This window comes from Xenopus tropicalis, chromosome 7, assembly GCF_000004195.4.
Source record: "Xenopus tropicalis strain Nigerian chromosome 7, UCB_Xtro_10.0, whole genome shotgun sequence".
Lineage (NCBI taxonomy): Eukaryota > Metazoa > Chordata > Amphibia > Anura > Pipidae > Xenopus > Xenopus tropicalis.
Genome location: NC_030683.2, coordinates 122,894,981 through 123,039,159, shown reverse-complemented (window position 1 = coordinate 123,039,159; position 144,179 = coordinate 122,894,981). Strand labels below are relative to the sequence as shown.

Genomic DNA, 144,179 nt, shown 5'->3' with positions numbered 1-144,179 from the left:
GGATAAGGGGTCCAATACCTGTATTTAATAAAATCATTAAGGCTGTATAGAAAGGATATAGTGGAGCACAAGACTTTGGAACTACTTAACAAGATGTTTAACAGCTACCACATGTGCCTTTTTTTCATGGCACCATAGGCAGTGGCAGGCCCTTAGTAGGAAGGCGTAAGAGTCCCACCACCTGTCTAAGTGAAGTGCACTGAAATCAATGGGGGAATAAAAAGCCACAAGTGGTGTATTTAGTACAAATGCACAGCTTATGTCGGTATTCTCACACCACTTTTACTTGAGGCTAAGCAGTCCCACACCACTAGTGTTTTTGACAGTAATGCTTACTACACTTCCATTTGTCAATATGACCATACACCTATAAACACTTTAATCTAAAGTCAAATGCTAGATATGCATCTTCAGGACCCTATGGTATGACAGGAGCACCCATCTTTCCCTGGCTATATAGGCACATGATGTGTGTCTATATAACCAAGGGTGTTTTGATTGTGTTTACTATATGTACATACAGTATATAGGCTTTAATCACAAGCAGTGGACTCCATACAGAATCATATCAACCCACGTGCTATGTGTTATAGTAGGGATCCCCAACCTTTCTTGTGAGCCACAGTCAAATGTAAAAAGACTTGGGGAGCAACGCAAGCACCATAAAAGTTCATGGAAGAGCCAAATAAGGGCTGTGATTGGCTATTAGGCATCCTCTATGCACACTATCAGCTTACAGGGGCTTTATTTGGTAGGAAATCTTGTTTTTATTCAACCAAAACTTGCCCCCAAGTCAGGAATTCAAAATAACTCCCTGGTTTGGGAGCAACATCCAAGGGGTTGGGGAGCAACATGTTGCCCCTGAGCCACTGGTTGGGGATCACTGTGTTATAGTGTGAGCATTTTTGCCAGGTTCCTATACCTTCCAATGCATTCATTTTGAGTTTACTTACTTTACAGCAGAATTTTAATGACTGTAGTGTGACGTCCAAACCTCCGGTAGTGCCAGTTCCTATTCCTACGGTACACTGAGAAAGAAAAGGCATTTTAGTGACCGCAGAGCAACATTTCATTTACAATTAGTTATTTGTAGGTCATTATTATTGTATGGGGTGGAAAGTGAACCAATATATGTCCTTTCATTAATGTGTTCAAGGACTGGTGCTGGGAGTTGAACATGAGAATGAAGTGCTGGGAGTTGAACATGAGAATGAAGTGCTGGGAGTTGAACATGAGAATGAAGTGCTGGGAGTTGAACATGAGAATGAAGTGCTGGGAGTTGAACATGAGAATGAAGTGCTGGGAGTTGAACATGGGAATGAAGTGCTGGGAGTTGAACATGAGAATGGAGTGCTGGGAGTTGAACATGGGAATGAAGTGCTGGGAGTTGAACATGAGGATGAAGTGCTGGGAGTTGAACATGAGGATGAAGTGCTGGGAGTTGAACATGAGGATGAAGTGCTGGGAGTTGAACATGAGGATGAAGTGCTGGGAGTTGAACATGAGGATGAAGTGCTGGGAGTTGAACATGGGAATGAAGTGCTGGGAGTTGAACATGAGAATGAAGTGCTGGGAGTTGAACATGGGAATGAAGTGCTGGGAGTTGAACATGAGAATGAAGTGCTGGGAGTTGAACATGAGGATGAAGTGCTGGGAGTTGAACATGGGAATGAAGTGCTGGGAGTTGAACATGAGAATGAAGTGCTGTGAGTTGAACATGAGAATGAAGTGCTGGGAGTTGAACATGAGAATGAAGTGCTGGGAGTTGAACATGAGGATGAAGTGCTGGGAGTTGAACATGAGAATGAAGTGCTGGGAGTTGAACATGGGAATGAAGTGCTGGGAGTTGAACATGAGAATGAAGTGCTGGGAGTTGAACATGGGAATGAAGTGCTGGGAGTTGAACATGAGAATGAAGTGCTGGGAGTTGAACATGAGAATGAAGTGCTGGGAGTTGAACATGAGAATGAAGTGCTGGGAGTTGAACATGGGAATGAAGTGCTGGGAGTTGAACATGAGAATGAAGTGCTGGGAGTTGAACATGAGAATGAAGTGCTGGGAGTTGAACATGAGAATGAAGTGCTGGGAGTTGAACATGAGAATGAAGTGCTGGGAGTTGAACATGAGAATGAAGTGCTGGGAGGTGTGCATGGAAGGGACTCTTTTTCTGATTCCAAAAACATGCAGAAGAATTGTACATTTTTGTACTGCATTGTAACAAACAAACACCATACATAGTATAGGCAGTATAATACACCCCGTAGTTTCTGCACATGAGAAAAAATATCTGCAGTACTGTTTTTAATCAAATTTGCAATGAAGGAAAAGTAATCTTAATAAGTTTGTCCCTGAAGTTACTTTACCTCTCCTCATTCTCTGTGCTCTGAACTTCCTGTTAGACCGTTGGAGCTTTCTTCTCCATGTCTGCCCTCTATTCCAGCACTGATAAGAATGGCCTGAAAAGAAATATATTTCACCACTAAGGATGTCATGTAATATACAACATGTAATATGCAACTTGTAATGTGCATGGAACCAGCAGGTCCTGCAGTAGAAGGTTACCTACTGATTGGTTCTTATAGGTTACTAAACCTAAGCAAATTGTATTCTCAGTAACAGGTATGGGATCCCTTATCCAGAAACCCGATATCCAGAAAGCTCCAAATTATGGAAGGCCTGTCTTCCATAGACCCCATTTTAATCAAATAATTCAGATTTTTACAACTGATTTCCTTTTTCTCTATAAAAATACAACAATGCTTTGTATTTGAACTAAGATATAATTACCCTTTTGGGGGCAGAACAGCCCTATTGGGTTTATTTCATGGTTAAATGATTCCCTTTTCTCTGTAATAATAAAACAGTACCTGTACTTGATCCCAACTAAGATATAATTACCCCTTATTGGGGCAGAACAGCCCTATTGGGTTTATTTAATGGTTAAATGATTCCCTTTTCTCTGTAATAATAAAACAGTACCTGTACTTGATCCCAACTAAGATATAATTACCCCTTATTGGGGCAGAACAGCCCTATTGGGTTTATTTAATGGTTAAATGATTCCCTTTTCTCTGTAATAATAAAACAGTACCTGTACTTGATCCCAACTAAGATATAATTACCCCTTATTGGGGCAGAACAGCCCTATTGGGTTTATTTAATGGTTAAATGATTCCCTTTTCTCTGTAATAATAAAACAGTACCTGTACTTGATCCCAACTAAGATATAATTACCCCTTATTGGGGCAGAACAGCCCTATTGGGTTTATTTAATGGTTAAATGATTCCCTTTTCTCTGTAATAATAAAACAGTACCTGTACTTGATCCCAACTAAGATTTAATTACCCCTTATTTGGGGCAGAACAGCCCTATTGGGTTTATTTGGTAGATCTGTAAACTAATAATCATCTGACTGGTTAAACTACTCCACTAAATACATTAGAGTGCTCATTATGTTCCATACCCAGTTTATAGTAGCCATTGTAGTCAAAGGGCCTTTCTTGCTTTCTTCCCAGTCTGCTTGGTTTAATCAACATTCTGGAAAGCTCAAAGATAAATCTTCTCACTGTAAAAGATTACAAATTCCAAAACCAGAAATCAATGAGCTCAGTTAAGATTAAAATAAAAAGAAGATACCAGCTGTAGCCGTGTTCTCAAAGCTTTACTTAATATTTGTCTCGTGTGTGTGTATAAATTCAAGAGAGTAAATTCAGAATTTCTCTACTCTACATGAATTGCAGCAGGTCTCTCTGCCGTTTTGGAACATAAAATACCTGACCTCCTTCCTACTGTGTCTCATACCACATGGCACTTATTCCCTGTGTATTTATACTTATTTATTGTATTTATTATATCACTTGCCCTCCCTGTGTGTAATTGTGTATATTGTAAGATTGTACAGCGCTGCGTACCGTTGTGGCGCTTTATAAATAAAGTTATACATACATACATAGGCACCCCTCCTTCTGCCATCTAACTTACACTCATTCAGACACAGAACAGATTTTATCCACACCTCACATATACCATGACTTTAACAAAACCATATATACCCCCCCTTAAGAAATTTTTATAAGATCACTGCAGAAATGGCCAATAAGTACTCTGTTAAGCCCACCCATGCCAGTACAAGTGCTGCAGAAATGGCCAATGAGTACTCGGTTAAGCCCACCCATGCCAGTAAAAGTGCTGATGAAATGGCCAATGAGTACTCTGCTAAGCCCACCCATGCCAGTACAAGTGCTGCAGAAATGGCCAATGAGTACTCTGTTAAGCCCACCCATGCCAGTAAAAGTGCTGATGAAATGGCCAATGAGTACTCTGTTAAGCCCACCCATGCCAGTACAAGTGCTGCAGAAATGGCCAATGAGTACTCAGTTAAGCCCACCCATGCCAGTACAAGTGCTGCAGAAATGGCCAATGAGTACTCTGTTAAGCCCACCCATGCCAGTGCAAGTGCTGCAAAAATGGCCAATGAGTACTCTGTTAAGCCCACCCATGCCAGTAGAAGTGCTGCAGTAATGGCTAATGAGTACTCTGTTAAGCCCACCCATGCCAGTACAAGTGCTGCAGAAATGGCCAATGAGTACTCAGTTAAGCCCACCCATGCCAGTACAAGTGCTGCAGAAATGGCCAATGAGTACTCTGTTAAGCCCACCCATGCCAGTACAAGTGCTGCAGAAATGGCCAACAAGTACTCTGTTAAGCCCACCCATGCCAGTAAAAGTGCTGATGAAATGGCCAATGAGCACTCTGTTAAGCCCACCCATGCCAGTACAAGTGCTGCAGAAATGGCCAATGAGTACTCAGTTAAGCCCACCCATGCCAGTACAAGTGCTGCAGAAATGGCCAATGAGTACTCTGTTAAGCCCACCCATGCCAGTACAAGTGCTGCAGAAATGGCCAAAAAGTACTCTGTTAAGCCCACCCATGCCAGTAAAAGTGCTGATGAAATGGCCAATGAGCACTCTGTTAAGCCCACCCATGCCAGTACAAGTGCTGCAGAAATGGCCAATGAGTACTCTGCTAAGCCCACCCATGCCAGTACAAGTGCTGATGAAATGGCCAATGAGTACTCTGTTAAACCCACCCATGCCAGTACAAGTGCTGCAGAAATGGCCAATGAGTACTCTGTTAAGCCCACCCATGCCAGTACAAGTGCTGCAGAAATGGCCAATGAGTACTCTGCTAAGCCCACCCATGCCAGTACAAGTGCTGCAGAAATGGCCAATGAGTACTCTGTTAAGCCCACCCATGCCAGTACAAGTGCTGATGAAATGGCCAATGAGTACTCTGCTAAGCCCACCCATGCCAGTACAAGTGCTGCAGAAATGGCCAATGAGTACTCTGTTAAGCCCACCCATGCCAGTACAAGTGCTGATGAAATGGCCAATGAGTACTCTGTTAAACCCACCCATGCCAGTACAAGTGCTGATGAAATGGCCAATGAGCACTCTGTTAAGCCCACCCATGCCAGTAAAAGTGCTGATGAAATGGCCAATGAGCACTCTGTTAAGCCCACCCATGCCAGTAAAAGTGCTGCAGAAATGGCCAATGAGCACTCTGTCAAGCCCACCCATGCCAGTACAAGTGCTGCAGAAATGGCCAATGAGTACTCGGTTAAGCCCACCCATGCCAGTACAAGTGCTGCAGAAATGGCCAATGAGTACTCAGTTAAGCCCACCCATGCCAGTAGAAGTGCTGCAGAAATGGCCAATGAGTACTCTGTTAAGCCCACCCATGCCAGTACAAGTGCTGCAGAAATGGCCAATGAATACTCAGTTAAGCCCACCCATGCCAGTACAAGTGCTGCAGAAATGGCCAATGAGTACTCTGTTAAGCCCACCCATGCCAGTACAAGTGCTGCAGAAATGGCCAATGAGTACTCAGTTAAGCCCACCCATGCCAGTACAAGTGCTGCAGAAATGGCCAATGAGTACTCAGTTAAGCCCACCCATGCCAGTACAAGTGCTGCAGAAATGGCCAATGAGTACTCAGTTAAGCCCACCCATGCCAGTACAAGTGCTGCAGAAATGGCCAATGAGTACTCAGTTAAGCCCACCCATGCCAGTACAAGTGCTGCAGAAATGGCCAATGAGTACTCTGTTAAGCCCACCCATGCCAGTACAAGTGCTGCAGAAATGGCCAATGAGTACTCAGTTAAGCCCACCCATGCCAGTACAAGTGCTGCAGAAATGGCCAATGAGTACTCTGCTAAACCCACCCATGCCAGCACAAGTGCTGCAGAAATGGCCAATGAGTACTCTGTTAAGCCCACCCATGCCAGTACAAGTGCTGCAGAAATGGCCAATGAGTACTCTGTTAAGCCCACCCATGCCAGTACAAGTGCTGCAGAAATGGCCAATGAGTACTCAGTTAAGCCCACCCATGCCAGTACAAGTGCTGCAGAAATGGCCAATGAGTACTCAGTTAAGCCCACCCATGCCAGTACAAGTGCTGCAGAAATGGCCAATGAGTACTCAGTTAAGCCCACCCATGCCAGTACAAGTGCTGCAGAAATGGCCAATGAGTACTCAGTTAAGCCCACCCATGCCAGTACAAGTGCTGCAGAAATGGCCAATGAGTACTCTGTTAAGCCCACCCATGCCAGTACAAGTGCTGCAGAAATGGCCAATGAGTACTCAGTTAAGCCCACCCATGCCAGTACAAGTGCTGCAGAAATGGCCAATAAGTACTCTGTTTAGCCCACCCATTCCAGTAAGATTATTATTATTATTAACATTTATTTATAAAGCACCAACATATCCCGCAGCGCTGTACAATAAGTGGGTTACATACATTGGACATACAGAGTAACATATAAAGCAATCAATAACCGATACAAGAGGTGAAGAGAGCCCTGCCCAAAAGAGCTTACAATTAGATTGCTGTAGAAATGGACTGACTGAAAGCATTACCTACAAGCAGAATGCTCCCACCCTGCTTGTCTCTCTATACCTCCCTTTCCTTAGCTGAAACCAATGTGAAAAATTTAAATTCTATCGGTTGGAACTGTGTCTGTCCCAAAAAAACTAGGACAGTTGGAAGGTATGAAAATGTACTGATATTTCTAAGGATATTAGAAATCACTACTAAGTCACAAAAAGCACAAAGCCAGAGTCCTGCAGAGTTTACATATTTATATTAAGATGTATTTGAAGTTTTAAAATGATATACAGGTTAACACCTTCCATTACACAAGGCATACAAACAGTAATATATATGCTTATGAATGGGGCCTAGTAATCAGATTTAATGATATATCTGTGGCTCATCAGAACTTGTGTATTTTGAAATGTACTTCTTGCAAAAATATGATGATATCAATCATTACAAAGAAACCTCCATTATTAATGAATTATGATTAGGAAATTATTCACCTTCTTCTGGAAAATTCAGCGATTTCAGACCGAGAGGAAGAGCGAGTTTTGCAAACAGCAAGGTTTTATCCTGAATGCCACGACCGTATCCACAATGAGATGTCCTATGTCTGTCAACCAACACCAACCAACACCAACTAACTCCAACCAACAGACGTTTCCCTTCAATTCAGCGTGATGTCATCAACTGTCTCTCTCTCTCTCAGACCCTCTACCAACCAGGTGATCAATTTACTGCACGTCATTGGCTAATAGTCCAGTGAATGTTGTGAAATTCATATCTGAGTCCAGCCCAATGCACTTATATATACCACAAGAGTTAATTTCCCCTGACTTAGTCATGTTCCCTGATAATGGTAGGATGGGAAACTAGTTTATATTGCAAATCTTCAGATTGCAATGGGTTTATCCTGAATATGAGTTGTCAGCATAAGAGGTGGCTGAATAATGTTCTCTATTCCCTGTTAAATAGGATATAAAGAAATGGTAGAGGTAAGGAGGACTATGAAAATAGAGTGTCAGGTGTGAAGAAGAAGGTTATGACACAAAGTTGATTACAGAAGATAAAAGGAGAATAAAAATAGAAATCAAACTGAAAAACATTATGCAGTTATGGGATCCATTATCCAGAAAGCCCCAAATTACGAAAAGCCTGTCTCCCATTGATTCAATTTTAATCAAATAATTCTGATTTTTTATAATGATTTCCTTTTTCTCTGCAGTAATAAAACAGTACCTTGTACTTGATCCCAACTAAGATATAATTACCCCTTATTGGGGCAGAACAGCCCTATTGGGTTTATTTAATGGTTAAATGATTCCCTTTTCTCTGTAATAATAAAACAGTACCTGTACTTGATCCCAACTAAGATATAATTACCCCTTATTGGGGCAGAACAGCCCTATTGGGTTTATTTCATGGTTAAATGATTCCCTTTTCTCTGTAATAATAAAACAGTACCTGTACTTGATCCCAACTAAGATATAATTACCCCTTATTGGGGGCAGAACAGCCCTATTGGGTTTATTTCATGGATAAATGATTCCCTTTTCTCTGTAATAATAAAACAGTACCTGTACTTGATCCCAACTAAGATATAATTACCCCTTATTGGGGCAGAACAGCCCTATTGGGTTTATTTCATGGTTAAATGATTCCCTTTTCTCTGTAATAATAAAACAGTACCTGTACTTGATCCCAACTAAGATATAATTACCCCTTATTGGGGCAGAACAGCCCTATTGGGTTTATTTCATGGTTAAATGATTCCCTTTTCTCTGTAATAATAAAACAGTACCTGTACTTGATCCCAACTAAGATATAATTACCCCTTATTGGGGCAGAACAGCCCTATTGGGTTTATTTCATGGTTAAATGATTCCCTTTTCTCTGTAATAATAAAACAGTACCTGTACTTGATCCCAACTAAGATATAATTACAAAAGATAGGTCCCTAAACTGTCACAGTTTGTCTGCAACAATTGTCTGCAACATTAAAATAATTTCTAATGAGTAATGATTGATGTAGGTTTAGTAATAAATAATGTGGATTTACTCTGTGCACTCCCTTAAAAGGGTGAGACAATGTACCTATGTAGTATAGGCCTGGTAAGTGTACAATATGGGCTGATGAATTTTAGTATATATGGGTTACATGGCCTGGAGATGTTTGGTTCCAAATAATTGCTGATTGCGAAGAGCTGTACTAGAAACTGTGTGTTTATGAGAAGTATTATTAAAGGGCTAGAACTGCGATACTGCATCATAGTTACATAGGGTTGAAAAAAGACCATTAAGTCCATTAAGTTCAACCCTTCCAAGTAAACCCAGCACCCACAACCTATACTTACCAATCTATACACTCACATCCATAAACTATATATACAATCACTAATACTAACTGTAAGTATTAGTATCACAATAGCCTTTGGTATTCTGCTTGTTCATGAACTCATCCAGGCCCCTCTTATAGGCATTAACAGAATCTGCCATTACCCCATCACTAGGAAGGGCATTCCCCAACCTCACTGCCCTCACCGTGAGGAACCCCCTACCCAACATCCCCCGGCAGGGCATTCCCCAACCCCACTGCCCTCACCGTGAGGAACCCCCTACCCAACATCCCCCGGCAGGGCATTCCCCAACCTCACTGCCCTCCCCGTGAGGAACCCCCTACCCAACATCCCCCGGCAGGGCATTCCCCAACCCCCTCACTGCCCTCACCGTGAGGAACCCCCTACCCAACATCCCCCGGCAGGGCATTCCCCAACCCCCTCACTGCCCTCACCGTGAGGAACCCCCTACCCAACATCCCCCGGCAGGGCATTCCTCAACCCCCTCACTGTGAGGAACCCCCTACCCAACACCCCCAGCAGGGCATTCCCCAACCCCCTCACTGCCCTCACCGTGAGGAACCCCCTACCCAACACCCCCCGGCAGGGCATTCCCAAACCCTCTCACTGCCCTCACCGTGAGGAACCCCCTACCCAACATCCCCCGGCAGCCTCACTGCCCTCACCGTGAGGAACCCCCTACGCTGCTTCAAATGGAAGCTCCGTTCCTCTAATTGGGAGGCCTCTGGTGCGTTGATTGTTTTTATGGGAAAAAAGAACCCCCCCATCTGCCTATAATCCCCTCTAATGTACTTGTACAGAGTAATCATGTCCCCTTGCAAGCGCCTCTTTTCCAGAGAAAACAACCCCAACCCTGACAGTCTAACCTCATAGTTGATCCCCTTTACCAGTTTAGTTGCAGTCTCTGCACTCTCTCCAGCTCATTAATATCCTTCTTAGAGACTGGAGCCCAAAACTGCCCCCATACTCAAGGTGAGGCCTTACCAGGGACCTATAAAGGGGCAAAATTATGTTCTCATCCCTTGAGTCAATGCCCTTTTTATACAAGACAGCACTTTATTTGCTTTAGTAGCCACAGAATGACACTGCCTGGAATTAGACAACTTGTTATCTACAAAAACCCCTAGATCCTTCTCCATTAAGGATCCCCCCAACACACTCCCATTCAGTAGATAGTTTGCGTTTATATTATTTCTTCCAAAGTGCATAACTTTGCATGTTTATTTTCCTTCGTTGGGCAACTGTTGCCATTTTGTTAAAAGAAAACTATACCCCCAGAATGAATACTTAACCTACAGAGTTTATATTATGACGCTTAATTGGCCACTTAACATAATACAAACTAGCTGTTGGTTACGTTTCCATTCTGGGGGTATAGTTTTCCTTTAAGAATGTTGTGCTACCTAAGGCTGATGCCACACGCGGCGTAGGGCTGATTTTTTCAGCAAGTGGAAAAACGCTTGGCGAAAAAATCAGCCCTACGCCGCGTGTGGCATGAGCCTAAATCTTCTTGGTAATTTAATTACCGGTATATGTAACATGTGGCTAACTAAACAGATGTATAAGGCTCTGTCTTCCCCCAAAATAGTTTAAACTATGTCATTTTTGTTTTATTATATTTAAGTGACACTGGAGCAGGAGGGCCGGGCAGGCACAGTCGGGGATACAAAATGAGGGACACGTCTGCACTGAGGATGTTGGGACAGTAGAAGCTCAGGTAAAAGTATTCAATATAAGAACACATCACTGTACGTTTTAATATAAACTTTATGTCTGTAAGTTACCCTCCCATATAGATTGTAAGCTCTACGGGGCAGGGACCTCCTTCCTCTTGTGTCCTCGACTCTTAACTTGTTGCAGCTGTATTTATCTTGTATTTATTGTTATACTTTGTATTTATCTATTATTACTTTGTATTTATCTATTATTATTGTATTTATCTATTATTATCTTATTAACCCCGTTTGTATTAATGTATTCTACTGTACAGCGCTGGGTACATAAGTAGCGCTTTATAAATAAAGATATACACACATACATACTTTTGTATGCTGGATATAAATTAAGAAGGTGTTGATGAACTTGGTGGGTGTAAATGAACTTTAGGGGGGGGCAACAAGGGTAAATCCAGCCCTGTCCCCATTGGCTATCCTTATACAGTGCCTTTCCCTCACCTCACACTAATTCTATGGTATTTCCCTGACTGTAGGTCTAATGAGACTCATTGGCTACCTGAGAATGTATACTTCTGTATGGAGAGATTCTCTTTATTCACCTGCATAGTAACCTTTATACCATTATAAGCTCCTAACTACCCTCAAAGCCCTAATATTTCGTATCCATCTCTTAAATTCTGCTGCTTTCTAACTATGCACGTCGGCAGCGCGACATTCATTTACGGCAGATGTGACACAACATTCCTCTGCCCAGCACAACGCACTTAGTACACAAAGCATCAGGAGGCTGACAAACTACAAGCGCGGTTTGTCCCTGCTATGTTTAGCTCAGTGGTGGCCAAGACGGAGGTTGCGGTATGTAACAGTAAATCACTCTCTGACGGACCGCAACCGCCGCCTACACGCAACCTCAGGTTTAGGCGCCAAATCCCCTTACTAGTTGGTTGCTCCCACAAGGCTACTTACGTCGCTGTGCGGCCAATAGGAAGACGTTGCTAGGCGGCCATTCCCCTTACCCGCCTCTCCCCCCCTGTCATAGCTGCTCTGTCACTCCCACTAGGTGGCTACGTACTCGCTATGCTGGCCAACAGGAAGCCGTTGCTAGGCGCCATTCCCCCTACCTGCCTCTCCCCCCGTCATAGATGCTCTGTTCGCAGAGCGGGAAAGGAGGGGAAATGTTTAGCGCTGCCTGTAATGCGCAATGTGTGTGGAGTCAGTCTGCACGGCGGTTTCTCCTCAGGATCTCTGTGCTGCAAGCATTATGTGTAGAAACTTTACCGCAGATGCACTCCTATAGATAAAAGTCAGACACTTTCAGTGTGTGTGAGAAATATTTGCAAACATCCCAACTGAATTGCATGAATGAGAGCTGGGGGTAGTGACACAATATGGAGCAGTGTGATAGCTGTAGTGTAAACAGCACTTTTAGGCACTAAACAAAATAAATAAAAATTCTGTTTCTGTAGTGACAGGGCAGGGACCTCCTTCCTACTGTGTCTCATACCACATGGCACTTACCCCCTGTGTATTTATATAGGTATAGGACCTGTTATCCAGAATGCTGGGGACCAAGGGTTTTCCGGATAAGGGGTCTTTCTGTAATTTGGATCTCCATACCTTAAGTCTACTAAAAATAAAACATTACTTAAACCCAATAGGGCTGTTCTGCCCCAATAAGGGGTAATTATATCTTAGTTGGGATCAAGTACAGGTACTGTTTTATTATTACAGAGAAAAGGGAATCATTTAACCATTAAATAAACCCAATAGGATTGTTCTGCCCCCAATAAGGGGTAATTATATCTTAGTTGGGATCAAGTACAGGTACTGTTTTATTATTACAGAGAAAAGGGAATCATTTAACCATTAAATAAACCCAATAGGATTGTTCTGCCCCCAATAAGGGGTAATTATATCTTAGTTGGGATCAAGTACAGGTACTGTTTTATTATTACAGAGAAAAGGGAATCATTTAACCATTAAATAAACCCAATAGGATTGTTCTGCCCCCAATAAGGGGTAATTATATCTTAGTTGGGATCAAGTACAGGTACTGTTTTATTATTACAGAGAAAAGGGAATCATTTAACCATTAAATAAACCCAATAGGATTGTTCTGCCCCCAATAAGGGGTAATTATATCTTAGTTGGGATCAAGTACAGGTACTGTTTTATTATTACAGAGAAAAGGGAATCATTTACCATTAAATAAACCCAATAGGGCTGTTCTGCCCCAATAAAGGGTAATTATATCTTAGTTGGGATCAAGTACAGGTACTGCTTTATTATTACAGAGAAAAGGGAATCATTTAAACATTAAATAAACCCAATAGGGCTGTTCTGCCCCCAATGAGGGGTAATTATATCTTAGTTGGGATCAAGTACAGGTACTGTTTTATTATTACAGAGAAAAGGGAATCATTTAACCATGAAATAAACCCAATAGGGCTGTTCTGCCCCCAATAAGGGGTAATTATATCTTAGTTGGGATCAAGTACAGGTACTGTTTTATTATTACAGAGAAAAGGGAATCATTTAACCATTAAATAAACCCAATAGGGCTGTTCTGCCCCAATAAGGGGTAATTATATCTTAGTTGGGATCAAGTACAGGTACTGTTTTATTATTACAGAGAAAAGGGAATCATTTAACCATTAAATAAACCCAATAGGATTGTTCTGCCCCCAATAAGGGGTAATTATATCTTAGTTGGGATCAAGTACAGGTACTGTTTTATTATTACAGAGAAAAGGGAATCATTTACCATTAAATAAACCCAATAGCATTGTTCTGCCCCCAATAAGGGGTAATTATATCTTAGTTGGGATCAAGTACAGGTACTGTTTTATTATTACAGAGAAAAGGGAATCATTTACCATTAAATAAACCCAATAGGGCTGTTCTGCCCCCAATAAGGGGTAATTATATCTTAGCTGGGATCAAATACAAAGCACTGTTTTATTTTTACAGAGAAAAAGAAAATCAATTTAAAAAATTTGAAATATTTGATTAAAATGGAGTCTATGGGAGGCATGCTTTCCGTAATTCAGAATAAATGTTTCCATGGCAACCCTGATTGCTAGCTGGTGATGTCATAATGGTTTCTGAGAGACCACCACATAGTCAGCTCAACCTACCTAACCTTTTATGTTGGGCTAGTAGCAGATTAGTTTTGAAGTCAAGAGAGGTATGTAGGTGTCTCTGTTATGGGCTCTTCCATACCAATATTCTGAGACTCACACAGATACCCACTTATGGTAATAAATTGTAAATATGAAGTATGGTAAGAGACAATAGCTATTGTAGTGCCACATTTAATATTAAATTCAAAGTTAATGAGAGGTTTAGCGATACAGTGGCACTCCTTTATACAACTAGGTTGGTCATGTTGCTATCATTTGTATTTTAAACTGCCCTACTGGTCACCTTTTTACACTAATAACATGTAATAATCTAATAACATCTCCATCACAAAAAATAAAGATTTTACATTTTCAATATTGATTTTGTTCAGGAGACATGAGTGTCTGTGTGTGGGGGTCTCTTCCATATTATTCCCATAGAATGTAATGTATAGAATGTAAGCTCCTGCGAGCAGGGCCCTACCCCTAGTGTCTCCGATCCTTATCGAATGTAACTGCAAACCATTTTTGTGAATTGTTTATATGTACATGTTAACTGTTCTGTCTTTTGTACCTCTCTATTCTGTAAAGCGCTGCGTAAATTGATGGCGCTATATAAATAATAATAATAATAAAAGTGAGTCAATGGGCATTTTTTTTCACAAGTTTTTCAAATGTATCCAAGTCAATTCTCAGAACACAGTAGAGGAGAGCGACTGTGTTTATTTCACAGCAATGCCCATTACTCCCTGTAATAATGTAGATATAGATTTAGAAATAAAAGATTAATCAACACTAATTTCTATGTTTTTGTGTATTTCCGCATAGTTCAAAACATCTAGACAAAAACATCTAAACAACAATGGCTTGGAAACTAATCAGGCAATGTTTTCAATGCCTACGTCGTGTGTGTACCTCTCGAGGGCACAAAAAAGAGGTAAGATTTGCCTGTTATGCCCCAAACAGTGGGCTGCCTGTTACATTTCTATCATAAATGACAATTATTTCTTATTTACTACGTTAAAAGAATGAAAGGTGAAATCTGTCCCTAAACCTAATCTCACCTATTACTCAATGACATTTCTACAAGTGACAACTAGGCCACAGTATATGCAATCCAAAAAGAGTTTTAAATAAAACCTCCTCACCTCCCTAAAGCCAATGCTATTTGGACCATGTTTGTTTACTCATAATTAGCAAATTATGAGCGAATCTGTCCTGTTTAGCTTCACCATAAAATTTGCAAAACGGAAAGAAAATTCTTGAAACGCATTTGTTGCACAATTTTTTTTTTTGTCACCCACGTCTTTTTTGTCGGCTGCATCTATATTTGTCAGCCATGTCTATTTTTTTTTGTTGCCTGCATTTTTCGTAATGCGACCGCGCCCAATTTGACGAGACCACGCCTTTTTTACACGACCGCGCCCTTTATTGACGCGCAATAAAAAAACAAAATGCGTGACGAATTTTACCGCGGCAAATTTTTATGGAAGTTTCGTGAAACAATTCGGCAATGGCGAAATGCGGAAATTCGCTGCGAATCCATGCCTGGCGAAAAAATTCGCTCATCACTTCTCATAATACAGAAGATTTGTACCTACAGTAGTAGGTATGCTCCAATTTGACGTGACCGCGCCCTTTTTGATGTAACCGAGCTCGATTTGACGCAGCCGCACCCAATTTGACGCGCGACAAAAACAAATTCCGTGAACAAACTTCACGGAAGTTTCGCGAAACAATTCGCCAATGGCGAAATGCGGAAATTCTCTGCGAATCCATGCCTGGCGAAAAGATTCGCTCATCACTACTCATAATACAGAAGATTTGTACCTACAGTAGTAGGTACACTCCAATTAGATGTGACCGCGCCCTTTTTTGATGCAACCACGCTCGATTTGACGCGGCCGCACCCAATTTGACGCGCGACAAAAACAAATTCCGTGAACAAACTTCACGGAAGTTTCGCGAAACAATTCGCCAATGGCGAAATGTGGAAATTCTCTGCGAATCCATGCCTGGCGAAAAAATTCACTCATCACTACTCATAATACAGAAGATTTGTACCTACAGTAGTAGGTATGCTCCAATTTGACATGACCACGCCCTTTTTGATGCAACCGCGCTCGATTTGACGCGGCCGCACCCAATTTGACGCGGCCGCACCCAATTTGACGCGCGACAAAAACAAATTCCATGAACAAACTTCACGGAAGTTTCGCGAAACAATTCGCCAATGCCGAAATGCGGAAATTCTCTGTGAATCCATGCCTGGCGAAAAAATTCGCTCATCACTACTCATAATACAGAAGATTTGTACCTACAGTAGTGTAATTTTCTGCAGTTGATGTTCACGTGATGTTTGCACGTCATTCTTTGGGCACAAGTCTTCTGTTCCTGTTGGGAAACTTGGAATTACCTCCCCATTAGGGCTGATGGTAGTGCCAGGGTCCCCCTGTGTCAATAGGCACATTTGTGCGCAATTCCCCAGGGCGCAATGGCACTTGGCACAAACACACAGACGTACAAGGAGCGTGTTTGGACGCAATTTTCTTTAATGAATAGCATCAATGCATGCAATAATTGCAAACTTTTTAGTGCAACTGAATTTTTATGTAAAAAAGTAAAAGCTTGCTACATGTCTTATAACCAATAGCAACCAGTCTGCAGGTAGCGTTATACTGGCCCCCTGTTTAAAAGCAAATAACATATTGGTTTCTACCCCATTAATTACAGAAGGGGCTTGAGGATTATTTGGGCACCAAAATGGGGGAATATATTCATATCCACAACTCATAGCAGTGGTCTAACCTTTTCATCTCTGATTTCTTTAGGCTGAGGACGAAGTAGTAATTCTAGAAAAAGAAACAAGCAAAGATCAGCCTCTAAGTGAAGAGCCAAGTGTAAGTTATATATTGTATTTTGAAATATTACTTTAGGGTTATTTCTTGGGGTGAAAGCTTAAAAAGAAGGTCCTGGTGGAAAACCATTTTTTTATGTTTTGTTATGTTATAGAGCACGGGATTCTGGGATGTTACTCACCCACTGTGTCACCATGTAGTTCTGTTTATGCTGTTAGTGGCCAGTGTTTCTTAATATTTATTCCAAGTAACCCATATGGGATTCAGATTCATTATAGAAATGAAATGAATAATGCACCTCTTTTATAATTAAAACTGTCCATCGTAGAAGACGATATAGGAAATGCACCCAAACCAGAATTAGACTCGTAGGTATTAAAATATTGGTCAGCTGCAAAAAATACTGATTGTGTATATTTATATTTTTTGTCTTTTTAGAACCGAGAACCACCAGAGATTCCGGTAGTCAAATCCGTATGTATCAAACATATACTATAAGCAACATATATGATAAGCCTATTTAGATTTCAAATACTGATTTATTGTGTAATATTAGGAGCACACTAATTAAAAAATAAAATAAGGGGATGCACCCACTAGAATGTTTTAATAAATACTGTATCTCCCTATGCCCTATAGTTGGGAACTCTGGGGCTTAGTCAGTAATAAATAATACCCTCTGATTCCATGGGACAAGCTTGTGACAATAGGGTGGGTTAGGGCAAGTTAAACTTCCAAGGCTTGGGAAGAACGCAAATACATTTTTCAAAATGGTGCAGTCTGACCACATTATATTTTAGCCAGTTTGTTTCTGTTATGTTGCATTTACGTATTTATACATTTATTTAGGATTAAAAAAAATAAATTTATCAATTTATCATGACTTTTGACTTTGGTTTGTTATCATTTTTCATTCCAAGTGTTAAAATAAAACATAAATTAGACCCAATGTGTCCTTTTCGCCCCACTCGTGACACACATTACTATATTTATTATGACTATTTGGAAAAACTCTTAATTTTATTTGTTTTCTATTAGGATCCAGCGAAGAGATTTGACTGTCTAACATTCATTGCCAAAGGCGGATTTGGCAAGGTCTTTAAGGTAAATTGTTTTCTTTACTCTGCTCTCATTGTTATACTGAGTCTTCACCATGTAGAGCAACTATTCCTATAAAAACAATTAGCTTCCCAAGAACACAGTGCCCCAATTATAATAACTCAGCCTCCCTATGTATACCTTATAGTTCAACTTGTGATTCTTACAGTTTTGAATGAATTCATCTATCCTATACTCTATACTAATTCTTTTTTTGGATTCAAGGTAATCACAATAGATTGTTTTTGTTATTTGACAGGCTCGCTTAATTGAGAAAAACGCCACTGTGGCGGTAAAATTAATTGACATCATAAAGGTAACGTACCGTTTGTCTATATTTAAACACTATACATTTTTTTATTTGTTTTTAAATAATTTCCAGTTAACATATCTAATGACTTGTTTAAAATTATATAGGGTCAAACGATAATTTCTGAGGAGCTACAGGAGATACGTAACCTCAGAAAACTCAACGGGCACAAGAACATCGTGTCGTTTTATGATGCCATGATCCACGAAACCGACGAAAGTGACCCTACCCACAGGCTGTGGGTAAGTATATACCCCTGATTTGAAAGTCCAACATATTTATGTTCTAGGTTTGAATTTGTTTCGTTCTGACTCACACTAACATGCATATCTAATGTGGGGGGTGGCATTTATTGATGTTCAATTTTTTTTTCATATTTTTTTTGCACCTAAATACAATTAGTTGCAGATAAAAAAAATTATTATATTACAAAACAGCAAAGAACTGAAAAAAATGCACCATCTAAAACCTGTCCAGATCATCTAGAAGTCAGTGATAAATAGAAACGGTCACTGTTTTCGTGTTTTTTTCGGCCTCTTTTTTAATTCGTGCTTTTTCATTTTGGATCATTTAATAAGTGATTAGACATTCCTGGTTTTTGTGGAAATGAGTTTAAGCTGGCCATACACGGGCAGATCCACTCGCTTGTCAATGTCCCCAAGCGAGCGGATCTTCACCCGATATCCCCACCTACGGGTGGGCGATATCGGGTAGCAAGTAGGTTAAAAAAAAATAATCCAATCGTTTGGCCCTGTGGCCAAACGATCGGATTACATTTGCGGATATGGGGCAGTCGGTTCGGGGACCACATCAACGAGCTGATGCCGTCCCCGATCCGACTGGATTTTCTAACCTGGCCGATCGATATCTGGCCAGATATCAGGCCAGATATCGGTCGTCCAGGCCCCTCGTTTCTGCCCCTACATGGGCCTATAAGCTGCCGAGTCGGTCCAAGGGACCGATATCGGCAGCTTCTATCGGCCCGTGTATGGGGGCCTTTAGTCCTGGTTTCTAAAAACCACAAATATCTGAACGTTGGTTATTCTGCCCCGTATATAGACATATAGATAAACACACTTATATTAGATACCTGCATTGTTTGGGTACCCCCTGAATACTCACAAAGCGTTTGGGTTTTGGGTGGAAAGTTTCCAATTAACCAACTGGGCAGGTGGTCTGCAGATACCCTACCTGGTTATCTGGTTCAGCTGCGGGTCTTAGTCCTCCCCCCTAGTGCCGCCCTGAGGTGGCCTACTGTATGCCGCCCCCGTCTCCCCTCCGGGCTTATATTTTTTGCATCAACGGCCATGTCACTACTACAGAGAGGGCAAAAGTGCTCTCTGCACTACAAGAGCTAAAATTTCAATTTAAAAATCTAAACTTCATCTCTTAAAGTTAACAGGAGTGGCTTTTTGATGCCCCTAGTAATATGTATAAATGTCACTAAAGCATAAAGCTGTTTATTTCTGTATATTTATACAATTTTTTTTTTTAAAAAGAAAAAAAAAACAGACTGAGTTCAGCTCTCTGTCTTTCATTCCAATAAACTTCCATTCAATGCGAAATACATCATTTTATTTATTTAACTTATTTTACCAACTTTTGGAAATATAAACATTTGCACCAATCTGTTGTTTTTCTGTATTCTAGTGTACAATGGAATATTGTGGAGGAGGATCATTGGCAAATCTAGTCCAGTCTACAAGAAACCGGTCACTCCCTGAGCGTTGTATTCAATACATATCCAGGGAGGTTTTACAGGTAAATTGGGATTTAATCTCTATGCATTTTGCAGCTCAACATGATATTAATATCTTTTAATAATGACAAATGACATAATAATGTGTTGCCTTAGGATATAAATTACAAGCTATGAATCTTTTTTCCTTAGGGCCTGGATTATATCCACAAAAACCTTTTTATACATCGTGACATCAAAGGGTTGAACATTGTCTTGACACAAAAGGCAGAAGTCAAGATAAGTAAGTGATTTTTTACTATTTATTCAAGAATAGACAGATAGAATCTTAAATACATGTGGGGTGTTACTGAGCGACCAGTTTTGCACGTGGTCACTGTGATATTCATTATATTATTCCACTGTACAATGTAAATCATTATATACACAGAAAAAAATATTTAGATGGATACTTTTATAAATCAAAGTTTGTCTTTTACATACATTTGTTCGAATGGAAAGCGATTTCTTATATATAAATATATATAAATATATATATATTACATACAAATTATCAAGAGTAACTTTCAATATTTTGATCCAATAAAATAAATGTAAATATATTACCAAAACTGCTTTGTTTTTAAGACGCGTACATTGTTTCTTTTCAGTCGATTTTGGATTGGCTGCAGAGCTCCAACACCCAGACGAAAGAGTCATGGGTTGCACAGGAACCCCAAGTTATATGGCTCCTGAAGTGATTATGGAAGATGAAACTGGATACAACTTTAAGGTATATTTACTTTTAAAATATTTATTTTAATTAGGGATGCACCGAACCCACTTATTTGGGTTCGCCCCAACCCACCATGATGGATTCTGCCAAATCCCGAACTGAATCTGAATGCTAATTAGGATCGGGAAGGGTTAAAAGTCGAAAAAAAATTAATTTGGCTTCGGTTCGGCCAAAACCGAATCCATCAAAAAAAAAAATGGCTGGATTCGGTGCATCCCTAATTTTAATATACAAGGCTACATTGTAAAGTAAAGGGCTGTAGCCGTCTAAATAATATTAATAATAATAATTTTAAACTGGCAGTTGAATGTCCTAATTGTTAGAATAATATGGACCTCGTCACCCAACGATATAAGTTCAGGGTGGATGTTTTTCACTTCTAAAAACAAGTTTATATAGTTCTAATGAGCTAGCATTCTCTTGAATGGTAGTTTAGAAAAAAAAATAGTTAACAAAGAACTAGACTCATCGGTATCTGTGAGTGATTAATAAACCTATATTGCCTTTACATCAATTTATACCTTGTATTTATATTTCCAGTGCGACATCTGGTCCTTCGGCATCACTGTTATAGAAATGGCCCAAGGCTATTCACGTAAGTAGACTCCCTACTCACTGTTGTAATGTTTGAATGATAATTAAGACATATGTTATGGGAAAAACCCAAGTCCTATAACTTTATACCATCATAAAAAAAGTACAAGTGCATCACGTAAATAATATACAATCATTTTTTTTGAGCTGCTTTGATAATCGTTAATGTGTATACAGGTATGAAACCTATTATCCAGAATGCTCGGGGCCTGGAGTTTTCCGGATAAGGGATCTTTCTGTAATTTGGATCTCCATAACTTGTCTGCTAAAAAATCATTTAAATATTGAATAAAACCAATAGGCTTGTATTGCCTCCAATTAGGGGTAATTATATCTTAGTTGGGATCAAGTACAGGTACTGTTTTATTATTACAGAGAAAAGGGAATCATTTAACCATGAAATAAACCCAATAGGGCTGTTCTGCCCCAATAAGGGGTAATTATATCTTAGATGGGATCAAGTACAGGCACTGTTTTATTATTACAGAGAAAAGGGAATCATTTAACCATTAAATAAACCCAATAGGGCTGTTCTGCCCCCAATAAGGGGTAATTATATCTTAGTTGGGACCAAGTACATTCATTTTTAAAAATTAGAATTATTTGCTTATAATGGAGTCTATGGGGGATGGTTTTTCCGTAATTCGGAACTTTCTGGATAATGGGTTTCCGGATAAGGGATCCCATACCTGTATATATATATAAATATTAATGTATGCATACATGTAAAAGTTTAACTTCTATCCCTGTTATAGTCTTGCTTATTCCTTCCCAGAGCCATTACTTAACCCTCTAAAGGAACAAGTACCCCTAGCAAAGGTTTAGGCTAATGGTACACAAGGCACAGCCTCAGACTCTCTCCACCTGCATATTTCTACACAGGCGCAAAGAAGCCATTGTGCTCCCATTTGCTCTGCTGTTTCACTACACTGACAGGCTTGCCGTTGGCCTGTGTGCAGACAAACAGAGCAAATATATTGTGTTTCCTGCAGAGAAAATGCGCGCGGAGAGAAGCTGAGGCTGCGCCCTGTGTGCCGTTAGCCTTAAGGTCCCCATACACGGGCCGATTGTAGCTGCCGATATCGGTCCCTTGGACCAATTCGGCAGCTTATCGGCCCATGTAGGGGCAGAAATGAGGGGCCTGCCCGACCGATATCTGGCCTGAAATTGGCCAGATATCTATCGGCCAGGTTAAAAGATTCAGTCGGATTGGGACCGCATCGGCTCGTTAATGCGGTCCCCGAACCGACTGCCCCATTGCCGCCCATATAATTCGATCGTTTGGCCCCACCCGTAGGTGGGGATATCGGGTAAAGATCTCAGACCAGCTAGGTGGTTGTGTTTAACCAAAGTTCAGCAATGCCAGTAATGTTAGTAAAGGTCTTATGACAACAAATATGTTGCCTTCATCCTAGAACATCACCTCTGTTGCCCCACTACACTCAATACTGTATATATAACATAGGAAAAGGTTATATTCAGTAGTTGGCCAACTCTCACGTATTTGTTTTATCATACATTTAGCCTTTCGCAGGATGTCCGAGCAAACTATAAAGAACAACATCTTCAAAATGAAGCCACTAGAGCTGCAATCCAAGTGCTGGTAAGTCACTTTCCTAAATGGTCTCCATGAGCATTTGTACTAGAAATGTAATAAACCGCCAGATATTTCCGCAAGCAAGTTTTTGACAAAAATTACAATTATATCAATTTAAATACCACTTTAATTCTTTTAAAAGGTTCATTAGTGCAACATAGTACTTAAAAACAATCACAGAAAGTAATCAATTTTATCCAAAGTGGCATCTATAGTTCTTGTATGGAGTCTCTCTGTCCACACATTGCACTTTAATAGCCATTATTGGGAATAGGAATACATATTTATAATAAAATATATTTTTATTGGTGATAAAGCCAACCATTTAGACAGAGAATTAACTGTGTGTTATCTCATTGGGAATGCACAGCACCAATACTCTGTATAACTATATTTTTTACCTAATTATTTACATTTATTATCCCATATAATTTGCCTGCTGCCAAAATACTCGCCAGACAATGCAGTTTAATTTTATTTTTTTTCTCTTTCAAGGTCTAATACCATTCGCTATTTTATCAAGCTCTGCTTAATAAAAATAGATAGCAAAAGGCCCGGTGCCAATATTCTTCTTCGGCACCCATTTATTAAGAACCAGCCAAATGAAAATACGGCTAGACGGGCCTCTCTACATTTCATGGCGAAAGGTAAGGATTAATGATCATTTTAGATTATGTTGGAAATAACAATAATATAAAATTATACAGGTATGGGACCTGTTATCCAGAATGCTCAGGACCTGGAGTTTTCTGGGTATGGGGTCTTTCCGTAATTTGGATCTCCATAACTTAAATCTGCTAAACATCATTTAACCATTAGATAAACCCAATAGGGCAGTTCTGCCCCAATAAGGGGTAATTATATCTTAGTTGGGATCAAGTACAGGTACTGTTTTATTATTACAGAGAAAAGGGAATCATTTAACCATTAAATAAACCCAATAGGGCTGTTCTGCCCCAATAAGGGGTAATTATATCTTAGTTGGGATCAAGTACAGGTACTGTTTTATTATTACAGAGAAAAGGAAATCATTTTACCATTAAATAAACCCAATAGGACTGTTCTGCCCCCAATAAGGGGTAATTATATCTTAGTTGGGATCAAGTACAGGTACTGTTTTATTATTACAGAGAAAAGGAAATCATTTTACCATTAAATAAACCCAATAGGGCTGTTCTGCCCCCAATAAGGGGTAATTATATCTTAGTTGGGATCAAGTACAGGTACTGTTTTATTATTACAGAGAAAAGGAAATCATTTTACCATTAAATAAACCCAATAGGGCTGTTCTGCCCCCAATAAGGGGTAATTATATCTTAGTTGGGATCAAATACAGGTACTGTTTTATTATTACAGAGAAAAGGGAATCATTTAACCATGAAATAAACCCAATAGGGCTGTTCTGCCCCCAATAAGGGGTAATTATATCTTAGTTGGGATCAAGTACAGGTACTGTTTTATTATTACAGAGAAAAGGGAATCATTTAACCATGAAATAAACCCAATAGGGCTGTTCTGCCCCCAATAAGGGGTAATTATATCTTAGTTGGGATCAAGTACAGGTACTGTTTTATTATTACAGAGAAAAGGGAAATCGTTTATAAAAATTTGAATTATTCACTTATAATGTAGCCTATGGGCGATGGTCTTTCCGTAATTCTTAACTTTCTGGATAACTGTTTCCAGATAAGGGGTCCCATACCTGTATTAAGAATTTTAAATTCCACCTTAAAAACTGCTTTTTGGTTACAGTGTTAGTTTAAAGACAGAATATAGAGTAGCAGTCAATCATACCTTTGCTTTTAGTCTCTAACTTTTTAGAAGACTTACATAATTACTGATGGCTGCTTTTGGTAATTGCCGTGGTGTAATTTACTATATAAGGTAATAAATCTGATTTAGAGGTGGCATTTTTTGTTACTGGGCCTTCGATAAAATACAGAAAAGAAAAGGTGCCAGCACACAAAGTAATGCAAATGGGGACAAGCCCCTCGTGTTTATTTAGTCGCACAACCACCACCTTTTCGAGGGCGAGCCCCTTCGTCAAGTGTCCCCCATTTGCATCACTTTTGGTGCCGGCACCTATAATAATATAATATACCTTATAATAATAATAATATAATAATAAAGAGGCCTGGGTGTGTTTTACGAAATTCCTCCTCATAAACTCTGAGTATGCTAATGTTTCTTTTGTTTAATAATCCTTTTATAAAGTGCTTGGGATGAAAAAGGTTCCAGTCGTCTCAAAGAAGAAACCAGAAGAGAGATAGTCAAGCAACATCCATTGCAAATGTAGGAAAACCACGTAATCTCTATGCACGTATGTCAAATTCTAATGTCATTCTTAGCATTTCAAGATATGGTACAGAAGGTGAGCTAATATTTAACTCTTCTTTACATGACATTCTTTATACTCATTCTAGCCATATTCTAATACTGAGACTTTTTTCCCATAGCAACCAGTCAGAAATTAGCCAAATAATGACCGAAAAGTTTCAAGAAGTTCAGGATTGGATGGGGTGGAACATCAGACTGCTAAGAATATTTTGAAGATTGTGGGGACGTGGCGGAGGGTTATAAGAAGAAGAAGAAGATCCTGCTTAAGAGTTTCTGGAAAGAACATTGTGGGGGCGTGGCGGAGGGTTGAAAGAAGAAGAAAGAAGAAGATCCTGCTTAAGAGTTTCTGTAAAGAACCTTGTGGGGGCGTGGTGGAGGGTTGAAAGAAGAAGAAGATCCTGCTTAAGAAAGCCCTCAGGGTTTTCTGTGATGATTCCTATGAAGATTCAAACCTACTCAGGCACCTGGAGGTATAAGACAGTAGAGACCAAGGGACTTAGATTTTGCTAAAGCTTTTGATACAGCACCTCACAGAAAGTTAATGAGAAATTTGAGGAATATTGGCCTAGAACATAATGTTTGTTATTGGATAGAGAACTGGCTGAAGGATAGTAGTGGTAGGAGTGGTAAATGGAACATTTTCTAATTGGGCCAATGTTGTTAGTGGAGTACCGCAGGGGTCAGTCCTTGGTCCTTTGCTTGTTAACTTGTTTATTAATGACCTGGGGGTGGGCATAGACTGTACTGTTTCTATATTTGCTGATGGAGCTTAATTGTGCACAACTATAAGTTCCATGCAGGATGCTGCCGCTTTGCAGAGAGATTTGATAAAATTGGAAAACTGGGCAGCAAACTGGAAAATGAGGTTCAGTGTTGACAAGTGCAAAGTTATGCATTTTGGTGAAAATAATATAAAGTTGTACACTAAATGGTAGTTTGTTGGGGCATCCTTAATGGAGAAGCAGAGTCTGTTAATGCCTATAAGAGGGTCTTGGAGGATTTCTTGAACAAGCATAGTATCCAAGGCTATTGTGCTACTAAAACCTACAGTTAGTATTGATGTTGGTATATCCAACCATATGGTTTATGTATGTGATGTGATCACATACTGATCACTGATGAGGTCAGTATAGGTTTGCATGTTCTGGTTTTACTTGGAAGGGTTGAACTTAATGGACTTGATGGTCTTTTTTTCAACCCTATGTAACTATTATGTGAGCTTTTGTTAGCTTTAAAGGACATTGTAATTAGGTGGTAGGGGAGCCGGTAAAGAGGGTGCTGAACTGCTAGGAGGAGGAAGGGTTTGCTGAAGAATACTCAAGTAAGAACATTGTGATGGGATGGTAGGGGAGCCAGTAAAGGAGGTGCTGAACTCATAGTTGAAGGAGTTTACTGAAGAATGTCCAAGTGGGTCAGAGATGCTTAGATTAGAGGAAGGAGCTTTAATTTGAAGCAGCGTTGGTGGTTTTTCATGGTGAGGGCAGTGAGGTTGGGGAATGCCCACCCTAGTGATGTTGTGATGGCAGATTCCGTTAATGCATATAAGAGGCACAGTATCCAAGGCTATTGTGATACTAATATCTACAGTTAGTTTTGATGTTGGTATACAGTATATAGTTTATGTATGTGAGTGGATAGATAGGTAAGTATAGGTTTGTGTGTGTTGGGTTTACTTGGAAGGGTTGACCTTAATGGACTTGAAGGTCGTTTTTAACCCTATTTAACGATTATCTGAGCTTTTGTTAGCTTTATAAGACATTGTGATGAGGTCATAGGGGAGGTGCTGAATTAATAGTGGAGTTTACTGAAGAATGTGGGTGAGAGATGCTATAGAATCTGAAAGAGATGCATCTTCTAAGACTCCTTGTTCTCTACACACTTATCTATGTCTCACTGATGCTAATGGAAATGTACAAGAGAACGAAGACCAGAAAGGACAACTACATCAGGGAAGGGCTGAACATCAGACTGCTAAGAATATCTTGCTTGAGGGTTTCAGAGAAGGAAGTGAAGATGGAAGAGGAAACATCAGACTGCTAAGTTTCAGAGGTCAGAAGAAGAAGAAGAAAGTAAATGAAGACGATCAAGAAGAAGAATTTCTGTAAAGGACATTGTTATTGGGTGGTAAGGGAGCCAGTAAAGGAGGTTCAGTTTACTGTTTGTGTCTAAATCAAGCTAAATAAAATTTACTAATAAAACAAGGATTCAGAATAGAGACTTATATAGTTCATGATCTGCACTACAAGTAAAGATGGAATCTTGGGCTTTAAGTAGTGATACAAAGACACAAATCCCCTCAATGTACCAGAGACATAATAAGGATATTATCTTAGCATTTGTCAACTAGGAAAAGGCCTGAGCAGGCTGCTGTCAAACTATGTATCCAGGCCAAAAGCCAGAGTGGGCAGCAAGATTCAGAACCCTAAGCAATAAAGGTATCAAAACCAGGCGCACAGTAGCTACGATTATAGCTAAATATAATATCAAAATAAGCCTTCAGCAGCTGGCTAAAGCTGGCTTGTGTTGCGTTACTGGAGTGCTTATGGGCCATTTCTGCAGTGATTATACTGGCACAGCTGGGGTTAATATAATATTGTGTGTTCGTAAAATGAGTGTTGTGTTAAGGGGTCTGTGTTGTGCTCACAACCAAAGCCAACAGAGGCAACTCCTCTGTATATACCTTATCTGTACTTGGTACATAAAAAAATCCATAAACTAAATTAAGGGGCAGATTTATCAAAATGTGAGATTAGAGCTCTTCACAAAAAAATCACCCACTTTCTATTTATTCCTATGGGTTTTTTAGAAGGGTATTTATCAAGTGGTGAAAGTTAGAGTTTACCATTTGATTCATACGCTTCTAAACAAATCCCATAAGAATGAATAGAAATTTTTTGATTTTTGAGACCATTACATGAGTGATACTCAGAGTTCCCTGTATAACTCAGCCTGCAGCCTTGTGCCTTTATATGGGCACAGAACCCCTCAGTGACTGCTAATATCCTTATCATTTACAGTAGGGGGTACATTATCCCTTATAATACATGAGTGATACTCAGAGTTCCCTGTATAACTCAGCCTGCAGCCTTGTGCCTTTATATGGGCACAGAACCCCTCAGTGACTGCTAATATCCTTATCATTTACAGTAGGGGGTACATTATCCCTTATAATACATGAGTGATACTCAGAGTTCCCTGTATAACTCAGCCTGCAGCCTTGTGCCTTTATATGGTCACAGAACCCCTCAGTGACTGCTAATATCCTTATCATTTACAGTAGGGGGTACATTATCCCTTATAATACATGAGTGATACTCAGAGTTCCCTGTATAACTCAGCCTGCAGCCTTGTGCCTTTATATGGGCACAGAACCCCTCAGTGACTGCTAATATCCTTATCATTTACAGTAGGGGGTACATTATCCCTTATAATACATGAGTGATACTCAGAGTTCCCTGTATAACTCAGCCTGCAGCCTTGTGCATTTATATGGTCACAGAACCCCTCAGTGACTGCTAATATCCTTATCATTTACAGTAGGGGGTACATTATCCCTTATAATACATGAGTGATACTCAGAGTTCCCTGTATAACTCAGCCTGCAGCCTTGTGCCTTTATAGAGCTTAAAGGATATGTAAACCCTACATTTACCTACCATGTATATCAGTTGGGCACATCTCCCCCACCCAAGCTCTCTGTAATAATAAAATAATAAAAAAGATATAATTACCCCTTATTGGGGACAGAACAATCCTATTGAGTTTATTTCATATTTAAATGATTCCCTTTTCTCTGTAATAATAAAACAGTACCTGTACTTGATCCCAACTAAGATATAATTACCCCTTATTGGGGGCAGAACAGCCCTATTGGGTTTATTTAATGGTTAAATGATTCCCTTTTCTCTGTAATAATAAAACAGTACCTGTACTTGATCCCAACTAAGATATAATTACCCCTTATTGGGGCAGAACAGCCCTATTGGGTTTATTTAATGGTTAAATGATTCCCTTTTCTCTGTAATAATAAAACAGTACCTGTACTTGATCCCAACTAAGATATAATTACCCCTTATTGGGGCAGAACAGCCCTATTGGGTTTATTTAATGTTGGAATGACTTTTTAGTAGACATAAATTATGGAGATCCAAATAACAGAAAAATACCTTGTACAGAAAACCACAGGCCCAAAGCATTTTGGATAAGAGATCCCATACCTGTATTAAATAATACCCGAAATGCCTAGAAGTGTAACAAAATAGCAATAGCCCACCCATCATATAAGTGGCACTAGTTTTATTATATACAGGCATTGCAATGAAGTGGGCACCACATCAGAATAAAATATTTACAGTTGCACAGTTGTATTAAAAAAAACCCACAATGGAGCCCAACCAACCCATATTCCCTTAATCCTATTAGCTGTGAGATAAAATGTAAATAAATAATGAGCGCTGTTTGAGTAAACAAATATTGTTGTTTGCATTGATAGACATGTTTATACACAGATAATTATGCAGAAATCCACTGTATCTTCAATTGATGGCTTTACTTTCCAGGTACCATCTATATTTTAACCCCTCATCTCATATTTCTGTAAATGATTTTTTTCCTGTTCTTTTTGCACCATAACCATTGCCTTGGTATTTTCCCACTTTGTTACCAATCGCCTTCCTTTTGCCTGTGCCTTTCGCTCATCTCATGCTAATTATACAGTATGTTTCCCTTAGGGTGAAGACACATGCAGCTACTAGTAGCAGCTACTTGTAGTGGCTACTAAAATAGACAATGCTGATCATTTACTGATAATTGTCTCTACGTGTGTTTGCTCTGCTACTAGTAGCTCCGTGTGTCTTCACCCAGGGCCGCCATCAGGGGGGCACAGGGGGTACAGTCGTCCCGGGCCCGGACGATTTTAACTTTAAAAGGGGGCCCGGCGGTGCTACAGTTTTCTTAGCTCGGGCTCCCTTTAATCTATTCCGGGCCCCTGTCATTGGTGGTCAGCGGTAATCCTATTGGTCGCGCCCCGTGCGTACATGCACGTCAGTACGCACGGGGCGCAACCTTATAAAAGGGCCTGGCGTCTTTCGGCACTCAGAAGTGCAGTGCTGTAGGAAACGAAGAACCTCGCCGCCAGAGGAGCCGCCAGAGGAGGAGCCGCCAGAGGAGGAGCCGCACAAGACAAGGAGGGTTGTGCTGTGCTGGCTACCAATGTACTAGGGGGGGTTGCTGGCTACCAATGTACTGGGGGGGGCCCTGCTGGCTACCAATGTATTAGGGGGGGCCCTGCTGGCTACCAATGTACTAGGGGGGCCCTGCTGGCTACCAATGTACTAGGGGGGCCCTGCTGGCTACCAATGTACTAGGGGGGACCTGCTGGCTACTAATGTACTAGGGGGGGCCTGCTGGCTACTAATGTACTAGGGGGGGCCTGCTGGCTACTAATGTACTAGGGGGGGACACTGCTGGCTACCAATGTACTAGGGGGGGCCTGCTGGCTACTAATGTACTAGGGGGGGCCTGCTGGCTACTAATGTACTAGGGGGGACACTGCTGGCTACCAATGGACTAGGGGGGGCCTGCTGGCTACCAATGTACTAGGGGGGGCCTGCTGGCTACTAATGTACTAGGGGGGGACACTGCTGGCTACCAATGTACTAGGGGGGGCCTGCTGGCAACTAATGTACTAGGGGGGACACTGCTGGCTACCAATGGACTAGGGGGGGCCTGCTGGCTACCAATGTACTAGGGGGGGCCTGCTGGCTACTAATGTACTAGGGGGGGACACTGCTGGCTACCAATGTACTAGGGAGGACACTGCTGGCTACCAATGTACTGTGGGGGGCACTGCTGGCTACCAATGTTTCATGTCTGTGAGTCCTTTGTATTTGTGGGAGGGGGGCCCAGAATTTTTTTTTTGTGAGGGGCCCCGTGATTTCTGATGGCGGCCCTGTCTTCACCCTTACTGTAGGTCTAAAGAATATTATAGAATACCAGAAAGATCAAGTAGCTTAAATGTGTTACAGGGGTAGAACTGACAGCACAATTTATATAGTACTTAAAGGAACAGTAACATCAAAAAATGAAAACTTTATAAAGTAAATGAAATATAATGTACTGTTGCCCTGCACTGGTAAAACTGGTGTGTTTGCTACAGTAACACTACTATAGCTTATTTAAATACCCTGCTGTGTAGCCCCGGGGGCAGCTATTCCTGCACTGGTACAGCTGGGGTGTTTGCTACAGAAACCCTACTATAGTTTATATAAATACCCCGCTGTGTAGCCCCGGGGGCAGCCATTCCTGCACTGGTACAGCTGGGGTGTTTGCTACAGAAACCCTACTATAGTTTATATAAATACCCCGCTGTGTAGCCCCGGGGGCAGCCATTCCTGCACCGGTACAGCTGGGGTGTTTGCTACAGAAACCCTACTATAATTTATATAAATACCCTGCTGTGTAGCCCCGGGGGCAGCCATACAAGCTGGAAAAAAGGAGAAAAGGCACAGGTTACATAGCAGATAACAGATAAACTCTGTATAATACAATAGTGTTATCTGTTATCTGCTATGTAACCTGTGCCTTTTCTCCTTTGAATGGCTGCCCCCATGGCTACACAGCATTTTTCCTTATATAAACCATAGTAGTGTTTCTGAGGCAAACACACCAGTTGTACCAGTGCAGGGCAACAGTACATTATATTGGAATTTCTTTTATACACTTGAATTTTTTTTGTGTTACTGTTCCTTTAAGATAAAGCATCAGAAGGCAAACTGCAAGTGTGGTTTGGGCCTGTTTTGTTTAGCTCCATAAAGGGGTTGTTCACCTTTAATGTTCAAATCTTATTAAACTACCAACAATGCTCTCAGCATAAAAAAATAAAGTAAAAAGTAGGGTTCGGCCGGGACCATGGATTCGGCCAAAACCGAATCCTTCAAAAAAAGCCTAGAACCGAATCCTGGACTCGGTGTATCCCTAGTAAAAAGACCACTATAAAAGCTACTTTTTATCCAGATCAGTTTTCCGAAGGGATGGGAGTGGCCTATTTTGAACCCGCCACACTGAGAACTTCCTATATGCTGACATGCAGACTTTCTCCTTACTTGTTTCCTATTGGACCAATTCATTGGTTGCTTCTGCACTCTAACCAGTTGCATAAATTGAAACGTCATTGGTTAATTTCCCCCTTGCAATGGCATAGGCAAACAGACTCTATACTGTTATATTAGATTTGCAGTCACGGTCACAGGAAGCAGTGTCAGACTGACAGCAGGCACAGCCAATAGGAGTTAAGGCTGCTGCCAGTACTATGTGTGACTTCATATAAGGAAGTAACAAAGCAACTGTAGTGTCTATAGGGGTATATGGCAAAGATTGTTCTATTAATGTAAACTGTTGTGAATTTTGTACAAGTTGAACAACCCCTTTAATGGGCAGGTCATATCTCCCTTTCTTTATATCTGCCACTACGATTAGTGCAGAATTGGTTTATATCATTACCTGGTTTATGGTGCACGTCCCTTCAGTATTATAGTACATAAAACATCAGCAATACTTTAAGATAGTCATGGTTATCACTAATAACTACTGAGATCATACTGAATGACCATAGACAACAATTGCTCAAGTTGCCATATGTGAGGTTTTCTCCAGAAGAACACAAGTGAGGCCGCAGGCCTTATCCATAGTTTCACTTAACTTGTATTTAAACACAGCTATGTATTTGTATGTATAAATTGCTATAAAGATATGACAATTACATCCTGAGCGTTGCATTAAATGTAAAAGCTGAAGTGCCATATTTGCCCCATTAGAGATGGTCGGGTTTGGATGTTATAGTTCCAAGAGTCTCAGTAGCTAATTTTTTAGTATGGCGTATACTGTGTGTTCTGTGCGGCCATCCTCCCGTGATGCTTCATTAGATTGGTCGAATCTGATTGCAGCATAATTAATGTCCTCTGGCTCCTCCTGCGCTTTGTCCTGTGAAGAGACACGGACATGGGTTATATGACTATATGATTAAATACTTGAATAAAACAGATCAAATATATTTTGCCCCAACTTTTTTAACTGTAGCTACTGGTCCATACATTCATTTAAGATGGGCACACACCTTCAGATCCGCTCGCTTGGCGATGTTGCCAAGCGTGCGGATCTTCTCCCGATATCCCCACCTACGGGTGGGCGATATCGGGCGAATCCAGGCTAATTCTATCGTTTGGCCCTGGGGCCAAACGATCGAATTAGAACGACGGGTATAGGCAAAGTCGGATCGGGGACCGCATCCATGAGCCAATGCGGTCCCAGATCCGACTAAATTTTTTAACCTGCCCGATCGATATCTGCCCGATTTCAGGCCAGCTGTCAGTCGGGCAGGCCCATTGTTAGTGCCCATACACGGGGTGATAAGCTGCCGAGTCGGTCTAAGGGACCAATATCGGCAACTATAATCAGCCTGTATATAGCCACATTTACATTGACAAAGAAGCTGACAATACACTGTGCCCACTAGTCTGTCTCTCATATTATTCTCGAGCAACCAGTCCATAGATAAGGAACCTTCATGTTACCGAAATCCAAAGAAAAAGCAAAATGAAGTCAGTAAAATACCCAAATCTACTCAGTCTATTTAGGATAAAGCTTTTCTGTTACTGTACTGTACTTTCTTTATGTTCTAAATAGTGAGCGAAATAATTGCCCAGGCATGGATTCACAACAAATTTCCTCAGTTCGCTGCTAGCGGATTGTTTTGCAAAACAGGCAAAAAAAAAAATGCTTCACTAATTTTTTTGCCGTTTTGCCATTTCGAATTTTGCAGAGAAGAGAAACGGGACAGATTCGTCCCATCACTAGTTCTAAACACCAAATTATATGGTTATTGAAGTTGAAGGAATATTTGTCAAGTTATCCATTCATTTATATAGAATGTAGATGCCCCAGACAAAGTCCAAAAAGAAAAGGAAAACAACAAATGCATCTTCAGCGACCTGACACAATGGGGCTGATTTACTAATCCACGAATCTGAATCCCGAATGGGAAAAAAAACGGACTGGAAACGAACATTTTGCGTCTTTTTCTTATTTTTTGCATTTTTTTCGCCGCCGTCGTGACTTTTTCGTAGCCGTTACAACTTGCGCGAATTGTCACGACTTTTTCATATTGAGCACTAGTAAACGGCGGGCAAACCTTTCAGATAATTTCGTGACGGCTACGAAAAGTCGCGACAATTCGCACAAGTCGTAACGGCTATGAAAAAGTTGCGACAATTTACGAAAAAGTCACGACTGCGATGAAAAAATCGCAAAATACAGATCATTACGAAAAAAACACATTCGGACGCTTTCGATCCGTTCGTGGATTAGTAAATCGGCCCCTAGTAGTCTTATTTATCGATTTCAAGTTTATGAATTGGAAAGTTTTTTTTTCTACTTTGAATAAACTTGCATTATAAAACAACTCAAATGTTGGCTTATTTATTATAAAAAACAGATTATGAAAATCTTATTTAATAAAAAAAACTCAAACACTGTGAATTTGTGAGTTTAAAGAATAAAAAAATATATAGAAAATCGTAAATTGAAAATATGGCTTGATTTTGCCTAGGACAACTCCCATTGACTTCTACATAAACTCCCAAGCTTTTAGGTGCTGAAGTTTTACATTTGAGTTTTTGAGCCATAATTCAAAAATTTTAGCACAAAAAAATATGAATCATGGAAAAAATCAGATGATCGAATGTTGATAATTCACCCCCTTAAAGTGCACTCAGATTTGCCAGACCATGTCCTTCCTACCTAAAGGTGCCCATACACGTAATGATCCGCTCGCCTGACGATGTCGCCAAGCGAGCGGATTTTACCCCGAAATCCCCACCTACGGGTGGGCGATATCGGGGGAATTTAGGCTAATTCGGTCATTTGGCTCTGGGGCCAAACGATCGAATTATAACCACGGCAATGGGCGCAGTCAGCGACAATGGGCGCAGTCAGGGACCGCATCGGCTCGTTGATACAGTCCCTAATTCGACTAAATCTTTTAACCTGCCCAATCGATATCTGGGCAATTTCAGTCGGACAAGCCAGTGGTTGCTGTCCCTACACGGGCCAATAAGCTGTCGAATTGGTCTAAGGGACCAATATTGGCAGCTACAGTCGGCCCATGTATGGCCACTTTTAGACACGTAAACCCAGTCAAATTGCTTTCCCATCATCCTAGTGGTTACATTCTCAAGAACGACCTCCTAACTGCCAGCCTAGTAACATGAATATCGTCCGTCATCTTTCTATGATGTCAGACTTACATCAGCAGCGTAGTAATGGGAATCTTCATCTCCTTCTCTGGGCGCTTTGGACTTTCTTGAGGAAACATTCCTGTAATGGAGATGCAAGTTTTAGATAAAACCCAGTAGCTTTCATATCAAGGGTTTGCCATCTTTACGTAGAAAAGAAAGATACAAAGCCCAGCACTCTGTTGTATACTCAAACCACTCACAGATAAACAAATGTATCTGACAACTTACAATGGACTTGTAGAGCTTTGTGAGTCTGTTGTGGCATGATATTTGCCCTCAGTTAAGGTATCGTACACATGATCAGCCATTTTTGTGGGCGGTGCTTCAGCCATACTCTGTATAGAACAGAAAAAAACAAAAATAAAATACTCTAAAGAACATTTTCAAGGTTCTCTGAATATTAATAAAAACCTACTTCTGACGTAGTTCCAGTGCAGATATTCCCAAGTGCTGTTCCCTAACCATTTACAGATACTCTACTAGGGGGTGTGTTTACTAAGAATGGAGTTAAATATCACCGGTGATGTTGTCTGTAGCAACCAATTAGGTCTTTGCTTTGATTTCTAACTTGTAGGTGAATGTTCAAATCTTATTGCCGATTGGTTGCTATGGGCAGCATCACCGGAGATTGTTTATCTCCAATCTTAGTAAACATGCCCCAAAGTTTTTAGTTTAATGGTTGTTATTGGAGCTCTTTGGTTTGTTCCATACTAACAGTTGTTCACAAATATCCAAGTAAGGGCTAATCTGGAGTTTCTCCATGAACAACATACTACAGATTTAGCGGAGATTCATCAAAGAAAATGGTCTTAATTGTCTTACCCCCATATGTAATAAAAGGCACTAAGTTTGCCAAGGAGCAGTAACCCATAGCAACCAATAACCAGTCAATTCTACCTGCTGATTGGTTGCTATGGGTTACTGCTTCTGGCCACACTTGGTGCCTTTTTATTACATAACCCCATTAATGTTATTTCTTAACCATGGAATTTGTTGTGTACTTATGATGCACACAAGAAATTCCATGGTTCCTTTTGCACTACAGAAATAATTTGTAGCAGTGCAGTCACTGCTGCAGGTTTTTTCGAAATATAAATTCCAGTTTTTCGCTGTGATTCAAGAAAAACACAGAAAAAAAATTGCCAATTCAACGTGACTCAGGGTGGCAGTAGGGGCTGGGAATGGTTGCTAATTATATAATAAATACTCACAGGCACAGGAATGGTCCCAAAGATTGTGTCAGTATGAGACTTCTTCTTTCTTGTACTAAAAAGATGAAATAAACCCAGAAGTTTATTCAAATATAAAAAAGTATTTTCTCCATGTTGTATATTACACTGTCCTACAGGCATAAGGCTATTGGCACACAAGGACGTTTCTTCTCTTGCAAAAAAAATGTAATCCAAAAAGACCCATCCTATCCTGGGCCAGCTTGTTTGCGCACACATGGAGCTTTCAATGCACAAATGTGTGTGGATCTACTCAGAAGCCTGGGGTGCCATTAGCCTTATAGGTCCCCAGTTGAACCAGCAGTTACATCAACTACTCTAATGAGCCCAAAGAAGGGCAAAACCGGTCTGTAGTTGGGAATCTGATCAGCTATTACCCTGGCTTCTGCTTCAAACCCAGTGGGTGAGCCTATAGGATAAACCCATGTAAGCGGGATTTTCTTGGAGCTCTTTGGGATAAGTTCCCAGAATTCCTTGTGTTTATCAACGTAGATGAAAGGGTATGGTAATAAATAACACATGGCAACATTGTTGTGGGATCTCAACAATTAGGAGCGAGAGTGTAGTACAAGTTTACATTCCTAGGTTACAATTTGTTTTAGTTCCTCTCTCTCTCTCTGTTACCTGGTCAAATCTTTACTATTGTGGGGGACTGATAAGTTAGTTACCCTTTTCATGTTTACAGGCAGTTCCCTTAAGCTTCTAAACAGCTAATTTGGGTCCTAAATCGCAGTTACGAGGGGAAACTGTTTCCTGATCCTGTTTTAGAATGTGCTCTTTGTAACTGACCAGGAAGGGGAAGTTAGTTGTTTAGAGATTCTCTTTTATAGTTATAGATCTGGCAGTGAGAGTTAGGTTCAGGGTATTTAGTGAGCAGCCTGATGCTCCTACAAGCAAAGCAGAAGGATTAATGTCCTAGGTGCACTCCCATCAGGATACGGACTTATGTGTACAGACTTAGGGGTAGGGGTCCCACTTGGAGGGCCTGAAGCTTGGAGTTGAACATTTTACAAGTTGGCTATCCACAGACTGGTAGGGGGACTGATGAGTTAGTTACCCTTTTTATGTTTACAGGCAGTTCCCTAAAGCTTCTGAACAGCTAAGTTGGGTCCTAAATCACAGTTATAAGGGGAAAATGTTTCCTTATCCTGTTTTAGAATGTGCTCTTGGCAGTTTTGTAACTGACCAGGAAGGGTCATTGTTCTAAGTCAAGACAAGAAGCTTACAGGGCTGGCTCTCTTTCTTCTTGGATTCCACCTGGGCAGGAAGGTGGAAGAAGATTGGAGCTGGGGCGGAGGCAGGCCTAGTAGGGGAAGATAGTTGTACAGAGATTCTCTTTTATAGCTTGATCTGGCAGTGAGAGTTACAGTAGATTCAGTGTATTTAGTGAGCAGCCTGATGCTCCTACAAGCAAAGTAGACGGATTAGAGTCCTAGGTGCACTACCCTCAGGATAGAGACTCATGTGTACAGACTTAGGGGTAGGGGTCCCACTTGGAGGGCCTGAAGCTTGGAGTTGAACATTTACAAGTTGGCTATCCACAGACAGGTAGCTGGACCCGGATGGGTAAACACTTCTGACGGTAGCAATAGATATAAAATACTGTGGACCCCACAAATGTTACTTTGTTGGTGGTAAGAGACAAAAAGGACTGGTGTAATAATTGGGAGATGATACATTATAAGAATAAGGGCAGGTTGATGGTGCCCCAATACTGATTTTCATATTGTACCACGCGCCTTATTCACGTGCGATTTTTCATCCTTCCCCAAAGTGGTACACAGAGTAAATCCAAGCTATGTGCAACCTCCTATAAGTGTTAGCATGCAGATAGGAACAGTAGTAATAACGGAGAAAGACCCTTTTGCCGTACAAATTTTTTTTCCAGGCATGGATTTGCTGCGAAGCACTGGCACTACCTCTAATAATGTTTTAGCAAGCTGGCATAACCCTACTCTGACTTTACTAATGGGCACGATCGGGAATGTGTTATTTTGCATCATAAAGTACCAAAATTGCTTCAGTAGAGCTGAGTGAAGAAGAATAGTCAGACGAACAGATGGCCAAACATGACCAGGACCAACAAATGTGCAATAGGTAATTGTCAGGGTTACCTTATACAGCAGTATATAATAAGGATTATCAGTACGAGGCCAATAACTGCTGCAGTGCTTCCCAGCACCGCGGGCAAGTCAATAGACGTTGTTCCTGGTGTAAAGAAACAAGAAACAAAGAGTTGTAAGATCACTACACCCATCTGCCTATTTCATTGCAGAAATAGATATCTTGGAAATACAACTGAGCTTCTAAATAAGGGAGATTTCTATTAATATTCCAAGAAACATGATATAATGCAGATAATATAGGAATCCAGGCCTCCTTACATTATGTTTGTGGCTTTGGTTATATAGTACAGATATTGGATCATTTATTTGGGAACCCATTATCCACAAAGCTTCAGTTATAGGATGGCCGTCTCCCATAGAGAATAGACTGCTGCCCAATGCAGGCAGCACCTGATTCAAAGTGCAGTCCACAGATCTCCAAAATGGAGTGCAGAGGCCTGCGACTATTTGCACAATATCCCACAAAGTGGGCAAAGTCCAAAAAAATGGCTAATGGTGGCCTATTTTTGCATTTGCATACTACTTGGGGCATTGTGAATGAGGCCTTATATGTTTTCTTTAGGTTTGGGTGGGTTTCCTTTGGGTATTCTGGTTTCCTCCTTTACTCCAGGCACACTGTGATAGGTTAACTGGCCACTAATGAAACTGAAAAAAATCCTTTTTTGTGGTCGGAAACACAAAATATAATCTCAGCATCCGTGAATGTTGAGCCATTTCTGTGAAGGACACTGGTGCTACATAACTGTAATTATGTACCTAGGTGACTGGATAGACATACCGTATATACTCGAGTATAAGCCGATCCAAATATAAGCCGAGGTACCTAATTTTACCTAAGAAAACTGGAAAAACTTATTGACTCGTGTATAAGCCTAGGGTGGGAAATGCAGCAGCTACTGTGGCTATGAGTTCCTAGATGGCTATACATGGAATTGTGCTGGCATTTGGCACGCACGTGCAAATGAATTCTGCCATTATCTGCATATCAGCAAATAACAATATTAATGACATTGGCTACTGATTCCTTATTATGGAGCTGTTTGCCTCAAGGCAAGATAATTTGATTGTGTACAATTTGTACCAGCTATGATGGCTAAGGCTAGGTAGGCTCTTAGCTCACAAATTAGTGTCTCACAGATGGGCAACATGCTGATTCTTGTAAATTAGGGCAGAAATTCCTATACATTATCAGTATAAAACAGGCAGTGCAGGGAAACACTGACTGCTGTCTCTTTAAAGTTGATACTGCTACACTAATAGCTATACAACTCCATTTGCCACTAATTTGTGTGCGCCGAATGCCACAAAGCCTGTATTCACTCAAGTATAAGCCAAGCATGAGTTTTTAAGCACATTTTTCATGCTGAAAAAAAGTTTTTCTAGACTTTTTCCAGCCATTTGGCTAACATTGCTCATGATGTCCCAATATATCACATGAATGCTGTAACATGGTGGTGCCTTGTGTGCACTATGCCACCTATATAATGTTAATTCAGTGTTTGCTCCATCTGTGTAGCCTATAGGAAAATTTGTTCACCTAATAGCTTGTTTAGCGTGCAACCCCCAGTGGCGTAAATACATGACCATAGGCCTGGGTGCAAAATTCTTATATTTCCAACATCTAAACCTGAAGCCTATTCATCCAATCAATATTTTATCAATGCAAATGCTTACCTTTAAATTGAATGGCAACTTGTTCATCAGAAGAAGAATTTCCAACCTTGTTGTGAGCAATACATCGATATTCCCCTGCGTTTTCTTTAACATTTTCCAGCGTTATGTTTGCCGCCGTCTGATTTATAATAGGGACGTCATTTCTCAGCCATGTAAACTGGGTTACATTTGGACGGCTACTTGAGAAATTGCATTTTAAAACAACACCTCCATCTTCTCTTTCATACTTAACAATTAGAACTTCTTTAGGGGCATCTACAAAAAGAAACACAAATTAAAAAAGAAAAATAAATGTCAGCAAAGTTCTGTATAAGTTTCTTCTCAGTGAAATAAAAAACCATTGGCCTGTGCCTACATTGACTAGATGATTTATTAGAGCTACTCTATATGGCCAAAAATATATCCTCTCCCATAGGGCTCAATGGCACTCTGCAGCTCCAACCCGGCCCAAGGGAAGTCTCCCATAGGGCTCAATGGCACTCTGCAGCTCCAACCCGCCCAAGGAAAGTCTCCCATAGGGCTCAATGGCACTCTGCAGCTCCAACCCGGCCCAAGGAAAGTCTCCCATAGGGCTCAATGGCACTTTGCAGCTCCAACCCGGCCCAAGGGAAGTCTCCCATAGGGCTCAGTGGCACTCTGCAGCTCCAACCCGGCCCAAGGGAAGTCTCCCATAGGGCTCAGTGGCACTCTGCAGCTCCAACCCGGCCCAAGGAAAGCCTCCCATAGGGCTCAGTGGCACTCTGCAGCTCCAACCCGGCCCAAGGGAAGTCTCCCATAGGGCTCAGTGGCACTCTGCAGCTCCAACCCGGCCCAAGGAAAGTTTCCCATAGGGCTCAATGGCACTCTGCAGCTCCAACCCGACCCAAGGAAAGTCTCCCATAGGGCTCAATGGCACTCTGCAGCTCCAACCCGGCCCAAGGAAAGTCTCCCATAGGGCTCAATGGCACTCTGCAGCTCCAACCCGGCCCAAGGAAAGTCTCCCATAGGGCTCAATGGCACTCTGCAGCTCCAACCCGGCCCAAGGAAAGTCTCCCAAAGGGCTCAATGGCACTCTGCAGCTCCAACCCGGCCCAAGGAAAGTCTCCCATAGGGCTCAATGGCACTCTGCAGCTCCAACCCGGCCCAAGGAAAGTCTCCCATAGGGCTCAATGGCACTCTGCAGCTCCAACCCGGCCCAAGGAAAGTCTCCCATAGGGCTCAATGGCACCCTGCAGCTCCAACCCGGCCCAAGGAAAGTCTCCCATAGGGCTCAATGGCACTCTGCAGCTCCAACCTGGCCCAAGGAAAGCCTCCCATAGGGCTCAATGGCACTCTGCAGCTCCAACCTGGCCCAAGGAAAGTCTCCCATAGGGCTCAATGGCACTCTGCAGCTCCAACCCGGCCCAAGGAAAGTCTCCCATAGGGCTCAATGGCACTCTGCAGCTCCAACCCGGCCCAAGGAAAGTCTCCCATAGGGCTCAATGGCACTCTGCAGCTCCAACCCGGCCCAAGGAAAGTCTCCCATAGGGCTCAATGGCACTCTGCAGCTCCAACCCGGCCCAAGGAAAGTCTCCCATAGGGCTCAATGGCACTCTGCAGCTCCAACCTGGCCCAAAAAAAGTCACCATACCGAAGCTTGAATGAATTCCGAAACTTTTGTATAAAAAAAGTTGCACAAATTGCCGCAAAGCACGAAAAAGTCACGGAAATTAACAAAAAAAATTGCAGAAAATACGCACAGTACTAATAGTAAAAATACGATTTTTTTCCATTCGTACTCATTCGGACTTGAATGAATGGGCCCCATAGTATCTTATTTCCAAAACTATTTTTGTTTTTATGATAGTGCCACATTCATTAAACTCCCAATTCTGCAATTTTACAATTTTAAATATATTGTACACAAAATAATTAGTGAAATTTGGGTTACTCTTATTGATCTTCCATAAAGAAGTCATGTTAACAGGGCGATTTCCCACATATCTTGAAGACTAACGATTACTAAAGTAAAAAGAATGATTTTTCACACAGGAAAATGATGGATATCTAGGTGCTATGTTATCAGATGCCTAGGGTCAGATATACTAAAACTCCATAATTTTCCTGAATCAATTTTTTGAATTGTTGCTGCAAAAATCCCAATGTCAACGAATTGTTGCTGCAACACTTCAAAAAAGTTGTGGTTTTTGGACAAAACCTAGCGAAATCGCTAAAGTTTCGAGAAAGGAAAGAACTTCATGGGTTTAATCTGGAAAATTGTCGATTTTTCGCTGTTTAGACGCATAGTAAATCTCTGTGACTTTTTTAAACAGAAATTCGAATTGAGTTAAAAAAATTAAAAATGGATGGTTAGTAAATGGGCCCCTATATGTCTAGATCTATTGAAAAGAAAGAAAGAAAGATCATTATACATACACTGTACTGGTATAAGAGTGAGCGCAGACTCCCCCATTCCTTGGGAATTCAATGCAGAACAGGAATAGGGCTCGGTGAGCCAGCTCACATTCCTCACTGTAATCTCTTGGTCTATATCCGATAACCTGATCTTTTCCACTCCCTTGAACCATTGATAACCGTTTATCTCCAACTTGGATTTGCTAAAGCATGATAATGTCACATCATCTTCTTCTTGTATCTCTTTCTGTCTGATAAGAACTGTAATGTTCTTCGGGGGATCTGTTTAGAGTCAAGAAGAGAAAATACACACACATATTTGCCTTTTAATGCATGAATCATGAAGGCTATACATACTGAAAAGCATTCTATAATGACTGAATACCACCTCAGGTTATACATTAAATGGTATAGTGTTGGGGCTTCCTTAATTGAGAAGGATTTGGTTTTTTTTGTGGATAACAAACTGTGTAACACTAGATAGTGTCATTCAGTGGCTACTAAAGCAAATAAAGTGCTGTCTTGTATTAAAAAATGCATTAACATGAGGGATGAAAGCATTATTTTGCCTCTTAATAAGTCCCTGGTAAGGTCTCACCTTGAGTATGGGGGCAGTTTTGGGCTCCAGTCCTTAAGAAGGATATTAATGAGCTGGAGAGAGTGCAGAGACTGCAACTAAAAGTATAATATCCAAGTCTATAGTGATCTGAATATCTACAGTTAGTTTAGTATAGGGATCCGTTATCTGGAAACCCATTATCCAGAAAGCTCTGAATTACAGGAAGGCCATCTCACATAGGCTCCATTGTAGGCAAATAATTCTAAGTTTTCAAAAGGGATTTCCTTTTTCTCTGTAATAAAAAAACAGTACCTGTACTTGATCCCAACTAAGATATAATTACCCCTTATTGGGGGCAGAACAGCCCTATTGGGTTTATTTAATGGTTAAATGATTCCCTTTTCTCTGTAATAATAAAACAGTACCTGTACTTGATCCCAACTAAGATATAATTACCCCTTATTGGGGGCAGAACAGCCCTATTGGGTTTATTTAATGGTTAAATGATTCCCTTTTCTCTGTAATAATAAAACAGTACCTGTACTTGATCCCAACTAAGATTTAATTACCCCTTATTGGGGCAGAACAGCCCTATTGGGTTTATTTCATGGTTAAATGATTCCCTTTTCTCTGTAATAATAAAACAGTACCTGTACTTGATCCCAACTAAGATATAATTACCCCTTATTGGGGGCAGAACAGCCCTATTGGGTTTATTTCATGGTTAAATGATTCCCTTTTCTCTGTAATAATAAAACAGTACCTGTACTTGATCCCAACTAAGATATAATTACCCCTTATTGGGGCAGAACAGCCCTATTGGGTTTATTTCATGGTTAAATGATTCCCTTTTCTCTGTAATAATAAAAGAGTACCTGTACTTGATCCCAACTAAGATATAATTAATATTTATTGGAGGCAAAACAATCCTATTGGGTTTTTATTATTTTTTAGTCAACTTAAGTTGTGGAGATCCAAATTACAGAAAGACCCCTTATCCCAAGCATTTTAGATAGCAGATTCCATAACTGTAAATGCACTTGTGAGGTTTAATTTCATATGAATATGCAATCTTTCTACCCCAACCTAAAAACACCCTAAAACATTTAATGATAGGGGGAAATTCAATTAAATTTAGGCTAAATAGAACAAATGGGGGTTTGCCATAAAACATCTGTTACTCAGTAAGATTATATTATAATCCAGTTTAACATAATTTTTGTAATTCTGTTGATAATACATACATATAATGTTGAGTGGAGCTGCTTTGTGGTTGGTTTGCCCATTAGGGTAAGTGGCTGAACACTGTATTTCAGTTTCATCATCCTCATATGTAGGGAAATATGTTATTTCCGATAGAGCTTCCCATCTCCCTTCTGAGATATATTGTTTTCCTGTTCTAGGCAGATACTGCCTCTTGTTCCACCGGAGAGTTGGAGGATCAGAGCCACAGGTATGTTCTACTGAGCATCTGATAGCGACAGGGATTCCTTCCGTCATTACTGCTGGCCCTCGAAGATTTATAGTATAAGGGGTATCTTAAAAAAAAAGTAAGTAAGGGGTTGTGTTACTAATTTTGTTCATTGGACAGGTACATATTGAAAGGTAAATGACAAAAATGATTATGTAACAATCAATGATCAGAGATTGATTAGGTACATGAATAAGCAGAATTTAATCTGCAAACTCCTAGTAAAAATGTGCCTGTTCTAAAAAAGATATTAGGGCTTATCAAAAACATTAAGTGCAAGTGAGATCATGAGCAAAGTGCAATTTTGGACACGTTACCATGTATTTTAACCACAATCCTACATTTGTTTCCCCCAGAACAACAGTGTAATTGCAGTTCTCTCCCAAGTACTTGCTGTCAAAATGGCGCCAGTATGCGGAGCCTATAGACACCAATGGCTGTGGAAACCCTGTAGGTGCTTCCAGGTGGCGGTAGCACAGCATCAGTACGCGCACACAATACGGAACGAGAGGTGGGATGGAAGCACTGTATACAAATACAGTGAGTGGCTTTGAATGCAACTACCTTCAATGAATAACCGAATAATGAATTAGTGCCAGATCCGTTCCACCTCTTGCACCCACTTTGCACCCTAACTTTCTCTTTTTATTTTATGTGGTTAGATACAGTACATAGGGGCCATTGCACATCCTAATAAGGTGGAACACTAATAATTAGTCTTTGGCAGTCAATATCTGATATCTACTTCTTTATATAAATCATGGGGAATTATAGGGGACCTGTTACCCGCACATAAAAAGCTTTGTAATAAAAGTCCTTTTAAAATTAAAATGGAAACCCAAATTATTTTATTTATAAACATATCCATACCTGTTATAAATGGGTTTAAATGTCTGAGTTGTGAATCTTATATTGCCTGTCCTGCCTCTATGCCTCAGCCAGTCAATTACTTTCACTTTCCATTACTTTCACTTTCCATTCAGCACTTCCTAGATGTCACTGCACTCCTTACATTCCCCCTCCCTCCTCACCATCTATAAATGTGTAGCCAGTGCATGGGCATGTACATAGGCATCACCCCCTCATTCTGGAGCATACACTAGATTTTGGGGTGATCCAAAACTCACCTGAATAACTGTGCCAACAAAATGGCACCTGCCTGCTTGCTGTGATTGTGTAAATCCAAGGCTAAATTCCAAGATAAAATGTCAATATTTTATATTGTGAAAGTAGTGTTTATTTAGATCAACTAGCATGATAAAAAAGGATCTGGAATTATTTCTTAGGGTGACAGGTCCCCTTTAAAAAACTGAGTAATGTTGTTTTCAGATAGAAGCCAACTTTAATAAAAGTGGTTTTGCGCACAACTGACCTCAACTGCACTTACAGATGTACACGACCCTTTGATATTCGCTTTGGATATTTAGTTGAGAATAGGACACCTACACTTGAATGGTGAATGCCAATATATCCGGTAGCCAGTGTCTCCTACCAATGCTTACTGAGCCTAAGTTAGGGTGCTATGTTGCACAGGGGGGATATTTTAGAATATCTAATATAAGTGATATAATAAAAGTAACAAGTGCTCATTGCAACTGGACAGGATTGGTCATTGGCCAATTTAAACTTAACTCTCATGGTAACATCTGGCCACCCCTCTAGAGACTATAACTTTTTTTTACCTTTAAATCAGCCCCACTATACATAATATGATCCGTGTCTAATACAGTAAAGTACACACACATACAGTATATGTTGTGGCTGTAGTTGAAATCTTGTTTGTACGGGTATAAGACCCGTTATTCAGAAACCTGTTATCCAGAAAGTTCCGAATTACGGGAAGGCCATCTCCCATTGACTCCATTTTAAACAAATGATTCTAATTTTTAGAAAGGATTTTCTTTTTCTCTGTAATAATAAAACTGTTAAAAATGTTTTCCTTTCTCTGATATAATAACAGTACCTGTACTTGATCCCAACTAAGATATAATTACCCCTTATTGGGGGCAGAACAGCCCTATTGGGTTTATTTCATGGTTAAATGATTCCCTTTTCTCTGTAATAATAAAACAGTACCTGTACTTGATCCCAACTAAGATATAATTACCCCTTATTGGGGGCAGAACAGCCCTATTGGGTTTATTTCATGGTTAAATGATTCCCTTTTCTCTGTAATAATAAAACAGTACCTGTACTTGATCCCAACTAAGATATAATTACCCCTTATTGGGGGCAGAACAGCCCTATTGGGTTTATTTAATGGTTAAATGATTCCCTTTTCTCTGTAATAATAAAACAGTACCTGTACTTGATCCCAACTAAGATATAATTACCCCTTATTGGGGGCAGAACAGCCCTATTGGGTTTATTTCATGGTTAAATGATTCCCTTTTCTCTGTAATAATAAAACAGTACCTGTACTTGATCCCAACTAAGATATAATTACCCCTTATTGGGGGCAGAACAATCCTATTGGGTTTATTTCATGGTTAAATGATTCCCTTTTCTCTGTAATAATAAAACAGTACCTGTACTTGATCCCAACTAAGATATAATTACCCCTTATTGGGGGCAGAACAGCCCTATTGGGTTTATTTAATGGTTAAATGATTCCCTTTTCTCTGTAATAATAAAACAGTACCTGTACTTGATCCCAACTAAGATATAATTACCCCTTATTGGGGGCAGAACAGCCCAATTGGGTTTATTTAATGGTTAAATGATTCCCTTTTCTCTGTAATAATAAAACAGTACCTGTACTTGATCCCAACTAAGATATAATTACCCCTTATTGGGGGCAGAACAATCCTATTGGGTTTATTCAGTAATTAAATGATTCTTAGCAGACTTAAGTTACAGAGATCCAAATTACAGAAAGACCCCCTTATCCGGAAAACCCCAGGTCCCGAGCATTCTGGATAACAGGTCCCATACCTGTATGATTAATAAACTGCTGGCTTACCTATGACAGTAATGCGCATTGTTGCGCCATTGAGATTATATGCATTTGTATCATCTACTCCTGGGAAGTAGGAACCTTCATCGTCACTTCTCACATTGGATATATGCAGGGTGCAGCTGTTTATTGCATCTGGCACATGTTTTGTACGCAATACGTAAGTATCCAGAGCTGCTCTCCTGTCCTGACTATCAAACACCGTATAATAGAATCTTTGTCCTGCTTTATACCACATCACTTTAGGAGGCTTCTGTGTTCTTGGCCGAGTATAAGAACAGGGGATCTCTACACAGGAACCTTTCAGCGCTTGGATGCTCTGTGGAAAGGCGAATGACCATTGCTGCCCTAAAGCCTCTGTAAGTGGAAACAAAGTGTAGGTTAATTAAACGAGCAGATATTTGTAGATTAAATGACAACAAACGAATACAGTATCATAATATTTTATATTACCTGGTAACAAAGTGAGTAATAAAATCCCCACAATGGTGTTAAAACCGTTGCTCGTCATTGTTAGTGTCCTGCAAGCGTTATTTCCCTTCTGTTAAATGAAACAAATGCATAAGGTCATTAATTCCACATTGCAGATAGAACAGGCTATTAACTAACTAATGGCAGAAATTAGGGTTCGGTATTCGGCGAAGATTCTGCCTTTTTCAGCAGGATTCGGATTGGTCCAAATCCAAGGGTCACATTTATCAAAATGTGAGTTTAAAGCTTAATACATGAAAACTCACCCACATTCTATTCATTCCTATGGGAGTTCACCCTATTCCTATGGGAGTTCACCCATTGATAAATACACTTCTAAAAATCCCATAGGAATGAATAGAATGTGGGTGAGTTTTCATGTATTATGAAAATCTGCCCCTTTTCTTGCCTTGAAAGTCCTATAAATTCGACATGGCATAAATGCTTAAATCGTTCGTTTTCGAGTTGAAAGCATTGTTACAACTCGAAAAATTCAAGCTTAAATGGACATTCCTTTCCATGAATCCTCTTTATTTTTCCCAAACAGGAAGTGCTCCAGCAGCCATTTTAGGAGCATTGGCGCTCATTTTTGGAAAACAATAATGTGTTAAAGTTTCACTTGAAACTGGGTGAAACAGAAAACAATGATGGGATTAATATACTCTTGAAAGGTGTGAAACTGAAAACAATGAGGGGATTAAGTTCCCCTTTGAAGCTGAGTGAAACTGAAAACAATAAAGGGAATTAACTTGTCCTTGGATGGGTGAAACTGAAAACAATGAGAGGATTAACTTGATTAAATTGAACGTTCAAGGACAGGCTGTCACTGACTATTCTATTCCCCTAATATTCTAAGCCTCCATAGGGCTCAATGGTACTCGACAGATCAATCCTGTCAAATTTTTATTTTACAAAAAAAAGTTAGCCAAACATTAATACATCGGGAATTATCGGAGTTATTTTCAAAAAACTCGAATTTCTCTGGGAATAATGATAAAAAAATTGAGTTCTGGTGAAAACCCACTTGTAAATCTCGAAAATTATCTAGAAGTAAGAAAAAATCCGACTTTATCTCATAATTGCTTGGTAAATGTGCCCCTATGTGTCTGGTCAAACCAAATCCTGTGACTTTTGGCTACATGAACAGACGTAAAAAATATTTTTAAGCGTGAAATGCGCACTTCTATTTAACCACCCCATAGCCTAATTTACATTTGCAAATTAGGATTCAGTTCAGTATTCGCCCAAATCTTTCACAAAGGATTTTCAGAAAGCAGAAAAGGAAATTATGATATCACATTTATTACGTTTCTGAAAACTGCTTTAAGTCCTTATCTTATTTCCCGCATTTCCTTAGGTACTAAAGTAAAATATAATTAAAATATAATGTTCCCTTATTTTTTATTAAACAAAATGCCAGACGTTTTTTGAATATTTTGTTATGAAAACTTTGTCTTTTTCAGGAGAACCTGAGTTTTCTAAATCTGTGTATTTCCACTTCTGGAAAAGATCTAGAGCTCTAAGTACCACCCCCCCCCCCCCCCCGCCCCGCTTCATTTTCTTATGATATAGGGATTTATATTATACTAAAAATATTTTATTTTATGGACTAAAATTGAACTGATTTGGAAAGCCTCACATGCCAATACCTGATATGTATTGTTTATGAAGATTTCAGATATTTGTAGATCAAAAACTCCCAGTAGTAAATTAATGAATTTTCAAAGCATTACAGCAGAATACGGCATACTTTAGATTCCAAAGCCAAAAATCCTGGAACATTAGGTTTACCCCAGGAAACTATACATTCTTGAAAAGTACACATTCTGCCGAATCCAAAATGGGGAACCATGTCTTCCAACTTCTAAGTACCAAACAGCAATGCTTTCCTGAACTTAGCAGTTTCTATAAACATTTAAAAAGAATCCCCTCAAAGCTTCCACTTTCAAGCACCTTATCTCCCACATAGATTAGGTACCAAGAAAAAATTAAGTCCACTGAACAGTTGATGCCCATTGTGCATAGGATTCCCAAAGCATCTGGCATTTAAAGACCCCAAACTTAAAAGAGTTCATACATATGTTTATTGACAAAAACCAATAATTCAGAGCAATGCAGAATGCAATAAAGTAACAAAAATCCTAATCAAAGCCATAAAAAACTTGCAATAAATGTTTAATGTGTACAAATCAATCAATCAACAGCAATCGGCTGAAAATGCAATAACAGTTCTCAAATAACAATAACTGGTAAAAATTCAACAAATCACTAAAATGCAAAGTAATCATGAAGTGTTATTATTTCTGAAGCTTCTACCCTTGGCAACAAAATCCGGCTTTTTAGGGCTAAAATAACACTCTAAACAGTAAAAAATGTAAAATGTTTGCATGCGTACATCGGTGGCGTCATTTCCGAAAATGTAAATTTGGAGTTGGACAGTATGTATATACACTTGTCAAGTTGTGAGTTTGTGCTGTGAGTTGGCAAAAGCCCAGTGCCAAGCCCAGTGCCCCTTGCCCAAAGCAAGCTCCCCTGACCTCAGTCACCCTGGCACAGCGAAGTGATGAGCGGAGAGGGACTTGAAGCACATAGACGTCTGATGGGGTGCAAGAGTAGCGAAGGACAATGGTCAAGTGTGAATATCATACATTGTTCATTGCCAGTGAATTAATTTCATTTATCCAAACTAGAGGTTGGCAGAAGAGGTATGTGCTTGGTGCCCCTTCTGCCTACCCACAGTTCCGGCTATGTAAAAGCCCCCCACCTCCTACAAAATATGTCAGTTCTTCCATGTGTATGCCGTTGTCTGGGGCCTCTGGGGTGATGGCACTTTAGGGACCATTCCCCTCCAATACACACTGCCTAGAGGCAAGCTAACAAGCAAGGACTAAAGGAACTTTGGCTCTTTATCTAAACTTTGTAGATAATATAAACTGTTGCAGTGTGAGATAAAAGAATGATCTTCTGTTTCACCTGTTAACAATTTAAATACGATACAGACTAAATGCAATGGCAGTATGAGTATATACATATTTATTTGCCATATATTATTACAGGTATGGGATCCCTTATCCGGACATCCATTATCCAGAAAGTAATGAATTACGGAAAGGCCATCTCCCATGGACTCCATTATAGGCAAATAATTCTAATTTTTAAAAATGATATCCTTTTTCTCTGTAATAATAAAACAGTACCTGTACTTGATCCCAACTAAGATATAATTATCCCTTATTGGGGCAGAACAGCCCTATTGGGTTTATTTCATGGTTAAATGATTCCCTTTTCTCTGTAATAATAAAACAGTACCTGTACTTGATCCAAACTAAGATATAATTACCCCTTATTGGGGGCAGAACAGCCCTATTGGGTTTATTTAATGGTTAAATGATTCCCTTTTCTCTGTAATAATAAAACAGTACCTGTACTTGATCCCAACTAAGATATAATTACCCCTTATTGCGGGCAGAACAGCCCTATTGGGTTTATTTAATGGTTAAATGATTCCCTTTTCTCTGTAATAATAAAACAGTACCTGTACTTGATCCCAACTAAGATATAATTACCCCTTATTGGGGGCAGAACAGCCCTATTGGGTTTATTTCATGGTTAAATGATTCCCTTTTCTCTGTAATAATAAAACAGTACCTGTACTTGATCCCAACTTAGATATAATTACCCCTTATTGGGGGCAAAACAATCCTATTGGGTTTATTTAATGTTTCAATGATTTTTAGCAGACGTAAGTTATGGGGATCCAAATTACAGAAAGATCCCTTATCCGGAAAACCCCAGGTCCCAAGCATTCTGGATAACAGGTCCCATACCTGTATACTCATAATATACCTATAAATATATAATACATCCAGCAAGAGACTACCCAAACAGAATGAGATACTCACAGAGCGATCACGCAGATCCACTGATACAAACTCCTAAGTAAAATGCAGAACAAAACCAAAATTGTGTAATAGCCACATACGAATTTCCCTTAGAGAAATTTCCTTTAGTGAAGTCACCGCTGTCATCTTCCTTCTTTACACTGGGCATTGTGGTTTGTGCAAAAAAATACAGATTTTAACATTTATGCACCATTTGTACGTTTGGCTCATCTCATTCCCTTTTTCTATGTGGTCGACACAAGGGCTGGTTCACCTTTATATTAACTGTATGTCTAAGAATGTCTTATTCCTAACAAATTTTCATTTGGTCTTCACTGTTTTTATATTTTTTTTTTATTATTTATCTTCCTCTTTTGCCTCTTTCCAGCTTTCAAATAGGGGTCACTGACCCCAATTTGCCACATTTTTATTGTCATTGGTTGTTATGTTTTATTACTTATCTTCCTATTTAGATGCTCCCTGATTCATATTCCAGTCTCTCATTCAAACCACTGCCTGTACAGTATGGGTACAATATGACCCCAGCGCATAGTGCACAGAATGTCTGGAATTGCTACACATCCTGCTGGTTGGGGACAGATTGCTACACACACAGTATGATCTGCTTTTATGACTCTGATCTTCCAGCATGAGTTGAGAAACTATCTGACCCCACTGTTTCCCCAAATAAGCCCTGGAGACATGTGATTAGATTGCTAACGAGCACAGGGTGTTTTAATAAAGCATTAATAACAATAACCAGATAATAAGGAAGATCAGTTACACATATACCTATAACAAGGGAAAAATATACTTTCATTGCATACAAGGACTATCCAGGACAGACAATCACACTGAGGCAAGAAGCTTTTAAGGGCATTTACTATGTTTTATCATGGACTGGGAAGGGAGCAAGACAGCAGCTCCCAGTAGGTATCAGAATAGCACTCAGTAGTAAGAAATCCAAGTCTGGCTTGGGACTCCTCCAGTTACATGGGAGTAGGAGAAACAATAGGTTAGCTGAAAGCAGTTCTAATGTGTAGCGCTGGCTGAAAGCTCAGACTCAGGCACACTTTACTGCTGCGCTGCAAGTTGGAGTGATATCCCCCCCCATCCCCCCCAGAAGCCGATCAGCAGAACAATGGGAAGGGAGCAAGATAGCAGCTCCCAGTAGGTATCAGAATAGCACTCAATAGTAAGAAATCCAAGTCCGGCTTGGGACTCCTCCAGTTACATGGGAGTAGGAGAAACAATAGGTTAGCTGAAAGCAGTTCTAATGTGTAGCACTGGCTCCTTCTGAAAGCTCAGACTCAGGCACACTTTACTGCTGCGCTGCAAGTTGGAGTGATATCACCCCCCTCACCCCCAGCAGCCGATCAGCAGAACAATGGGAAGGGAGCAAGATAGCAGCTCCCAGTAGGTATCAGAATAGCACTCAATAGTAAGAAATCCAAGTCCGGCTTGGGACTCCTCTAGTTACATGGGAGTAGGAGAAACAATAGGTTAGCTGAAAGCAGTTCTAATGTGTAGCGCTGGCTCCTTCTGAAAGCTCAGACTCAGGCACTCTTTACTGCTGCGCTGCAAGTTGGAGTGATATCCCCCCCCTCACCCCCAGCAGCCGATCAGCAGAACAATGGGAAGGGAGAAAGATAGCAGCTCCCAATAGGTATCAGAATAGCACTCAATAGTAAGAAATCCAAGTCCGGCTTGGGACTCCTCCAGTTACATGGGAGTAGGAGAAACAATAGGTTAGCTGAAAGCACTTCTAATGTGTAGCGCTGGCTGAAAGCTCAGACTCAGGCACACTTTACTGCTGCGCTGCAAGTTGGAGTGATATCCCCCCTCACCCCCAGCAGCCGATCAGCAGAACAATGGGAAGGGAGCAAGATAGCAGCTCCCAGTAGGTATCAGAATAGCACTCAATAGTAAGAAATCCAAGTCCGGCTTGGGACTCCTCCAGTTACATGGGAGTAGGAGAAACAATAGGTTAGCTGAAAGCAGTTCTAATGTGTAGCGCTGGCTGAAAGCTCAGACTCAGGCACAAGGCACTGAGATGGCGCCTACACACCAATATTACAGCTACAAATACATTTGTTGGTTCAAGAATAAAATGTTAAATGGCAGAGGGAATTATTTGCTGTGTATCAGTGTCATTTAGAAATAAAAAGTACCCCATAAAAATCATGACAGAACCTCTTTAACATTGTTAACAAGTACATTTTCCACTGATTATGATCCTGTAAAATAACAAGAGTTTATTTACTAACACAAGTGCAAGTGGAAAGCACTAGTATGGACACAGAACTTGATCATGCTAGTAACAGTAATCGCAACCACAACTCATTTAATCTGCTCTTATTAAGTATGCACATTCCTGCCTCCCGACAATAAAAACCATTCACATAAGGAACAGCTTCCTAAATACAATTGGCAGCTGCACTGAGAATCCCACACCAATATCTGTTGCTCCGGGTGCAGTAATTTATGGTAAGGGGGTTGGTTTCCTCTGCAGTAGTCTCTGCACCTGAGAATAATAGAAAGAGAAGTGCCTAAGTCTGATCGAGTCTTGTACTCAAACACACATACATACCCGTGCCCTCTGCGGGGAATTGAATGCAACCAGATTTCCATATTCTGTGCAGCTGGCATCCACTGCCGCCACCAACCAAGACTGCTATACCAATGCCCTCAACTGATTTCTTGCTTATTGACTTTTCCATACCAGGTTTTCTGGTATGAATTGATACAAAATCAGCCCATTAAGGGCAGGGGCGGGCTGAGCCGACTGGCCACCTGCGACACGGCACAACAAAACTTATTGCAGACTAGGGGTAGGCAGGAGAGGCGCATGCCTGGCGCCCCCCAATCATTGTGCCCTAGGCAGCTGCCTCATCTGCCTACCCGAAGGGGCAGACTTATGAGAACACACAGGGGACACTTAACAAGCTGCCTCCACAAAAGCTGACAGCCCCATCATCCTTCCAAATAAACATAATTGGAACAAACTACAAGTTTTGGCTCTCCTTGATCACTCCCCTTCCTATTATTTCGTAAATTATCGCCTTTACTTCATGGTACAGAGTGGAGGTAATACTGTGATACTGTTCTTTAATTGATTGTGAGACCCTTTCCACAATGAGTGCATCCATGGTCCTTATTTTCCTGGGAATACATAATCCAATATTCATGCAGTACTGGCTCCGTGGCCCTTCTGTGCTCCTCATTTGCTGAAACAGTGTCTAATTCTCCACAGTTTCAACCATAATCTACAACCCCACCAACTTTCCTTACTCACCTGGAGGTACCACACCCTCTAGAGCAGTGATCCCCAACCAGTGGTTCGGGGGTAACATGTTGCTCCCAATGGCCTCAAAGTAGGTGCTTATTTTTACATTTCTGGCTTGGAGGCAATTTATGGAAGCACAGAGGCACAATTTAACTCCAAACAGAGCCTCCTGCAGTCCAGCAGTCCAGATGGAGCTACCAAATAGCCAATCACAGCTTATATTTTGCACCCCCAAAGAACTTTTTTCATGTTTGTGTGGCTCACCAACACTTTTTTACATCTGAGTGTGGCTCATGTAAAACAAGGTTGGGGATCCTAGCTCTAGGACAATCACAGCTTACGAACACCAGGGCCAATGGATTTAGCTAACATTACTAATTACTAGAAATTATTTATCACAGAAATACCCTCCCACTATGGTTACTCCGTCAAATTTTGGTTTGCTGCCAGTTCTAAGAGTCACATCTTAGAGCCACACTGGGCAAGACTGGCGGTTTTATCACTTTCACTTCCTGATTTGCAGAATGTCCAACCAAATATCCCCTCACCACTTCTTCATTGTTGGTGGCCTGCGAGTTTATCTGTCCAGGTCTTGAACTTTGAATTGGCAGGGTTTATATATATGTAAAATATAACATATATACATATGTTAAATATATCTTTATTTATATAGCACTTTTTGTATACTCCAAGCTTTATATTTTTACAGTACTAGTATACAGTAAATAGGCAGACAAAAAGAAAGTGCAATATACAATTATACATAGTTACCAGATAAACATTAAGTACCATGTCCTGACACAGAGGAGGAAGGCCCTATGGGATTTTTTTGAATAGTATTTATCAGTGGGTGAAAGTGGGTGATTTTTTGGGGGTTGAGCTCTAAACTCAAATTTTGATAAATTTGCCTCTAAAAATTCAGATGAGACTTTTATAGAAAAAATAGTACAAGTATGGGATCCCTTATCCGGAAACCCATTATCCAGAAAGCTCCGAATTATGCAAAGCCTATCTCCCATAGACTCCATTTTAATCAAATAATTTAGATTTTTAAAATTGATTTCCTTTTTCTCTGTAATAATAAAACAGTACCTGTACTTGATCCCAACTAAGATATAATTACCCCTTATTGGGGGCAGAACAGCCCTATTGGGTTTATTTAATGGTTAAATGATTCCCTTTTCTCTGTATTAATAAAACAGTACCTGTACTTGATCCCAACTAAGATATAATTACCCCTTATTGGGGCAGAACAGCCCTATTGGGTTTATGTAATGGTTAAATGATTCCTTTTTCTCTGTAATAATAAAACAGTACCTGTACTTGATCCCAACTTAGATATAATTACCCCTTATTGGGGGCAGAACAGCCCTATTGGGTTTATTTAATGGTTAAATGATTCCCTTTTCTCTGTAATAATAAAACAGTACCTGTACTTGATCCCAACTAAGATATAATTACCCCTTATTGGGGCAGAACAGCCCTATTGGGTTTATTTCATGGTTAAATGATTCTCTTTTCTCTGTAATAATAAAACAGTACCTGTACTTGATCCCAACTAAGATATAATTACCCCTTATTGGGGCAGAACAGCCCTATTGGGTTTATTTCATGGTTAAATGATTCCCTTTTCTCTGTAATAATAAAACATTACCTGTACTTGATCCCAACTAAGATATAATTACCCCTAATTGGGGCAGAACAGCCCTATTGGGTTTCTTTAATGGTTAAATGATTCCCTTTTCTCTGTAATAATAAAACAGTACCTGTACTTGATCCCAACTAAGATATAATTACCCCTTATTGGGGCAGAACAGCCCTATTGGGTTTATTTAATGGTTAAATGATTCCCTTTTCTCTGTAATAATAAAACAGTACCTGTACTTGATCCCAACTAAGATATAATTACCCCTTATTGGGGGCAGAACAGCCCTATTGGGTTTATTTAATGGTTAAATGATTCCCTTTTCTCTGTAATAATAAAACAGTACCTGTACTTGATCCCAACTAAGATATAATTACCCCTTATTGGGGGCAGAACAGCCCTATTGGGTTTATTTAATGGTTAAATGATTCCCTTTTCTCTGTAATAATAAAACAGTACCTGTACTTGATCCCAACTAAGATATAATTACCCCTTATTGGGGGCAGAACAATCCTATTGGGTTTATTTAATGGTTAAATGATTCCCTTTTCTCTGTAATAATAAAACAGTATCTGTACTTGATCCCAACTAAGATATACTGAATCTATATTGGAATTTATATAATCCTTTTTGGTTTATTTAATGCTTAAATGATTTTTAGAAGACTTACCCCATATGGCACTAGGTTTGCCCAGGAGCAGTAACCCATAGCTGCCAATAAGATGTTTGCTTTTAAACAGATGACCAGTAAATGGGTTACTGCTCCTGGGCAAACTTTAGTGCCGTTTATTACATTAGCCCATTAAGGAATAGAGATCAAGCTCATGGAAAGACCCCTAATCCAGAAAAACCCAGGTCCCAAGCATTCTGGATAAAAGATCCAATACCTTAACTGCAGCTTTTGCCCCACTCCATTTAATATACAGATGCAGTGCCATGAAATATTCAGTTTATTAAATAAACAATACAAGTTTCTATTCTGTTTATTTAATGCTGTGGTGATTCCTGGGCAAATTTCTTGCAAACCAGAAATAGAATAAGGAAGAAAACAAAATTATCACCATTCTCTTTCTGCTCATTATTGGTGTCATTTAGTAGATTCTACTGAACTGAACATAACAGTAGCTAAATACCATATAGAGGGGGTCCTTTATGTGGAATAATGGCTTGACACTTAAATAATATAAAACCTCTGTACAAATGTATGCATCATGGATTCGAGAGAAACCTACAAATGTAAAAACAATGGCAATCTGCAGTCAGAACCCTGGACAATCTATGGAAGGGGAGCAGTTAATGGTTGGTAGGGTCTATGCTGTTTTGCTTGACTCATTCAACTCTAAAACATCTCACAACTACCCAGTCCCAGGAGCAGCATCAGTGGGTTTTGGGGTGTTAGGGAACCCAGCAGTGCGGCACTTACTTGATTAGCCAAACCCCCTGATGTCAATGAGCTTCAGACTTCAGACGCTCAGGGACTAAATAGAAAGTAGAAAATATAAAAGCTGAGTAAATGGAGTAAAAAGAAAGACCTGTTCATATAAATAACTGGATGGTATATTACAGAATATTGAAAAAATCACTCAACGGGGATAAGTCACAAATAAGCATGTGAATAATAAGAAGTAGTGTCGTGCTCTCCCTGAAGAAGTCATTTATGGTGATGTGTTAGGCATTGTTGATGTAATTCGTTGATTAATGAGCGGATTTAACACTAATTTTGTAAGTACAATTTATTTTGTATGGAATAAATATAGAAAGCATTTTACATTAAGGGAGGGCACCCTTCTTTTTCTGTTGTTTTGTGGAGGCAATTTTAACTTAGCCAACTAGACGCTGGCCTCTATTGTGCTCCGGCCCAAGTGCCCCCAGGAAAAACTGGAAACAGCACATCAATGTAACAAATGCACAATAAATGAGAACAAAGATGACGTAAGAGCATAAACAATAACCAACAGATGAATTAGAAGAACAGATGCACTAACTTCAAATTTAGGACTTGTTCCTTTACTTATGGTTACTTTGGATTTTTAATGGTTATTGGTAGATGGTCTTGGACTTTGAAATGGCAGTGTTTGTATATAGGTATATCTTCTTGTATACACACAGCTGTACATTTTTACAGCAATAGTACACATAGGCAGACAAACATTTCAATAAATAATTAGAAATATTTACTAAATAATGTACTGACACTATAAAATAAAATGCCAAACTGGGGGCCTGGCAGCATGTAGCCACTTGTTCATTTTCCAGATCAGTTTGATCAAACACTTTCAGTTTCCCCTCCATTGGCCTAAATGGTAAAATCCCTGGATCCTGCAGCTGCATTCAGGGATCAAGCCATTATCTTTCTAATGTGTGGCAACAAACTATAATTGCCTGATGTGGGCCCAGGCAATCACCATGTTTATGGAGTGGCAACTGTGTGTGTGTTTTTTGTTGACAGGCCACCAAGCCCTCAATCATCCCAGGTGCCATTGTCCCACTTTTAATTGCTTTTCTTCAGCTTGAATTAAATACTACCTTGATTTACCCAACCAATCCAGATACACCGCCATTATGCCCCCATTCTGCACCATATGCCACCCAGTTTGGGTAGGCATCAACACTTAGGGGCACATTTACCAAAGTACAATTGAGTCCGAATAAAAAATTTAATATTTAAGTTTTCGAACTGTGCATATTTTTTGCAACGTATTTGTTAATTTCTGCAACTTTTTCATACTTTGTGACAATTTGTGCGACAATACGATTTTGTATTCGGATTCATTCAAGCTTTGCTATCGTGATTTTCCTTGGGCCAGGTTGGAGCTGCAGAGTGCCATTGAGCCCTATGGGAGACTTTCCTTGGGCCGGGTTGGAGCTGCAGAGTGCCATTGAGCCCTATGGGAGACTTTCCTTGGGCCGGGTTGGAGCTACAGAGTGCCATTGAGCCATATGGGAGACTTTCCTTGGGCCGGGTTGGAGCTGCAGAGTGCCATTGAGCCCTATGGGAGACTTTCCTTGGGCCGGGTTGGAGCTGCAGAGTGCCATTGAGCCCTATGGGAGACTTTCCTTGGGCCAGGTTGGAGCTGCAGAGTGCCATTGAGCCCAATGGGAGACTTTCCTTGGGCCGGGTTGGAGCTGCAGAGAGCCATTGAGCCCTATGGGAGACTTTCCTTGGGCCAGGTTGGAGCTGCAGAGTGCCATTGAGCCCTATGGGAGACTTTCCTTGGGCCGGGTTGGAGCTGCAGAGTGCCATTGAGCCCTATGGGAGACTTTCCTTGGGCCAGGTTGGAGCTGCAGAGTGCCATTGAGCCCTATGGGAGACATTTCTTGGGCCAGGTTGGAGCTGCAGAGTGCCATTGAGCCCTATGGGAGGGTTTCCTTGGGCCGGGTTGGAGCTGCAGAGTGCCATTGAGCCCTATAGGAGTCTTCCAAAAACATGCAGGTTCAAAGTCAGAAAGTTTTTCTCGCTGTTTACGATCGTTCGGATACAAAAATTTAGTGACTTTCGGATCGCCATTACAATATTATCGTGACTATTACGGTTTTCGTGACATTTCTGACCATCAGAAATTATCGTATTTAATCCGAAATATTCCCATTTCGTAATACGAATTCGTACTTTGATGAATGTGCCCCTTAGACTAAAGACTCCGTACCCCTCACTATATAATTTACAACAAACAGTATTCTAGTCCTGCCACTGACTAGGGTCCTGGCATCATGGCAAATAAACAGAGCTAGGAAAATGCTGCTATATATACCAGTGATTAAAAGGGCCCGTTGAGAATGAGAATCTGAAGGGGCACCTGTTTGGGTATTATTTATCTACACAGAGCTCATGTGTCGGCAAGTTGGCTCAATATTTTTGAGGTTTGTAATACAAAATAAAAGAAACCAGTAGTGAACCCACAAAATATGCAGAACCGGCTGGAACCGGGTGTCACAGACCAACGGAAATAATTAAAATACCAAAACAGGGGGAAGTCTCTCAACATTGTGTAGAAGGCCCCAAAGACACTGCGGTGGCTGCATGATTGTTGTATCCGTTTCTTCTTGAAGAGTTTGAAATACATTGACCATGTTTCATTAAACAAAACTGTAAAAAAAGTAAAGTCTTTAAAAAATGTCTATGGTAAGTCAACTCAATACAGTCCCTACAGGCCATAAATATATATTGGGATTCATTCAGCAAACAGACAGGAATATAACACAAGAACATTTGTGATCATTACAGCAATTGCTGAAACTTGGTTGAATGAGTCTCATGACTGGGCAGTTAATATTGGGGGGTATACATTGTTTCGGAGGGACAGGGGCAATAGAAAAGGAGGAGGAGTGTGTCTGTTCATTAAGCACGACTTAAAAGCAAATATTAAGGAGGAAGTTATGGGGGGAACAGAGGGAGCTGAATCCTTATGGGTTGAGCTTCTCACAGATAGTAAAGAATCTACCAAACTAATTGTAGGGGTATGCTATAGACCCCCTAATGTAAGCGAAGAGGAGGAGGCCCAGCTCCTGTTGCAAATAGAAAAGGCTGCTAGTTTGGGGCAAGTGATAATAATGGGGGATTTTAATTACCCTGATATTGACTGGGGCAATAGTACTGCCAGGACAGTAAATGGGAACAAGTTTATAAACTTGCTGCATGGCAACTTTATGTCACAGGTTGTTGAGGAGCCAACCAGGAACCATGCTATACTAGATCTAGTGATCTCTAATGATCCAGAGCGTATAGCAAATGTGCAAGTGGTTGAACCCCTGGGTAATAGTGACCATAATGTTATTTCATTTGATGTTTGGTGCAGGAAACAAATTTACACGGGGGCAACAAAGACACTGAATTTTAGGAAGGCAAATTTTAGCTCCTTAAGGGCAGCGCTTCAGGGCATAGATTGGGGCATTATGTTTTCTGATAAAAACACAGAGCAGAAATGGTTGTCATTTAAAATGATATTAAATCATTACTGTTCTCAATTCATACCATTAATAAGAAAAAGTAGAAGTGTTAAGAATCACCCCATGTGGCTTAACTCTGAGGTAAAGAAGTTAATAGGGAAAAAAAGGAAAGCTTTTAAGAAATATAAGTCAGAGGGGACAGTAGCTGCGTTTAATGAATATAAACACTATAACAAGTGTGTAAAACAGCAATCCGGAAGGCAAAGATAGAAAATGAGGAGCGCATCGCGGCCGAGGCCAAGACTAACCCCAAAAAGTTTTTTAAGTATATTAATAGTAAAAAGATGCAGGTTGAGGGTGTGGCCCCATTGAGTTATAATAACAATATGGTTACAGCGGATACAGAAAAGGCAGATGTGCTTAACCAGTTCTTTTCTTCTGTGTATACAGTAGGGGAGCCAGTGGGCCAAGTCCCACCCAATAGCTGCACTGTTGCCTCAGCTCCAACTACACAGTGGTTGGCACAGGATATGGTGCTTAAAGGGTTACACACGATAAATGTAAACAAGGCACCTGGGCCAGATGGAATACACCCTCGGGTACTGAGAGAGCTAGGGGCAGAATTGCAGTGGCCCTTGTTCCTGATATTCTCAGACTCGCTTTCATCAGGTATGGTACCTAGGGATTGGAAGAAGGCGAATGTCACTCCCATATTTAAAAAGGGAGTAAGGTCTCAGCCTGGCAATTATAGGCCTGTAAGTTTGACATCCGTGGTGGGCAAGTTATTTGAAGGCTTGTTAAGAGATCACATACAAAATTATGTACTGGAGAATGGCATTATGAGCAGTAATCAGCATGGCTTTATGAAGGACAGGTCATGTCAGACCAATTTAATTGCTTTTTATGATGAGGTAAGTAAGAAGCTGGACAGTGGGGATGCAGTAGATATAATCTATTTGGATTTTGCCAAAGCATTTGATACCGTTCCCCACAAACGACTGCTTTCTAAGCTAAGGTCTATTGGTCTTAGTGAAGTCGTTTGCACATGGATAGAAAACTGGCTACAGGATCGGGTACAGAGGGGGGTTGTTAATGGTACGTTCTCTACTTGGAGTAAGGTTCTCAGTGGGGTCCCTCAGGGTTCTGTACTGGGTCCACTTTTGTTTAATTTGTTCATAAATGACTTAGGGGAGGGTATTATGAGTAATGTATCAGTGTTTGCAGATGACACAAAACTCTGCAGACCAGTCAATTCTATCCAGGATGTGACATCCCTGCAGCAGGATCTTGACCAACTGGCAATCTGGGCAGCTAAGTGGCAGATGAGATTTAATGTGGATAAATGTAAGGTCATGCACCTGGGATGTAAAAATATGCAAGCCCCGTATACCCTTAATGGGACTGCACTAGGCAAATCCATAATGGAGAAGGACCTTGGAGTCCTTGTAGATAATAAACTTGGCTGTAGCAAGCAATGCCAGGCAGCAGCTGCAAGGGCAAACAAGGTTTTGAGCTGTATTAAATGGGGTATAGATTCACGGGAGGAGGGGGTTATTCTTCCCCTTTACAGAGCGCTGGTAAGGCCCCATCTAGAATATGCTGTTCAGTTTTGGTCTCCAGTGCTCAAACGGGACATTATTGAGTTAGAGAGGGTCCAGAGAAGGGCAACTAAGCTGGTAAAGGGTATGGGAAGTTTCAGTTATGAAGAAAGACTGGCCAAGTTGGGTCTGTTTACACTGGAGAAGAGGCGCTTAAGAGGTGACATGATAACTATGTATAAATATATAAAGGGATCATATAATAACCTCTCTAATGTTTTATTTACCAGTAGGTCCTTCCAACGGACACGAGGGCACCCACTACGTTTAGAAGAAGGGAGGTTCCATTTAAACATTCGGAAAGGATTTTTTACAGTGAGAGCTGTGAGGTTCTGGAATTCCCTCCCCGAATCAGTCGTGCTGGCTGATACATTATATAGCTTTAAGAAGGGGCTGGATGGATTCTTAGCAAGTGAGGGAATACACGGTTATGGGAGATAGCTCTTAGTACAAGTTGATCCAGGGACTGGTCCGATTGCCATCTTGGAGTCAGGAAGGAATTTTTTCCCCTCTGAGGCAAATTAGAGAGGTTTCAGATGGGGTTTTTTGCCTTCCTCTGGATCAACTTGTAGTTAGGCAGGTTAGGTATAAGCATTATGGTTGAACTTGATGGACGTATGTCTTTTTTCAACCCAACTTACTATGTTACTATGCTGCCTGTAGCCTGTGGGACCTTTGCAGATAACTATAGATGTTCTTTTGGGTGCTAAAGATGTTCTGTTGGTTGCTATAGATGGTCTTTTGGGTGCTAAAGATGTTCTTTCGGGTGCTATAGATGTTCTGTTGGGTGCTAAAGATGTTCTGTTGGGTGCTAAAAATGTTCTTTTGGGTGCTATAGATGTTCTGTTGGGTGCTATAGATGTTCTTTTGGGTTATACAGATGTTCTTTTTGGTGCTACAGATGTTCTTTTTGGTGCTAAAGATGTTCTTTTGGGTGCTATAGATGTTCTGTTGGGTGCTATAGATGTTCTTTTTGGTGCTATAGATGTTCTTTTGGGTGCTATAGATGTTCTGTTGGGTGCTAAAGATGTTCTGTTGGGTGCTATAGATGTTCTGTTTGGTGCTATAGATGTTCTGTTGGTTGCTATAGATGTTCTTTTGGGTGCTACAGATGTTCTTTTTGGTGCTACAGATGTTCTTTTTGGTGCTATAGATGTTCTTTTGGGTGCTATAGATGTTCTGTTGGGTGCTAAAGATGTTCTTTTGGGTGCTATAGATTTTCTGTTGGGTGCTGAGCATTGGATATTCCCCTTCACGAATACTGTGAAGCCCAATGGTTGTCCAGGTTAAAACTGTCGACTCTCAGGACTCTCTCCCTGGGTTCCGTTTGCTGCTTTCACATTCTCATATTCAGGTACCTGCAAATGTAAGGTCACAGCTGTATTAAGGAAGACATTTAAATATATTTTAGGAACTTGGTGTTACTGTATGTTCCATTGGAAACTGCTCATCTGAACGTCTAATGAATGATGATAATTTTTTGAAAGGAAGGAATCCCTCTCTGTTTTCTATATTCCAAGCCATCGACTTGTCAGGAGCGCTCCACTTCCGATGAAAAGGAAAGATGGCGGTGCCCAGGGCCACAATGCCACCTTGCTGCATGATGTTATCACACAGTGCAAAAATTTAAAATAAATATGTGCTCAGGACTCACGTTCCGTGTCCCAGTACAGGACTTCTGTAGGAAACTCCTGGGTGCACCCTAAATTGTTTATTTGGACTGATTTCCTGGTATTTGACCCTCCTGCCTCATTCTGACTGTCCTGTTTTGTTGCCTGAACCAACCTGTGCCTGTAATATGTTTAACCCTCCGGATACCGTGACTTGGTCTAATTGCTTGCCTGAACACAAGCTTGTTCCTCGGTTCCGACTACAAACCTATTAAGGAAAACTATACCCCCCGAGCAAGGTAGGTCTGTATATAAATATATTGCATAAACAGCTCATATGTAAAACCCTGTTCCATCTAAATAAACCATTTTCAGATAAATATACTTATTTAGCAGTATGTGCCATTGGGTAATCCTAAATAGGAAACTGCCTTTTTAAGTACTAAGGGCCGCCCCCTGGGATCATAGGATTCACAGTGCACACAAACAAGCCAAGGCACACATACATGCTAGGCCCCATCAGCCAATGAATGGGCAGAGCTTTGTCTTTTGATTCCACACTACTTCCTGTTACAGTTAGAGCTGCATCACTTCCTGTCAGCTGATCTCTGAGAGAGCACACAGCCCATCACTAAATGGCGGCTCAAGGGAAAGGATGTAAAAGGGCAATATTTACTGATATATATATTCCAGTTTGGTGAGATTCTTTAATAGGCCACTTAATATGATATAAACTGTCCGTTGGTTACGTATTCATTCTGGGGGTATAGTTTCCCTTTTCTGTATCACTTTACATGGATATGTGGGAGACAGCAGGACCAAATGCCCTGGTAAAGTTTCCTTTCTCTGTAAATCCCTGAGTTTAGTAACGTGACAAACTAAACTACTTTTTATAGAGTCACACTGAGTGGATTTAGGTGGCCGTGTAGTCTTGATGGGAACCAAGCACCATATGAACCCCTGTGTGTGTTCCACACCCTACATATCATACTCTCTGCCTTCATTTTACCTTCTTTATCACAATGAAATATGGGCGAACACCCTCATTTGTAGATTTAATATTCTTCCTGGAAAAGAGAAGGTAATAATAATTATATTAATAACATGTATCTGGCGCACCAGTGATTCATCCGATGCCTACAGCATGTAGCATTCATTCTAGTGGGTTTGTTGGTGAGTTCCAGAATCATTAAACCTGCTTTATCTGTACAGCTTTTCCATGTTCTACTAGTTATTAAGGGGTGAAATTCTATTCTATTTTTTTTATTCAATTTTGTCAAACCCTTATATAATTACCTCAGCCTGGCAGACAAATGTTATCCATGGACTGTAGTGCTGCTCCTTAGTATTCATTGAATGTATGGCAACAGGTATAGGACTTGTTATTCAGAATGCTCGGGACCTGGGTTTTTTTTAGATAAGAGATGTTTCCATATTTTGGATCTCCATACCTTAAGTCTACTAAAGAATCATTTAAACATGAAATAAACCCAATAGGGCTGTTCTGCCCCCAATAAGGGGTAATTATATGTTAGTTGGGATCAAGTACAGGTACTGTTTTATTATTACAGAGAAAAGGGAATCATTTAACCATTAAATAAACCCAATAGGGCTGTTCTGCCCCAATAAGGGGTAATTATATCTTAGTTGGGATCAAGTACAGGTACTGTTTTATTATTACAGAGAAAAGGGAATCATTTAACCATGAAATAAACCCAATAGGGCTGTTCTGCCCCCAATAAGGGGTAATTATATCTTAGTTGGGATCAAGTACAGGTACTGTTTTATTATTACAGAGAAAAGGGAATCATTTAACCATGAAATAAACCCAATAGGGCTGTTCTGCCCCAATAAGGGGTAATTATATCTTAGTGGGATCAAGTATAAGGTACTGTTATTATATCAGAAAAAGGAAAACATTTTTAATTTAATTATTTGATTATAATTATGCCGGGAGATGGACTTTCCATAATTCTGAACTTTCTGGATAATGGGTTTCCGAATAAGGGGTCCCATACTTGTACTCGTATATTTTACTTAGCCTTGGAGGGCTCCCACAATGCCCCTTTTTGTGTGCTGTAGGCTGCTCAGCATTGTTTAGGGTGCTTAGGGGATAGTTGCTCCAACTTTTCAAGTACATAGTCTCAGGATAACATGGGGAGAGTAAATGACAGTTTAGCACTTTGCTCATTATAAGATATAGAGGATTGTCACACAGTTGCTTGTGGCCCCACACATGGGATTACACCAGTGAGACATGAGCAGAGGCCCAAGCTCCATAGCAGGGCTGTAGTTTCATAGGAAGTAGACAGACTGAATTTTGATTGGTTAGCTTGTATGCATGCTTAATAATGAATAGGCAGTGACTTAGCACAAATATAATCCATGGTTATATCTGAACCTGGTGTTTGACATCTTTTTATTCCTTATGTGTGAATTATGTATGAATTCTTACCATTAAATTGAATGGCAACTTGTTTATCAGAAGACGAATTTCCAGCCTTATTGTGAGCAATACATCGATATTCCCCTGTGTTTTCTTTAGCATTTTCCAGCTTTATGTTTGCCGCTGTCTGAGTTATAATAAGGAGGTCATTTCTCAGCCATGTAAACTGGGTTACATTGGGACGGCTACTTGAGAAACTGCACTTTAAGTCAACACCTCCATCTTCTCTTTCATACTTAACAATTTGCACTTCCCTAGGGGCATCTACAAAAAATAAAATAGAGCAGGGTATAAAGCAGCATTGGGACAGTATTAAAGAAATATTGTTTGTCTGGCACGCTATCGAAATCTTTATCAACTAGTGACAGCATCCATCGCAATCATCAGTCACCAACAGTCATCACCATTACTGTAAATATTAACATGTGGGGCTTATTGCATTACTGCAGTTGGTAGTAGCAACCAGTTACATGTTTGCTTTCATACTCCAAGTTGTAGACTGTTTAGAACTATTTGCTAATTGATAGTATAGGTATGGTACCCATTATCCAGAATGCTCAGGACCTGGGTTTTTCTGGATAAGGGGTCTTTCCATAATTCGGATCCATAATTCGGATCTCCTACCTTAAGTCTATTAAAAAATCATTTAAACATTAAATAAACCCAATAGGACTGTTCTGCCCCCAATAAGGGGTAATTATATCTTAGTTGGGATCAAGTACAGGTACTGTTTTATTATTACAGAGAAAAGGGAATCATTTAACCATGAAATAAACCCAATAGGGCTGTTCTGCCCCAATAAGGGGTAATTATATCTTAGTTGGGATCAAGTACAGGTACTGTTTTATTATTACAGAGAAAAGGGAATCATTTAACCATGAAATAAACCCAATAGGGCTGTTCTGCCCCCAATAAGGGGTAATTATATCTTAGTTGGGATCAAGTACAGGTACTGTTTTATTATTACAGAGAAAAGGGAATCATTTAACCATTAAATAAACCCAATAGGGCTGTTCTGCCCCAATAAGGGGTAATTATATCTTAGTTGGGATCAAGTACAGGTACTGTTTTATTATTACAGAGAAAAGGGAATCATTTAACCATGAAATAAACCCAATAGGGCTGTTCTGCCCCCAATAAGGGGTAATTATATCTTAGTTGGGATCAAGTACAGGTACTGTTTTATTATTACAGAGAAAAGGGAATCATTTAACCATTAAATAAACCCAATAGGGCTGTTCTGCCCCCAATAAGGGGTAATTATATCTTAGTTGGGATCAAGTACAGGTACTGTTTTATTATTACAGAGAAAAGGGAATCATTTAACCATGAAATAAACCCAATAGGGCTGTTCTGCCCCCAATAAGGGGTAATTATATCTTAGTTGGGATCAAGTACAGGTACTGTTTTATTATTACAGAGAAAAGGAAATCATTTTCAAAAATGTGAATTCTTTGATTAAGATGGAGTCTATGGGAGATAACCTTTCCATAATTTGGAACTTTCTGGATAATGGGTTTTCTTCTCTCGTAACTAGTGGTAGCCACATTTCACTAATTCTTGCAAATTTTTCAGCAGTTTCACGATTTTTTCAGCAAAGCAAACGTGACAGATTCGCTCATCACTATTGTTTACGTGCAGGAATAGGAAGAACTTTTCCGGCAGTGGTTGGGATAGGGAATGGTGCCCGGGTAGAGTAAGGAGCTATAGTCCATAGTGCCATCAGGCACATCTGCCACAGTGTAACCAAGGTTTGATTTTCTCCCTATTGATTATAATGTTGGTTGAATTAGGAAACTTCTACTTGTGCAGTAAATTCTATTAATCGTTAACATTTTTTTTTTAGAAAGAAGACACTTTTCATTCTGTTGATAATACATACATATAATGTTGAGTGGAGCTGCTTTGTGGCTGGTTTGCCCATTAGGGTAAGTGGCTGAACACTGTATTTCAGTTTCATCATCCTCATAAGTAGGGGAATATGTTATTTCCGATATAGCTTCCCATCTCCCTTCTGAGACATGTTGCTGTTCTGTTCTAGGCAGATACTGCCTCTTGTTCCACCGGAGAGTTGGAGGATCAGAGCCACAGGTATGTTCTACTGAGCATCTGATAGCGACAGGGATTCCTTCCATCATTACTGCTGGGCCTTGAAGATTTATAGTAGAAGGGGTATCTGGGAAATTGATATGAAGGTTAATGTTAATCATATTGTGTCAAATGGTTGAACTGTTTCACCCTACGCAGATTCATTCAGATGGGTTTCTCCTTGCCTAATTGTAGGCCCCTATGCTATTACAGCAAGCCATAAACAAAACATATCAACAAGTGTAAGTCTGGGCACACTCCTGCAGAGACGGTGACCTGAAATAATGTGAATTCATAGCAAGAAGAATGAATGACTTGGCTGTGTGTGCCTGAAATAAAACAAATATTTGTTCCATCTTTATTTTCCTCAGTGCGTATGTTTTTATTTATTTGGAGAAGCCCTGACAATAATGCAGAAGGGGACTTATTTACTTTGTAGATTGTAAGCTCTTTTGGGCAGGGCTCTCTTCACCTCTTGTATCGGTTATTGATTGCTTTATATGTTACTCTGTATGTCCAATGTATGGAACCCACTTATTGTACAGCGCTGCGGGATATGTTGGCACTTTATAAATAAATGTTAATAATAATAATAATAATGTAGATTGTAAGCTCTTTTGGGCAGGGCTCTCTTCACCTCCTGTATCGGTTATTGATTGCTTTATATGTTACTCTGTATGCCCAATGTATGGAACCCACTTATTGTACAGCGCTGCGGGATATGTTGGCGCTTTATAAATAAATGTTAATAATAATAATAATGTAGATTGTAAGCTCTTTTGGGCAGGGCTCCCTTCCCCTCCTGTATCGGTTATTGGTTGCTTTATATGTTACTCTGTATGTCCCATGTATGTAACCCACTTATTGTACAGCGCTGCGGGATATGTTGGCGCTTTATAAATAAATGTTAATAATAATAATAATGTAGATTGTAAGCTCTTTTGGGCAGGGCTCCCTTCCCCTCCTGTATCGGTTATTGGTTGCTTTATATGTTACTCTGTATGTCCCATGTATGAAACCTACTTATTGTACAGCGCTGCAGGGTATGTTGGCGCTTTATAAATAAATGTTAATAATAATAATAATGTTAGTAATAAGCAACCAATCACATCTTTACTGTAATTTTCTAATTGATAGTAATTGCTTATTGGTTTGGGCAACACTCTTGTGTTAATAAGCACCAATGTTTGTAAATGAGCCCTACAGCCGCAGATTATAGCCCACTACAAATAAGATGGACCATAATACAGCATCCTAGTGACTTATACTGTAGGGGACCTGTCACCTTAAGAAATCATTCAAAATTCTTTTCTATTGTGTTGTATGTGCCGGAATGGGGGGCCTGATGCCCAGGCACTGGCTGCACAATTAGATGGTTAGGAAGGAGGGTGAAAGTGAGAGCTGAATTGAAATTTAAAGTACTTGTCTGCCTGAGGCATAGAGGCGGGGCAGGCAATGTATGATTGACAGCTGGGATTTTTAAATGCCTTTATAATGGGTTTAGATGGGTTAATATAAGAATGATTTGAAAAGGACTTTTATTATACAGCTTTTTATGTCTGGGTGACAGGTCCACTCTAAGCTGCCCATATACACTAAGGGGCTGATTCACTAATCCACGAATCCGAATCCCGAAAGGGAAAAAATCGGATTGGAAACGAACATTTTGTGACTTTTTTGTATTTTTTTGCGATTTTTTTCGTCGCCATTGCGACTTTTTCATGAATTGTTGTGACTTTTTCGTAGCCGTTACGACTTGCGCGAATTGTCGTGACTTTTTCGTAGCCGTTACGACTTGCGCGAATTGTCGCAACGTTTTCATATTGAGCGCTAGTAAACGGCGGGCAAACCTTTCCGATTTTTTTTTCGACGGCTACGAAAAAGTCGTGACAAATCGCGCAAGTTGTAACGGCTGCGAAAAAGTCGCAACAATTTACGAAAAAGTCGCGACGGCGATGAAAAAAAATCGCAAAATACCGATCATTACGAAAAAAACGCATTCGGACGCTTTCGATCCGTTCGTGGATTAGTAAATCGGCCCCTTAGTAAACTTGATATTTTTGGAACTATGGTACATATATGTTGACCTGATGATCCGTATTGAGGGAGAATTTTCTGAAGTAAAAGTGATGTAATAACTGATGTAGATACATCCTTCACGTTCACCAGGAGAAATCTGCCAAAATTCCAAATTTATTTCAACTTTGAATATGTTGTTAAGACAGCAAAAAAGAAGACATTCTACATTTGTAACAGCATTTTCCCCAGACATTTTTAAAATGGCGTAAAGCTAAGTGTAAGTTTCCATTCACCCCTCTTTCAGTTGTAGTATAGGGGAATCATTAGCATAGTCATGGGGGTACAGGCCTCGCTATGTCTAACTATGGAATAGCAATAGGTATACAAATCCTCATTAGCCCTTTTATAAACAAGAAATGTGTATTTTATATATAAAAGTTGCTTTATAGTCAACATAAAATAGGTGAGAAACATGTTTTCTTTCTAGTTTTTGCTTAATTAATGTGACAATAGGGTATATATTGTATTAATCTTTATTGCAAAGGGATTTGAAGCCTCCCTGGCAAGTTTTACGTTTTAGCACCAGTACACAGGCCCTTCCCCAATGTATCACTGACACTTACCCCAACTTATCTGAGCCCCCATAGTATATACAGAATTACAGAGCTACTCAGCAGTGTCAGCCACCACTTTTAGCTGTGTATATTCTGTTCCCCAATAGAGAGAAATAGGGGCGCACACAGTTAAAAAAATAGCTTTAAAATGTTGTGCAAAAGACAAAATCTGTCTGTTAAGGGGCACTTACACGCAGGCGTTTCAGGGTGCGTCCCCTTGTGGTTAATCCATTTTGCATTAGCGGAATGCAGGAAGAAACACAGGCCATTTTCCAAATCACATTGTACTCACTGAGGAGCAGAGAAGCACCAAATGCAGGTGGAACACAACTTGATGCGCCCAGGCCCGGATTTGTGTCGAGGCCACAAAGGCCCGGGCCTAGGGCGGCACAAACATAGGGGCGGCATGCCGCCCCGCCGCAGGCAAATTTGAACTCTCCCCACTGCTCCGTATGGGAGCTTCAACTTTGGTGCTTGCGCATGCGCGTTCGCTCGGCGGGGGGGGGTTTCGCGCATGTGTGTTGGCGCGGCGGGGGGGGATAGGGGGGCGCCGAGTGGGGGCGGCCTCGGGGCGTCACCAGTAGAAATCCGGCGCTGGATGCACCTACAACTCCATTCAGAAGAATGGGGTGTGTTTCCCCAATGCAGGAGAGATCCACCACAGCCTGAAACCCCCTGTGTAAGAGCCCTAAAAGACAAATTCACAGAAGCGGAGATAAAGGTTTGTGAATATGGCAGGAAATCTGACAAATCCGTCTCCACTTTTATTTTGGGAATTCCCCCCAGTATGTTGGTAGGTGCCTGATCCAAAGTGGAGCTGCAGCTGTTCTGCACTGAGGCTGTGAGCTAGAATGAGCAGAACAACAGGACAACATACGGTGTATGGCCCCTCATACAGAACTTGTCCTACAGCCCTTGGGCAGACCAGACACCATATGGGATTAGCCTGTTTATGGCTGCCTTATGTTATACTTATATTGGTTGCTGAGGCTTTAGTTGTAATGTGATCTGTGCTCTCATTTAAAAATATTTTAGGATAAATAATAAACTGCTGGCTTACCTATGACAGTAATGCGCACTGTTGCGCCATTGAGATCATATGCATCTCTATTATCTACTTCTGGGATGTAGGAACCTTCATCGTCACTTCTCACGTTGGATATATGCAGGGTGCAGCTGTTTATTGTGTTTAGTACAAGTTTTGTACGGGATCTGTAAGTATCCAAAGCTTCTCCCCTGTCGTGACTATCAAACACTGTATAATAGTCTTTCCGTCCTTCTAGATACCACGTCACCTTAGGAGGCCTTAGTGTTCTTGGCCGAGTATAAGAACAGGGGATCTCTACACAGGAACCTTTCAGCGCTTGGATGCTCTGTGGAAAGGAGAATGACCATTGCTGCCCTAAAGCCTCTGTAAGTGGAAAAAAAAGCATAAATAAATGTGTAGGGTAAGCAACACTATACGTTCTCAGCAACTGAATAAAGGATAAACAGTATTATATTACCTGGTAACAAAATGAGTAAAATCCACACAATGGTGTTAATAAAGTCACTCTCCATCGTCAGTCTCATATCATGGGAATGTCGCTTCTGTTGAATAAAATTTATAGATGCAGTGACTGTATATGGAAGGTATGGGATCCCTTATCTAGAAACCCATTATCCAGAAAGCCATGCCCATTTTGTACTCAACCCCCCCAAGCCCAAGGTATTTAAAGGGACACTGTCATAATATTTATGGGGTACTTTTTATCTCTAAATGACACTGTTACACAGCAAATAATTCCCTGAGTCTGAGCTTTCAGCCAGCGCTACACATTAGAACTGCTTTCAGCTAACCTATTGTTTCTCCTACTCCCATGTAACTGGAGGAGTCCCAAGCCGGACTTGGATTTCTTACTATTGAGTGCTATTATGATACCTACTGGGAGCTGCTATCTTGCTCCCTTCCCATTGTTCTGCTGATCAGCTGCTGGGGGTGAGGGGGGGATATCACTCCAACTTGCAGCGCAGCAGTAAAGTGTCCCTGAGTCTGAGCTTTCAGCCAGCGCTACACATTAGAACTGCTTTCAGCTAACCTATTGTGTCTCCTACTCCCATGTAACTGGAGGAGTCCCAAGCCGGACTTGGATTTCTTACTATTGAGTGCTATTCTGATACCTACTGGGAGCTGCTATCTTGCTCCCTTCCCATTGTTCTGCTGATCGGCTGCTCGGGGTGAGGGGGGGATATCACTCCAACTTGCAGCGCAGCAGTAAAGTGTGACTGAGTCTGAGCTTTCAGCCAGCGCTACACATTAGAACTGCTTTCAGCTAACCTACTGTTTCTCCTATTCCCATGTAACTGGAGGAGTCCCAAGCCGGACTTGGATTTCTTACTATTGAGTGCTATTCTGATACCTACTGGGAGCTGCTATCTTGCTCCCTTCCCATTGTTCTGCTGATTGGCTGCTGGGGGTGTGGGGGGGGGGATATCACTCCAACTTGCAGCGCAGCAGTAAAGTGTGAGTGAAGTTTATCAGAGTACAGGTCACATGGCTGTGGCACCCTGGGAAATGAAGAATATGGCTAGCCCCATGGGAAAAACAGATTACAATGCTCGATTCTGCTGGAGAAGCTCTATTAACTAAAAAAAAACCCAACACATTTTCCCATGACAGTATTCCTTTAAACATAATACTAACTTTTATTTGGCAGGTTATGTAAAGGTTGAACACATTCATTCCAGGGATTTTAGGCTCATGTTTTATGTGTTATTACAGTTTTTGCTAATAAAGGTAAAATTCCCCATTAAGCTGCGAGTATTAGTCCCCAGTAACTTTTACTGTGATGTAAAGAACTGTCTTCTGAAGTTGCACTTGGTCTTGGTTTTTTTTTAATTTTTTAGAGCTTTTGGATGATTTCATTTTTGTTCAGCAGCTCTCCAGTTTAAAAATTTCAGGAGCTATCTGGTTGCTAGGCTCAAATTTAACCTAGCAACCAGGCAGTGATTTGAAAGAGAGACAGGAATATGAATAGAGGAGGGCTTATATAAAAAGATAAGTAATAAAAATGAATCATTTTATGGCTGCCGGGGTCAGTGACCCCCATGTGAAAGCTGGAAAGTGTCAAAAGAAGAAGCAAATCATTATAAAAAAAACTGTACAAAGTAAAAATATGAAGACCAGTTGAAAAGTTGCTAAGAATAGGTCATTCTATAACATACTAAATATTAATCTGACCGTGAACCACCACAATGAGGGATGTTTCAGTATCGGGATCAGGGTTGCCAGGTCTGATTCTCCAAACCAGCCGGAGTCAGTGCCAAAACCAGCCCAAAACTAGCCAAACGCTGCATCAAAAGTAGCCCAAAAATAGCCCAATATCCACAGTGTAAATAAATAAATAAAAATAAAAGATATGTTGGGAGGTATCTCACAGCAGATATGGATGTAGAGTATTGCATTAACCCCATACATATGGGTGTGTTTAACTACAACTCTCAGAGGCAAAGCAGAGTAGAAAAGGGAGCTTCTATCTACACCAGTCCTATTGCATGTTGGGTAATGTAGCTTTACATTAACCCTGGCCGTCGGCAAATGGTTAAATATGAACCTATTCTGACCTATTTCTGCCTGTTCTCTGTTAGATTTACTTCACTTTTGCAAATGTCTGGTCATAGTTAGTCATGTTGGAGCTTTACTAAAGAAGTTGCATAAGCGTTACCATCCTACGCAACTTCCACTGTGAAACCAACACTTTGTAATAATGGGAAGAGCTGCAGTATAGGAAATAGGAAATAAACCTCTCATTGGACAAACTTCTGATCCACTGCAGACATGGCTGCCTGTGAACTAGGGTTGCAACCTAGCTGGTATTTTACCAACCTAACCAGCAAACTACCCACCAAGGTTATCCAGCATCCCTGTTGTTGTACTATATTTGGTGCTATCCCACAGCCCCAGTCCCTTCCCAGAGGCTATTATCCCCCCACTGCTACTATAGGCACCATCTCTCCCTACTATACCTGCTATCCCACAGCCCCAGTCCCTTCCCAGAGGCTATTATCCCCCCACTGCTACTATAGGCACCATCTCTCCCTACTATACCTGCTATCCCACAGCCCCAGTCCCTTCCCAGAGGCTATTATCCCCCCACTGCTACTATAGGCACCATCTCTCCCTACTATACCTGCTATCCCACAGCCCCAGTCCCTTCCCAGAGGCTATTATCCCCCCACTGCTACTATAGACACCATCTCTCCCTACTATACCTGCTATCCCACAGCCCCAGTCCCTTCCCAGAGGCAATTATCCCCCCACTGCTACTATAGGCACCATCTCTCCCTACTATACCTGCTATCCCACAGCCCCAGTCCCTTCCCAGAGGCTATTATCCCCCCACTGCTACTATAGGCACCATCTCTCCCTACTATACCTGCTATCCCACAGCCCCAGTCCCTTCCCAGAGGCTATTATCCCCCCACTGCTACTATAGGCACCATCTCTCCCTACTATACCTGCTATCCCACAGCCCCAGTCCCTTCCCAGAGGCTATTATCCCCCCACTGCTACTATAGGCACCATCTCTCCCTACTATACCTGCTATCCCACAGCCCCAGTCCCTTCCCAGAGGCTATTATCCCCCCACTGCTACTATAGGCATCATCTCTCCCTACTATACCTGCTATCCCACAGCCCCAGTCCCTTCCCAGAGGCTATTATCCCACTGCTACTATAGGCACCATCTCTCCCTACTATACCTGCTATCCCACAGCCCCAGTCCCTTCCCAGAGGCTATTATCCCCCCACTGCTACTATAGGCACCATCTCTCCCTACTATACCTGCTATTCCACAGCCCCAGTCCCTTCCCAGAGGCTATTATCCCACTGCTACTATAGGCACCATCTTTCCCTACTATACACAGTATAGAGACTACAACAACAAAAAATTACCCAAACAGACTGAGATACTTACAGATCAAGCTCACAGATCCACTGATACAAACTGTCTCCTTAGTTAAATGCAGAACAAGATGAAGTTGTGTAATATCCCCATACAAATGTATCTGCTGCTGTTATCTTCCTTTTTTTGAAGCAAAAACTCTGTTCCTCTGTGTTATTCTTAGAAATACATTTCAAGCATTAGGCTTGAACAATGAACTCAATGACAATGAACCCAAGAGACAGGCAGAAGTCAGAGAGACACCTTGCAGTTGAGCAGGCTAAGGCTATTGGAGGAGATGAGAGGTCCAGAGCAGTAAAGATGTCCATTTGACATAAAATGGACACTGAAATGAATTCACTGTTAGTGAACTTGAATATTAGCATTTAGTTTGAATTGAACGCAGACCTGTCATGTCCAAATCCATCTATGAAACAAAATGATTTTTTAGTGTGAATAAAATGTATAGCCCACTCCAGATACCTTGTAGTTTGGTTTAAACAATAATACTTAACTCTGGAGCGCCCTCCTCTGTCCAGACTTCCCAGATGAGGTCTTATGGGATAAAATAAATAATGAAAAAATATATATAGCGTAATACAGTAATATAATATTGATAATCACCCCTCCAAACGCGTTTGGATCCTAAACAAATCATGTGAACACCACTAACAGATTGACTTCACTTTTCTGTGAAAACACATACGTACAATCCACCGCAAATTGTTTAAAGTTCGTGTCTATTTAAAGAGAATTTCCGTATTTCACACTCTTCCGTGACTTCCTTTTATCCATAACCAATTGTTATACGTACAGACCAACACTGCCGTCTTGAAACTTGCAACAAACTCTCTCTTGGTAGAACTATAACTCCCCGCTTCCCTTTCTAATGCTGCTTTACAAATATACAACGGACATGTGTAAAAACTTTATTCTAAAACATATTCAAAGTTAAACTCACAAACGCCATAAACATTGCGCCCATCGGGAGTCCTTTTATAAACAGCATCGGATCCGTGTTTGCTTATCAGTCTCCTTATGTGATCTGCAGTACTCGCTTCAGTCCCGGCTTGCAAGTCTCTCCGTTCGCGTTCCCCCTTTGGCGTCTCTCTCCACCGCTGACGCGTTTCGCCGACTGGCTTCCTCTGAGCTATGATGTCATTTCCCTTGGTCCGTGTATTTAAGGAGTCCCACAGTTCAAAGTGTTTCTAACCTTATTAGTCCCAATAGGGTTAAAATTCACTAAAGTGCGATAAGTTTTATTGCACTTTTTTTGCGTTAAAATAGACGCAACAATTTGCGCACAATTCACTACAGTAGTACTGTGTGTGGTAATTTTAACGCATGCGTTAATTAGCGCACCGAAATAACACTAACGCATGATTCACAAACACAATATGGACTTTGCAGTGTTATTTATTCAAGTCTGTGTTGGCCCTAGAGTGGCCCTAGTAGCATATAAATAGTAGCATATAAATAGTAGTATATAAATAGTAGCATATAAATAGTAGCCGCATATAAATAGTAGCATATAAATAGTAGCATATAAATAGTAGCCGCATATAAATGGTAGCATATAAATAGTAGTATATAAATAGTTGCATATAAATAGTAGCCGCATATAAATAGTAGCATATAAATAGTAGCATATAAATAGTAGCCGCATATAAATAGTAGCATATAAATAGTAGCCGCATATAAATGGTAGCATATAAATAGTAGTATATAAATAGTAGCCGCATATAAATGATAGCAAATAAATAGTTGCATATAAATAGTAGCCACAAATAAATAGTAGCATATAAATAGTAGCATATAAATAGTAGCCGCATATAAATAGTAGCATATAAATAGTAGCCGCATATAAATGGTAGCATATAAATAGTAGTATATAAATAGTAGCCGCATATAAATGATAGCAAATAAATAGTAGCATATAAATAGTAGCATATAAATAGTAGTATATAAATAGTAGCCGCATATAAATGCTACTATTTATATGCGGCTACTATTTATATGCTACTATTTATATGCGGCTACTATTTACTGTATATGCTTCTATTTATATGCTACTATTTATATGCGGCTACTATTTATATGCAGCTACTATTTATTTGCACTATTTATATGCACATAATAATAGGCGTTAATTAGCGCGCATGCGGTAAATAACGCATGCAGCATTGCACGTAAATTAGCGCAAGCATGCTTATAGTGAATCGTGCGTTAATTCGCGAAAATTTCGACGCAATAAAATTTTTAACGCACACTATAAATAGCGCACGTTTTAACGCACTTTAGTGAATCAGCCCTAATGTCTCTTAATCGCACCCTCCAGCTGAGTCCCATTTAGTATTAGATGGTAATGCTAAAAACCCTAATTGGATAACATACAGTTATATAAGAGAGGAAAAAATAATATAAATAAATTGTAAAAACATTATAAAAATGCTCTAAGATTGTAGTCTATATTAAGACCAAAAGGGGTTTAGGGCCTGATTCACTAAAGTGCGATAAAATTTATCGCATGCTTTTTTGCGTTAAATAAGTCGCGATAATTAGCGCGCGATTCACCATAGTATTATTGCGTGCGTTAAGTCGCCATTTTCGCTTGCGGTATTTTTCGCGCTAGTTTTAACGCATGCGTTAATTTCCGCGCTGAAAAGAATACGATCGCATGATTCACTATCACTTAGGCGCGCTAAATATCGCATTCGGCTATGTGAAAATTAACACCTACTACAGGCAGGCGAAAAATTATAGAAAAGTACAGTAAATGAGTTTTTGGCAATAAAATATGGACTTACAGTGTTATTTATTCAAGTCTGTGTCTTTTTACTCAATGTATGGCATGTATGGAATTTCGCTACTAATATACAGTACTATATGAATATTTAGTCGCCAAAATACATTACTAGGTATATTTTGCCGATTTTTTTTTTTTTTTTGTTAAATTAAAAGTTTTTAGTTTTCTACTTTTGAACTGGGTAATGTCTCATTATTTATCCTTCCTTGATATGGTATTCTATACTTTCATGTAGTTTCCCCTACACTCTTACATTTATCAGTAACAGCATCATTATGCTATATGGGTTAAATGTTTGCAAATATTCTGCCAACAATTTTGCCTTTAGCCCATTTTGCTGAATAGTAAAACTTGCGCTAATTAGTACGTAGCGTATTTTCTGGCGAGTGGGATAACTGCCAATCCAATGTTTTGTTGCCAGAATAATTGCAATATTATATTTGTCCCCGTTTAATAAAGTGCCCATAACATATTTGCCATTTATTCTGTGTCTAAAACAGGGTCAGACTGGGGGGTGCAGGGCCCACCAGGGCTCCCGCCCCAGGGGACCTGCAGGTGCCCCAGCCACGTCCCCTAACCCCCCGCAGGGCCCCGCCTGACGCCCTCCCCAAGCGCGTATAAATTGAACGAGTCAGGGGAGGAACAGTCAGTAGGGGGAGCGCCGGCAAAGGTCGGACTGGGCCGCTGGGGCCCACTAGGGCCGGGGCCCACCGGGATTTGTCCCGGTGGCCCAGTCCGACCCTGGTCTAAAATCTCCCACTTAATTGAAGCCACTTTAGCAAACGGACCCCTAAGTATTTGGCTAAATATTCTTAGATGCCCCCCCCCCCCCATTTTATTATCTCTAGCACTTCTTTTTTTTTCTTACTTATATTTTTATTGGTTTTTGGGGTTTTTTTGCAAATAAATATTTATACAGCACCTCTCTAACACTTCTGTGCTCTCCCAGGGCAAAATGTCGGCAGTTTTATGCTGCCGATTGTCGCGTGCGCAATGTCGCGACAATTAGCGCATGCGATAAATAGCGTGCATGCGGAAAATACCGCGTACGCTATTTATCACGGCCAAAATATTGCATGAAATACCGCGCGTAAAATAGCGCAAGTATGCTTATAGTGAATCGTGCAAAAAGTCACGAAAATTAAGACGCAATAAAAGTTTTAATGCACGCTATAAATAGCGCGCGTTAAAACGCACTTTAGTGAATCTGCCCCTTAGTGTAAAATTTAAATGGTATCAGTACTGAGATTAACTGCCCCCCCTGCATGGTTCTCACCTCAGATTCAGGCTGTAATCCCTCTGTATTGTTTAAACATGTAATCCCCTGTGTTATTCACACCTCTTAATCTCTGCATTGTTCACCCCCTGCAGTGTTCACACCTCAGACTAATTAAAAAACCTGTTGGGCAGGGCAAAAGATGGAGAGCTACTGTGGGCATCTTTAGGGGCATGGGGCTTTATTTCTATAGAGTGTTGGTGACTTTGGGCTGGTAGAAGTGCCCACAACACATACAGTAGCTAAGCATTTCTAGCCTTATTCTTTTTTAGGCTTTAGTTGTCCTTTAAATCCTTTTGTGCTTACAAAATGGATTTTGTCATTACAGAACAAATACAATTTTTGTGCCATAAAAGATTCATTTATTTTTTTTTTTTTTAGAAATCAATCTCCCCAACACAAATACAATTTATACAGTATGGTTTGGTTTTCAAGCTGCGCCTCCCACAAGGTTTCTAACAATGCCGCATACACATATAACTGTGGTATAAACCACAATACCCTAATTTCCTGGGCTGCTTCTTCTATTTCCCTCGCTGCAACAATCTGCATTAAATCTGCTTTTCTTTGAAAGAAGCAGAAAACACTTCCGCCTTTTGAAACCGACTCGGGAAATTTTGCACGTTCAGATATTGTCAGACAAGGAAAGAAAATCACAGAACTGAAATAAAAACACAGAACAAAACAGAACTACACAAAATGCCTTACAATTCATACACTTTAGTCTGTCTATGAATTATTGAAAGGTGGCACCATAACAGCCGACAGTAAGGCCCCCATGATCATATATATATATATGGGGTGCAACAATCATGGGGTGCATGTGTGTGAGAGACCCCCAAATCCCCAGGGCCAGCGGCTGCATTAAAATGCAAGAAATCCCCCAATGAGAATCCCAGCTGATGTGAGTAAATCCGGCTCCCTGTTCTCTGTTCCTGCAATTGGAGTTGGGAGCAATAAGCACAGTTTCCCAGCACTGAACAAGTCTGTCCCTTTATCCCCATGTCTGATTCCTGTGCCATATAATGACGGGAAAAATGCCATCATTATCTCTATATGTAAGGTACCAGCAAGGGGCCTGACACAGTGCTGGGAATCAGCATTCTCATTGGTCACTTCTCTTGCATCTGTAAATAAGAGTTGCTTATTAGTGATGGGTGAAATGGATCAGCGACGAATTTCCATGTTTCGACATTGGCGGATTTTTTCGTTAAACGGGCAAAAAAATTTGGCGCGCGTCCAAAAAGAATTGTCTCGCACGTTTATATAAAGTGATAAATATACCCCTATGATATAATAACAGATCTTATTTTATATAAAGATAGTAATATAAGAAGAAGACATAAGCTTAAAAAATAACTCCCATAATTCATGATTTATAAATGTTTAGTTAACTTTTTTGTTTTTTTGGTCAAAACAAAATTCGACAGGTTTGATCAGTCGAGTACCATTGAGCCCTATGGAGGCTGAGAATAGTAGGGGAATAGAATAGTAAGTGACTGCCTGTGCTTGGCACATTTTCAAGGAGAAGTTAATCCCACCATTGTTTTCTATCTCACTCATTTTCAAGGGGAACCTAATCACATCATTGTTTTCTATTTCACACATTTTCAAGGGGAAGTTAATCCCATCATTGTTTTCAGTTTCACCCAGTTTCAAGGGGAAGTTAACCCCATCATTGTTTTTTTGTTTCACCCAGTTTCAAGGGGAAGTTAAACTCATCATTGTTTTCTGTTTCACCCAGTTTCAGGGGGAAGTTAATCCCATCATTGTTTTCTGTTTCACCCAGTTACAAGGGGAAGTTAATCCCATCATTGTTTTCCGTTTCAAGGGGAAGTTAATCCCATCATTGTTTTCTGTTTCACCCAGTTTCAAGGGGAAGTTAAACTCATCATTGTTTTCAGTTTCACCCAGTTTCAAGGAGAAGTTAATCCCACCATTGTTTTCTATCTCACTCATTTTCAAGGGGAACCTAATCACATCATTGTTTTCTATTTCACACATTTTCAAGGGGAAGTTTATCCCATCATTGTTTTCAGTTTCACCCAGTTTCAAGGGGAAGTTAATCCCATCATTGTTTTCTGTTTCACCCAGTTTCAAGGGGAAGTTAAACTCATCATTGTTTTCAGTTTCACCCAGTTTCAAGGAGAAGTTAATCCCACCATTGTTTTCTATCTCACTCATTTTCAAGGGGAACCTAATCACATCATTGTTTTCTATTTCACACATTTTCAAGGGGAAGTTTATCCCATCATTGTTTTCAGTTTCACCCAGTTTCAAGGGGAAGTTAAACTCATCATTGTTTTCTGTTTCACCCAGTTTCAGGGGGAAGTTAATCCCATCATTATCTTCTATGTTCAAGGGGAACTTAATCACATCTGTTTTCTATTAATCCTCTCATTGTTTTGTGTCACCCAGTTTCAGGGGAAGTTAATCCCCTGTTTTCATCTTCAAGGGGAACATAATCTCCTCATTGTTTTCAGTTTCACCCAGCTTCAAGGAGAACTTAATCCCCTCATTGTTTTCAGTTTCACCCAGCTTCAAGGAAAAATTAATCTCCTTATTGGTTTCTATTTCACCCAGTTTCAAGGGAAAGTTAATCCCCTCGTTGTTTCCTGTTTCACCCAGTTTCAAGGAGAAGTTAACCCCTTATTGTTTTCAGTTTCACCCAGTTTCAAGGAGAAGTTAACCCCTTATTGTTTTCAGTTTCACCCAGCTTCAAGGGGAAAATAATCCCTCACTGTTTTCAAATTTTACCCAGTTTCAAGGGGAAATGAATCCCCTCGTTGTTTTCAGTTTTACCCAGTTTCAAGTGAAACTTGGCTGCTGGAGCACTTCCTGTTTGGGAAAAATAAAGAGGATTCATGGAAACCAACCTCAGCTTAAACTTGAACTTTTTGAGTTTAAACAATGCTTTCAACTTGAAAAATGCGTGATTTTTTTAATGTAAACTCGAAATTTTCAGATGAACAATTCAAGCATTATCGTGACATTTTATAAATACAGCAATGATCAAGTGTAATTCGAATTTACACCCTGTCGAGTTTGTACGACTTTCACGGCCAGAAAAAAATTCGCCCATCACTATTTGTAAATAATGTTTCATCAGCTTTTCCCAACCATATTGTTATATACAACTAAATACAGGTATAGGACCCATTATCCAGAATGCTCGGGACCAAGGGTATTCCGGATAAGGGGTCTTTCCGTAATTGGGATCTCCATACCTTAAGTCTACTAAAAAATCAATAAAACATTAATTAAACCCAATAGGATTGTTTTGCATCCAATAAGGATTATTTATATCTTAATTGGGATCAAGTACAGGTACTGTTTTATTATTACAGAGAAAAGGGAATCATTTAACCATGAAATAAACCCAATAGGGCTGTTCTGCCCCCAATAAGGGGTAATTATATCTTAGTTGGGATCAAGTACAGGTACTGTTTTATTATTACAGAGAAAAGGGAATCATTTAACCATTAAATAAACCCAATAGGGCTGTTCTGCCCCAATAAGGGGTAATTATATCTTAGTTGGGATCAAGTACAGGTACTGTTTTATTATTACAGAGAAAAGGGAATCATTTAACCATTAAATAAACCCAATAGGGGTGTTCTGCCCCCAATAAGGGGTAATTATATCTTAGTTGGGATCAAGTACAGGTACTGTTTTATTATTACAGAGAAAAGGGAATCATTTAACCATTAAATAAACCCAATAGGGCTGTTCTGCCCCCAATAAGGGGTAATTATATCTTAGTTGGGATCAAGTACAGGTACTGTTTTATTATTACAGAGAAAAGGGAATCATTTAACCATGAAATAAACCCAATAGGGCTGTTCTGCCCCAATAAGGGGTAATTATATCTTAGTTGGGATCAAGTACAGGTACTGTTTTATTATTACAGAGAAAAGGGAATCATTTAACCATTAAATAAACCCAATAGGGCTGTTCTGCCCCAATAAGGGGTAATTATATCTTAGTTGGGATCAAGTACAGGTACTGTTTTATGATTACAGAGAAAAAGGAAATCAGTTTTAAAATTCTGAATTACTTGCTTATAATGGAGTCTATGGGAGACAGACTTTCCGTAATTCGGAGCTTTCTGGATAATGGGTTTTCGGATAAGGGGTCCGATACCTGTACCATGAAAACATTAAACCTTGAGAAATGGAGATTATATAGAAAATAAAGTGGGTACAAATCTTTATTAAACTCTATACAAACCCAAACTCAGAGTTGGACCCAAAAAAGTAAAAGAAAACATTTTCGCCTGAATGCGAATTTGTAAATTGGAAAGAAAGAATATTCCGGAAAAAAATATCAATCAAAAACCATTTTAAATTGGGGTAAATGAGCCGCTTTGCCTGATCTAGTGATATCATGTGTGCCCCTTACATTCTCGCCAGACTTATAGGGGTGCTTCCCCTTTAAATTAACCGTTAATATATTTTAGAATGGCTGATTCTGGTCATTATTTATTTTTTATAGTGAGGCTACAATTTTATTGCTATTTTATCACTTTTCATTATTTATCTTTCTATTCAGGCCCCCTTCTGTTCATATTCCTGCCTCTCATTCAAACCACTCCATGGTTGCTAAGGTAACTGGGACCCTGGCAACCTGACAGCTGCTGAAATTTCAAACTGGAGGGTTACTTAACAAAAAGTGAAATAATTAAACAACTACAAATAATAAAACACGAAGACCAATTGCAATTTTTTTCTGAACATTGTTGTCTACATCATACTAAAAGTTAACTCAAAGGTCAACAATCCCTTGAACGAAACGGAGATCCAAATTATGGAAAGACCCCCTTTTCCAGAAAACCCCAGGTCCCAAGTATTCTGGATACGGGTCTTAGTTATTTCCCAGCATTACTATAGCGCTAACAGTTTAGCATTTGTCTAAAAATGTATTTGTAAATTTGACATGTAAATACAGAAAGCTATAGAATAATAATCTTTAACCCTTTTCCTGCTGGATCTTTAATGGAAACCGGATATAATAATGTTTATTAAGCTGCTAAACCAGACTCTGGGGGTGGGAAGATACTGAGGCGGAACTGATGGTTTCAATGGCTCCTCCTCCTGCTGGATCTGAGACCCGCCGGCTCTCTCCATAATATGTCCCTGAAATCCCTTAAATATTCTCTTTATTCCACGTTATTTCCGTTAGATTCCCAGGATTTGGGATTATTCGGAGTCGCTGCGCTGAGGGATTCTGGGCTGGAAGAGAAATGGAAGAGAAAAGGAAAAGGAGAGTTTTCCTTTTGCTTGCGTGAAAAAATCGGAAAGGTTCTGCCGCTGTTTACAATCGTTCGGTACAAAAATTTTGTGACTTTCGGATCCCCAATACGATATTATCGTGACTAATACGATTTTTTCGGAAGCATTTTCGTGATATTTGCGATCTTCAGAAATTATCGTATCCAATCCGAATTTTTCCCATTCGGGATTCAAACTTGTGTTTTAATGAATCAGCCCCTTAGTGATTGGACCCAGGGAAAAAAAAACCCAGAAAATTCTTCATTCATGATTAGCGATGAGCAAATTTTTTGCGCCAGGCATGGATTTGCAGCGAATTGCCACATTTTGCCATTGGCGAATAGTGATGGGTGAATAAATCAGCAGGCATGGATTTGCGGCAAATTTCTGCATTTTTCCATTAGCGGATTATTTCGCGAAATGAGCAACAAAATTCAATGCGTAAAAATTCACCACGCGGCAAATAATTGTCACCCACGTTAACAAAAAATTATTGCATTTGTCAAAATAAACGACGAGTGTGATTTTTTTTTTTGCCAATACGACAATTTTTGTCATTTTACGGATTTTTCACCGTTTCACAAATCTTTTGAAAGATTTGGACATTTTTCACCGAAACGGGACAGATTCGCTCATCACTATTGGCGAATTGTTTCACAAAACTTCCATGAAATTGTGCCACGAAAATGTGCATTTGTATTAAGGACGGCCGCATTAAAATAGGCGTGGGCACGTCAAAAAAGGGCACAACACCTGTGTTTCACAAATTTTTCGCATTTTCATGAATTTTCCCATAATTTCGCCAATTTTTCCGAGAAGCAAAACAAGACATATTCGCCCATCACTATTCATGATAAATTCCCACAATGGCTGCTGGATATTAATGCTGTTGGGGAAATAAGAGTTGGATGTCCGTGTATTTGAATGAAGAAAAAGCCCTTTGCGCAGCCAGGCCCCTGTGTTACCCCTCTGCCCCAGGGGATGGAGACACCTTACATCTCACTGGAACAAATAGGGAACAAATGGAATGAATTCCCCGATGTGGCAGCCGGAATTAGACCCGGTTTCTATATGAATAACTGGGAGTGGAAGTGTCACACCGGCCCTGATGCTCTTACCTTGATTTCCCCATATAGGTGTGTGTCTTGCAGGTTTAGTGCTGTGTAGGGATTGTCAGTAACATGGGAACCCTGGGAAAATAATTAAAATGAATAACTATTTTTGTAAAAAAAACTTGCATTAAATGCACCATTTACAATATTTGCCTCTGTCCTTTCGCCAAACTGGCAGCTGCACCATCTTGACTGAGGATAAGTTGCTTCCAGGGTTCTCTGTGTGTTTAACCCACACACAGCTGGATAGTACCTAATGGATCCCATGCTAACAGCCTTCCCAGAGACCCCTTTGATGTAAGAGAAATGCAAAAGCAACTTCTCAGTGACTGCTAATATCCTTATCATTTACAGTAGGGGGTACATTATCCCTTATAATACATGAGTGATACTCAGAGTTCCCTGTATAACTCAGCCTGCAGCCTTGTGCCTTTATATGGGCACAGAACCCCTCAGTGACTGCTAATATCCTTATCATTTACAGTAGGGGGTACATTATCCCTTATAATACATGAGTGATACTCAGAGTTCCCTGTATAACTCAGCCTGCAGCCTTGTGCCTTTATATGGGCACAGAACCCCTCAGTGACTGCTAATATCCTTATCATTTACAGTAGGGGGTACATTATCCCTTATAATACATGAGTGATACTCAGAGTTCCCTGTATAACTCAGCCTGCAGCCTTGTGCCTTTATATGGGCACAGAACCCCTCAGTGACTGCTAATATCCTTATCATTTACAGTAGGGGGTACATTATCCCATATAATACATGAGTGATAATTAATGACTTCAGCCCCAAAAGAATGTCCCTTAGTATCTTTGAATAATAGATATGGATTGCCCTAAAGTCCTATTAAACCATAAAGATCTCATTCAGTGCCTGAAGATCCTGTTGATAAGATGATGCCTAAAGTATAAAGTGAAATCTTCCTTGAGTAAAGGCTGGAGACTTTGTCTGGAAACAAAATGGAGTCCAACCATGAATATCCGTGCCTGGAGAGGGAAGCGGCAGCCCCTGATGGAAATACGGGAACGGCAGCACAAACTCGTCTTACATAATAAACTTGATAGGCCAAAGTTTCAGAATAGACGCCACACCCACACCCACCAAGGGCCAATAGGTGCACGGCCCCAGACCTACACGTAGGGGAAGCAGATAGTTCTGCTCAGAGGAGTAACACTCCAGATCAAAGATCTAAATGGATCTGAAGTCCTGGCTTCTCTGTGCAGACTTGATATGCCCCTTATATACTGATAATGTTACATGGAAAAATAATTGTCAACAAACAGCTTTACAAACTGACTTATTACCTTTATATCGGCATCTTCTGCAATGGCCCCTGTCTCTTTAATCTCTGAGTATATGGGTTCCGCACATTGTGTTTCCTGAGAATGAATTATTACATTATTAGTTGTAAAAATGTGGAATTTTTTTAATGTACACAAATTCCATATATTATATTAAAGGGACACTGTCATGATTTTTATGGGGTACTTTCTATTTCTAAATGACACTGTTACACAGCAAATAATTCCCTCTGCCTTTTATTTTTGAACCAAGAAATGTATTTGTAGCTGTAATATTGGTGTGTAGGCGCCATCTCAGTGCCTTGTGCCTGAGTCTGAGCTTTCAGCCAGCGCTACACATTAGAACTGCTTTCAGCTAACCTATTGTTTCTCCTACTCCCATGTAACTGGAGGAGTCCTAAGCCGGACTTGGATTTCTTACTATTGAGTGCTATTCTGATACCTACTGGGAGCTGCTATCTTGCTCCCTTCCCATTGTTCTGCTGATCGGCTGCTGGGGGGAGGGGGGATATCAATCCAACTTGCAGCGCAGCAGTAAAGTGTGCCTGAAGTTTATCAGAGCACAGGTCACATGGCTGTGGCACCTTGGGAAATGAAGAATATGGCTAGCCCCATGTGACATTTCAGAATAAAATATATAAAAATCTGTGAGCCCCATATTCCTGAATGAAAGGCTTCCTTACCGCATTGCTGTTTCCTTGGTTTTTGATTTTAAGTTTTCTACGGAAAATGAAATAAAGCGATACATGGATTACAGAAAACATCTGAAGAAAATTAATAATTCATTTCCATTTATGACTTGTATTACACTGGATGGGAGGGAGATGCTAAAAGGTAAAATGTTGCCGGACCTAAAAGTGCACTGACCCTGGTTGGTCAAATAGAGACAAATGGGGGTATGTAATAAAAAGCACTAAGTTTGCCCAGGAGTAGTAACCCGTAGCAACCAATCAGCAGGTAGAGATTACTGGTCACCTGTTTAAAAGCAAACACGTTATTGGTTGCTATGGGTTACTGCTCCTGGGCAAACTTAGTGCCTTTAATTACATATGGGGGAAAAAACCCAGATCCCAAGCCTTCCATATAACAGATCCCATATAACGTTGCAGGGCACATAAAGGAGCTTTACCTCAAAACGAAGACCAAAAGCAGCAGAATAGGGAGGAGAGCAATGATTCCATACAGGGACGGGGTGAGTTTTGAGCCCTCATCTATGACGGTTGGGGCAGCTGCTGGGGAAACACATCATTAATAAAATAGAGACCATCTGCATTAGAATATATACATAGGAGTTTCCAAAGTTGTAAGATTCCAGGAGCAGTAATCCAATCAGCAGGTAGCATTTACTGGTCAGCTGTTTCAACGAAAACATCTTATTGGTTGCTATGGGTAACTGCTCCTGGGCAGACTTAGTGCCTCTTATTACATACAGTATGGGGGGTTTTCACAATTTTTTAGTGAAGCCAAACGGGACATAATCCCTCATCACTAATCAAAACTAATTGCTGATTGGTACTGCACAGGCAAGAACATAAAGTCCCATTTGGTCTTTTTATACGACTTGAAATTACACATATTGGACCTGGTATCCAGAATGCTCGGGGCCTGGGGTTTTCCAGATAAGGGAACACAAAATAAACCCAATAGGGCTGTTCTGCCCCCAATAAGGGGTAATTATATCTTAGTTGGGATCAAGTACAGGTACTGTTTTATTATTACAGAGAAAAGGGAATCATTTAACCATTAAATAAACCCAATAGGGCTGTTCTGCCCCAATAAGGGGTAATTATATCTTAGTTGGGATCAAGTACAGGTACTGTTTTATTATTACAGAGAAAAGGGAATCATTTAACCATGAAATAAACCCAATAGGGCTGTTCTGCCCCAATAAGGGGTAATTATATCTTAGTTGGGATCAAGTACAGGTACTGTTTTATTATTACAGAGAAAAGGGAATCATTTAACCATGAATTAAACCCAATAGGGCTGTTCTGCCCCAATAAGGGGTAATTATATCTTAGTTGGGATCAAGTACAGGTACTGTTTTATTATTACAGAGAAAAGGGAATCATTTAACCATGAAATAAACCCAATAGGGCTGTTCTGCCCCAATAAGGGGTAATTATATCTTAGTTGGGATCAAGTACAGGTACTGTTTTATTATTACAGAAAAAAGGGAATCATTTAACCATTAAATAAACCCAATAGGGCTGTTCTGCCCCAATAAGGGGTAATTATATCTTAGTTGGGATCAAGTACAGGTACTGTTTTATTATTACAGAGAAAAGGGAATCATTTAACCATTAAATAAACCCAATAGGGCTGTTCTGCCCCCAATAAGGGGTAATTATATCTTAGTTGGGATCAAGTACAGGTACTGTTTTATTATTACGGAAAAAAAGGAAATATTTTATAAAAATGTGAATTATTTCCTTAACATGGAGTCTATGAGAGATGGCTTTTCCTTAATTAGGAACTTTCAGGATATTGGGTTTCTGGATAACAGGTCCCATACCTGTATGATTCTTATTTGTCTTCAAAGTAAACCATGTACATTTTTTTCCCTGTAAATGAACCAGTTTATAGACAAATACAAACCTTTCATTACAATGGAAATCCTTGCATCGGAGGAAGCATTCCCAATCAGATTGTGAGCAATACATTGATATTCCCCAGAGCCCATGTCGGTGTTATTCAGTGACAGAGTCGGGTTATTCTGGGTTATTAGCGGAATCGCGTTCCTCACCCATGTGAAATGCGTGACTGCAGGATTGCTGCTGGAAACCTGGCACTTTAGTTCCACAGTCCCATCTCCGTGTTCGTATTTAATAATCTGCACTCCCTTTGCAGCATCTATGGGAAATAAACAGCAGGAATGAGGGAAATCCCACATGGAAACTGGAACGATGGAGGAAACATTCCACATTATTCCTTATGTCCCCACTCTATAAACTCTTATTAAACTCACACAGGGACACTGAACACAAGTTTCCTTTATTCCACGGATCTCACTGAACACTACGGCCCCATAAGATTGGGCTGGAACCCAAATGAAGGCCACAAATTACTGTAGTAGCCTCACACTTTACTGCATTGCTCAGTACATCACTGCATCTGCGCATTAGCTTTGGTACCAATGGATTCAGGCTTAATAAGTACCCCAGTAACTGCTGTCATTGTTTTGCCTATAGACTTGGCCCCATTATTCAGGGCCGGTCTTATAAACTGGGGGGCCCAATAGGGAACATTTTGGCGGGGCCCCTACACACGGCGTTGCAGCTGGCACAGGGTTCCAAGGCTGGGTGGGCAAATAGTCCCTGCCTCTCGCTTTCCCCATATGATTGATGGTGTAACCCCGCCTTTTTTCAGGCTCCTACTTCTCCCCCAGCCCCTGGGATTGGTAGGATGAATGGAAGCCATGTTGGGTATTAGGTAGACCCTCAGGCTCAAGTGAGAAAGCCCTAAAGGGGTCTGGCTACACCCTACACCCAACGTTGGATAAAAAATCCAGTGCCAGCAGTGTCAGACTGGCCCAGCAGGATACCAGGAAATCTCCCGGTGGGCCCAGGTGTCAGGGAGCCCTCCTGCCCTTTATCAAATGGCCTGCTATATGGTCATTCCCTATTTATAAATGGAAATGAAGAGGAGAAATAGATGGAAGAATAGATGCTAGCATGTACAGTAAATAAAAGAGACTAGGAGAATAAAGAGGTTGGACGAGGAAAGGAGAAAAAATAGTTTGGAGAGTGGGTCTATGGTATAAGGTTTTCTGGTGGGCCCTGGGGTCCCAGTCCAACACTGAGTGCCAGGTGTCGGCCCTCCTTCTCCTGCCGTCACATCCACTCCGGTAATGGCCACCTCATGCTCCTGATTTTACCCACTAACATCATAGCTGCCCATCAGTGACTATTGCTCAATGGTTATGGGTGGGACACATCGCCCTGATATCTGTCTCCGTGTGTGTGTGTTATGCAATTCTGAAAATCAAAATCTAAATCATTCTTTTAACATTCCCTATATCTGGGTACATACGTTTTACTGGAATAACCACACGATTGGATTTCCCTGTGCCCAAAGTATTCTGTGCCGTGCAGAAATAGGGTTCCATTGGCCACGTCACATTCCTCAGTGTAATCTCCGGCCCCTCCCCTGCCGGCCCCCCAGGCCCCATTCCCTTGAACCAAAGGTAGGTACGTATATCTGGGTAGGCCTTGCTGTTACATGACAGCGTAACATTATCTCCCTCTTGTATATCAGGATCTCCCAGGAGAGCAGCTGTTGTGTTCTTTGGTGGATCTGTATGAAGTAAAGAAAATGTTCTGTTTGTTACAAAAGAACCTAAAAGACAAGTGAAAGAAATAAAGAAACCATGTTTTCGTATACGTAGAAATGTTAACTTGATAGTGAAAGTTATAATTTTATTGTATGGACCTTCTCTGCCCCTATATATTAGGTACCTACCTAGTGCTACCAACCCCTATTTCTGTAGGGAAATGAGAGCAGGGCAGGCAGTAACCCTTCCAACACTTTCCCCTGTCTCTGCCCCTATATATTAGGTACCTACCTAGTGCTACCAACCCCTATTTCTGTAGGGAAATGAGAGCAGGGCAGGCAGTAACCCTTCCAACACTTTCCCCTGTCTCTGCCCCTATATATTAGGTACCTACCTAGTGCTACCAACCCCTATTTCTGTAGGGAAATGAGAGCAGAGCAGGCAGTAACCCTTCCAACACTTTCCCCTGTCTCTGCCCCTATATATTAGGTACCTACCTAGTGCTACCAACCCCTATTTCTGTAGGGAAATGAGAGCAGGGCAGGCAGTAACCCTTCCAACACTTTCCCCTGTCTCTGCCCCTATATATTAGGTACCTACCTAGTGCTACCAACCCCTATTTCTGTAGGGAAATGAGAGCAGAGCAGGCAGTAAAAGGCTGTATTATTATTGTACAGCAGAACCAACTAAGTGTTTTGCCTAAAGCCCCGGTTATTAGTGTTCGGATAATACCTGCTGTTCCTGCTGCCATACTTACAATTCACGTTGATAGAAAGTGACCGGCTGGTTGGCCCATTGGGGTAAGTGACTTCACACAGAATTCCTTTTCCATCGTCCACATGTTTAGGAGTAAATCTGAAATCCACAGAAACTTTCGCTGTTGGATAAGTGGGATTTTGTCGTTGTTCCTTTATAACCGTATAATCAGTTTCGCTGTTTAACTTGACCATAATACTGCCAGAGTTACACGTATGTTCTGTTTCGCATGTAACGACACTGAGCCGGCCTTCAACCATTGCCCCTTGTCCCTGTATCGATGGCCGAGGAGGGAAATCTGAGAAATGGTAAAAGAGAAGATTTTTCTTTTTAAATATTAATATATTTAAAATATTCAACATAATGATAATTTATTATAATATAAACATATAATATTTTTTTTCAGTGACTTTAAAGGGCCCCAACTAAGATATAATTACCCCTTATTGGGGGCAGAACAGCCCTATTGGGTTTATTTAATGGTTAAATGATTCCCTTTTCTCTGTAATAATAAAACAGTACCTGTACTTGATCCCAACTAAGATATAATTACCCCTTATTGGGGGCAGAACAGCCCTATTGGGTTTATTTAATGGTTAAATGATTCCCTTTTCTCTGTAATAATAAAACAGTACCTGTACTTGATCCCAACTAAGATATAATTACCCCTTATTGGGGCAGAACAGCCCTATTGGGTTTATTTAATGGTTAAATGATTCCCTTTTCTCTGTAATAATAAAACAGTACCTGTACTTGATCCCAACTAAGATATAATTACCCCTTATTGGGGCAGAACAGCCCTATTGGGTTTATTTCATGGTTAAATGATTCCCTTTTCTCTGTAATAATAAAACAGTACCTGTACTTGATCCCAACTAACATATAATTACCCCTTATTGGGGCAGAACAGCCCTATTGGGTTTATTTCATGGTTAAATGATTCCCTTTTCTCTGTAATAATAAAACAGTACCTGTACTTGATCCCAACTAACATATAATTACCCCTTATTGGGGCAGAACAGTCCTATTGGGTTTATTTAATGTTTAAATGATTCCCTTTTCTCTGTAATAATAAAACAGTACCTGTACTTGATCCCAACTAACATATAATTACCCCTTATTGGGGCAGAACAGCCCTATTGGGTTTATTTCATGGTTAAATGATTCCCTTTTCTCTGTAATAATAAAACAGTACCTGTACTTGATCCCAACTAAGATATAATTACACCTTACTGGGGGCAGAACAGCCCTATTGGGTTTATTTAATGGTTATATATATGTAAGGCAGATAAAGGAGGAGCCATTGTAATAATGCTAAACAGGCATATACAGAGGGGGCGCACAGACAGCTTGGACCATTGCACAAAATCTTTGGTGCCCCATTAATTAAAAAGGAAACTAAACTGGTGATGCAGGCACATGAATATGGGATTATACAGTAAATTGGTTCCTATGGTAGTTTCTCTTGTCAATAATGTACCGGTCTGTTTAAAGGACACCACATAATCTTCACTGGCTTCACATGTAGAGGGCCTAATGTCGCTCGCCAGCCCGCACCTGGAAGAGCCTCCCCTGCACTGCGTATCCCCGCCGCATCTCCCGGCGTATCGCGTCTCCCATTGCTATGGCAACGAAAATGCGATTGTGAGAGCCCGCACCTGAAAGAGCCAACTTGCACGGGTTAAAGAGACGCTTGTGGCTCGCGAGCCGCACTTTGCCGACCACTGGAGTAAAGGCACCTTTTTGTGTTCCCATGTGTAAATAAAGCCCTTTGGGGGATGCTACGTGTGCAGCTAGCTCAGTGCGCCTAAATAAGCCACACCCAGAATTATAAGCCCCACCCGCTGTTATAATAAGCCTCGCTCCTCAGCACTTTCTGGTTTCGCCCACTTTAAAGCAAAGACGTTTTAATATTTCCATTACAGAACATGTTTGATGCCCAATATGCATCGACTTGCCATAGGGACTGTGCCTATGATTTTTCTTGGCAGCAAATTCAACAAATTCAGCTTATCGCATGCTTTTTTGCGTTAAAATTGACGCAAAAAAAAATGCGCGATTCGCTAAAGTATTATCGGATGCGTTAAGTTGCATATCACGTGCGTTAAATAGCGCACAACCGAATGTGTTGATTCTCGTGCAAAAATAACACTAACGCATGATTCACAACCACTTAGACGCACTAAATATCGCATTAGTCTGTGCGAAAATTAACACCTACTTGGGGCAGGCGATAATTATAGAAAAGTACAGTTAATGAGCTTTTGGCAACACAATATGGACTTTGCAGTGGGATTTATTCAAGTCTGTGTTTCCCCCAGAGTGACGCAGCCGCCAGTTTGCAGGGAAATGGGCATTTTCAGAACAGTAGTTTTCCGAAAGTAATGGCGTGTATGGCTAATATGGCGTGCGTTTTTTCACACGCGGCAACAATTTGTGCACAATACGTTAATTTGCGCCCCTTGTGTCAAATACCCCACGAAAAAATACGCGGTGATCGACTGATCGAGTCTCCTTCCTTCCATATCGGAAGGAGTCAGGCTAGACTCGATCAATCGATCACCGCATAGTTAAACTTCACCCGATACTTTCTCCTGCATGGCCATATCGCCTTTGTTGAAATGACCGGAAGCCAAGTTTTTTACAGGTATTTTCTTCTAAAGCATTATATATAACACATAGTTTTCAGGATAGGGCAATTATTGGGGGAGGGTAGAATAGAATTTTTTAGTTGAAAATTTTTAGCGTTACTTTTCCTTTAAATAACGCAAATAGCATCGCGTCTAAATGAACGCAAGTATCCTTTTAGTGAATCGTGCGTTAAGAAAAATAAGACGCAATAAAATTTTGAACACATGCTATAAATAGCGCTCGAAATATCGACCTTTAGTAAATCAACCCCTATATGTCCCAAGACCCTATCACAGTACAAAGGCCCCTGAAAAATATATATTTTTGAAAAATAAACTTATGTCACTACAAAATTGCAAGGCTAGGCTTAAAGCAGTGCTTGTTATGACATTTCTAAAAAATTTATGTGCCGCATTTATTATTTTTACACATAAAATAAACCCTAAATATGTATGTATGTATGTATAACTTTATTTATACAGTGCCACAAGGGTACGCAGCGCTGTACAATCTTACAGAATACAAAATTACACACAGGGAGGGCAAGTGTTATAATAAATAAATACAGTAAATATATATATAAGTGCCATGTGGTATGAGACACAGTAGGAAGGAGGTCCCTGCCCCATAGAGCTTACAATCTAAGTGGGTGGGTAACATACAGGCACAAACTGGAAGGTAAGAGGCACCAGGTATGTCCCTGCCCCGTAGAGCTTACAATCTAAGTGGTTGGGTAACATACAGGCACAAACTGGAAGGTAAGAGGCACCAGGTATGGTCCCTGCCCCGTAGAGCTTACAATCTAAGTGGGTGGGTAACATACAGGCACAAACTGGAAGGTAAGAGGCACCAGGTATGGTCCCTGCCCCGTAGAGCTTACAGTCTAAGTGGGTGGGTAACATACAGGCACAAATTGGAAGGTAAGAGGCACCAGGTATGGTCCCTGCCCCGTAGAGCTTACAGTCTAAGTGGGTGGGTAACATACAGGCACAAATTGGAAGGTAAGAGGCACCAGGTATGGTCCCTGCCCCATAGAGCTTACAATCTAAGTGGGTGGGTAACATACAGGCACAAACTGGAAGGTAAGAGGCACCAGGTATGGTCCCTGCCCCGTAGAGCTTACAGTCTAAGTGGGTGGGTAACATACAGGCACAAACTGGAAGGTAAGAGGCACCAGGTATGGTCCCTGCCCCATAGAGCTTACAATCTAAGTGGTTGGGTAACATACAGGCACAAACTGGAAGGTAAGAGGCACCAGGTATGTCCCTGCCCCGTAGAGCTTACAGTCTAAGTGAGTGGGTAACATACAGGCACAAATTGGAAGGTAAGAGGCACCAGGTATGGTCCCTGCCCCATAGAGCTTACAGTCTAAGTGGGTGGGTAACATACAGGCACAAACTGGAAGGTAAGAGGCACCAGGTATGGTCCCTGCCCCGTAGAGCTTACAGTCTAAGTGGGTGGGTAACATACAGGCACAAACTGGAAGGTAAGAGGCACCAGGTATGGGCATTTGCCCTTAAGCGCAGGACTGGGCAAAATAATGTTTTAGCACCCCAGAGGTACAGTCTGAGTTTTATCTTAAAGCGAGTGGGTGAGTGTTCCCAACAGAGTGTCAAGAGTTATTGTGATGTGAGTGGGAGAAGGTAAGGTGAGTCCTTCAGGCAGGGGCTATTATAGGATGGAGGAGGCGTGGACAGGACGTAGTGGGTGTAGACCAGATGGGACGGAGCGGGCGTAGACCAGATGGGACAGGAAGGGACGGAGCGGGAGTAGACCAGATGGGACAGGAAGGGACGGAGCGGGCGTAGACCAGATGGGACAGGAAGGGACGGAGCGGGCGTAGACCAGATGGGACAGGAAGGGACGGAGCGGGCGTAGACCAGATGGGACAGGAAGGGACGGAGCGGGCGTAGACCAGATGGGACAGGAAGGGACGGAGCGGGCGTAGACCAGATGGGACAGGAAGGGACGGAGCGGGCGTAGACCAGATGGGACAGGAAGGGACGGAGCGGGCGTAGACCAGATGGGACAGGAAGGGACGGAGCGGGCGTAGACCAGATGGGACAGGAAGGGACGGAGCGGGCGTAGACCAGATGGGACAGGACAGGACGGAGCGGGCGTAGACCAGATGGGACAGGACGGAGCGGGCGTAGACCAGATGGGACAGGAAGGGACGGAGCGGGCGTAGACCAGATGGGACAGGAAGGGACAGAGCGGGTGTAGATCAGATGGGACAGGAAGGGACGGAGCGGGTGTAGACCAGATGGGACAGGAAGGGACGGAGCGGGTGTAGACCAGATGGGACAGAGGAGACAAAGGCAAGATCAGGCAGAACAGGAGTGAGGACTGATTGGCTGACCCCACCTAGCCAATAAGGCTGCTGGGGTAATGTTATGAAGCCCAGGACACTGGTGAAAGGGATTACAAAGCGATCCCCTCTCATCAGCTGCTCTCCTGGCTCAACAGTTAGGGAGAGCAGCCAAGAACCAGTAGGTCCTGGGATCAAACCCCAGCAGAGCCTTACACAGAGGGATTCAGGGATAGAGTTCCAGAGGAAAGGGTTAAGCGAGAGTCTTAATTACAGTAATATGAATATTTAACCAACAGATAAGTGACCTATTAAAGAATCTCCCCAAACTGGAATATATATATATCTGTAAATATTGCCCTTTTACATCCTTTCCCTTGAGCCGCCATTTAGTGATGGGCTGTGTGCTCCCTCAGAGATCAGGTGACAGGAAGTGATGCAGCTCTACCTGTAACAGGAAGTAGTGTGGGAGCAAAAGGCAGAACTCTTCCCATTCATTGGCTGATGGGGCCTAGCATGTATGTGTGCCTTGGCTTGTTTGTGTGCACTGTGACTCCTATGATCCCAGGGGGCGGCCCTTAGTACTTAAAATGGCAGTTTCCTATTTAGGATTACCCAATGGCACATACTGCTAAATAAGTATATTTATATGAAAATGGTTTATTTAGATGAAGCAGGGTTTTACATATGAGCTGGTTTTTGCAATACAGTATATAATTATAGAGACCTACATTGTGGTTTGGGGTATAGTTTTCCTTTAATGTGTTTTTCAGCTGTTATGCAATTTTTTTGTGGGAAATGGGACATATTTGCTCGTCACTATTAAAGAGGCCGGCAAGTTATAGTAAAAAAAAATTAACAAAAAAAACAACATTTAAAGAAACCTCACCAGTCAGTGGGTTTTCTTCCCATTCTTAAAATTATTGTCAGTTTGGTCTGACCAATGAGCTACACACTTACCTATGACATTTATTTTAATCCGCCAGCTCATATGAATCGAATGATTATTTATTCTTGGATAATAGTATTTCCCATCTTCAGACGTCACATTGTCTATGCGCAGAGAGCAGATGAAAGGAGTTCTTTTTGCAAGTGACGTGCGGTTTTGGTAACGAGCTAGAAGTGGCGCCGCGTTGTGGCTGTCGAATATCACATGGTGCTGATCCTGATCATAAACGTACCACATCACATGATACGGCGGCGGTGTATCTGTATAGTAATGGCATGGGATGTCCACACAGGAGCCCCTCAGTGCTTCTAGAGTATCGGGAATAGAAAAGATTTGTCCACAGGACTCTAGATGTTAAGAAGAAGAGGAAAGAAAGGGAAGGCAAATCTTTATCAATGTGCAGCTAATTAGTGGGAGTTCTTGCATTACGTGCTGTGCAATTGTATTGGGATCATCTGCTTGTCTCCTCACTTTACTCTTACGCTACTCATTCCCTCCTCTCGACTTACACTATCCGCCTGTACCTCAGCCGCCTCACTAACATACTGAGAGTGTTGGTAGAGCATCAGCAGCAGGCAAGTGAGCCGCTCAAAGAATGGTGAACTATATATATATATATATATATGAACTATAAACAAGGGAAAACTGCTTAATGGGACACAGCGCACTTAGTGGTGGGATGGGCCTACAGGATAACAGCTGCCCCCCCTTGTGGATAGACCACCCTTGCCCGTCTCAATCACTAAAAAGAGACTTCCCACATTCTACATTCAGGGGGTGATTTTGCAACATTCCAATTTTATTCACTATTGACAGTTTTTATTTCCACTACTCGAATCCTGGTTCAAAAACTCGAATGTTCAATATTTGTTAAGGGCAAAAAATCAGAAAAATGGAACCTAAAACTTTGACATCTAAACGCTCGCTAATTTATGTAAACGTCAACGGGAGTTGCCCGAGGCAAAATCTAGCCATGTTTTTTGAGTTTTATTCAAGCTTGTGAGGTATTCGAGTTTATTTATAGCTTTTCACATTCAGATTTGTTAATAAATAAGAAAACATATATGAATATATTTTAAATATCACAATCAATAATCACACTGTGCGCAGTACAACGGGGCTTTATTAAATTCAATATGATATTTTACCTTTTAAAAGAAGGAGGAAGGAAATCTTTATAAAATGAATCATCATTGTCAGTGATCAAAATGGAGTGACTCTCTCCTGTTGTGAAAAAAACCACATGCTTTTATTTAGGCCGAGATTTATAAATTACTGTTATAGTTTGTATAAACCGGCATCAGATTAGATCCTTTAAGGCCTCCTATAGCAGGGATCCCCAACCTTTCTTACTCGTGAACCACAGTCAAATGTAAAAAGACTTGGGGAGCAACACAAGCATCATAAAAGTTCATGGAGGAGCCAAATAAGAGCTGTGATTGGCTATTAGGGAGCCTCTATGCACCCTATCAGCTTACAGGGGCTTTATTTGGTAGGAAATCTTGTTTTTATTCAACCAAAACTTGCCCCCAAGTCAGGAATTCAAGAATAACTCCCTGGTTTGGGGGCACTGAGAGCAACACCCAAGGGGTTGGGGAGCAACATGTTGCCCTTGAGCCACTGGTTGGTGATCCCTGTCCTAGAAAATCTGATTGGTGCCAACCCTCTTGGGCCTAAAGTGTATTGGCACCTTGTTCCATTGTGAAGCCCCTCAGCTTCCAATAACGGATGGTGCACAGATTTACTTGAAAGCAGAGGGACTTTAAGCCCCATAATCCATCACTTCCCAATGGAACAATGTTAAGGAAGGATTGCTTTACACTGTCAGCCTAAGGGGGGTTGGAACTGGTCCCCGCAATCAGAGACAGACTATCATGGTTTCCTCTTGATATGTGGCATCAAGTACGGATGGGTTAAAAAACAAAAAGCATAGTACTAATGCTCCGTTTCTGCTTAACTGAATCAGCTCACATCAAAAAAAGGGGTATATTTTCCCTTTTAATTTAAAGTGCAAAGAAAAACTGACACAAAGTGCCGTGGATTTTTATTCATGATTTATGCTCCTCTATTTTGTACCTTTCTCTGTCAGGCCGGACTCAAGCAGCTAACTGCCAATATCTCGCTGGCAGGGCAACTTGCCGCCACCTTGTAACTGATTTATATTTGGGACCCTTTGCTTGTGCCGCATCCCAGAAACAGAAGGAAGAAGTGCCTGTGGGTGCAGGGTGTTCAGTTTGGGGATCATTTGTGGTCTTTTTCCTTTATATACTTTGAGCATATACTGAATTTTATGCCACTGAACTGCACCGAGACACATTTTACTGCTTAATTCATTCATTCATAAATGTTTATTGTTGATATTAACTTAACTGACACAAAACATGTACATAAAAATAGCATGTAATTAGCAGGGGCTCCCACTGGATGTAGGCAATCTAAGTGCAATTAATTCCTCTGCCACTAGCCCAGCAGGGGGGCACATTAGAACCTCTATCACTGATGGCTTTATCATAGTCTATGGCTTCTCATTTAAACAGCTATTGTTACTGCTTATTGTTATTGTGGTGGGCACTTTGGCAATAAAACATTTTTCACAGTGTCGCACTTGGCCCCTATTCCTTCTGGGCTCTCTATCAGTCACAGGGCTGGCTATATCTATAGTGACACCTTATGGCAGAGATTTCCACACTGGGGATTTTCATGCGATTCTCACAGTGTTTGATTGGGTTTGTGGACTGTTGTTTCATGGGATTCCCATTGCCACGGAGTGAACGTGACTTTGGGTGGTTTAATTCCATGTTTAAACAGGAAAGCAAATTCACTGGAAATACCCAATACGGCTGTTCAAAGAGAAATGTTGTCATATTACTGAATAATAAAATGAGTAACTGAGTAAAGATACTTACGTGACTATAAAGTGAAGTATTTCTGCCTACGGAAACTATACGCACACGCAGAGTGTCCCTTACCCCAACACGGGGCTTTTATCCTTTGCCTTCAATGTGCTCCTTCCACAACCAAATAGAAGTTGCACTAGGGGTTTCCCAAGCAGTCTTTGTTGCTTTGTCCGGTTCCTTCCCGGTGCCGTTCCTGCTTACTGACCCAGTAAGTGAGCCTCTCCTCCCCTCTGTACCCAGACTTTCTTTATCCGCCTGCTGGCTGGGGATCTGATATGGCTGCAAGTAGCACAATGGCAGAAAAGTGCTGCCCAGATAAGGCGCTCAGACTCCAAGAAGTTTATCTCCTGATCTACCCACCATAGACTGTCACGTTAATGTGATACTGAAGTCATCTGAAGAAATGAGAACTTTTAGACAAAAAGCACTAGGATTATAGGGAGTGGCCAAGAGTGCGTTTCAATATTAAAATATCCAGGGTCAGTAAATGTATTGTAATGGTGAGATCTTATGTCTTACAAAGGTTTAGTTGCACTATGGCAGCTTCCTGTATTCCTTAATAACCTCATCTCTATTACTCTTCTAGGACTTATTGCTGGTAAAGGAAAACAATACCCCCAGAGTTAATACTTAACCAACAGACAGTTTATAATATATTGTCACGGTCGGCACCCAATACCAGAGCAAGTGCCAAGCACCCTGGTCTCAGCTCGTGCTTCACCAGTAGCGTGACCGCCTTTGGCTTCGGGAGGAGCCCTCAGCTACTCGGATGCCACCTGGACTTATACGAGAGGTGCAAAGCAGGAGTTCTGGCTAGCAATGGGGCACGACTGTAAAAAGTCAGTTAGGCCGAAGATCACGGTACAAATAGGGTTAAACAAGGTCGTCGTCAGGCAGGCTAGGTCGGGGCGGGCAGCAATCAAGGATAGTCAGACAGGCAAGGGTCAAACCGGGTAATCAATACAGCAGGATGAGACGAAATCGTAGTCAAAGTACAAGCCGAGGTCAGATATGGATAATCAGAATAGTCAGGAGCAAGCCGGGTAAAAAACAGGAAAACACAACAGGAACAAGGCTCAGGAAGGCACCAGAATCAAATTCTATCACGGGCACTGAAAAAAGGTAAAAATCCCTTTAAATACTTTTGAATTTCGCGCCATTGCGCGCTGACGTCATCACGCCAGCGCGCATGCGCTTAACAATGCGGAAGTGCGCGCACGCACACTAGGAAGGGACCGGCGCAGAGGAAAGACGGCGCGGCGGGCGTCCCCGCTGATGGTGGCGCGGCGGGCGTCCCCGCCGCGCTGGTAAGACAGATCTCCTTACATATATTAAGTGGCCTGTTAAAGAATCTTGACAAACTAGAATAAATATATCAGTAAATATTGTACTTTTGGTTCATTTCCCTTGAACCACCATTTTGTGATGGGCTGTGTGTTCCCTCAGAGATCAGCTGACAGGAAGTGATGCAGCTCTAACTATAACAGGAAGTAGTGTGGGAGCAAAGGGCAGAACTCTGCACATTCATTGGCTGATGGGGCCTAGCATGTATGTGTGCCTTGGCTTGTTTGTGTGCACTGTGACTCCTATGATCACAGGGGGCGGCCCTTAGTACTTAAAATGGCAGGTTCCTATTTATTATAAGAAATGGCAATGTATTCTATTGATGAGCCTACATTCATAAACATTTTTGTTTTTGTTGTTTCAGAGCTTTTCGAAACCATAACTAAACTAATTTCCATGAAATCAGCATAAGATCCTAATTAAAAAAGCGCAAACGAAAAAAAAAAACACAGAAAAAACGGAAAAACCACAACGTTTTCATATTGTGGCACAAATGAAGCAAAGCAAGATCTCCTGTTGTAAAAGGGGCATCCGCATGATCTCAACAGGTTTTAGTTGGTGTATATTTGCTTTCAGATTTGTTGAGGTTTTGTCACATAATAAATTGTGAAAAATTATTTTATTCCACAACAAAATTGTATTTTGGCTCAAAAAAATATCAATTATGATTAAAAAAAAATGAGCATTAGTAAATGCCCCCAAATTGATGTAAATTTACTAAGAGCATTTTCTGAACACGTTTACGTATTGTTAAATACAACTCGCTAGAACACTAACTAGATGCTTTAGACTGATACTAATAATGAGATTTTTTTTAGACTGTCGGCTCAACAGCTCTCTTTGGCGGTCAGTTTGCGAGCGACCCCAACTGTCTATGCACATTGTATGCCCTCTCTCTGTGTCGGATAGTGGGCTGTCTGAATTTCAAGAGAGCTGTTGAGCCAAAAGCCGAGTATCAGCATTCTATAAAATTCACAAAAGTGCTCAATAAAGCACCTTAATTTTCCTAAAAAGCATTTAGTTCCCCAATTAGGGTCAAGCCAATGGCGGATAGAGGTCTTATTCCCTTTCTTCCCCTCATGCGTATCTTTAATTTGCTGTCAGCTGAGCAACCAGTTCTGTGCTTTATTCATATATATCAGTGGGGATAATGGGCAGCCTTGTCTGGTTTTATAAGCAATATCCAGAAGATGTGACAAAAAGCCATTGATATTGATTTGGGCTGTTATTGAGCACAGGGACATAACTGCTCTAAAGTCATTGGGGCGGGTGGAGGGGAATCATTACCAATGTAGAGTTTTAGCCCTGTGTGACTGTTACAATCAAGTTCGGCCACTCTTTGGCCCAAATATGTCAGCTCAATTCCCATGTCAAGGAACTATTAGGAGCACCCATTGCAATTTCTACTTTTATCTGTTGTGTTACACTGGGAATATCCAGCTAATGCAGATTCTACTTCTTCTGATATATGTGGGTCAGTTCCCAAGGTGCTATAGTGAGGAATTGATTGCTGGCCCAGGTTTGTCAGCAACTTTACACTTCACTAGTTGTGTCCCATGAATTTTATACATTTGTCAGACAAAATACAGTTTTAGAGACAGAATACATGTTTACGTTTACAGAATGTAGTTTGTGCACAAACGGATTTTGTTCTTATTTTTGCCTAAAAACCTGAGTTGATTCATTTAGTGGGCACATTTAATAAAATTCATTTCTTTCTGGCCTTGAAAGTCGTATAAACGAGACATGGTATAAATTCAAATTAAACTCATTGCTGCAATTATAAAATGTCATGATAATGCTTGAATCGTTCGTAGGAAAATGTTAAGTTTATATTTGAACATCCCAAGTATTGTTAAAACATGAAAAAATAGAGTTTAAATGGATGTTCGTTTCCATGAATCCTCTTTATTTTTCTCAAACAGGAAGTGCTCCAGCAGCCATTTTAGGAGCATATATATGTATATATACACAGCACTTCCGGCTCTTTTGCATTTGGGTTTGTGCCGCTCACCCCCAGCCTTAGATCTGTTGCCTGTCACCTTCCTGCAATTTACACACAGATACAAATCTTATGTAGGGGAGCTGTGTACACTTGTCTCTCTCTCTGTGTTGTTACTGTGCAAGGAGGAGGAGCCCCCACCCTCTGTGTGAGCTGACAGGAAGGAAGTGAGAGAGACAAGGGGCTGGGAGCTCACACAGGGTTCTGTATAAGAAAGTAATTGGGAACCCCCCAGTGGCAGAAAGCGCGCTCTCTTAGGGTGCGGAAGGAAAGGGCAGGGCCGGAACTAGGGGTAGGCAGAAGAGGCAGCTGCCTAGGGCGCAACGATTGGGGGGCCTCTCCTGCCTACCCCTAGTGCTACTTTGTCATTGCCTCCGCCACTTGTCATTAGCGGCGGAGGCAATGACCGATCTAATCGCCCCGTTGGGGGGGGGGGGAGGTGGGCGGAGTTGGCCGACCGGGTTGCCTAGGGCGCCCGGTCGGCTTGGCCCGCCCCTGGGAAAGGGGGTCCTAGTCTGGGCTCTGACGAGCAAAGCGTGCTCTTCTCAGGGAGTTCTTAAGGCTCTGAAGTACTTGCCCCATAAGTGGGGGATTCCCCTCAGCAGTTCAGAAAGTGCCACCTACTGTATGTTATGTGAGTGAGGTTGCCCCTGGCTGGCAGGCTGTATCTATCTCTGAAAATTTAAAGGAATAGCGTCCTTCCAATAAATCCATCAACCTCTCCTGTGTGTGATAAGAGAGGTTTCCCAGGGAGGGTACCGCAGCCCAACCTGACCCTGGGTGGGGGCACGCCATTTGTCATTGTAACTGCCCTTCCATATACCGGAGGCTCAGGGCTCCTGTAGCGCCACACACAGGTGAATGTGTGCTAGATCTCACGCAGTAGCAAAAGAGGGCTACACTTACTTCAACAGCCAGATACAGAGTGTGTAAGAGACTTCCCCCATACCAGTGACACATCAATTGCAGCAATATTACAGAGCTCTGCACAGGTAACTGTGTGTGTACAGGCACATAGACTCCTGTATGTTGGATTCACAGACACCTCTCTATGTCTCTCAGTCAGCGCTCTCCTGTAGGGTGACTAGCCAGGATTTCAAGCTTCTTGATTGGCCAGCTGAGTCTAATCCGTCCCACCTGGTCAGTCTGTAGCACTTACTCTGCTATAGCCAGTCCCTGTATTTATAAGAAATGGCAATGTATTCTATTGATGCCCTTACATGCATATAAATAGTGACTACAATTTTATTGCACAAACAGTAGCGCAAGTTATTGTTCCAACAACATTTATTTATAAGTTATACAAAAGGTAAATTGTAGTTTTATAGTCTTTTCCAGGTTCTCTATCAGATAGGAAAGATGGGGGTTAAACTTTAGATGTCAGAACACAGGCTGCCTGTCAGTACTGAGCCGAGTTTAGCAGATTCCCATTCATGATAGTTCCCCTTTAATAAATCACGAATTATGGAGTTACTTTTTGAAAAACTCGAATTTTTCAGGGAACAATAAGGAAAAAATCGAGTTCTGGCGAATACCCATTCATAAATCTCGAATTACTGTATATATTCGAGTATAAGCCTAGTTTTTCAGCACCCAAAATGTGCTGAAAAAGTCACCCTCAGCTTATACTCGAGTCAGGTGCCATGGGTCCCTCTAGACTAGCACCCTCTGTCCTTTGTGTGCAAATTAGGCCACCTGCAACCAGACCCTCCAATGCCCTGGCCTAGGCTCCCACTAGCAATACTTATTCCCCCTTACATCTCCTCCGGGACTGGGTCTGCTGCCAGTGCAATGAGCGGGGGGTAGTACTCATATTGTTTTTGTTGACCCTCTTCTCCACTTACAGAGCTAGTTTACTGTTTTTCTTTGAAATAAATATTGAAAAACATATACCCCACTGATGCCTCAATTAATGTAATTTTATTGGTATTTATTTGATTATTAAAACTTAGCAATAGCGGCTGCATTTCCCACCCTAGGCTTATACTCGAGTTAATAAGTTTTTCCAGTTTTCTTAGGTAAAATTAGGTACCTCGGCTTATATTCGGATCGGCTTATACTCGAGTATATACGGTATCTAGACGTGAGAAAAAATCCGACTTTATCTCAAAATTCCTTAGTAAAATGTGCCCCTAAAAAGTGAACACGTTTAGGTGGAAATAAAGTGGGTAAAAATCCTTATTAAACTCTATACAAACCCAAACTCATAGTTGGACCCAAAAAAGTAAAAGAAAACATTTTTGCCTGAAAATCTCAAGCAAAAACCATTTAAAATTGGGGTAAATGAGCCGCTTTGCCTGATCTAGTAAGGCACTGTATCATGTGTGCCCCTTACATTCCTGGCAGACTTATAGGGGTGCTTCACCTTTAAATTAACCGTTAACATATTTTAGAATGGCTGATTCTAAGCAGCATTGCAATTGGCCCTTATTTACTTTTTATAGTTTATGAATTATTTGCCAAAAAAACTTCTGCTCTGTGAGGCTACAATTTTATTGATATTGTTACTTTTTATTACTTATCTTTATATTCAGGACCTCTTCTATTCATATTCCTGTTTCTTATTCAAACCACTCCATGGTTGCCAAGGTAACTGGAACCCTAGCAACCTGATAGCTGCTGAACAAAAACTACAAATAAAAAATGAAGACCAATTGCAAATTGTCTCAGAATATTACTCTCTACATCATACTACAAGTTAATTCAGAGGTGAACAACCCCTATAAAGAACAGAGATCCAAACTATGGAAAGACCCCCTTTTCCAGAAAACCCCAGATCCCAAGCATTCTGGATAAAAGATAAGGGTCCTAGTTATTTTCCAGCATTACTTCCCCTGCTAAAGTCCTTATCGTGGCTTCCTATTAAACAAACAATATTTTACAAACTCCTTCTCTTAACCTTCAAAGCCCCCCATTCCTCTGCTCCTCACTACATCTCTTCCCTTGTGTCTCCGTACGTTCCTGGCCGACTCCTTCGTTCCTCGCAGAGCAACCGTTTGGCTGCGCCCCCCACTACAACTGCTGTTTCCCGCCTTAACCCTTTCTGCCCTGCTGCCCCCTACATTTGGAATGCCCTCCCTGATTTCCTCCGGAGAGAATCCTCCCCCAGTCTTTTTAAAACTAAGGTTAAAGTCTCCCTTTTGGAGCACTCGCCCAGCACCTGATCTGGGAACTGGCACTTGTATTGTAGTGTCACCCACTGTGACCTACAGCACTTATATTTGCCCATTTGTGTCTGTTAGTTACCCTCCCATATAGATTGTAAGCTCTACGGGGCAGGGACCTCCTTCCTCTTGTGTCTTTGACTCTTAACTTATTGCAGCTGTATCTTGTATTTATTTGTGCTTATTGTAAAATGTTGTATTTATCTATTATCTTAATAACCCCCCGTTTGTATCATTATATTCTACTGTACAGCGCTGGGTACATAAGAAGCGCTTTATAAATAAAGTTATACATACATACATACATTACTATAGCGCTAACAGTTTAGCATTTGCCTAAAAATTCAACCCTTTTCCTGCTGGATCTTTAATAGAAAGCGGATATACAGTGGTGTGAAAAACTATTTGCCCCCTTCCTGATTTCTTATTCTTTTGCATGTTTGTCACACTTAAATGTTTCTGCTCATCAAAAACCGTTAACTATTAGTCAAAGATAACATAATTGAACACAAAATGCAGTTTTTAAATGAAGGTTTACGTTATTAAGGGAGAAAAAAAACTCCAAATCTACATGGCCCTGTGTGAAAAAGTGATTGCCCCCCTTGTTAAAAAATAACTTAACTGTGGTTTATCAATTTCAATTTTCAATTTCAATATCAATTTCTGTAGTCACCCCCAGGCCTGATTACTGCCACACCTGTTTCAATCAAGAAATCACTTAAATAGGAGCTACCTGACACAGAGAAGTAGACCAAAAGCACCTCAAAAGCTAGACATCATGCCAAGATCCAAAGAAATTGAGGAACAAATGAGAACAAAAGTAATTGAGATCTATCAGTCTGGTAAAGGTTATAAAGCCATTTCTAAAGCTTTGGGACTCCAGCGAACCACAGTGAGAGCCATTATCCACAAATGGCAAAAACATGGAACAGTGGTGAACCTTCCCAGGAGTGGCCGGCCGACCAAAATTACCCCAAGAGCGCAGAGACAACTCATCCGAGAGGCCACAAAAAACCCCAGGACAACATCTAAAGAACTGCAGGCCTCACTTGCCTCAATTAAGGTCAGTGTTCACGACCACCATAAGAAAGAGACTGGGCAAAAACGGCCTGCATGGCAGATTTCCAAGGCGCAAACCACTTTTAAGCAAAAAGAACATTATGGCTCGTCTCAATTTTGCTAAAAAACATCTCAATGATTGCCAAGACTTTTGAGAAAATACCTTGTGGACCGACGAGACAAAAGTTGAACTTTTTGGAAGGTGCGTGTCCCGTTACATCTGGCGTAAAAGTAACACAGCATTTCAGTAAAAGAACATCATACCAACAGTAAAATATGGTGGTGGTAGTGTGATGGTCTGGGGTTGTGTTGCTGCTTCAGGACCTGGAAGGCTTGCTGTGATAGATGGAACCATGAATTCTACTGTCTACCAAAAAATCCTGAAGGATAATGTGCGGCCATCTGTTCGTCAACTCAAGCTGAAGCGATCTTGGGTGCTGCAGCAGGACAATGACCCAAAACACACCAGCAAATCCACCTCTGAATGGCTGAAGAAAAACAAAATGAAGACTTTGGAGTGGCCTAGTCAGAGTCCTGACCTGAATCCTATTGAGATGTTGTGGCATGACCTTAAAAAGGCGGTTCATGGTAGAAAACCCTCAAATAAAGCTGAATTACAACAATTCTGCAAAGATGAGTGGGCCAAAATTCCTCCAGAGCGCTGTAAAAGACTTGTTGCAAGTTATCGCAAACGCTTGATTGCAGTTATTGCTGCTAAGGGTGGCCCAACCAGTTATTAGGTTCAGGGGGCAATTACTTTTTCACACAGGGCCATGTAGGTTTGGATTTTTTTTCTCCCTAAATAATAAAAACCCTCATTTAAAAACTGCATTTTGTGTTTACTTGTGTTATCTTTGACTAATAGTTAAATGTGTTTGATGATCAGAAACATTTTGTGTGACAAACATGCAAAAGAATAAGAAATCAGGAAGGGGGCAAATAGTTTTTCACACCACTGTATCTGCACAACCGGGGGAGGGTGGCACATTACAACCAGCCGTGTTTATTAAGCTGCTAAACCAGACTCTGGGGGTGGGAAGATACTGAGGCGGAACTGATGGTATCAATGGCTCCTCTTCCTGCTGGATCTGAGACCCGCCGGCTCTCTCCATAATATGTCCCTGAAATCCCTTAAATGTTCTTTTTATTTCACGTTATTTCCTTTAGATTCCCAGGATTTGGGATTATTCGGAGTCGCTGCGCTGAGGGATTCTGGGCTGGAAGAGAAATGGAATAAAATAACATTTTCCTAATTATTCCTGAAACCCAGCAAACATCCCGGGGTTCTTATATAGGAACGACTCGACTGCGCAATCCCCGCATTCATCACGTTTCCCCCTTTCGGCTTTTACTGGGTGAATAAATCAGCAGGCATAGATTTGCAGCAAATTTCTGCATTTTTCCATTAGCGGATTATTTCGCGAAATGAGCGACAAAATTCAGTGCGTAAAAATTCGCCACGCAGCAAATAATTGTCACCCACGTTAACAAAAAATTATTGCATGTGTCAAAAAAAATGACGAGTGTGACTTTTTTTTTGCCCATACGACAATTTTCGTCGTTTGGCGGATTTTTCGCAGTTTCACAAATCTGTTGAAAGATTTGGACATTTTTCACCGAAACGGGACAGATTTGCTCATCACTATTGGCGAATTTTTAACAAAACTCTGACAAAATTGTGCCATAAAAATCTGCATTTGTATGAAAGACAGGCGCATTAAAATAACAACAACACCCGTATTTCACTAATTTTTTTGCAGTTTCACAAATTTTTCCCATAATTTCGCCAATTTTTCTGCGAAGTGAAACAGGACAGATTCGCCCATCACTATTCATAATAAATTCCCACAATGGCTGCTGGATATTAATGCTGTTGGGGAAATAAGAGTTGGATGTCCGTGTATTTGAATGAAGAAAAAGCCCTTTGCGCAGCCAGGCCCCTGTGTTACCCCTCTGCCCCAGGGGATGGAGACACCTTACATCTCACTGGAACAAATAGGGAACAAATGGAATGAATTCCCCGATGTGGCAGCCGGAATTAGACCCGGTTTCTATATGAATAACTGGGAGTGGAAGTGTCACACCGGCCCCGATGCTCTTACCTTGATTTCCCCATATAGGTGTGTGTCTTGCAGGTTTAGTGCTGTGTAGGGATTGTCAGTAACATGGGAACCCTGGGAAAATAATTGAAATGAATAACTATTTTTTTTTTTTAAATTTGCAGTAAATGCACCATTTACTATATTTGCCGCTGTCCTTTCACCAAACTGGCAGCTGCACCATCTTGACTGAGGATAAGTAGCTTCCAGGGTTCTCTTTGTATGTTTAACCCACACACAGCTGGATAGTACCTAATGGATCCCATGCTAACAGCCTTCCCAGAGATTCCTTTGATGCAAGAGAAATGCAAAAGCAACTTCTTAGTGACTTCTAATATCCTTATCATTTACAGTAGGGGGTACATTATCCCTTATAATACATGAGTGATACTCAGAGTTCCCTGTATAACTCAGCCTGCAGCCTTGTGCCTTTATATGGGGGGCACAGAACCCCTCAGTGACTGCTAATATCCTTATCATTTACAGTAGGGGGTACATTATCCCTTATAATACATGAGTGATACTCAGAGTTCCCTGTATAACTCAGCCTGCAGCCTTGTGCCTTTATATGGGGGGCACAGAACCCCTCAGTGACTGCTAATATCCTTATCATTTACAGTAGGGGGTACATTATCCCTTATAATACATGAGTGATACTCAGAGTTCCCTGTATAACTCAGCCTGCAGCCTTGTGCCTTTATATGGGCACATAACCCCTCAGTGACTGCTAATATCCTTATCATTTACAGTAGGGGGTACATTATCCCTTATAATACATGAGTGATACTCAGAGTTCCCTGTATAACTCAGCCTGCAGCCTTGTGCCTTTATATGGGCACAGAACCCCTCAGTGACTGCTAATATCCTTATCATATACAGTAGGGGTTACCTTGAGTTCTTGATATGTGAGACTCTCTCTCTTCTCAAGTGCAGTGTAAGGATTGTCGGGAGACTTGGAATCCTGGGAGAATTTATTGTGAAGAATAAACCAAAAAAAGTATTATTGCAATTGCAAAATTCCAGGTATCCCAGACACATTCATTTCATAAATATTTCCATGTATCTGTAGCGCCTCACAGCACAATCACATCTAAACTGAATATTATTCTCAGACAGCGACTGATACTGAATTCTAACAAAAGTATAAGGGGTTCCAGATATTCCCAAGTATTAAATGTGCCCGGTTACAGCAACAGCATTACTTTTCAGCCTCATGTTTTATATATATATTTGTTCCTATTGGGCTGGTTTGGCTTTTCCGTTGTATCGGGGACCACATTGGCTAGTTGATGAGGTCCCCGATCCAACAGAAAAATCAAACCTGTCCAATCAAGATCTGCCCAATTTCAGGCTAGATGTCGGTTGAGGAGGACAATCAATGGTGCCCATACATGGGCAGATAAGCTGCCAAATCGGTCTAAAGGACCAATATCGGCATCTGAAAACAGCTGGTGTATGGCCAACTTTAGTTGAGCTGAAGAAGCCACTGGGATGAGTGGCGAAACGTTTTCAAGAAAACTCAGTCCAGTTGCTTTAGACCAATGACCAGAGGCTATGGGGCAACATGTTGCTCCCCAACCCCTTGGGTGTTGCTCTCAGTGCCCCCAAACCAGGGAGTTATTTTTGAATTGCTGACTTGAGAGCAAGTTTTGGTTGAATAAAAACAAGATTTCCTACCAAATAAAGCCCCTGTAAGCTGATAGGGTGCATAGAGGCCCCTAATAGCCAATCACAGCCCTTATTTGGCTCCTCCATGAACGTTTATGGTGCTTGTGTTGCTCCCCAAGTATTTTTACATTTGACTGTGGCTCAGGAGTAAGAAAGGTTGGGGTTCCCTGCTTTAGACTTATCTCTAATAGATAATGCTATTCTATTGCAATTCAAGAAGCTCAGATGAAGGTTATTCGGCTGTTTATGTTGGTGGAACTCCGAGTTTAATAGACCTTTTTGGGGTGACATTGGGACTATGGTCTGGGAGACTAATTAATGACTTCAGCCCCAAAAGAATGTCCCTTAGTATCTTTGAATTATAGATATGGATTGCCCTAAAGTCCTATTAAACCATAAAGATCTCATTCAGTGCCTGAAGATCCTGTTGATAAGATGATGCCTAAAGTATAAAGTGAAATCTTCCTTGAGTAAAGGCTGGAGACTTTGTCTGGAAACAAAATGGAGTCCAACCATGAATATCCGTGCCTGGAGAGGGAAGCGGCAGCCCCTGATGGAAATACGGGAACGGCAGCACAAACTCGTCTTACAAAATAAACTTGATAGGCCAAAGTTTCAGAATAGAGGCCACACCCACACCCACCAAGGGCCAATAGGTGCACGGCCCCAGACCTACACGTAGGGGAAGCAGATAGTTCTGCTCAGAGGAGTAACACTCCAGATCAAAGATCTAAATGGATCTGAAGTCCTGGCTTCTCTGTGCAGACTTGATATGCCCCTTATATACTGATAATGTTACATGGAAAAATAATTGTCAACAAACAGCTTTACAAACTGACCTATTACCTTTATATCGGCATCTTCTGCAATGGCCCCTGTCTCTTTAATCTCTGAGTATATGGGTTCCGCACATTGTGTTTCCTGAGAATGAATTATTACATTATTAGTTGTAAAAATGTGGATTTTGCTGCTGGGGGTGAGCGGGGGATATCACTCCAACTTGCAGCGCAGCAGTAAAGTGTGCCTGAGTCTGAGCTTTCAGCCAGCGCTACACATTAGAACTGCTTTCAGCTAACCTATTGTTTCTCCTACTCCCATGTAACTGGAGGAGTCCCAAGCCGGACTTGGATTTCTTACTATTGAGTGCTATTCTGATACCTACTGGGAGCTGCTATCTTGCACCCTTCCCATTGTTCTGCTGATCGGCTGCTGGGGGGAGGGGGGATATCACTCCAACTTGCAGCGCAGCAGTAAAGTGTGGCTGAAGTTTATCAGAGCACAGGTCACATGGCTGTGGCACCCTGGGAAATGAAGAATATGGCTAGCCCCATGGGACATTTCAGAATAAAATATATAAATATCTGTGAGCCCCATATTCCTGAATGAAAGGCTTCCTTACCGCATTGTTGTTTCCTTGGTTTTTGATTTTAAGTTTTCTACGGAAAATGAAATAAAGCGATACATGGATTACAGAAAACATCTGAAGAAAATTAATAATTCATTTCCATTTATGACTTGTATTACACTGGATGGGAGGGAGATGCTAAAGGGTAAGATGTTGCGGGACCTACAAGTGCACTGACCCTGGTTGGTCAAATAGAGACAAATGGGGGTATGTAATAAAAGGCACTAAGTTTGCCCAGGAGTAGTAACCCTTAGCAACCAATCAGCAGGTCACCTGTTTAAAAGCAAACACGTTATTGGTTGCTATGGGTTACTGCTCCTGGGCAAACTTAGTGCCTTTTATTACATATGGGGGAAAAAAAACCAGATCCCAAGCCTTCCATATAATAGATCCCATATAACGTTGCAGGGCACATAAAGGAGCTTTACCTCAAAACGAAGACCAAAAGCAGCAGAATAGGGAGGAGAGCAATGATTCCATACAGGGACGGGGTGAGTTTTGATCCCTCATCTATGACGGTTGGGGCAGCTGCTGGGGAAACACATCATTAATAAAATAGGGATTTAAAAAAATTAACAGATATAAGAGTTTCCAAAGTTGTAAGCTTCCAGGAACAGTAATCCAATCAGCAGGTAGCATTTACTGTCAGCTGTTTCAAAGCAAATATCTTATTGGTTGCTATGGGTTACTGCTCCTGGGCAAACTTAGTGCCTTTTATTACATACAGTATGGGGGGTTTTCACAAATTTTTCGGTGAAGCCAAACGGGACATAATCCCTCATCACTAATCAAAACTAATTGCTGATTGGTACTGCACAGGCAAGAACATAAAGTCCCATTTGGTCTTTTTATAGGACTTGAAATTACATGTATTGGACCTGGTATCCAGAATGCTCGTGGCCTGGGGTTTTCCAGATAAGGGAACATGAAATAAATAAACCCAATAGGGCTGTTCTGCCCCCAATAAGGGGTAATTATATCTTAGTTGGGATCAAGTACAGGTACTGTTTTATTATTACAGAGAAAAGGGAATTATTTAACCATTAAATAAACCCAATAGGACTGTTCTGCCCCAATAAGGGGTAATTATATCTTAGTTGGGATCAAGTACAGGTACTGTTTTATTATTACAGAGAAAAGGGAATCATTTAACCATTAAATAAACCCAATAGGGCTGTTCTGCCCCCAATAAGGGGTAATTATATCTTAGTTGGGATCAAGTACAGGTACTGTTTTATTATTACAGAGAAAAGGGAATCATTTAACCATGAAATAAACCCAATAGGGCTGTTCTGCCCCCAATAAGGGGTAATTATATCTTAGTTGGGATCAAGTACAGGTACTGTTTTATTATTACAGAGAAAAGGGAATCATTTAACCATTAAATAAACCCAATAGGGCTGTTCTGCCCCAATAAGGGGTAATTATATCTTAGTTGGGATCAAGTACAGGTACTGTTTTATTATTACAGAGAAAAGGGAATCATTTAACCATTAAATAAACCCAAAAGGGCTGTTCTGCCCCAATAAGGGGTAATTATATCTTAGTTGGGATCAAGTACAGGTACTGTTTTATTATTACAGAGAAAAGGGAATCATTTAACCATGAAATAAACCCAATAGGGCTGTTCTGCCCCAATAAGGGGTAATTATATCTTAGTTGGGATCAAGTACAGGTACTGTTTTATTATTACAGAGAAAAGGGAATCATTTAACCATTAAATAAACCCAATAGGGCTGTTCTGCCCCCAATAAGGGGTAATTATATCTTAGTTGGGATCAAGTACAGGTACTGTTTTATTATTACAGAGAAAAGGGAAATAATTTTTAAAAATGTGGATTATTTCCTTAACATGGAGTCTATGGGAGATGGCTTTTCCTTAATTAGGAACTTTCGGGATATTGGGTTTCTGGATAACAGGTCCCATACCTGTATGATTCTTATTTGTCTTCAAAGTAAACCATGTACATTTTCCCCTGTAAATGAACCAGTTTATAGACAAATACAAACCTTTCATTACAATGGAAATCTTTGCATCGGAGGAAGCATTCCCAATCAGATTGTGAGCAATACATTCATATTCCCCAGAGCCCATGTCGGTGTTATTCAGCGACAGAGTCGGGTTATTCTGGGTTATTAACGGAATCGCATTCCTCACCCATGTGAAATGCGTGACTGCAGGATTGCTGCTGGAAACCTGGCACTTTAGCTCCACAGTCCCATCTCCGTGTTCGTATTTAATAATCTGCACTCCCTTTGCAGCATCTATGGGAAATAAACAGCAGGAATGAGGGAAATCCCACATGGAAACTGGAACGATGGAGGAAACATTCCACATTATTCCTTATGTCCCCACTCTATAAACTCTATTTAAACTCACAAAGGGACACTGAACACAAGTTTCCTTTATTCCACGGATCTCACTGAACACTACGGCCCCATAAGATTGGGCTGGAACCCAAATGAAGGCCACAAATTACTGTAGTAGCCTCACACTTTACTGCATTGCTCAGTACATCACTGCATCTGCGCATTAGCTTTGGTACCAATGGATTCCAGGCTTAATAAGTACCCCAGTAAATATCATTTTTTTGCCTATAGACATGGCCCCATTATTCATGGCCGGTCTTATAAACTGGGGGGCTGGGGGGGCTCAATAGGGAACATTTTGGCGGGGCCCCTACACACGGCGTTGCAGCTGGCACAGGGTTCCAGGCTGACCCTCAGGCTCAAGTGAGAAACCCTAAAGGGGTCTGGCTACACCCTACACCCTACGTTGAATAAAAAATCCAGTGCCAGCAGTGTCAGGCCCGGTGGGCCCAGGTGTCAGTGGGCCCTCCTGCCCTTTATCAAATGGCCTGCTATATGGTCATTCCCTATTTCTAAATGGAAATGAAGAGGAGAAATAGATGGAAGAATAGATGCTAGCATGTACAGTAAATAAAAGAGACTAGGAGAATAAAGAGGTTGGGCGAGGAAAGGAGAAAAAATAGTTTGGAGAGTGGGCCTATGGTATAAGGTTTTTGGTGGGCCCTGGGGTCCCAGTCCGACACTGAGTGCCAGGTGTCGGCCCTCCTTCTCCTGCCGTCACATCCACTCCGGTAATGGCCACCTCCTGCTCCTGATTTTACCCACTAACATCATAGCTGCCCATCAGTGACAATTGCTCAATGGTTATGGGTGGGACACATCGCCCTGATATCTGTCTCCGTGTGTGTGTTATGCAATTCTGAAAATCTAAATCATTCTTTTAACATTCCCTATATCTGGGTACATACGTTTTACTGGAATAACCACACGATTGGATTTCCCTGTGCCCAAAGTATTCTGTGCCGTGCAGAAATAGGGTTCCGCTGGCCACGTCACATTCCTCAGTGTAATCTCCAGCCCCTCCCCTGCCGGCCCCCCAGGCCCCATTCCCTTGAACCAAAGGTAGGTACGTATATCTGGGTAGGCCTTGCTGTTACATGACAGCGTAACGTTATCTCCCTCTTGTATATCAGGATCTCCCAGGAGAGCAGCTGTTGTGTTCTTTGGTGGATCTGTATGAAGTAAAGAAAATATTGTTTTTTACAAAAGGAAAACTGAACTTTAATTTAAAAGACAAGTTAAAGAAATTAAGAAACCATGTTTTTTTTATACGTAGAAATGTTAACTTGATAACGAAAGTCATTCCTCATATTAGGTACCTACCTAGTGCTACCAACCCCTATTTCTGTAGGGAAATGAGAGCAGAGCAGGCAGTAACCCTTCCAACACTTTCCCCTGTCTCTGCCCCTATATATTAGGTACCTACCTAGTGCTACCAACCCCTATTTCTGTAGGGAAATGAGAGCAGGGCAGGCAGTAACCCTTCCAACACTTTCCCCTGTCTCTGCCCCTATATATTAGGTACTTACCTAGTGCTACCAACCCCTATTTCTGTAGGGAAATGAGAGCAGGGCAGGCAGTAACCCTTCCAACACTTTCCCCTGTCTCTGCCCCTATATATTAGGTACCTACCTAGTGCTACCAACCCCTATTTCTGTAGGGAAATGAGAGCAGGGCAGGCAGTAACCCTTCCAACATTTTCCCTGTCTCTGCCCCTATATATTAGGTACCTACCTAGTGCTACCAACCCCTATTTCTGTAGGGAAATGAGAGCAGGGCAGGCAGTAACCCTTCCAACACTTTCCCCTGTCTCTGCCCCTATATATTAGGTACCTACCTAGTGCTACCAACCCCTATTTCTGTAGGGAAATGAGAGCAGGGCAGGCAGTAACCTTCCAACACTTTCCCCTGTCTCTGCCCCTATATATTAGGTACCTACCTAGTGCTACCAACCCCTATTTCTGTAGGGAAATGAGAGCAGAGCAGGCAGTAACCTTCCAACACTTTCCCCTGTCTCTGCCCCTATATATTAGGTACCTACCTAGTGCTACCAACCCCTATTTCTGTAGGGAAATGAGAGCAGCGCAGACGTGTAATCGGATCTCCCTGCATGGCCAGCGTTAGCCCAGGACCAGGAGGCTCTGGACAGCCAATTTCAGCACTGGAGGCTCAGGCTTTAGGGCCCAGCCTGGAGGAAGGTTTGGAGAGAGATTCTGACTCTCAGACATTGGAGTTTGGGTCGGTTGGAGGAGGTGTGGGGAGACCTGCACAGGAGGAGCTGAGCGGCAGCCATTGTGGGACAGTGGAAGTGCAGGCAGGAGAGATGGAGCCCCGGGCCCCGCGCCCGGCCAAGCAAACTGCAGAGGGAAAGACCGTTGGAGGCAGAAAGTCAGAGCTGGTAGCTGAAGCTCCAGAAGTAAGAAGGAGTGAGAGAAACAAACAGAAGCAACAAAATGCAGCAGAACTTACCCCGGGGGCAGCTGAGGAGGGAACTGGTGGGGTAAGTACCAAACCCCCTGTTCCTAAAGCCAAGAAATCCCAGGGCTCTGTTTCTGTGGGGGCTTCACCTTCTGGCGCTACAGTGGGGGGAGAAGCAACACTGAATGCTAAAGGTGCATCTAACAGGAAAAAACAAGATGGTGGCAAAGCTGTGTCACAATTACCTGTAGGTGAACTACAACTCCCATCATCCCCTGTAAACATCACTTCTGGGAGCCAAATGTGTTCCACTGGGGGGGGGGGGGGGAATATGTGGTGCCAGAAACACCCCTTGAGGCCTGTGCTGCAGGGGAAAGTCCAGTTGAAAGGGAAAAAGCAGATTATTTGTCCCAATCTGGCAGAATTGCTGCTGAGGTTTCCCAGGCCGGGGAATCCAAATCTCAGGATCCTGCAGGTAACGAGACACCTGAACCCAATTCCCAGCTTAACCCTTCCGCTGCCAAACTGAGTGCAGCCACTAGAGGGAACGTGGGCAGCCCGGCTGTGAGTGTGGGGTCTGATACAAGCAGTGGGGCTGGGGATTCAGATGGGGAGCAGGAATCTCAGGGATCCACTGACTCTGATTTACATGCAAAGTGCCAGCCAACTGCACAAAAGAGCCCAGATGCACCCACTGATGGAAACCCCCAGGCACCCAGTCATAAGGATATTGTCCCTCTTCTGCAAGAGCTGAATGATATTTATAAGGTGAAAGGAAAGAAAGAGGCAGCAATAGTTGCGCAGCGCAAGTTGATCAAAGCTGCTAATAACAAAACCAGAGGCAGACTGGAACTGGACCTCATCACTCTTAAAGGGGAGCTCTTTGAAATCGAGGTCTCCATAGAGAGACTGCTGAGCAAAGCCGGGCCCTGGAGAGAGACTTTTGAGAACAGAGAGCGGTTTGAAAAGATGCAGAAATCTCTGAGGCAGGAGGTGCCGTACCGTAGCCGCAAGCCCAGCTCCACCAGCCACTCGGCCTCTTCTGATACAGAGGGGGAATTCAAGCGGCCACAAGCCCCAGCCAAGAAAGCACCGCCAAAGGGCAAGAGGAAGGATGCCATCCACTGGCAGCAACTGGCATTTAATGTGCAGGAGGAGGTGGAGCAGGAGAAAAAGCAGCAGCAACAGAGGGAAGAGTTTAACGTCACCCAGGAAGATTTCCCTCCTTTGTCACCCGGCGCCCAACCAGCTCATCCCAAGGTGGCGCAGGGAGATCCAGTTGCACCAATACCGTCCAACAGTTCAGCTGCGAGTGGCATGTCTGGGGTGGTGCATGGAGGTGCTGTTGGTATGAGTGAGGGTGCGCCTGTGCTTGCGGGAGTGAGTGCTCACAGAGAGTCAGTGGTGATGGGTGCACAAGGGGTGTCGGGTAGTGATGGGAATAAAACCCCAAAGCAGTCGGTTACAGCTGAAGGGAGAGATGGCAGGGCCCAGGCAGGAGGGGAAAGGCAGCAGGGACAGAATCCTAGGGGTCAGCAACCTGGGGAACAGGCCTCAACTTCTGGGGCAGATGGGGGCACATCGGGTAATTTCTGGGAGCGCAGACGGTTTTTCCCAGCAGGGGAAGGGCCTTCCTTTGGGGGTCAGGCTTTCCGTAGGCAAAATTGTGTCAAATTGGTGTGGGGAGGGAAAAAAGAGGAGGCCCCTAAGAGAACCTATGTCATTAGGACCCTGCTAGAGAAATCTGCCAAGTTTAAGACCAGTGACCTGGAGGCCTGTATTGTCCAGTCCCCTACAGAGTGGGATGTCAGCTTCAGAATCCCGCAGGGCTTAGATGCATTTTGGCGTCTCTTTGACACCCTTAAGAACCAGCCCGAATGGAAAAACTTTGATGCCATTCCAGTTTCCAGGCCTGAGACCAAAAATATCACCATCATCGTCAAAAATGAAGGCGTGCCAGTAAATGATGTGGTGTTGTGGTTAAAGCGCCAGTGCACCCTCCTTGCCCCACTGACCCGTGTATGTGAAGATGATGTGTGGACAGGTGGGTGGAAAACAGAGGTAGAACTGAAGGTTGTAGATAACGTCCCCCAACATCTGCCCAACACCTTCTTCATTGGCAAAGAGAAATGCATCTGTTTCTATGCCGGCCAATCGAGGAGGTGCTTTAAGTGCGGTTCCCTTAACCATCTTGCTAGCTCCTGTCTGGTGGAAAGGTGCGCTTACTGTGGGAAGATAGGTCACACAAAAAAGGTGTGCAAAATCATAAAGTGCAACCTCTGTGGTAAAGAGGGTCACCCCCACCGCCTGTGCCCTAAAGCCTGGCATAATAACAACGGCCAGAAGGGAAACATGGCGGAGCAGGAGGAGGATCAGCTCATGTTTGAGGCAGTTCAGGAGGTGGAGCAGCAGTGCAGGGAGGAGCTTAGGCAGAAACCAGAGGCTGCAAAGGCAAATCAGGCCCAGCGGGAAGTCCCAGTGGGAGATCAGAGCAGTAAGGGCAGGAAGGCACAAAGTCAGGAAGGGAGCTCCAATGGTCAGAGGGTTGATGATCAGAGGTCATCACCACAAGCGGGCCCATCACAGGCTAAAAAAGGCCTTTCAGAGGCTCCAACAACCCCCCCAAATGCCCCTGATCCCAAGCAACAACTGAGTATTTCAAGGGCAGCATCCCCCCAACAATCTCAGGAAATCAGCCTGAGCCCTGCACCCCCCTTGCAGGAACACCCCAAAAAGAGAAAGAAGAAGAATAAAAAGAATAAACGAAGCAGTGAGCAGGTAGATGCTGATTCTCCTGAGGTAGGGGGCTGGCAGTTTGTTAAGTCCTCAGGTAAGAGGTCCCCGGAGTCATGACCTTCCCGGAGACATCCAATCGTTATGCCCAGTTGCAGATCGAAGGGGATGACTCCGGGGAGGATGATTCCAATGAGGATGATTCTTGGGGATCCATAATGGAGGAGGAGTACCAGAGAATGGAGAAAGAAGTTTCTCTGGAGCAGTCAGCGCAGCAATCAGCTGCATTTAGTCAGTCAACCCCTAGGGGTGGTGGGACCATATCAGCTGATGTGGGGTGTAGTGACGCCTCTTCAGAAGTGGTTGGGCCCACTATATCTCAGCCTGAGGTGGATCTGGTTACAGATGTTGAGGTGATCCCTCTTGGGGATGAGGACCCTATACCAGCAGGGGTTCAAATTAAGAGGTTTGGAGAAGAGGTATGTGAAGAGGAAAGAGAAGGGAAAAAAGCCAAATTTAAAAACCAACATGGCTACGTCTCCAATTAGGATTTATACATCCAATGTCTGTAGCATCCGCTCGCCCAAGGCTAGATTTCTAGCCTTCTCTAGTCTCTCATCGTCAGATGGAGACATCTTTTCCTTCAGGAGACTCGTTTAACCACCAGAGCTGACATTCGGAGGGCAACCTCTGAATGGCACGATGGGCCCTCTGTCTGGTCAATAGCGGCCGAGCCATGCGGGGGTGTAGGGGTGCTGTTCAGAGCTGCCTTAAATGTTGTCCTTCACCGTCTCATTGAGATCCAGGTAGGCAGGTGTCTGCTCCTTGATGTCACAGTGGGGGGTAGGAGGATGCGCCTTATTAATATCTATGGGCCCCAGTCTGCGCAGGAAAGGAACGCACTGCTGTCGGACATGAGGCAGTACCTCCACACTTCCCTCCCAGTGGTTCTTGCTGGTGATTTCAACCAGGTTTTAAGGCCACAAGATAGAACAGGGACTAAAGGCTACAGAACAGAAGGGTATTTCCTTAATAATATCATCCAGCAGGCAGGCCTGGTTGATGTTGCTACCAAGAATGGCCGTACTGGGCAGCATACTTACCACTGTGCGGGGCGATCCAGTCGTCTGGATATGGCCTTTGTTGGGGCAGGGGAGACTTTCACAGATGTACGGGAGCAGGCTGTGGAATACTCCGATCACTTGGCAGTCTCTTTTTTGTGGGGGGCTTCTTCTGTTCCAGTCAGAGGGAGGGGCCTTTGGCGGCTTAATGCCAATTCCCTAGTGGGGCAGTCAGCTCAGCGGTCCTTCAAGATGCTTCTTGAGTGCGAGATTGATAGGGTTGACTTTTATGACTCTGTGTCATTGTGGTGGGAGGAGGCCAAGGAGACCTTCCGAACTCACTTCAGGAGGCTATCTGTACGCAGGGAGGGGGAGAAATACAAAAGGTACCTGTCCCTACGAAAGAAGTTAGAGGCCAGTATTTCGGACGGGGTGGATGGGGCAAAGTTGAACCAGCTGAAGGCTGAGATCAGGCGGCATCAGTACAGCCGGTACAGATCTCTGGTTCTGGAAAGGGACTATGGGAGTTTTCACTCACCGGACCCTTTTCAGAATTACCGAGATTCTGTGGCCAGGAAGTTAGTGACCGGCCTCATGGACACCCAGGGTAAGTTGCAGACTAACAGGGAGGGTATTCTGGGTGTTGTGAGGTCATACTATGCCGACCTTTTCCAGAACAAGGCTTTGGATAGGGACTGGCTGACTGACTACTTGGAGGCGACCCCAGGGCCTGATACTTCCAATGTGGACTTTTCCCCTCTGGAAGCAGAGATCACGGAGGCCGAGGTAAGAGCAGCCATTGACACCCTTCATAAAAAGAAGGCGCCAGGCCCAGACGGCTTAACGGCCGAGTTTTATAAGACTTTCAAAGATGAGTTGGCCCCGGTCCTCGTGGAGGTCTTTAGAGACAGCCTGGCGGAGGGCATCTTGCCCCCCTCCATGAGGGTTTCTTCTTTGATCCTGCTTTCAAAGGGTAAGGACTCAGAGCGTATTGAGAACTGGAGGCCTATTGCCCTTCTCAATAACGATAGAAAGATCCTCGCAAGGGTATTTTTTGATAGACTTATTCAGTTCTCAGGCACATTATTGTCAGGCTTTCAATTCGGCACGGTGAAAGGGCGGAGCATCTTTGGTGCTCTCCTTACTATCAGGGAGACATTAGAGGTATGCAAAGCTCAGAGCAAGGGCTGCTACATTGTCTCTTTGGACCAGGCCAAGGCTTTTGACCGGGTGAATCACGAGTACCTGTGGTCTACTTTGGGTAAGTACGGCATCCCGGGCAAATTTATCCAATGGCTGGCAGTTTTGTATGAAGGGGCCGTAAGCTTCCCACTTGTCAATGGTTGGAGGGGAGATGATTTCAATGTAGAGTCTGGTGTGCGACAGGGTTGCCCCTTAAGCCCACTCTTGTACGTATTTGCCATAGACCCCTTTCTGCGGAGTCTGGAGAGTTGTGGCTTGAGGGGTATGTCAATCCCCAGATGCCAGACATTGGCATCCCTCGCCTACGCGGACGATGTCACAGTGGTAGTGTCCAGTCCAGGGGACAGGAGGCTGCTTAACGAAGCCATCGAAAGCTACTCTGAGGCCTCTGGGTCAATGATTAACTATGACAAGTCGGAGGCTTTTTGGACGTTGAATGGTGAGCCTGACTTCCAGCTCCCTGAATTTTCAACTGCCCCATCCCACATAAAGATCCTTGGGATAAAGTTTGGGAGGGAAGACAATTGCAGGCTAAATTGGGATGAGAAACTGAATGCCGGAACAGCAAAGGTCCAGCGATGGAAGGGATGGAGGCTGGCCTACAGGGAAAGGGTGAAGCTTATCAAGGCCTACCTGGTCCCTCTGTTTTTGTTTGTAGCGTACGTGTACCCATTGCCAGAATCTCTCTACGCCAGGGTCCACAGCCTGTTTTTTCCAGTTGCTCTGGGGACACAAGCTGAATCCAGTCAAAAGGGGGATTACATACCTGCAGCGGAAGGAGGGAGGGCTGGACATGCTGTGTCCTGTGGCTTTCTTTGGGTCACTTTTCCTGAAGTTTAACTTTGGGGGTTTGGCCCAAAGAAGTGATTCCCTGTGGGAAGTTTGTATCAGGAACTGGGTATCGCCTTTTGTAGGGACATGGCTACAAGGCGGTAGCATGAAGAGAGTTCGGGCAGGACAGGGTCCCCTCCCATCATACCTTCTTCTCGCTCTGAAGATTCTTAAGAGGTGGAATGTCGGGGTGGGTGAGTTGGCCACATGTTCCCGAAGGCAGTTGTACCACAGGGTGATCAGGGCCTACTTTGCTGTTCCTCTCGCTCTGAGAGACTGTGTGGGGAACACCCTTGAGGAAAGCCTTCGCTATCTTAATGGCAGGAGGTGCCCCCCTAAGTTCTTTGATATCAGTTGGCTTTCACTTCAGGGGAAACTTTATGTCCGTGGCAACCTGACATACCTTAACATTGACAGCAGGGATTGCCCCTGGGAGTGTGGGGAGGAGGAGACCCAGGAGCACTTTCTTGTCAGTTGCCCAGTGACCAAGGATGTGTATGGTCAGATGGCGGCCGCCCTTAGGGTCCCAGTATTGAACCACCTGAACTATGCAGGCTCAGCCTATGGGGTTCCCGCTAGGTACCACCCACTGGACCGTGAGACACTCTATATGATCATTGCATGCACACGGTACCAGATCTGGCAGCATAGGTGCAGGAGATCCTTTGGCCATTTGGAGGCTAACGCAGGCAACATTGTGAAGGCAGCTCTGGGTCAGCTGAATTTCCTGAAGGGAAATGAGATAAAGAGGTCACCCTCCAATCAGAAACTATGGCGAGGGGTGCACCTTACTCTGTCCTCTTCATAAACATGTCCTCTTCTCTAGGTATGTACCTACTGTGTGTATATGGCCCCCCAGCACTGACACTGCTCTTCCCTCTCTCTATAGGCTGGAGGGCGGTTTTGTGTGGCCTGGGGCAATCTGCTCGGCATGGATATATATATGTTATGTGCATCATTCTGTTATTGTGTTGCTTATATGCTATTGATTGTGTTTTTTTTTTGTTGGGGGATGGAAAATGGAGGTTGGAGGGTTGGACCGGGAAAGACTTTTCTGGGGATGGTGGGTTGGTTGGGGGTGGGTGGAAGGAAGCCGTATGGACAAACACAGGACTCTGCAAACCAGCCTTTGATTTGGTGTGTTTGGTGGGGAGTTGCCAATGGACAGACGGATGGACTCTGTGGGCTGGCGGGATATGGTGGGTTTGTGGGGTTTGTTTTGTTATGTTTGTTTCATGATCTGTGAAATGTGTATGATATGTTGATTATTCATTGTAAAGTGATATTATAAATAAAAAAAATTCCTATATATTAGGTACCTACCTAGTGCTACCAACCCCTATTTCTGTAGGGAAATGAGAGCAGGGCAGGCAGTAACCCTTCCAACACTTTCCCCTGTCTGTGTCCCTATATATTAGGTACCTACCTAGTGCTACCAACCCCTATTTCTGTAGGGAAATGAGAGCAGAGCAGGCAGTAACCCTTCCAACCCTCTCCCCTGTCTCTGCCCCTATATATTAGGAACCTACCTAGTGCTACCGACCCCTATTTCTGTAGGGAAATGAGAGCAGAGCAGGCAGTAACCTTTCCAACCCTCTCCCCTGTCTCTGCCCCTATATATTAGGAACCTACCTAGTGCTACCGACCCCTATTTCTGTAGGGAAATGAGAGCAGAGCAGGCAGTAACCTTTCCAACACTTTCCCCTGTCTCTGCCCCTATATATTAGGTACCTACCTAGTGCTACCAACCCCTATTTCTGTAGGGAAATGAGAGCAGAGCAGGCAGTAACCCTTCCAACACTTTCCCCTGTCTCTGCCCCTATATATTAGGTACCTACCTAGTGCTACCAACCCCTATTTCTGTAGGGAAATGAGAGCAGAGCAGGCAGTAAAAGGCTGTATTATTATTGTACAGCAGAACCAACTAGGTGTTTTGCCTAAAGCCCCGGTTATTAGTGTTCGGATAATAACTGCTGTTCCTGCTGCCATACTTACAATTGACGTTGATAGAAAGTGACCGGCTGGTTGGCCCATTGGGGTAAGTGACTTCACACAGAATTCCTTTTCCATCGTCCACATATTTAGGAGTAAATGTGAAATCCACAGAAACTTTCGCTTTCGTTTTAATGGGATTTTGTCTTCCTGTCTTTGTATACGTAGAATCAATTCTCCTGTTTAACTTGACCGTTACACCGCCAGAGCTACACGTATGTTCTGTTTGGCATGTGACAACACTGAGCCGTCCTTCAACCATTACCCCTTGTCCCTGTATCGATGGCCGAAGAGGGAAATCTGAGAAATGGTAAAAGAGGAGTTTTTTTTTTTTTTTTTTTAAATATTAATATATTTAAAATATTCAAAGTAATGATAATTTATTAGCGGCTAAAAACAACAAAGGGAATTATATTTTAACTAGAAAGGCAGCTATGGCAGTTTTAGAATAGAATTTTGACCCAATGCCCATAGCAGAAGGGCAAGTCCCTATACAGCACGGCAAGACCTGCTTCTGCCTCTACATAAAGGGTTAAACACTAAGAACAGCAACTGACCCTCAGTTTTTAAAATACCTACTAGAACAATTTACCTAGGGCAGAGTTTTCATGATGGTTACTATCCAGGTCTTGGTTACATGTGATGTTTGGCACAGCAGTGATAGTGGAACTGCCAGCATATGAAATCCACTCGGCTCCATCAGGGTTGGGGCACAAGTCTGCGCAGCCCTGTCCTCTCTCCCTCCCTGTTTTTGTTTCCCCTCCCATAAGAATTCACTCCCCCTCCCATGAGAATGTGTAATGTGAGCTACCAGCAGACAGAGCTGCAGCAGGAAGCTACTGAGACCAAGCTAAAATTGCAGCTGCTATCTTAAACAAACAGAGGGAGCTTCTAGGGCTGTTACTCAGGTATGGTAAAGCTTTCTGCTAAATAAATATAGTGTTCTAGGTGGCACTAATTTGGCTAATCTATTGGCAGGAAAATGCCAAAATGCCTTTCCTTCTCCTTTAAAGCAGCTCTGCATCTGTGACTATGTCACTCTTTTTCATCAGTTTGCATACCTTGCTATATAAAATCCACTAGTCCGCTAACTGTCAGAGAAAACATTCTGGATGTGTTTGGAGGTGATCTCCCAAAGCAGCGCTTGGACCTGGTCATGTTCTTCCTGAAACTCTGATTAAGTCTTATAGTCAACCCTACACTGCCTAAAATATTTTTAATCTTTATAAAGATGCAAATATGGGGTCAACTCGGTATAACGCTATCACTTGAGTAGGTACCTGTTAGGGTAATGGCAGCTTTTTTGTTTGGCTGGTAGCCAGTGCTTGAATTAGGTTGGAAAAAGAGGAGGGATACTAGCTGTGCAGTTAGCTCAGTGCGCCTAAATACTGTAAGCCCCAACCAGAATTATAAGCCACACCCGCTGTTATAATAAGCCTCGCCTCTCAGCACTTTCTGGTTTCGCCCACTTAAAAGCAAAGTCGTTTTAATATTTCCATTACAGAACATTAGTGATGAGCGAATCTGTTTCATTTCGCTTCGCGGAAAAATTTGCAAATCTTTCAAAACATCCGCGAAATGGCAAAAAAATTGCGAAACGCCGAAAATATTGCCCGCTACTATTCTTTTGTCGCCAGCGGCTATTCTTTTGTCCTCCGCGGCTATTCTTTTGTCCTCCGCGGCTATTCTTTTGTCGCCCGCGGTTATTCTTTTGTCGCCCGCGGCTATTCTTTTGTCGCCCGCGGTTATTCTTTTGTCGCCTGCGGCTATTCTTTTGTCACCCGCGGTTATTCTTTTGTCGCCCGCGGCTATTCTTTTGTCGCCCACAACTATTCTTTTTTGATGCCGGCGACAATTTTTGGACGTGCGGCGAATGTTTCCGCGGCTAATTTTTTCATCCATTTCACGAAACAATCCGCCCATCACTACAGAACATGTTTGATGCCCTATATCAGGGCTGTCCAACTGGCGGCCCGCGACCCCCCTCTGTGTGGCCCCCCACCTGTCTGGCTGCTTTGATGGCTTACCTTTGTGTATTACCTTTAAATGGTATCAGTACTGAGATTAACTGCCCCCCCTGCATTGCTCACACCTCAGATTCAGGCTGTAATCCCCCTGTATTGTTTAATCAAGTAATCCCCTGTGTTGTTCACACCTTTTAATGCCTTCATTGTTTTCCCCTGCAGTGTTCACACCTCAGGCTCTGGCTGTAATCACCCACATTATTCCTCTGTTCACACCTCAGACATTCCCTCTGACACATCCAGCATTGTGTCACTGTATGGCACACATAGGCAGGGGTGGGCAGGAATAGTATGGCACACATAGGCAGGGGAGGGCAAGCATAGTATGGCACATATAGGCAGGGGTGGGCAAGCATAGTATGGCACACATAGGCAGGGGTGGGCAGGAATAGTATGGCACACATAGGCAGGGGAGGGCAAGCATAGTATGGCACATATAGGCAGGGGTGGGCAAGCATAGTATGGCACACATAGGCAGGGGTGGGCGAGCATAGTATGGCACATATAGGCAGGGGTGGGCAAGCATAGTATGGCACACATAGGCAGGGGTGGGCAAGCATAGTATGGCACACATAGGCAGGGGAGGGCAGGAATAGTATGGCACACATAGGCAGGGGTGGGCAGGAATAGTATGGCACACATAGGCAGGGGGGGCAGGCATAGTATGGCACACATAGGCAGGGGAGGGCAAGCATAGTATGGCACACATAGGCAGGGGGGGCAGGCATAGTATGGCACACATAGGCAGGGGTGGGCAGGAATAGTATGGCACACATAGGCAGGGGTGGGCAGGAATAGTATGGCACACATAGGCAGGGGAGGGCAAGCATAATATGGCACACATAGGCAGGGGAGGGCAAGCATAGTATGGCACACATAGGAAGGGGAGGGCAAGCATAGTATGGCACGCATAGGCAGGGGAGGGCAGGCAGAGTATGGCACACACAGGAGGGGTAGGGCAAGCAGTACTCTGCCTGCTCTATGCCTCCCCTATGCTGCCTGTGTGTGCCATACTCTGCCTTCCCTATGCTGCCTGTGTGTGCCATACTCTGCCTTTCCTATGCTGCCTGTGTGTGCCATACTCTCCCTGCCCTATGCTGCCTGTGTGTGCCATACTCTCCCTGCCCTATGCTGCCTGTGGAAGGTGAACCTGGCAGGGGTTTGTTCCTGGAGTTTGGCATTTGGAAATAGTCATTATATGGTCCCCAAGGGGTGTAATTATATGCTGGGGGGTTGCTGTGCTATGCACAGAAGAGGAGGAGGCATATCGATTTAAGTGTATGACATAATATAATTCTTTCATATATAAATGAAGGGTGATATCCCTTCAGTGAGCACCAACCATTGAGTTTTTGCTGTGTTGCCACCATTAATGTGGGGATGGTCTTAAAAGCTCTTGTGATAGCATGGGTGTAGTTTGAAGTGGGTGTGGTTTAAAAAAGGGGAGTGGTCAAAACTGGCTTCCATTATCGGCCCTCCACCATGTAGGCACGAAAAATTCCGGCCTTCGGTACCACAGAAGTTGGACAGCACTGCCCTATATGCATCCACTTGCCAAAGTATGTGGCCTGTAGGGACCGTGCCTATGATTTTTTTTTGGCAGCAAACACAGCACCCTGCCTGCATATTATGTGTCCTAAGACCCCCTAACAGAACAACCCCTGAAAAACATATATTTTTGAAAAAATAAACTTATGTCATATGAATGCAACTTTCAGACTACAAAACTGCAGGGCTGTGCTCAAAGCAGTGCTTTTTATGACATTTCTAAAAAGCGGCGAGGAGCAACGGAAAGCTCCGCTATTACAGTTAAAAAGTTCCGGGATTCCAAACTATTGCATCCCACCTGAGGGGAAGGGATTTCACTGAAATACAGAAGTGGACAGATAACATCTCTGTGCGCCCCACCTGAATGACAGCATACCTCCCAACATTTGAAAAGCAGAAGGAGGGACAAAAATGTCTGCCGCGCTACGGGCAGCAAAATTTTTAGGCCACGCCCACTTTATGGCCACGCCTCCCCCCCAACAGGCCCATTTTACAAAACCACACCTGAAAAGCATAACATACACAAAGTGCACCAGAAGACAGACACGGTGGCCCCAATCATTTTATGACATATTGTGGCCCTAAGGATTTCATTATGCACTGTGGCACCTGTATTTAATGACAAACTCATGACAGACATTGGTAGCCAGGTGTTATGTTTTGCATTGGCGCTAGAGCTGGGACCCCCTAAAACATTGCTGGTCCTCCCGCAGTGTCCCCATACTATGGGCTGCTCCCCACTGCAGCATCCTCCCCAACATCCTTTAGCTGCCCCCAGCATCCACCCAACATCCTCCAGCTCCCCCCAGCGTCCTCCCCAACATCCTTCAGCTGCCCCTTACCTTCCTTCAGCCCCTCCCAGTGTCCTCCCCAACATCCTTCAGCTGCCCCCAGCATCCACCCAACATCCTCCAGCTCCCCCCAGCATCCTCCCCAACATCCTTCAGCTACCCCTTACATTCCTCCAGCTCCTCCCAGCGTCCTCCCCAACATCCTTCAGCTGCCCCCAGCATCCACCCAACATCCTTCAGCTCCCCACAGCGTCCTTCCCAACATCCTTCAGCTCCCCCTTACCTTCCTTCAACTCTTCCCAGCGTCCTCCCAAACATCCTTCAGCTCCCCCAAAAATCCTCCCCAACATCCTTCAGCTCCCCCCAACATCCTCCCCAACATCCTTCAGCTCCCCCCAACATCCTTCAGCTCCCCCAACATCCTCCCCAATATCCTTCAGCTCCCCCAACATCCTCCCCAACATCCTTCAGCTCCCCCCAGCATCCTCCAGCTGCCCCTTACCTCCCTCCAGTGTCCTCCCCAGCGTCAACCTGCTTTCTGTGGCTCCCCCTGCTCCTACCACCACCAGCTTCCTCCGGCTGTGCCCCAGGGCTCTTCTCCTCCTCGTGACGTCACACGCACGTCTCTTGAGCGCGTAAAGTGGGACAGATGGGAGGTATGATGACAGCACTGCTGGTAGCAGTAACCCATAGCAACTAATAGGATATTTTGCTTTTACTGGTCATATGTTTAAAAGCAAACATCTTATTGGTTGCTATGGGTTATTGCTACTGGGCAAACTAGTGTATTTTATTATATATGGGGGCAAATATCGCTTTTGTGGGCTGTACTCTTTTTCTGTGTGCTCCTTCAGAGATCAGCTGACAGGAAGTGATGCTGCTCTAACTGTAACAGGAAGTAGTGTGGGAGCAAAAGGCAGAACTCTGCCCATTCATTGGCTGATAGGGCCTAGCATGTATGTGTGCCTTGGCTTGTTTGTGTGCACTGTGACTCCTATGATCCCAGGGGGCGGCCCTTAGTACTTAAGATGGCAGTTTCCTATTTAGGATTACCCAATGGCACATACTACTAAATAAGTATATTTATATGAAAATGGTTTATTTAGATGAAGCAGGGTTTTACATATGAGCTGGTTTTTGTGATATATATATATTTATAGAGACCTACATTGCGGTCGGGGGTATAGTTTTCCTTTAATGCACTTTGTGTTGTACCCACAAAAAAATCACCTACTGACTGCAATGCATTTTGCTAATTATTTATCGTTTGGTGAATTTGTCAGCTGTTATGCAATTTTTTTGTCAGTGAAATGGGACAGAGTCGCTCATCACTATTAAAGAGGCCGGCAAGTTATATTTAAAAAAAATCAGCAAAACACTGACATTTAATGAAACCTCACCAGTCAGTGGGTTTTCTTCCCATTTTTAAAATTATTGACCGATGAGCTACACACTTACCTATGACATTTATTTTAACCATCCCCAGGCCCATATCATACGCCGAACGATTATTTACTCTTGGATAATAGTATTTCCCATCTTCAGACGTCACATTGTCTATGCGCAGAGAGCAGATGTAATTGGTTCCTTGTGCAAGTGACGTGCGGTTTTGGTAACGCGCTAGAAGTGGCGCTGCGTTGTGGCTGTCGAATATCACATGGTGCTGATCCTGATCATAAACGTACCACATCACATGATACTCCGGCTGTGTATTTACTCTGTAATGACATGGGATGTCCACACAGGAGCCCTTTAGGGCTTCTAAATTTTTTGGAAACCGTAAGACTTGTAGCTTTACGCAGGGCTCTAAGAAGGAGAGAAAAAGAAAGGACAAACAGAAAAAGGAAGGCAAATCTTTATCAACGTGCAGCTAATTAGTGGGAGTTCTTGCATTACGTGCTGTGCAATTGTATTGGGACACAGGACTCTGAAATCAATCAATATTTATGTGGGATCATCTGCTTGTCTCCTCACTTTACTCTCACGCTACTCATTCCCTCCTCTTGACTTACACTATCCGCCTGTACCTCAGCCGCCTCACTAACATACTGAGAGTGTTGGTAGAGCATCAGCAGCAGACAAAACCGGACACGGGGTGGGAGACCCATTCCTCAAAAACAACCCCCGCCCAGCTCACTCATTTGTCAGACATCTTGCAGGGCTTCTAATGTGCTACTAATAGAGTAATATATGAACTATAAACAAGGGAAAACTGCTTAATGGGACACAGCGCGCTTAGTGGTGGGATGGGCCTACAGGATAACAGCTGCCCCCCCTTGTGGATAGACCACCCTTGTCTGTCTCAATCACTACAAAGAGACTTCCCACATTAGCTTGAATGTAAATCGCCGGTGGGATGGCATTTCGGGGAGATTAGCCGCCCGTGACAAGAATGATTTGTGGCGCGCCGACTAATCTCCCCGTCTGTCACAGCCCAGCCCTTAGGGGGTGATTTGGCAACATTCCAATTCCAATTTTTTTCATTAGTGAAATTTTTTATTGCCGCTATTCGAATGCTGGTTCAAAAACTCGAATGTTCGATATTTGTTAAGCGCCAAAAATCCGAAAAATGGAACCTAAAACTTTGACATCTAAACGCTAGCGAATTTATGTAGACGTCAACGGGAGTTGCCATGTTTCGAACTTGAGATCTTCAAGTTTTTTGAGTTTTATTCAAGGTTGTGAGGTATTCGAGTTTATTTATAGTTTTTCACTCGAATCAACTCAAAAATTTATAAAATGTATAAAAAGATAGAATATTATAATATAATATGAATGTATAAAATATCAGACAGTCAATGATCACATTGTGCGCAGTACAACGGGGCTTTATTAAATTCAATATGATATTTTACCTTTTAAAAGAAGGAGGAAGGAAATCTTTATAAAATGAATCATCATTGTCAGTGATCAAAATGGAGTGACTCCTGTTGTGAAAAAAAACCACATGCGTTTACTTAGGCCGAGATTTATGAATTACTGTTATAGTTTGTATAAACCGGCATCAGATTAGATCCTTTAGGGCCTCCTATAGTAGGGATCCCCAACCTTTTTTACTTGTGAGCCACAGTCAAATATAAAAAGACTTGGGGAGCAACACAAGCACCATAAAGGTTCATGGAGAAGCCAAATAAGGGCTGTGATTGGCTATTAGGGACCTCTATGCACCCTATCAGCTTACAGGGGCTTTATTTGGTAGGAAATCTTGTTTTTATTCAACCAAAACTTACCACCAAGTCAGGAATTCAAAAATAACTCCCTGGTTTGGGAGCACTGAGAGCAACATCCAAGGGGTTGGGGAGCAACATGTTGCCCCTGAGCCACTGGTTGGGGATCCCTGTTCTAGATAATCTGATTGGTGCCAACCCTCTTGGGCCTAAAGTGTATCGGCACCTTGTTCCATTGTGAAGCCCCTCAACTTCCAATAATGGATGGTGCACAGATTTACTAGAAAGCAGAGGGACTTTAAGCCCCATAATCCATCATGTAATTAGCAGGGGCTCCCACTGGATGTAGGCAATCTAAGTGCAATTAATTCCTCTGCCACTAGCCCAGCAGGGGGGCACATTAGCCCTCTATCACTGATGGCTTTATCTTTATCTATGGCTTCTCATTTAAACAGCTATTGTTACTACTTATTGTTATTCTGGGGCAAAGAGAATCTAGGGATTGTGCACCAAGACACAAGCCTATGGGCGGCTGTACAACTAGAAGTCACTGGGCCTGGGTTTGATTGGGTTTGTGGACTGTTGTTTCATGGGATTCCCATTGCCACGGAGTGAATGTGACTTTGGGTGGTTTAATTCCATATTTTGAACAGGAAGGGATTGTTAAACATCTAGTATAGCTACAAGCGTTATAGGTATAAGAGGTATCATGCAAATTCACTGGAAATACCCAATACGGCTGTTCAAAGAGAAATGTTGTCATATTACTGAATAATAAAATGAGTAACTGAGTAAAGATACTTACGTGACTTTAAAGTGAAGTATTTCTGCCTACGGAAACTATACTGGCACGCAGAGTGTCCCTTACCCCAACACGGGGCTTTTATCCTTTGCCTTCAATGTGCTCCTTCCACAACCAAATAGAAGTTGCACTAGGGGTTTCCCAAGCAGTCTTTGTTGCTTTGTCCGGTTCCTTCCCGGTGCCGTTCCTGCTTACTGACCCAGTAAGTGAGCCTCTCCTCCCCTCTGTACCCAAACTTTCTTTATCCGCCTGCTGGCTGTGGATCTGATATGGCTGCAAGTAGCACAATGGCAGAAAAGTGCTGCCCAGATAAGACGCTCAGACTCCAAGAAGTCTATCTCCTGATCTACCCACCATAGACTGTCACGTTAACATTTAACTGAAGTCATTTGAAGAGATGAGAACTTTTAGACAAAAAGGACTGAAAATATGATTTAATAACTAGGATTATAGGGAGTGGCCAAGAGTGCATTTCAATATTAAAATGTCCAGGGTCTGTAAATGTATTGTAATGGTGAGTTCTTGTGTGAGGGACCACAACTGTCTATGCACATTTTATGCCCTCTCTCTGTGTCGGATAGTGGACTGTCTGAATTTTAAGAGAGCTGTTGAGCCAAAAGCCGGGTATCAGCATTCTATAAAATTCACAAAAGTGCTCAATGAAGCACCTTAATTTTCCTAAAAGCCATTTAGTTCCCCAATTAAGGTCAAACCAATGGCAAAAAGAGGTCTTCTTCCCCTCATGTGTATCTTTAATTTGCTGTCAGCTGAGCAACCAGTTCTGTGCTTTATTCATATATATCAGTGGGGATAATGGGCAGCCTTGTCTGGTTTTATAAGCAATATCCAGAAGATGTGACAAAAAGCCATTGATATTGATTTGGGCTGTTGCAATTGTGCACAGGGAAACAACTGCTCTAATATCTATTATATTATCTATTATTATATTATAATATCTGTAATGCTCTAAAATCATTGGGATGGGTGAAGGAGAATCATTACCAATGTACAGTTTTAGCCCTATATAACTGGGCAAAACAGTTTGACCACTCTTTAGCCAAAATGTCAGCTCAAGCCCCATGTCAAGGAACTATTAGGAGCGCCCACTGCAATTTTTTTCTTTGTTTCATCTGTTGTGTTGAAATATATAAAACTATATGCCCCTAACAATGTAGGTCTCTATAAAAATATATTGCATAAACCGACTCATATGTAAAACCCTGCTTCAGCTAAATAAACCATTTTCATATAAAAATACTTATTTAGTAGTATGTGCCATTGGGTAATCCTAAATAGGAAACTGCCATTTTAAGTACTAAGGGCCGCCCCCTGGGATCATAGTGCACACAAACAAGCCAAGGCACACATACATGCTAGGCCCCATCAGGTCAGAAAGCAGCCAATGAGGATGAGGCATTGCTGCCATCTTGGATTTTGCCTGGATCAGTGTTTTTGCTTGTGATACATAGATCAAAGCATCGTCTTTCCTTTTGCCATTGTTTTATGGCCATAAATAGTTGTCAAGCTACATGTAGCAACACCAGTATGGCCCCCTCTACAGGCACTTGTCTAGATTGTCTCTGCCAGGTCTCTCCTCAATAGTGATGGGCGAAATGTTTCGCCAGGCATGGATTCACGGCGAATTTCCGCGTTTCACCACTGACGGATTGTTTCGCGAAACGGATGAAAAAATTCGCCGCACGTCCAAAAATTGTCGCCCGCGTCAAAATAATAGTCGCGGGCGACAAAATAATGGCCACTGACGACGAAATAATAGCCGCGCGACAAAATAATAGCTGCGGGCGACAAAATAATAGCCGTGGGCGACTAAAGAATAGCTGCACGACAAATGAATAGCCTCAGGCGACAATTTTTTTTTGACGTGCGACATTTTCGCCGTTTCGCAAATCTTCTGAAAGATTCGCAAATTTTTCGGCGAAGCGAAACGGGACAGATTCGCTCATCACTACTCCTCCAGTGTATCTCACTAAATGCTGAGCTTGGCTACGCCCAATACATTTGTTTATATATAAGGTTTTAAGTGGTTCTTGTCTGAAAGTTCCCATCTCTTCAAATGACTTTAGTATCATTGTTACATAACGTGACTATGTTGGGTAGATCAGGAGATAAACTTCTCAGAGACAGAACATCTTATCTGGCACAACTCTTTTGTCATCCAATGATGTACTTGCAGCCATATCAGATGTTTGGGTACAGACGGGACAAGTGGTTTACATGCTCAGTCAGTAAGTAGGAGCCACACTAGGAAGGAACGGTCTAAATTCTGCATGGCTGGAAAAGGATCACATTGAAAGCTATGGAGCAAAGCCCCAGTGTTATGGTGAGTGACTCTCTCTATGTGGGTCCTTTATCATTCATTTTACATGACTGAAGGTTAAGGCTCAGGCCATTAATATGTCTTGTTCTTGAAATTATGTGATGCTAAAGGGGCAATCTGGGGCTTTGGAGGCACCAATTTTCAGTAATTAGAATTATTAGCTTATAATGGAGTCTATGGAAGGTGGTCTTTCCGTAACTCGCCGGATAATGGGTTTCTGAATAACGGATCCCAGACCTGTAGAGCAGTGATCCCCAAGCAGAGGCTCAGGGACAACATGTTGCTCCCCAACCCCTTGGGTGTTGCTCTCAGTGCCCCCAAACCAGGGAGTTATTTTTGAACTCCTGACTTGGGGGCAAGTTTTGGTTGAATAAAAACAAGATTTCCTACCAAATAAAGCCCCTGTAAGCTGATAGGGTGCATAGAGGCCCCTAATAGCCAATCACAGCCCTTATTTGGCTCCTCCATGAACTTTTATGGTGCTTGTGTTGCTCTCCAAGTCTTTTTACATTTTACTATGGCTCATGAGTAAGAAAGGTTGGGGACCCCTGCTGTAGAGTATATTGTGAGTGGGCCCCTAAGCTCAGGTAAGTGCCAGCAGCACAGAGTATGGGCAGGGAATCAGCAGAAAAGAAGATGGGGGGCTACTGGAGCAGCTTTGGGGGCACAGATCTTCCCTGCTAAAGGGCTGTGGGTGCCTTGGGCTGGTACAGAAACCCCAAACATAATGCAAAACATTTCTAGCCTATTTCTTTAGTTAAGTTTTAGTTCTTCTTTAATCCCCTAGCAGACTGCAGTCTAGAAAAGATTTCCATCAATCTTTAATTTTTTTTAACCATAGGGCTCAGCAATAACGTTTAGTTCTTACTCTGTATACTGTTTGTGGGAGTGGTCCCCCAATATCAGTTTCTCTTGTGGGCCCTCGGGGGTTCAGTCCGAGACTGCTATAGACAACTACATAGCTTTATTTTCTGTGTTTGTTTTATTTCATAACAGGAGAGAGATGATTCATCTGAAACAGTTTGGGCAATGAGGATTAATTTTCATACGATTTGCTTTCTCCTTCTTCTGAAAGGTAAAATATGATGCCGCCTTTCATAAAACCAACAATGTACAATTCACATACAGTAAATCAGTCTCAGGATATATTATACAGTGTAGGAACTCTCATTGGAGTCATTCACATACATTAAATCAATCTCAGGATATATTATACAGTGTAGGAACTCTCGTTGGAGTCATTCACATACAGTAAATCAATCTCAGGATATATTATACAGTGTAGGAACTCTCATTGGAGTCATTCACATACATTAAATCAATCTCAGGATATATTATACAGTGTAGGAACTCTCATTGGAGTCATTCACATACAGTAAATCAATCTCAGGATATATTATACAGTGTAGGAACTCTCATTGGAGTCATTCACATACATTAAATCAATCTCAGGATATATTATACAGTGTAGGAACTCTCGTTGGAGTCATTCACATACAGTAAATCAATCTCAGGATATATTATACAGTGTAGGAACTATCGTTGGAGTCATTCACATACAGTAAATCAATCTCAGGATATATTCTACAGTGTAGGAACTCTCGTTGGAGTCATTCACATACAGTAAATCAATCTCAGGATAAATTCTACAGTGTAGGAACTCTCGTTGGAGTCATTCACATACAGTAAATCAATCTCAGGATATATTATACAGTGTAGGAACTCTCGTTGGAGTCATTCACATACAGTAAATCAATCTCAGGATATATTATACAGTGTAGGAACTCTCATTGGAGTCATTCACATACAGTAAATCAATCTCAGGATATATTATACAGTGTAGGAACTCTCGTTGGAGTCATTCACATACAGTAAATCAATCTCAGGATATATTATACAGTGTAGGAACTCTCATTGGAGTCATTCACATACATTAAATCAATCTCAGGATATATTATACAGTGTAGGAACTCTCATTGGAGTCATTCACATACATTAAATCAATCTCAGGATATATTATACAGTGTAGGAACTCTCGTTGGAGTCATTCACATACAGTAAATCAATCTCAGGATATATTATACAGTGTAGGAACTATCGTTGGAGTCATTCACATACAGTAAATCAATCTCAGGATATATTCTACAGTGTAGGAACTCTCGTTGGAGTCATTCACATACAGTAAATCAATCTCAGGATAAATTCTACAGTGTAGGAACTCTCGTTGGAGTCATTCACATACATTAAATCAATCTCAGGATATATTATACAGTGTAGGAACTCTCGTTGGAGTCATTCACATACAGTAAATCAATCTCAGGATATATTATACAGTGTAGGAACTCTCGTTGGAGTCATTCACATACAGTAAATCAATCTCAGGATATATTATACAGTGTAGGAACTCTCGTTGGAGTCATTCACATACATTAAATCAATCTCAGGATATATTATATAGTGTAGGAACTCACGTTGGAGTCATTCACATACATTAAATCAATCTCAGGATATATTATATAGTGTAGGAACTCTCATTGGAGTCATTCACATACATTAAATCAATCTCAGGATATATTATACAGTGTAGGAACTCTCGTTGGAGTCATTCACATACATTAAATCAATCTCAGGATATTATTATACAGTGTAGGAACTCTTGTTGGAGTCATTCACATACATTAACTCAATCTCAGGATATATTATACAGTGTAGGAACTCTCATTGGAGTCATTCACATACATTAAATCAATCTCAGGATATATTATACAGTGTAGGAACTCTCATTGGAGTCATTCACATACATTAAATCAATCTCAGGATATATTATACAGTGTAGGAACTCTCGTTGGAGTCATTCACATACAGTAAATCAATCTCAGGATATATTCTACAGTGTAGGAACTCTCGTTGGAGTCATTCACATACAGTAAATCAATCTCAGGATATATTCTACAGTGTAGGAACTCTCGTTGGAGTCATTCACATACAGTAAATCAATCTCAGGATATATTATACAGTGTAGGAACTCTCGTTGGACTCATTCACATACAGTAAATCAATCTCAGGATATATTATACAGTGTAGGAACTCTCGTTGGAGTCATTCACATACAGTAAATCAATCTCAGGATAAATTCTACAGTGTAGGAACTCTCGTTGGAGTCATTCACATACAGTAAATCAATCTCAGGATATATTATACAGTGTAGGAACTCTCGTTGGAGTCATTCACATACAGTAAATCAATCTCAGGATATATTATACAGTGTAGGAACTCTCATTGGAGTCATTCACATACAGTAAATCAGTCTCAGGATATATTATACAGTGTAGGAACTCTCATTGGAGTCATTCACATACAGTAAATCAGTCTCAGGATATATTATACAGTGTAGGAACTCTCGTTGGAGTCATTCACATACAGTAAATCAATCTCAGGATATATTATACAGTGTAGGAACTCTCATTGGAGTCATTCACATACAGTAAATCAATCTCAGGATATATTATACAGTGTAGGAACTCTCATTGGAGTCATTCACATACATTAAATCAATCTCAGGATATATTATACAGTGTAGGAACTCTCGTTGGAGTCATTCACATACAGTAAATCAATCTCAGGATATATTATACAGTGTAGGAACTCTCGTTGGAGTCATTCACATACAGTAAATCAATCTCAGGATATATTATACAGTGTAGGAATTCTCATTGGAGTCATTCACATACAGTAAATCAGTCTCAGGATATATTATACAGTGTAGGAACTCTCATTGGAGTCATTCACATACAGTAAATTAGTCTCAGGATATATTATACAGTGTAGGAACTCTCGTTGGAGTCATTCACATACAGTAAATCAATCTCAGGATATATTATACAGTGTAGGAACTCTCGTTGGAGTCATTCACATACAGTAAATCAATCTCAGGATATATTATACAGTGTAGGAACTCTCATTGGAGTCATTCACATACAGTAAATCAATCTCAGGATATATTATACAGTGTAGGAACTCTCATTGGAGTCATTCACATACAGTAAATCAATCTCAGGATATATTATACAGTGTAGGAACTCTCATTGGAGTCATTCACATACATTAAATCAATCTCAGGATATATTATACAGTGTAGGAACTCTCGTGGGAGTCATTCACATACAGTAAATCAATCTCAGGATATATTATACAGTGTAGGAACTCTCATTGGAGTCATTCACATACAGTAAATCAGTCTCAGGATATATTATACAGTGTAGGAACTCTCATTGGAGTCATTCACATACAGTAAATCAATCTCAGGATATATTATACAGTGTAGGAACTCTCATTGGAGTCATTCACATACATTAAATCAATCTCAGGATATATTATACAGTGTAGGAACTCTCGTGGGAGTCATTCACATACAGTAAATCAATCTAAGGATATATTATACAGTGTAGGAACTCTCGTTGGAGTCATTCACATACAGTAAATCAATCTCAGGATATATTATACAGTGTAGGAACTCTCATTGGAGTCATTCACATACAGTAAATCAATCTCAGGATATATTATACAGTGTAGGAACTCTCATTGGAGTCATTCACATACAGTAAATCAGTCTCAGGATATATTATACAGTGTAGGAACTCTCATTGGAGTCATTCACATACAGTAAATCAGTCTCAGGATATATTATACAGTGTAGGAACTCTCGTTGGAGTCATTCACATACAGTAAATCAGTCTCAGGATATATTATACAGTGTAGGAACTCTCGTTGGAGTCATTCACATACAGTAAATCAATCTCAGGATATATTATACAGTGTAGGAACTCTCGTTGGAGTCATTCACATACAGTAAATCAATCTCAGGATATATTATACAGTGTAGGAACTCTCATTGGAGTCATTCACATACATTAAATCAATCTCAGGATATATTATATAGTGTAGGAACTCTCGTTGGAGTCATTCACATACAGTAAATCAATCTCAGGATATTATTATACAGTGTAGGAACTCTTGTTGGAGTCATTCACATACATTAACTCAATCTCAGGATATATTATACAGTGTAGGAACTCTCATTGGAGTCATTCACATACATTAAATCAATCTCAGGATATATTATACA

General features: G+C 41.7%; 3 protein-coding genes and 2 long non-coding RNA genes across 8 annotated transcripts; 2 read left to right on the top strand and 3 right to left on the bottom strand.

The window, feature by feature from the left end:
- Nucleotides 1-17,328: 17,328 nt before the first annotated feature.
- LOC116412078 lies at nt 17,329-18,632 on the top strand. Its single transcript, XR_004223530.1, has 3 exons — nt 17,329-17,364; nt 17,929-18,304; nt 18,406-18,632. It is a non-coding gene; the product is annotated as an uncharacterized LOC116412078 (long non-coding RNA).
- A 1,300-nt stretch (nt 18,633-19,932) lies between these two features.
- Nucleotides 19,933-23,078, top strand: LOC116412265. The gene is made up of 4 exons (XR_004223634.1): nt 19,933-20,280; nt 20,648-20,769; nt 21,313-21,367; nt 22,891-23,078. It is a non-coding gene; the product is annotated as an uncharacterized LOC116412265 (long non-coding RNA).
- Nucleotides 23,079-32,437: 9,359 nt separating this feature from the next.
- LOC100489120 (B-cell receptor CD22) lies at nt 32,438-74,137 on the bottom strand. 2 transcript variants are annotated; one of them, XM_002938211.5, is made up of 11 exons: nt 52,354-52,420; nt 48,434-48,521; nt 47,987-48,337; nt 44,798-45,091; nt 43,016-43,276; nt 40,622-40,876; nt 38,936-39,029; nt 36,804-36,858; nt 35,821-35,927; nt 35,602-35,671; nt 32,438-33,280 (listed from the first exon to the last, which is right to left on the bottom strand). In XM_002938211.5, exons 2-11 carry the CDS (start codon nt 48,489-48,491, stop codon nt 33,158-33,160), a joined length of 1,668 nt encoding a protein of 555 aa, XP_002938257.1. In that variant the 5' UTR covers nt 48,492-48,521; nt 52,354-52,420; the 3' UTR covers nt 32,438-33,157. The 2 variants fall into 2 exon arrangements, with proteins under 2 accessions (XP_002938257.1, XP_031762322.1); XM_031906462.1 differs by lacking the exons at nt 44,798-45,091; nt 47,987-48,337; nt 48,434-48,521; nt 52,354-52,420 and adding exons at nt 69,687-69,980; nt 73,586-73,936; nt 74,031-74,137.
- Nucleotides 64,392-66,426, bottom strand: LOC105947909. The gene is made up of 2 exons (XM_031906463.1): nt 66,368-66,426; nt 64,392-65,106 (listed from the first exon to the last, which is right to left on the bottom strand). The coding sequence occupies exon 2, from the start codon at nt 64,985-64,987 to the stop codon at nt 64,397-64,399; it is 591 nt and encodes a 196-aa protein (XP_031762323.1). The 5' UTR covers nt 64,988-65,106; nt 66,368-66,426; the 3' UTR covers nt 64,392-64,396.
- A 12,188-nt stretch (nt 74,138-86,325) lies between the features above and the next one.
- On the bottom strand, nt 86,326-120,888 carry LOC105945779. Of its 3 annotated transcripts, XM_031906235.1 has the most exons (11): nt 120,810-120,888; nt 120,616-120,722; nt 119,055-119,318; nt 117,787-118,041; nt 116,205-116,304; nt 115,771-115,807; nt 115,218-115,292; nt 113,593-113,664; nt 112,707-112,778; nt 87,918-87,989; nt 86,326-86,760 (listed from the first exon to the last, which is right to left on the bottom strand). In XM_031906235.1, exons 3-11 carry the CDS (start codon nt 119,191-119,193, stop codon nt 86,728-86,730), a joined length of 855 nt encoding a protein of 284 aa, XP_031762095.1. In that variant the 5' UTR covers nt 119,194-119,318; nt 120,616-120,722; nt 120,810-120,888; the 3' UTR covers nt 86,326-86,727. The 3 variants fall into 3 exon arrangements, with proteins under 3 accessions (XP_031762095.1, XP_031762094.1, XP_031762096.1); XM_031906234.1 differs by having other exon boundaries at nt 120,616-120,882; XM_031906236.1 differs by lacking the exons at nt 86,326-86,760; nt 87,918-87,989 and adding an exon at nt 111,565-111,821 and having other exon boundaries at nt 120,616-120,882.
- Nucleotides 120,889-144,179: the final 23,291 nt, after the last annotated feature.

What these genes read in the sequence shown, in the direction of transcription:
- LOC105947909 (XM_031906463.1), bottom strand. Translation starts at nt 64,987, where the DNA reads ATGCTCAGCACCCAACAGAAAATCTATAGCACCCAAAAGAACATCTTT.
- LOC100489120 (XM_031906462.1), bottom strand. Translation starts at nt 74,097, where the DNA reads ATGAGACTGACGATGGAGAGTGACTTTATTAACACCATTGTGTGGATT. An exon ending in AGTTGCCATTCAATTTAAAG is followed by an intron (nt 39,030 to 40,621) that starts GTAAGCATTTGC and finishes TCTTTACACCAG; the next exon opens with GAACAACGTCTATTGACTTG. An exon ending in TTGGGACCATTCCTGTGCCT is followed by an intron (nt 35,928 to 36,803) that starts GTGAGTATTTAT and finishes TGTTCTATACAG; the next exon opens with AGTATGGCTGAAGCACCGCC.
- LOC105945779 (XM_031906235.1), bottom strand. Translation starts at nt 119,193, where the DNA reads ATGGGGCCTGGGGGGCCGGCAGGGGAGGGGCTGGAGATTACACTGAGG. An exon ending in CTTTTGGTCTTCGTTTTGAG is followed by an intron (nt 115,808 to 116,204) that starts GTAAAGCTCCTT and finishes CATTTTCCGTAG; the next exon opens with AAAACTTAAAATCAAAAACC. An exon ending in ACCTATATGGGGAAATCAAG is followed by an intron (nt 87,990 to 112,706) that starts GTAAGAGCATCG and finishes TTATTTTCCCAG; the next exon opens with GGTTCCCATGTTACTGACAA.